Source organism: Taudactylus pleione, unplaced genomic scaffold, assembly GCF_031769625.1.
Source record: "Taudactylus pleione unplaced genomic scaffold, aTauple2 ptg000038l, whole genome shotgun sequence".
In the NCBI taxonomy this organism is placed as follows: Eukaryota; Metazoa; Chordata; class Amphibia; order Anura; family Myobatrachidae; genus Taudactylus; species Taudactylus pleione.
In genome coordinates this window covers 1,241,096-1,385,274 of record NW_028284440.1, presented here as the reverse complement: position 1 = coordinate 1,385,274, position 144,179 = coordinate 1,241,096, and the positions used below count along the sequence as shown (strand labels likewise).

The following is a 144,179-nucleotide window of genomic DNA, read 5'->3' as shown; positions in this document are numbered from 1 at the left end:
CTTCCATATAGCCCCCCAAAATACCAGACCCAATCTGTTAAACCCCTTTTCAACAATTTTTATTTTTTTCATCCAAAACTTGACTGGTCATTTTTGGCCAAATTACGCAAATTACAAAAAACTTTTGGGGTACTTTATCATTAGGATGGGCGGTGTCCAAAGGGTTCTGCCACATTTTTAGGCAAAAATAGGAATTTTGCATTTTTTTTCACCTGGTTTGAGATGGTGAAAAGTTTTTGCCTGTTTCACACTATTCAATTATCGTGGGTGCGATAATTTACCGTGAAATCACAGGTGTGATAATTTACCGCAATATTGGCACTTATCGCACCTAATTGAATATGGCCCTACAGTATTTGAGACCATAATCAACCATGCCAGTAGAAACATCTAAAATACAATTGCACAGATAGGTAGTTTCCTGCTATTCCTAAGAAACACAGACAAACAATTTAAACACAGCCCAGCATTGACGCCCTAATTCTATCACACTACAAACTCTATTTGTATCACATACATTTCCGGTTCATTTACATCAATATGCTACATTCCAGACCCTTCAAGAAAAATTTCACGTTCATGCAAGTACAAGTGTCTATATGCTGCAAACATACCACAATACAGTATTACAATTCCAATCATATTACTAAATACAGCACTACAAAAGCCCAGTAAAAAAACTGCATTATTGTCCTTTCCTATAAGTTTCCCATAATTCCCTCACCCAATAGTGTTCTCATATTTTTCAATTTCTCCTTTGTATTGGCACTATGTGGCCTGGAAAATGGAGCAGGTGTAGGAGGAAAGATATGGTATTGTCTATCTGAGGTCCATGTTTCTGAAGAACAAGCCTGGCCTCGTGTTCGCTGTTTTGTCCAGCTAACTCTGTGGGCTGAACACAGTACAGGAAGCAGTTATCAATCTATTATGTGACTATGTGATGTTCCTGCAGCCTCTATGTTCTCTATTGTTTGAGTGTATGAGCTCTGTACATATATAAATTTATGTTATCATCTATATAGAGACTGTTTTGGGAAAAAAGAACAAGATACGGTAGATGTTTCTACTATGTGTTTGAGTCAAACAAAGCTAAGATGGCTAACAAAGCCTTGTGGTAACTGAAGGAAAAATAGGAAAGAGTTACATTCTTTCATATTTATATGTATTCATGCAATGTTGGGTCCAGCAGGGACCGGACCAGCCAGGCAGTCGCCAGGGGTGCTGGGTGCAGGGGGTGCCGCAGCCTGGCTGGCCATGACACTACAGACAGTGTTTAAAGTGATTACTGTGCTAGCATCTGTCAGCCTATGACCGCCTCCCCCTCCTCCAGCATTGGGTGGACTCTTATGAAATTCAGGTCTTAGCTCCTTGGATTATTTTGTCTGCAACATTGTAAGTGACATTTTGACTTTGCGTTGTTGCAGTGAAAAAGAGCTCCCTAGTCGCAAATAGCAACAGGCTCTGGGCAGAAGACAAAGAGCTGGCTGCAGAGACACCTGGGGGTAGCCCCCAAAAAGAAACAGGGGAATGAGCTGGATTTACACAGGTGGGTACCCTGGATTTACACAAGTGGGAGAGCTGGAGTTACATAGGTGGGTGAGCTGGAGTTATGCAGGAGGGTTAGCTGGAGATACATGGGGGGTGATCTGGAGTGACACAGGAGGGTGAGCTACAAACACACAGGGGGTGAGCTGGATTTACACAGGTGGGTGAGCTGGATTTATATAGTTTGGTGAGCTGGAGTTACACAGGAGGGTGAGCTGGAGTAACACAGGAGGGTGAGCTGGAGACACATGGGGGGTGAGCTGGATTTACACAGGTGGGTGAGCTGGAGTTACATAGATGGGTGAGCTGGAGTTACACAGATGGGTGAGCTGGAGTTAAACAGGAGGGTGAGCTGGAGACACATGGGAGGTGATCTGGAGTGACACAGAGGGATGAGCTGGAGTTACACAGGGGATGAGCTGCAGTTACACCAGGGTATGAGCTGGAGTGACATAGAAGGGAATGAGCTGGAGTGACACATGGATGAGTTGGAGTGACACAGAGGCATGGGCTGGAGAGACATAGGAGGACAAGAGCTGGTCTGTCATGGGGATGAGTTGGAGTAACACAAGGGCATGAGCTGGAGTTACACAGGGGACATGAGTTGGAGAGACACAAAGGGCATAAGCTGGAGGGACACAGGGGGCAAGAGCTGGAGGGACACAGGGGGGCATGAGTTGGAGAGACAAAGGGGGCATGAGCTGGAGGGACACAGGGGGCATGAGCTTGGAATGAGCTCCGAACCATGTGATCTACTACAGTATAAGCATAGTGAATTCTGGCTCAAACCCTGGGAAGCTCAACTTCTTCAGTGGCTCCTCTTTGCAAAGAAACCACCATATACAGTACTATAAGTAAGGTATATTTTTATTCAGTACACACAGAAAAAGTGTATTCTTTATTAAGGGCTGGTGGAGGTAGGGGGGAGCCCCAAATGGTTTATTTTTCCTGGGCTCCACTTGGTCTAGAACCAGCCCTGTATTCACGTTGCTTTGGAGGCAAAGTTTAGTTAATTAATAGGCACACACTTTAATGAGAGAGTCTTACCTACTTACCTAAGTTGCAATGGGTAATATATGAAGAGATCAGACATACTGTATAAAACAATCTATTTAGCTAAATCTGTAATTTTCTTGTTATTCTGTAGCCTATCTCACTTTACATCTTCCATCCCATCTTAGATAATACCTAAAGTCTATCTCTTTGATAACTATCAGTTAACTAAACCTTGTCAATAATACCACAATGCAAGTTTCTTTCATATATATTTTAACCTTATCTCCCCTTGTTTCTCCCATCCCATAAAAGATTATAATAACTAAGCACATGTAACAATGTCCATGTTTCATAAACCTTTATACATTTGTAAGGAAACACACAAGAGCCATTGTTCTAGATAATATTTTGCAATTGTAAGACATTATTGAACTGATTCTGAGTTGGGAGCAAAGCAAATAAAGCAACTAACTGTGTACCTGGACAAACCATGGTGCAATGCAAGGGGTGCAAATACTCTTACATTTTTTTGCATATATAGACCACAAATGCTGGACAGCTTTATTTTTATACTGCAATTTACAGTATATTTCAGCTTGGACTCCTCCCAAATCTAAATCTCTCTGTACATTTTACATCTCCCCACCTGCAGTGCAGCCTGGTTTTACCAAGATGCACTGTTCCTTGCTCTTTCTTGCTTTGCCACCAACTCAGAATCAGCCCAAAATAACCTACTTCCAAATTGACCTTGGAACAGATTCTTATTGGATCTAATGGAAGTCATATAGAATTTATTGAGGAGATGATTAAGAAGGATCTGTATGCCATACATATGGGGAGATGTATCAGGCCTTCTAAAGAGTGGACAAGTGGAGAAGTTGCCCATATCAACCACTCAGCTTTGCGGTAGCATTTATCAAATACATTCTATAAAATGACAGGTGAAATCTGATTGGTTGCTATGGACAACTCCTCCACTCTTTTGAAGGCTTGATACATCTCCCCAAAAAAAGATTATATGTAAAAGTAGAATCAACATAACAGGAGAACTAAGCTTTAAAACATTTATTAGATAATAATGAACTGGTGATAAAATAAACTGATAAAAGTGGATGCTTTGTGCTACCGGACAGGGTTGTTTATATTATGGAAGCCATTAAACTATGACGTGATACATTATCATTATCTGTAATACCATTACAAAGTCTTTTGTACCAAGGACTGAATAATGGTTAATAATTAATAAAGATGCGTAAAATACCTGATACATCCCTACTCTAAGATCATGATCTATTATTATTTGTCTAAGGTACATAAGTCATTACACAATCCACCTAGATAACTAATCATTGCAATAGATAGAAATTATTCCCTGAAAACATGTACGAGAAGTTTATTATCTCATTGTTGACAGCACAACTATTTTGAATATTAGAAATAAATTTCAGTGTGATAAGCACTGTAAAAGTGGATATCTCCTGATGTTATTTATAAAACATGAAACAACTATCTGAGCCTGCAAAGAGTTTTTGAACATGAAGCCAAGTTTAGATAATGATCAAAATAATTTCATTTGCAAATTGATGTACATTAAAAAAAATGAATTTAGCAAAATGGAAAACTAATATTTAATTTCTCAATTTTGACAATTAAAGAGGAATCACATTATTAATTAAATATGTGAGGAACAACTTTTACATGCACAAAAAATAATCAACAGGTGTTACCCAGTTACTTTCATTCTAAAGGCTATTATTTAAACTAAAAATGTGGAAAGGAAATTCTTTTATAATATAGGACCAGACAACAATGGTTTAATTTGTAAAAAAAATAATAGTTATTAGAAACATTAAAAGTATATTGAAGCAAAATCCACCTTTCAAGTGATCTTCCTGATAGGCTGGATATAATTTTCAGGAAGGTTAGGAGTCTTAAGATCTTTTGCCTCAAACATTCTAAAACAACCATAAAATACTGCAAGAAATATAAGCATCTACTTAAGTTAATATAAAGGAGCACATAAGAAACAGTAACAATAAAGAGGAAAATCAGTCTGTCCCTCAACATACCTTTGACTCTATTTTTTAAGGCATTAGGACAGTGAAGGGCAATTGGTGTCGGGATGCGGTCAGGATACCGCTGGGTGCTATCCCGCCCGCCGATATCTGGACACCCACATCCTGACATGGAACTAAAGATAGGCATAGAAATCCCGACGCCTATCATTAGCCTCACCACTAAATCCCGACACCCGGCTTACCGAACGAAGGTAAGGCGGGTGTCTTAGCTTGTAGGCACGGGGGGGTAGGGTTAGCTTTAGGGACCCCCAGGGGGACTTAGGGTTAGACACCCCCGGGAAGGTTATGGTTAGGGTAGGGAAGGGGGGTTAGGTACCTCTAGGGGGGTTAGGGTTAGGCGCCCCCCAGAGAGGGTTAAGTTTAGGGTGCGGGGAGGGGGGGTTAGGTTTAGGCACTAATGGGGGGAGGTTAGGGTTAGGCACTAGGGGGGAGGTTAGGCTTAGGCACCACTAAGGGAGGGGGAGTGGAAGGTTAGAGTACTTACCTGCTGCAGTTGGGCTTCCGACCCGTCGGGATGCTGCTGTCTGTATTTGATCCGGTGGATAAACAGCCGCAGAAATTGCATACTGATTCCTTTGGTGTCACCCAGAGTCTACACCAGTGCATTCATTTGTTTTTCTCTGCTTTAGAACATGACATTTTGGATGAAAGAGGAGGAGACATTGATAAGTGTCAAAACACCTGGGCACCTGTTGCTTAACAGAAAGAATACATACTGTCTATCATTTACACAGTGTACAGACTACGTTCCTTGGAGCACAACATAAAAAGAGGAGGGGGTGGTGTGGGGTGGGGTGAATAGCCTAGGGAAAGTGAGTAATGTAAGAGTAATGAATAAAGGCTAACTATCTTCACTACTAATCTGAAGTTGTGTTACATATTTTATAACCATTCATAATTTCTTCACTAAATATGACAGATTTATTTCACATTTTGAGCATGCACATTTGCAGGTACCACTCTTCTTATTAATCAGAGACATAATTTGCTTACTAGAGATTGGTAGAAATGAATGAAGATAATACATTTATGGATAAATCCATACAGTAGATGCATAGTAGATTAAGTACACATATCTTAACAAGTATGGGGCCTTTCTACTGTACATGTTTTCCACTTATTAGCAAACTTGTGATGCAGTGCATCAGAAACATGTCAAACACTGGGACATTAAAAGTTTCCTTTCAGATTTCTGGAAGTGACATTTGTGGCTATTGCCACATGCACAATATTGTCTGTACGAGGATTACACAGTACACATTTAGTATATAAGCCTCAACTCTTATAGATGTTATTTATTCCACTGATAAAGACCAGAGGCCCAAAAGCCACATGAAACACCTCTGTTTTGGAACACCACCTACTGCCTTATCCCTGTCGCAACTTCTTATTGTAACCATACATGAACCAACACTCTGGATCTTTAAGAAACTCCATGAGAATTAATCACCTGCCACTTCCAAAAGTAATTCCAGATAAGCTGTTTTTACTTTTTTTTTCTATAAATGTGTGTGTAATACTGCCATTTCTGTTTCTATTAAAGTAACTTTATGTTACTAGACTATATGGTTGCTGTTTTGTTGCTATTGTCGCCATATCTTTAGGAATCATCACCATATTAGTAGGGAGAAATAACTGTGGAGCCAGGGTGGTTTCTAGACAATCTGGCTCCCAATGCATACAGTCAAATTGCACAAACCCCAACCCCAACCCAACGGGAATTTACAAGATAAATAACATTCTTGCGCCAAATAGGGGGTGTGATCTCACAGCAAGGGGCGTGGCCTCGCTAGAAATCCAGCCCTGCCTCCAGCCATCCCCCAGTGTCCCTCCAGCCAGCCCCCAGTAATTATTATATAATAAACCTCACCTGGCTGCGTCTTTCATATAATCACACCTCTGAAGAAACTGATCCTCCCTAGGCAGACAGAGTCTTCAGTCGGTATTCACTATTCATGTAGGAGATCACATGGTCCAGTGTTTATCTAGGAATATAACTAATGTCATCATCATACAACAGAGGGTCAACCAGACTTGTGCCCTATGTCACCTACTGCCCCCAGTATCCCCTCAAGCCTCCTGCTCCTTGGGTCTCTCCAGCCTCCTTTCTCTACAGCCTCCTGCCTGTCACTCAAGCCTCCTGCCCTTTCTAGCCTCCTGCCCCCTGTGTCCCTCAATCCCTCCCCTGTGTCGTTCAGCCTCCCCATCTGTATCAATCAGCCTCCCCTATGTCAATCAGCCAGCCTTCCCCTGTGTGTCAATCAGCCAGCTTCCCAATGTGTGCCAAACAGCCAGGCTCCCGGTGTCAATAAATCATAATCCTCTGTCTCCCTAGCCACCAGCCCAGGGCAGCGCACACTTACCTCCTCCTCCTGCTGCTTCTTGCTTTCTTGCTGCTTGGCTTCTCCTCCTACAGTGTTGCTCCGTGTGCTCCCAGTCCCAGTCCTCTCTGTGGAGCACAGTGGTCTTCTGCTCTCATCATGTCACATCGCACTGGATGAATAGAGGGTTAGTGTAGGCCTCCCAGGCCTTGCCTGCAGCCAGCAAGGGTTGTGGACGGAGGGGCCCAGTACGATTGCATAGCTCATCCACCCCTAGAAACAGCCCTAAGCCTATCTTTTATGTTTCTCTTGGTACGCAGCAATTTTTTCACTTTATAGCACATTTTCTATTTGTATTATTTCACTATATTAGAAGGTGCTGACACTTTTTCAGATCTAACAGCACCTGACTCATAATAGGTGCATTTCAGGACAGCTGCCATTCTACCATATTAAGGGAGTTTTCTATTTCTGAATCTTTTATTACTATTATTTTATTATTATCTTTTATTTATATGGCGCCATAAGGGGTCCGCAGCTTTTTACAGAGTAGGTAGGCTGAAACTGTAAGAAAAAAGTATGGAGTACATAATCAATAATAGGATGACCAAAACAAGAATAAAATAACTCACTTTGCAAAACTTAGCAGAACATAGACATGGTTAATAAACATTTCTGCATCAGCAGTCATAGTATCCAAATAAGCGGTGGTGTGATCAAACCCAAAGGTTTGGGGCTGTTGTTGGCAGTGGGAAGGTTGATGCTGATATAAGTGAGGGCACATGGAAAAGCACATGGGGAAGAGGGCCCTGACTCATGAGAGCTTACAATCTCAAATGGAATGGGAAACAAAACAGGGGTGACACAGAGGGGAGAGACAGTGAGCAAGGAGCAGTGAGATAGGATGAGAGCTGTAATGCTTTGATAAAGAAGTGGGCTTTAAGAACCCATTTGAAATTTTGAAGAAAGATGAAGAGTCTGATAGGGAGAGCGAGAGAGTTCCAGTGGTAGGGAGCAGAATGGGCAAGATCTTAGAGGCGGTAGTGGGTGGAAATAATCTGTCGGAGAGGTAGAAGAACAGCCAGAAGAGGGCAGTATCATGCAGACCAAGAGAGTGAAGGATTTGCAGGAGGAGAGTGTGGTGCATGGTGTCAAAAACAGCAGAGAGGTCAAGGAGAACGATCAGAGAATAGTGGCCCTTAGATTTTGCAGAAAGAATGTCATTCCTAACTTAAGTGAGGGCAGTTACTGTAGAGTGGAGAGAATGAAAGCCAGACTGAAATGGGTCAAGAAGGGAGTAAGAAGATAGAAAGGTGGTGAGGCAGCTGTAGACAATACGCTCAAGGAGTTTGGAGACAAAGGGAGTTAAGGTGGTAGTTAAAAAGAGTGTCAGGATCAAGGGTGGGTTTTTTAATGAAGGGGAGACAATGGCATGCTTGAATGCAGAGGGGATAGTGTCTGTTGAGTGGGAAAGATTGAAGATATTGGCAAGATGGGAACAGGCATAGAGAGAGAGGGAGTGGAGGAGGTGGGAGTGGATAGGTAGAGGGAAAGAGCTGGATTAAGGCCCTGACTTCATATACAGATACTGCAGAGAAAAAATTCAGAGTGGGTAAAATGGATGGAGAAGATGGGGAGAGGTAGGCTGGGAAAGAAGAGGATGGGATGACGAGAGTCTGGTAGGATGTGATATCCTGACGGATTGATTTAATATTAGATGTGAAGTGGGTGGCAAAGTCAAAGGCAGAGAGTGAGGAGGGGATGTGAGGAGGGGGCATTTATAAGTAGCCTATTGTTACTTATTAATGCACATACAGTATGTAATACTTAAGCTTAAGAGGGGAATTCAATTAGGTGTGAGTTTGCAAAAGACGTTAAACATGCACACTTCACCTTAAATTCACACACTTCACCCTTATGCGCGCACCCGAGATACGCACAATTCAATTAGAAATTCCAATATGCACTATTCACAGCGAGAGTGTGCGAATTTTGTCCAAAAAGCGAACAGGGAAAAATAGCATAAAAAAGGGGAAGACCTTCTTGGACCTCAAAAAAGTAACAACTTTGTTACCAGAATCCTATAGAAGACTGCAAGTGGGCATTAGGAAAGTACTGTATGCTTTTAAAAGGTGTCAAATGGCTGATTTGTGCATTTTAAAAAAGTAATAATAATGCATTAATAATGTAAAAAGCTGCAGAATTTAATTTAATTACAAAGGAATGAAATGGAAAATGCAAGAAAAGATGCTTTTGGGGTAATTTGAGGCGACTAAAAAATTTAAAAAAAAGTTATAAAAAGCAATTATTTTTTGTTGAACTAAATACTTTCATTTATTTTTTTTTCACCCCAATAATTACATGTAATTATTGGCCCAATTAAGCTACAGCAATTGTAATTTTCCAAATGTCTAATTAGTCATTAGGGTGGGTGTCCAAAGGGTACTGAAGCAAATCCCGACATTTTTACCTTAAAATAATCTTTTTCCCTAAACGATCTTCAGATTCCACAGGTATCAGAAGGGATTCAGTATCCCGACAGCGGCATCCCGGCAGCAGTGGAAATCCCGATTGTCCCAAGGTAAGTATTTCCTACCCTATTCTACCCCTTAACCCTAACACTCCCTTAGGGGTGCCTAACCCTAACCTCCCCCCCAAACTGCCTAACCCTAATCCCCCCTCTAAGTGCCTAAACCCAACCCCTCCTTGCCCGCCGCCTAAACCTAAGTCCCCTGGGGGAGTGCCTATCCCTAACCTCCCCCCGGGGGTGCCTAACCCTAACTCTCCCATCCCCTAGCCTAACCCTAAGTCCTTCCCGGGAACCCTAAACCTAAACCACCACCCCCCCCCGCGGATTTCCACGCCCGGCTTACCTTCGATTGGTAAGCCGGGTGTCGGGCTCCCGGCGTAGGTAAAATGACAGGCGCCGGGATTTCGACGCCTGTCCTTTAAGTTAACCCCTTGCCGGGATTAGATAGTTTGGAAGCCGACGGTCAGGATTCCGTCCGTCGGCTTCCCGTCTGCTTCCCAGCAGAAGAGTTAGCTAGTACACTTACTGCTCCTATTACACTTGAGCGAGTTTCTAGAGTTGTGAAACAACTAAAACCCTCCAAAGCTCCCGACCAAGATGGACTAAATAGCGATTTTTATAAGATATTACTACCTAGAATAGAAGAAACCCTATTTAGGTATTAACATTACTTCTGATTTATCCCAACTTTATGACATAATTTCACACCCATCATTTCTAAATTTACTAATTTATTAGACACTTGGAAATCTCTCCCTCTTTCTTTATTAGGACGTCTGGCAGTACTCAAAAGTATAGTATTCCCCAAAATATTTTATTGCATGCAAATGTTACCTATTAGTATTTCTAAAAAAATATATAAACGTGTTGTTTTTCACGCTTTGTGTGGCAGGGCAAAAGGCCTCGTTTTGCTCTGGCCAAAATCATAACAACATATCGCAAAGGAGGTCCTGGCCTTCAACATCTAAGTTCATATTCTATATCGATATTTTTCAGATATATTAGTGACTGGCTGCTGGAAAGTAATCATTACACAGATAAATCTTTAGACTTAGCGTTGTTTTCCCCTTTATTCCCTTAGCTCTCTACTTCACACCAGACAGGATGATATTCTTCCCTATATTTTAGAGAACATTATTTTACGTGATACCTATTTTTCTTGGATCTCAGTTAACAAGAGTCTGAAATGCAATCACCTCCATTCTCCCCCTCTCTCTCTAATAATAACTACATGCGTTGGAAAGAAAAAGGATTACCATTGATAGCTAAGGTCTTCGACCCGGGTGGACATATATTATCTTTTACAGAATTACAACAAATGTTCCAATTACCAAAACAGCATTTCTACATGTATTTGCAAACCAGGCACTACATCTCTTCTCTTCCTTCTAGAGATGAGCGGGTTCGGTTCCTTGAGACCTGAACCCATCTGAACTACGAGGATCCGAGGCAGATCCGGGTTGGCTCGGGTTTTCCCACCTGACTCGGATCTGAAAACGAGGCAAAACGGCATCATCCCGCTGTCGGATTCTCGCGGGTTTTGGATTCTATAAAGGTTCCACGATTCGCCACCATTTTTCATTCCGGCTGTGGAGAGTGAAGAGGGAGGGAGCTGGGAGCTGTGCTTTGCTGTTGTTATTGTTAATTGCACACTGATGCTGTGCATAGGGGCTGGCTACTGTTGTCAATAAGGGCTGGCTGGCTGTTGTCTATAGAGGGGCTGGCTGGCTGTTGTCCTGTCCATAGGGGCTGGCTGGCTGGCTGTAGTGCTGTGTTGTCCAGGGGGTGCTCTGTACTTCAGGGGTGCTCTTCACCCACCCCAGTGTGAAAAAAATATAAAAATTATTGTTAGCCACACTTGTCATCAGTGCAGGGGTGCTGTGCTGCTGTCTGTTAAGGGGCTACTGCCTCTTTTCAGGGGTTCACCCCATTGTTAAAAAAAAAATATTTTTTTTTTTTTGTAGCATGTTAGCCATACCTGCCATTGGTGTAGGTGCGCAGGGGTGCTGTGCTATCTGTCAAGGGCTGCTGTCCAAAAAATAAATAAACAATTTTTTTGTGTGCGTGTCAGCCACACCTGGCTGTCACTGTCATCGGTGTAGCTGCGCAGGGGTGCTGTGCTCCTGTCTGTTGAGGGGCTGCTGCCCAAAATAATAAATAAAATTGTGTGCATGTTAGCCACACCTGTCATCGGTGTAGGTGCGCAGGGGTGCTGTGCTCCTGTCTGTCTAGGGGCTGCTGCCCAAAATAATAACAACATTTGTGTGCATGTTAGCCGCACCTGTCATCAGCGTAGGTGTGCAAGGGTGCTGTGCTCCTGTCTATCGAGGGGCTGCTGCGCAAAATAATAAAAAAATGAGTGTGCATGTTAGCCACAGCTGGCTGTCACTGTCGTCGGCGTAGGTACGCAGGGGTGCTGTGCTCCTGTCTGTCGAGGGGCTACTGCCCAAAATAATAACAAAATGTGTGTGCGTGTTAGCCACACCTGTCATCTGCGTATGTGCGCAGGGGTGCTGTGCTCCTGTATGTCGAGGGGCTGCTGGCCAAAATAATTAAAAAAAATTTGTGTGCGTGTTAGCTACACCTGTCATCGGCGAAGGTGCGCAGGGGTGCTGTGCTCCTGTCTGTCGAGGGGCTGCTGCCCAAAATAATAAAAAAAAAATTGTGTTAGCCACACCTGTAATCGGCATAGGTGTGCAGGGGTGCTGTGCTCCTGGGTGTCAAGGGGCTGCTGGCCAAAATAACAAAAAAATTTGTGTGCGTGTTAGCCACACCTGTCATCGGCGTAGGTGCACAGGGGTGCTGTGCCCCTCTCTGTTGAGAGGCTGCTGCCCAAAATAATAAAAATAAAAGGAACTATTTTCTTGTGTGTGGTTGTGTGCGTAGTGAGTATGGAGGACAGTCACATGACTGGAGAGCAGGATCCACATACCAGCCTTGTAGCTGCCAGCAGCAGTCATGATGACGATGCAAGGCCGTCAACGTCATCTATGAAGGCCGATGTACCAGCGCTTAAGTCAGGCCAAAAAGTCAGGCTAAAAAACTCAACTTTTAACCTGTTAAAGCAAAAAAAAATTTAAGTTAAGTCAGCTTTAGAGAAACAAAATATTGGCAATATGCCATTCACTACACAAAGTGGCAAGGAAAGGATAAGGCATTGGCCTGTATTTATGACTGATGGTTCTAGTGATAATTTAATCCCCTCTGCTTGTAGGAGAGGTGCAAAAAGAATTGTTAAGACGAGTAAGACACCGGAACCAACTGTGTGCTCGGAAAAATCACAAATCCCAGAGGATAGTCCAAGTGTGTCCGCGGTTGCCATGTGTGAGCCTGACCTTTCTAATACTGTACTTGAAGAAGATCCTCCTTCCACCATTGTGTGCCTTCTGACATAGAAATTGAGGATGCTTCTGTGGATTTGCACGAGGAGGATGAGGAGGATATTTATCTAGTTGGCGATAACAACAAGGATGTTCATGATGATGGGGATGTTGATACTGAGGATGTTTGTGTAAAAACTGTAAATCAGGCAACAGTTGTTGCCCATGGTGGGAGAAAACCCATTGTTGCCATGCCTGGGCAAAGGACAAAAAAATCCACTTCCATTGTGTGGAATTATTTCCACCCAAATCCGTACAATCTTTGCCAAGCCATTTGTAACCATTGCCAAGTAACAGTGAGTAGAGTTAAGGACCTTAACCATCTTAGAACCTCCTCCCTGTATGTCACTTGCAGCACATTCATCAAATTGGAAAGGGTATTTCAAATTCTAAACCTTTGGGGACACAAAAACGAACAACAATCAGTCCAATGTCACCTAGCAGCTCCCTTCTATCTGGATCCAAGCACCTGCAATCTCCACCACCAACACCTGCATCATCATCAACATCCTCATTCGTGATCGTAAGTAGTCCTGCTGCATCCAATTTCATAAGCATGACTGACTCCTCTCCTATCCGTGATTCCTCAGAGGGATCCTTGAGTGCTACGCCTGTTGCTGCTGCTGGGGGTGGATCTTCATCCCAGAAAGGGACCAAGAAGACTGCTATTAGTAGTAATTAAAAAAAAACAATTGACTATTAAACAGTCCTTTGATAGAGGAAGTAAGTATAACAGCTGTGACCCAGTTTCACAGCGGATCACTGATGCCATGTCGGCTGTGCTAGTATTAGATGGTGAAATAATAAAAAATGAGGATGATAGTGTGGAGGAAGTGCAAAAGGAGGATGAGGGGGAAATTTGTGTCCTATCTGACGCTAATGAGGATGTTGAGGAGGAGGATGTGGTTTGCGTAAATCAGCCACCAGTAGCAGCAGTTCTTGCTCATGATAAAAAGAAAGCCAGAAAAGCCACGTTTTGAGTGTGGATTTATTTTAATCTAAATTCCAACAACAGTTGTGAAGGTATCTGTTCCATTTGTAAAGCCAAAGTTAGCAGAGGAAGGGACGTTAACCATCTAGGCACCTCCTCCCTGTTACGTCAGTTGCACCGAGTTCATGCAATTTGTTTAACAAAATTATAATAATTTGTAAATTAATAACAAGCAGTCCAGTATCAGCTACCAGCAGTTTGAACCAGCACATGCAATCTCCACCACTAATTGAAGGTAGTCCTTCCAAAAAATGTTTTGTGGGGGCCCAAACAAACCAAGGAGTTCAGCCACGAAAGTGTCAGTCCTAGTTGCTAAAGTGCTTGGTTGTTAAACTGTGCATGTCCTTTTTCATATCCCACATAAGAGTGGGTGGGAGGGACAACTCCATCTTGCACCACTTTTCTTTACATTTGACACAATTTGCGGCATTGCCAACTGACATTATTATAGTTTATTAAACTGCCATCTTGTCTGCCACTGCTGTGTGGCAATGTTTCATAGATGTCCTATATTTTTTTAAACTGCCGTGTGTTTGTGCCACTGCTCTGTTGCTTACTTTAGCCAGCCACCTCGCTGCAGCCTTTGGCCTATATTGGTGAAAAATAGTGAAATCAATATTGTAAGCTGTGAGGTGGTTAAAAATGCATGGATATGCATGAAAATTATTATTATTAAGGTTTATAATACTGCAGGAACAAAAATAGGCCCAAATTATGTGGTTTTAGCTGTTTATATAATTTTTTGGAAAAAATACAGATCCAAAACCAAAAACAAAACCTAAAAACAAAACACCAAGGAAAAATATCCAAAACCATATCCAGATCCAAAACCAGGGGAGATACAGATCCAAAGCCAAAACATGGGGTCGGCGCACATCTCTTCTTCCTTCGCTATCGAATGAAGCTGCAGAACTTAATCCCCTTATAAGCACTCTTAAAAACTATTAATACAGTCTCATACAAAGAAAATATGTTGTATCCTTATCTGACTGATAATCTTTCTACACCTAAATGGTCGTCAATACAGTCTCATACATAGTAACTATTTTGTATCCTTATCTTAATGATAATCTTTCTACATCTAAATGGTCCTCAATGCAGTCTCATACATAGTAAATATGTTGTATCCTTATCTTACTGATAATCTTTCTACACCTAAACGTTCCTCTCTTTTCAATACACGGAAAGCAGATATTCCCTCTCTGACCTTCTTATCAGATTTGGCTGCTCCCATTGATTCCACTCTCAGATATAAGCAATTAGCATATCTACAAGAAGTTCATATATGCACAAATCACAGAGCCTACAGAGCCCCAGCACAACGTAAGCACATGGTATCATCAGAAGAAGGTGAATGTCCTAAATGTCATGCAGCTAATGCCACATTTATACACTGCATGTGGGAATGTAGTAAAATCAGAAAATTCTGGAACAAAATAATCAATTTTATTAATATAATACTTTCTCTTCATCTACAACCTAACATATTTGCTTGTTTATGTGTTAATTTTAGATTCTGGGACCTGGGTCTAGGCAAAAGTGCTAAAATTCCACTCCTCACTACACTAGTAATAACAGTGGCAAAGAAAATCATACTAGTTCACTGGATCACTAAATCCTCCCCTACTCTGATAGATGTCAAACAAAATTGTTACAATTATTGTACTTTGATAGGCGCTCATCCAAACCAGATCTAGATAAGGGTGTTGAAAAGTTCTATAAAAAGTGGGAACTTTATATTAACATCTTAGATGACTCTTCTCAGACTCATATCATTAAATTAATCGAAAACACTGAATGGTACCTACTAAAGTGTATTGCTTCATCCTCATGATTCACGCTCTCGCACTGGATATAAATTATCTGATTTCCCTAATTTAGGTCTGGTGGATCATTCATTCACTTACTTTCACTCCTAATGTTTATGTCTAGATATAAAGATCTTTCTCAAAACCTATATATATATATGATTCTATTCGATTCTCAGGTTATAATGTGATATCCCCCCTACCCTTCCTAGTGTCTTATCCTTGCACTTTTACTTTTACTTTCATTTTATTTTAGGTACTTATTTTAATTATGTCTGTATTGATAATATTATGAGTAATGTTTAAACTCATATCTCGCCATTTTCGCTAATCTTTACTGTGTTTGCCTTGCAAGCCATTCTATTACGCTTAACTGGTTATCATCTTTATTGTGCAATCTCAACCCATTTTAATCACATTAATATTGGTGCACTAAAATATGCAAACACAATGTAATGTGATCCAATTTCTGTTTTATAAGCATACTGTAAATATACAATAGCATTTTGATTGAAAAAATAAATTTTTCCCTACCTTTTCACCTGCTCATGGGGGTGCGAACAAAAACAGGTACATTTATTCTGAAAAAGAAATGAGAGTTTGTAAATTAATTGCAAATGTAATTCACAATGCGAATTTGCTGTGAATTCGGTTTGCAGGTCAAAACTTGAACCTGATTGAATTCCCCTCTTAGTATCACTACCACTGTTTTTAAATTGATTAAATAATCTCCAGTGTTACATTGCCTTTTATATACTGTATAGATAGGAATAAAATAAACCTTCATAGTGAAATAAGCTAGAGCTTGCTCTACCAGTCTTATAAAGCATTTTACAGTTTACAGTGACTTAGGTATGATAAATCCCTAAACCTGCAAGGACTTTTGAACATAGGGCCTGATTCAGAGCCGCTCGTAAGTGGCCGCTCGTTCGCTCTGAGCGATGTTCGCACATCTGCTCATGCGTATGGGTTTTAGTACGCATGCACGAACCAGTCAGTGCGGCTGAAAATCGTGTGCTCGCAAAATAGCGAATGCCTGCTAATTTGAGTGACAGGATGAGGCGTTTGTGGGTGGTAACAGGGGAAGGTGCTTGAAAACGGGGAGTGGAGATCCGAACGCAGGCGTGCCAAACGGTCAAAACGAGCGTTTTAAGGGTGTGCATAATTAACAAAGCAGCATCATCGACCACGTCAGTTGGGTGTCTTTTAGCCAGAACTGCTCGCATGATTGCGGTAGGAAAATGCAACCACATGAATAGCGAGCAGTTCATTCGCCTTTCGATGTACTTGATTAATCTAATAAATAGCGGAGATGACGTATGATGCGAGCGGCCAGGGGGCGTTTTTTACAAAAAAAGTCTGCATGTTTTGTTCGCTCGTTCAGACATAGAGGCGTCAACAGACCACAAAGGGCGAATGGTCAATTTAAATAGCCAGCCCCTTTTTCTGGATGAGCGAGCGCAAATAGCGTCCGGCTCTGAATCAGGCCCTGTGTGTGTTGTGCTGTTAGGGTGGAATGTAGCAAACAACTGTTCTTCTTTCTATTTCTTCCAGACCCAGAGACCCTAACAACATTTCACAAGTAACACAATCAATGTCATCAGCAGTGTACATTGGGCCTGATTCAGCTGGACACATGCATATAAGTCGCACTGCGCGTGTGCAGAGATTGCATTGCAGCTACGGGCACACAGAGGAATCCATCGCAAAGTGAGTGACAGGCTGTCAGCGTTTAGGGGTGGTGACGGGGTTGGTCTGAAAAAGGCAGGCGTGCCTGTCCGTTTGTACGCCGTTTCATGGGCGTGCATAAATTAGCCACTTCAATCTCCTACGCAGCTCTGCATGTTAGGAGAGCTCCCAAGGCTGCGGCAGGTCAGACCTGCCGCAAGGAATAGATGGCTACTCAATGTGCATTGATGTTACCTATATAAACGCAGGTAAGCGACGTCGTATGCACATCAGAAGGCAGCAGTGGGCGTCCTTATTCTCGGCTAAGCTTTGCAACCATTAGCATATTTTCGCAGCTGCAATGCACACGAAATCGCAGTGTGATCACATTAACGTCTGTCTCTGAATCAGGCCCATTGTGCAAAAAAAGCTGCAACAAATATAGGGGTCTATTCACTAAGTAGTGTTAGGAGACAGAGTGAAAAGTGATAAGAAAGTGATAAGGTGCCAGCCAATCAGCTCCCAACTGTCATTTTTCAAACACAGCCTGTGAGATGACAGTTGGGAGCTGATTGGCTGGCACCTTATCACTTTCTTATCACTTTTCACTCTGGGATCTATTTACTAAGCAGTGTTAGGAGATAGAGTGAAAAGTGATAAGAAAGTGATAAGGTGCCAGCCAAACAGCTCCCAACTGCCACCTTATCACTTTCTTATCACTTTTCACCCTATCTCCTAACACTGCTTAGTAAATAGATCCCAGAGTAAAAAGTGATAAGAAAGTGATAAGGTGCCAGCCAATCAGCTCCCAACTGTCATCTCACAGGCTGTGTTTTAAAAATGACAGTTGGGAGCTGATTGGCTGGCACTTTATCACTTTCTTATAACTTTTCACTCTGTCTCCTAACACTGCTTAGTAAATAGACCCCTCTGTCTCCTAACACTGCTTAGTAAATAGACCCCATAATGCCTAAACACAGCAATATCTGACACCTTGTCAAAGACTGTATAAACATAATTACAAAATTTGCAGTTATATATTATAATAACTGTAATATACTGTATTAATTCTAGATTCAAATGTTGATAATTATGAATTCTTTAGAGCCAGTTTGGAATGTCAAGGAAATTCCAAGTGGCTGTTAGAATCTAAAACACACAGATGCACAAAGCTACTCAGATCAAAGCTTGATGAGAGATAAAATTGTGAGAGATAAAGTATTAACCAATCAGCTTCTGTCATTTTTCAAACAAAGCCTATAAAATGTAAGTTAGAAGCTGATTGCATGGTGATTTACAGTATATCTCACTATTTTATCTCTCATCAAGCTTTGATACATAGGCCCCGTAAAACAAAATAATGATTTTATTCCAGATAGTTTTATCTGAAGCTAAAATGCATTCCAATATGTAATTACAGTAATTCAAAATACAGTGGCCCTTCCCCATGAGGCCCTGGCCCTATTTTGGGTGCATTATGTCCCTTTGAAAAATGAGGGGGGCGCCAATGCTTTTTCTGGCACAGGGCACCAAAAAGTCTAGTTACGGCTCTGGGAGAGGCAGCCATGCTTGCAAAGGGACCAGAAGGTCCCTCTGATGTAGGCGGCTGCTGGAAGATTAGCTTCCCACAGCCGTCTAGTGGGTATTTCTGACTGGTCGTATGAGATACAACCATGTCAAGGAAAGCCCAGTCTGGTGTGGTCGTATCATCTGATATGACCATGCCAGGCAAGTGGTTAATCCATTCCAATCAGGTGGGGTTTGTGGCAGACAGACAAGTCTCTGATAAGGGGGAGGGGGCGATTGAAATGTTTTGCCGGCGACTTTTTTTTTAGATGCCCGCAATTCAATTGTTGCTCTGTCAGGGGGCGATAGCCGCCGGCGCCGGCATTTCTGCATGTACTCAGGAGGGTGAGAGCAGAAATGTGTGAGAAAAACCCCTGGTTAGGGCACTCTAACCGCAGTTAGCGCACCCTAACTAGAATTTTAGACGGGTTTAGCCATTTTACACGGCTAAACCTCGTCTCATAGGCGGCGAAGAGGGCGATAATTAATGACCGCCCAGAACAATTGAATAGCAAACTGGGCGCTCATTAATTATCACAACCTAAAAAAAAACATTTGAATCGTCTCCAAGGTGTTTAGTCTGATTGATTCTACCTCTGTGCCAGAGACAGGCTTTGTGTTACTCTTTCTTGATGCTGAGAATGCATTTGATGGGTTAATAGACCAAAATTTACAGAAAGAAGAAAAATCAACTTTGAAGGGTACACTCAGATCCTCAATTAACAATATATATATAAAAGCAATATTTATTGGGTATACATTAAAAAGACCAGCATCCTCTGGTCTGTATATGGTAACAGGAGTACTAATGTCCTACTCTATTCATTATACATAAGAAAAGATTATTTTTATTTTTATAGGATTATATTTCCTTAAATAAGGTCATCAAGCAAAATATAGTATCAAAAATATTTTATATAGAAATAAAGAGTGATAAAGAAAATACATTTTATAAGTGAATAAAGAGATTTTAAAACCACGTCTGTGTGCTGTCTTTATTAATAAGTCTATCACAATTTTATCACTGTGTGTTCTTCAAAGCTGTATCTATGATTAAGAGGCGATACATATACTGCAGGGTTGTTTAAAGATACAAATGTGTCTGAAACATTCACTTTTTCATTCTGTCCTCCAGGAATGTAACCATCTAGTACTGGCTGTTCTTTATTCACTCAGGATATAGGCTCGCAGTTTGTGCTATATCTATCATATATATTATGAGGTTTATAATGATGATGATTTACAATTCAATATATGTGATCCTGTATTAAATACTTTTTATTTCATAATCATTCATCAAAATAATGAATCCCTAGCATGTAGAATATCTAGTCACAAGCAGCAGCTTTGCATAGGAGCTATGTTTATGAATTTACTTAAGATGTTTGTTCTATTCATTATTTCACATGTGCTCAACATAGATAGTTAGGGGTTAAATAAATTCTGAATTGTTATTTAGCACATATACGTTAGGGTTAAATAGACAGTCGTTCTCTGTAGTAGACACTCAACGGCTAATTTAACGTGTACCCATCCACTTATCCCACTGTCGAAGCTGAGTAATTGGCTGAGACAAGTTCAGTTTAAAATTGAATCATGGCGACGCCATCTTGCGACTGGCCGCAAGATACCATCTTGGAAATTAGATCGCAAGACGCCATTTTGCGAATGACTGCCCAAGCGCCATTTTAGATAAACTCACAATTAAGTACATATGGCGATATTACTATTAGCACCATGCGATTGCATCTTTCATCAGTTCTCATATACACAGTAATACGCAGAATTGCGCTGTTAACTAGTCGCATATTAGCGAATGCATAAGAAAAACACTGTTTAGTAGCTAAATGCGCACGCATCTGTCCCCAGGTAACTAGCGTCTTCATATCAAACCCCGTACACTCACACATTACATATTCACTTACAAGGTTCCATTAGCTTTAAGGTATAAGATTTAAGTTTGTTCAGTTAGTATAAATGCTGTGAAATAAAGATATTTGATAACTAAGGTTTTATTCATGCTAAGAAAGCCGTGTTTGGTTTTGTACTGATGCGTACTCTTTCCACAGTATTCCGGTGATATCGGTGGGGAGATCGCATCATGCATTCTCGAGTTATGGACCGCAGAGACTTAAAGCAACAAAATGTATTAACTGTTAGGATGTTGCAGGGGGCGGGAGGACAGAGACCCCCAGTTGTTAGAGGCTGGGAGAGTCTATTTGAATCAGCCTGTTAAAAGCTCCGTAACAGATGGATCCCCTTTGGGAGCCAATAGCATCAGCAACAAACTTCTCTATTGTTTTGTCTATCCTTGGGGGGTATAAATATGTGTGCTCCAACACTGGGTTTTTAGTCTTCCTGCTGAATGCTGATAGACGAGGGGTTTATTGCTGATGCCTAACACCTGTACCAGAAGTGCTGCGTATGTATACTGTACTTGGGTCTGTATAATTCCTTTGCACCTAAATTGTGTCTGGATCAATTGTGTGTAACTGACTGTACTTTTACTTGAATAATATTTGTGCTTTGGAACCACAGATTCCAGGTCTGAAGTCTTTATTTACTGTATTGCTGCGTACGCAAATTAGCGTCATCCTTAGAAGGTATAGGAAGGTGTGTATAGAGGTTCTGATCCAGCATCGTTAGTTGGGGGCTTGTAGTGAAGTCACTTACCTGCTCACATGGTACATATGGCTATCGATATTTCAGCAAAGGGTGGGGTGGCCACATGCAGGGTTTGCCTGCAACCGCTTTGTGCTGAAAGATTGCTATCCGTCTCCATGTGAATCAAAAGTTTGTTTTCCTCTGTTGATAGAACCTTACGTTTAAAGGGGTACCGCAGTACTGAGTACGCGGCTAAGTCGCAGATTTGCGCACAGCAAAGACGCACTTTTGTGTATGCAGATAAAGGTCATCATACGGTTGTGTGGTAGTTGCATTATTGTGTATGCATCTGGTCGCACAATAGCGTATACGTACTTCCGGTTGTGCTGCCACGTGTTTGAACAAAAGCCATTTAGGTTTACATTTTTCAATTATTATCAATATCTGGGTTAACGTGTATTTTTCTGACCAGGAAAAAGTGTGTAACAGTGAGTGTTTTGTTGGTAGGGGTAACTTGTTCCCTACAGTTAAAGGTACCGTATGACCTTTAAGGGCTAAGTGCTAGTCGCTCCGTAAGCAGCTTTACCATTCTATACACAGTAGCAGGTGTACATGTTGTCTTTGTTGTAGAGAGGTGCGTGGAAGTGGCCGACATATAAACTTCCATAGGTGTGGAAGTTGCCTTACTAAATCTTATCCAGGTGTGGAAGTTGCCTTTTTCAAATCTTATCCAGGTGTGTGGGCACCGCCGACTTAAATTGTCCACAGGTAAGTGAAAGTATCTTGATTGTCTTTCACCAGTTTAAATTTTCATTGAAAAGCGTAGGATTTTGTCTCAGAATGGGAGCCGCGCAAACAGTAGAGATGTTAGACAATGATGTGCTGCTAATGGAGGCGCCGATCGGATCGGATCGGCGTATTATGCATACTAAGTATGGTACTTATGCAATAAGGTATTGTGATGTATGGTTTAAAATGACGATCAAGAGTGTTAGACCGTTTCCCAGAATTGGTAGTTTTGATAAAAATGTATTAGATAATGTCCGGGATCACATCAGTCTGATGCACTCCTGAGAGAAAAAGGTTAAATATTATGAATGTTTAAAACTGTGGCAGCATGAAGGGGATGCGTGGCTTCAAAATGTGCAAACGATGCAAACTAGCGTCGCGAGCACATTGCCAGAGAATACATCCGCAGCGCTAAATTGCAATACGGGTGAGCCGCATGTGCGTCAAGGTAGCGTTGTGGAGAGTAGTGCCAGCAGTTCACGCTCCCCTCCCCCACCTTATGTGGATGGAGGTGCAAGTACAGTTACCAAAAATACTCATAAAAATGTAACAAGCAATTTGTACCCTCTCTTAAGCAACCATAAAGAAAATGTTTATGATGTGGATGATGAGCCTATTGTAATGTCTGCCATTTCCCATGCTGTGCAGATGATAGATGCTGCATCACCACAATCACGAGTGGTGCCGCCATCTCCATCGGTTACAGCAAGGGAAGTGTTAATGCCCTCTGCACCCATAGAGGAAGTTGTTCATACCATACGTAGCAGCAGCAGACTAAACCCCCAGCCAAGTAACCAGGTCAAAGGTAGCAGCGCTACCGGTCTGCATCCCATTCGGACAATAACCGTTCCAAATGGAAATGCAGATGCGAATGGTATAGTGCCCACGAGGGAAGTAGTAATGCATTGTCCTTGGACAAGAGCAGAACTAAATTCCATCATAAATGATTTCCCCGATCCAAAAAAGGAACTAGCTAAATGTCAAAGATTTTTGAGAAATTTGGGTAGTTCACATGAGCCCACTAATAAAGATTGGCGTGTGGTGTCAAGGGCCTGTCTACCACGCAATACTGACGTGACAAAATTTATTCCGGATTGTGTATTGGATGGTGACGTTCCCTTAACAAAGCAAGTAAATTAAGGCAACATTTCCCGCATTGTAACTCAATTGGGTATATATTTTCCAGTAGTGGTTAACTGGAATAAAATTTTCACCATTAAGCAAAAGGAGAGTGAAACTGCAGAAGATTATTGCGATCGGGCTCTGCAGGCTATCACCCAGTACACTGGGATAGAGGATATTAAAGATAGCACTCACAACAGAGGAATGATAGTCACGGTACTCGTGGACGGTCTGAAAGAGAGTTTAAAAACTTGGGTTCAGACCTCACAGCCTGGCTGGTGGGGACTCACAATAGATGCCCTCATAGAAACCGCCATCGAACATGATAAAAACATCTCAAAGAAGAGAGAAGCCCAGAGCGAAAAACTTATGGCTGTCAGTATCCCACTAACCCGACACAACTACAGGTCCCATACTACTCACAAACTTCTTATCCCCCACAATACCCTTACCCTCCCTATCCTTACCCATATCCACCACCTTTACCCTCTGCTCAAACTTCACAACAACACATGTCTTCACCCGATTCACGAACATGTTTTAACTGTAAACAACCAGGACACTTAAGTAGAAACTGTACAGTAAAAAGAGTAGGAACCCCAAATCAGGGAAGACCTGGATATCCCCATAAGGGATATGCACAGAGGTCAGCAAATGTCCAGCAGGCACCAGCTCCAATTGTGGCCGTAAATGCTTTATTGGAGAATGGTAGCCAACGCTAGGGGTCAGGTCATACCTGTAGTCTACAGATAGTCAGGTTAATGGGAAGTACTAGGGAAGAACCGGTCATGATGGTTGATGTAGCTGGTACTGAATATCCTTTTCTTGTAGACACAGGGATGACCAGGTCAGTGATAAAATCTCCCGTTAATTTCCAGGTGACCAATGAGACATTAGAAACAGTGGGTGTAATAGGTAAAGTGGAACATTATCCTTTAACAAAGTCCACAGAGGTTACTATAGGGCCGTAGCATACCAGGCATTCTTTCCTCCTGGCTGCTGCGGCTCCTACTAACCTGCTGGGCAGAGACTTGTTATTTAAGATGGGATGTGTTATATATTGCACCCCTGATGGTGTATTCTTAGATATCCCAGAGAGAGTTGCACACGAGGTGCGGGATATATTGAACACTCCCCAAAGGATAATGTATCACTCTACAAGTTTAAATGAAATTCCATCTCAGATAAATGAAATGTTGTCCCTAATTCTAGATTCCCTTTGGACTAAAGATGGACAGGACACTGGATTAATGGCAAACGTAAGCCCCGTAATGGTAAATTTAAAAAGTGGTAGGCAAGCTCCAAAAATTCCCCAGTACCCACTTAAACAGGAGGTAGAATTAGGGGTTTTTCCAATAATTGAGCGATTATTGCAACAGGGAATTTTAGTTCGTACAGCTAGTGTAGCCAACAGTCTCATATTTCCAGTGAAGAAGAGTGGTGGGAGGGGTTATAGGCTGGTACAAGACCTTAGAGGTGTTAAGAAGGTAGTAGAGAGCCAATTCCCTGTAGTGCCAAATCCAGCTGTCATTCTGATGCAGATCCCACCAAATGTAACCCATTTCACTGTCATTGACCTCTGTTCTGCCTTCTTCTCTGTGCCTCTCCATCCTGACTGTCAGTATCTATTCGCATTTACATACAGAGGTTTACAATACACATGGACACGGTTACCCCAAGGTTTCATAGACAGCCCCAGTATCTTCTCCCAGGCATTGCACGACTGTTTACAATCTTTTCAACCTGCCAATGGATCTGTTCTAATTCAATATGTGGACGATTTATTGCTATGTTCTGACTCGTTTATGTCATGTTTGAATGATACTAAACTTTTGTTACTTCATCTCTCGCATACAGGACACAAGGTGGCTAAGGACAAACTACAGCCGTGCCAATCCAGAGTAAAATATTTGGGACACTGCCTAACCCAGGGGTTACAACATCTTACAACAGATAGAATCCAGGCCATACAAAACATGACACTGCCGCAAAATCAACAGGAAATTCGTACCTTCTTGGGAATGTGTGTATACTGTAGAATGCGGATCCCAGGTTTTTCTATTTTGGCCTTACCTTTACAGGAATTAGTCTCTTCCTCAAAGCCCAATCATGTCGTACACACAGAGGATCAGAGCAGGCTTTCCTTAATCTTAAGGATAATCTGACAAAAGCTCCTGCATTGGGAATACCTGATTATGAAAAACCTTTTGATTTGTATTGTACGGAAGCCGATGGTTGTGCTGCAGGTGTCCTTACACAAAAACATGGTGATGCCAGTAGGCCCGTAGCATACTACAGTGCCCAATTGGACACTGTGGCAAGATCACTCCCCACTTGTTTGAGAAGTGTAGCAGCTACCGCTCTATTGGTGAGTAAAAGTGAGGACGTAGTATTGGGTCATGATGTGATTGTCTACACTCCCCATGCTGTATCTGCTCTGTTGAACTCATCTCAAACCAGACACGTCTCTTCAGCTAGGTTTACCAAATGGGAACTAGCACTAATCGCTCCTGCAAATATTACTGTTAAACGTTGCAGTACGCTGAATCCAGCAACATATCTACCATATGTACAACATGATGTACAAAGGGTGGAAGGAGAGGAGTTACTGGCGGGAGGTGAGTTCAGCAGACATAATGATACGCACGATTGTATGAAATATCTGAACCAGACCTTTACTGCTAGACCTGACATACATGACACACCTTTAGAGAATGTGGATGTGACCTTTTATATGGATGGGAGTTGTCATAGACAAACAGACACAGGTGAATTATGGACAGGTTATGCTGTTGTAAATGACACAGACATCATAGAAGCAAAACCTCTTGGTCCTCCTCACTCAGCCCAGGTAGCAGAGTTAGTAGCACTAACTAGAGCATGTGAACTGGCAGCAGGCAAATCTGCTAACATTTACACTGACTCGAGGTATGCGTTCGGGGTGGTGCACGATTTTGGGGCTCTATGGCGTCTGAGAAATTTTATGACAGCAGCAGGCACACCAGTTGCACATTCCCGACACATAAAACATCTTTTAGAAGCAATCCAACTGCCCAAAGTGGTGGCAGTAATTAAATGCAAAGCCCATACATGTGAGGATGACCCGGTAACACTGGGCAACAACAGAGCCGATGAAGCTGCAAAATGGGCAGCAGGGTTAAAAATGTTTTCTCCAACTGAAACAGTTATGTCATTGTAAACAATTGATATGCTGAAATTAATTGAGATGCAAAATTTGTGTTCAACTCAGGAAAAATCCATTTGGAAGTCCAAGGGATGTGGGCAAGAGTCCTCCGGGCTCGGGAGGGATGGACAAGGTAAGCCAGTAGCCCCCAAGGCATATTACCCCAGCCTGGCAGCACACGGTCTGACTCATCTGGGCAAACAGGGTATGTGCAAGTTGGTGAGGGCATACTGGTGCGCACCAGGTTTTTCTTCACAAGCAGAAAAGATAGCAATGTCCTGTCTGACCTGCTTGAGAAAGAACATAGGGAAAGCGATCCCTACCGAACCGTCCCACATTCCACCGACTGATGGACCTTTCCAGGTGATACAAATTGATTTCATCCAATTACCACCCTGCAGGAACCTTAAGTATGTATTAGTGTGAACAGACGTATTTTCTAACTGGGTTGAGGCCTACCCAGTGGCCACTAATACTGCTGCATTTACTGCCAAGAAAATAGTTCAGGAATTTGTATGCAGGTACGGTATCCCTAGAATCATTGAAAGTGACAGGGGTACTGATTTCACAGGTGATGTTTTTCAAAATATGTGTAAGCTGATGGGTATTAATAGCCGACTTCATACCCCCTACCGACCGCAAGCCAGTGCCAAGGTAGAGAGGATGAATGGGACTATTAAAAATAAGTTAAGTAAAATATGGCAGAGACGGGACTAGGATGTCCAGAAGCGTTACCTTTGGTCCTGCATAGCATAAGGACCACTCCTAGACCTCCTCTGAATCTGTCCCCATTTGAAATATTGTTTGGTAGACAACCTCATTTGATTATAAGTCCACAGGAAGACCTGAAAGGTAACAACGAGGTAACTGTAAAGTATCTTATATCAATGAGTAAGCAGTTAAAGCAACAGCAGCAAGAAACTGAAATTGTTGACTAATGATATGCCTGAAACTAGCAGTCATGATGTTGAACAAGGAGAATATGTAGTGATCTGAAATTTCTTGCGTTCAGGTTGTTTGACTGATCGGTGGGAAGGTCCGTACCAGGTGCTGCTGACCAGCACTACATCTTTGAAGGTGGCCGAGAGAGATACCTGGGTCCATTCCACTCACTGCAAAAAGGTCAATCAACCAGTGGAGAAACAAGTCGGAGACAAGGCTGATAGTGTGGAACTGTCACTCGCGAGCTTGTTTCCGGTAGGATTGAACAGGTTGTAGTGAGATACCTGAACTCGAAGAAATCTGCAGGTCTTATTGTGACAATGGACGGGCCTGCTGTGTTCATTTTCATATTCTCTTTTAGAGTGTTCACCATCTTGGTCGGTTCGGGAGTATCCAGTTTCTGTGATGGGAGACCGATCGAGGAAATGGGAGCTGATGGCAGTGCCGATGGAGTGGAGTCAGTAGGAGTGCAATGCCAATCAGGGGAGTGTCTGACCAATCTTAGTACTATTATTGTTAAGAGAGCTATCATTCCGGATACTCGGGGAAGGTGTGGAGGTTTATCGTCTGAAGATTCCTGTATTTGTGAGCTTTGTGGGTCCCTAGTTGATGAGAACTGTATCCAACGGTGCCAACCTAAATATAGCTCGTACTGGGGTGGGTATCCTTTAGAGGATTATCATAGTATGGTAGGCAAAGTGTTAAATCAAACTGATTGCTGGGTGTGTTCACATGTGCCACAGGGACAGCATAATGTAGGGTTGGTGCCATTTCCGCTGAATATCATGGAAATTTGAGACTTACAAAAAGGGAAAACATTGGATGGAAAATTCCTCTCATCCAAACCACCTCATTTCAAACTCTATCAATTCCAAGTAGATAGATAACTTTTGTGATTAAACATAACCAACCCCAATAAACCCGGGAGTTGGGAAGTGATGGGGAATAATCAGACGATGACCTTCTCACAAAGAGCTGATAATGAGTCCATAAACATGATCTGTTACGCTCCATTAAGTCTGGTGGGAAACATTTTAGGTATCGGTATACATTGAGTTCCACCAAAGAAATTATTGGTAAGGTGCCAAATGGTTATTGTGCTAAAATAATACAGCCAGAAACTTGAATGTACCAGATGGAAGACCCATAAATAGGATTGTTTGCAAGGGAAATGTGCTTAATGATAATGATGCATAACATTCCTTATGTTCTCCTTGATAATGTATATTTCATATGTGGAAGAAAAGCGTATAAATGGCTCTCCCCGAGTTCCAAAGGTTTGTGTTACCTGGGAAGAGTAGTACCAGAAGTTATGACCCTCACACATGTTGAAATGCTGGGTATACATAAAAACACACCGTCACCATATCTTCACACACAATATGAACACAGAGGCAAAAGAAATATGATACCTGGTGACGTGCATAAAGCCACTCAGTTAATCAGTGAGTCAACTGGCTTTCAAGTTTTAGTCGCATTGGATCCCACCAGGATTGCTCGGGGTACATTAAATTTTAGATATATCCAGGAACTTGCTAAATTGATAGATAATATCACCGAGATGTACGATGACACATTCAGGTATACAGGGAGAGAATTACAAGCGTACACGAAAGAACTGTTGCAACACAGACTAGTGTTGAATTATTTAACTGCTGTTACTGGAGGGTCTTGCGTAACATTCGCCACCCAGTTCGGCATAAAATGTTGCACCTATGTCACCAATGATACCAGCGACCCCAAGGAGGTGATAGACCAAAAGATGGATGAAATTCTGCAGCTAAAATGGAAGTTTCGTAAGAACCATAACGCTTCAGTGGCTGAAGTAGGGGAGAAGATAGAAGGATAGGTTTCATGGCTGAACCCAGTAAAATGGTTCTCAGGCCTAGGGGAATGGGTCCAGGAAGAGATCGCCAGCATAGGCAAATTCTTGATCCTTATACTAATTGTCATCATAGTAATCGGCATATGCGTCCGGTGTGTTCCTATTGTGTTGAAGTGTGGAAAATGTAAAAATAGAGTAAAACGCAAGAACGAAACTATGATGGTGGTCAGTAATGACAATATGAATACCGAGGTAAATATAGAACTGCATTACAACCCTGAACTAGGAAATACCATCATTTGATGTATTATATTTAGACATGCATAGAATGTATTATTGAAATGTTATTTTTAGAACACCTCAGATAATGTAAAGTTTAAATTCCCCTTCAAGACTACTTTTATAAGACTGGTGCATTCCCACACCTTTCACATGATATTCCAAGATCCGCGGTGTGCGTATAATAGTAGTTTTATGTCTCCACCCAGAGACACATTATTGATGGATTAAGAACCACCTTGTGCCATCCCACAATAACAATAAATAATATGTAAATTTAAGCCTAAATTAAATTCTAATAGCAGATTGTGATAGCATGTTGTTTGCTATCAAAGGGTGGACTGTCGAAGCTGAGTAATTGGCTGAGACAAGTTCAGTTTAAAATTGAATCACGGTCGCGCCATCTTGCGACTGGCCGCAAGACGCCATCTTGGAAATGAGATCGCAAGACGCCATTTTGCGAATGACTGCCCAAGCGCCATTTTAGATAAACTCACAATTAAGAACCTATGGCGAGATTACTATTAGCACCATGCGATTGCATCTTTCATCAGTTCTCATATACACAGTAATACGCACAATTGTGCTGTTAACTAGTCGCATATTAGCGAATGCATAAGAAAAATGCTGTTTAGATGCTAAATGCGCATGCATCTGTCCCCAGTTATCTAGCATCTTCATATCAAACCCCGTACACTCACACATTACATATTCACTTACAAAGTTCCATTAGCTTTAAGGTATAAGATTTAAGTTTGTTCAGTTAGTATAAATGCTGTGAAATAAGGATATTTGATAACTAAGGTTTTATACATGCTAAGAAAGCCGTGTTTGGTTTTGTACTGATGCGTACTCTTTCCAGTATTCCGGTGATATCGGTGGGGAGATCGCATCATGCATTCTCGAGTTATGGACTGCAGAGACTTCAAGCAACAAAATGTATTAACTGTTAGGATGTTGCAGGGGGTGGGAGGGCAGAGACCCGCAGTTGTTAGAGGCTGGGAGAGTCTATTTGAATCAGCCTGTTAAAAGCTCCGTAACAGATGGATCCCCTTTGGGAGCCAATAGCATCAGCAACAAACTTCTCTATTGTTTTGTCTATCCTTGGGGGGTATAAATATGTGTGCTCCAACACTGGGTTTTTAGTCTTCCTGCTGAATGCTGATAGACGAGGGGTTTATTGCTGATGCCTAACACCTGTACCAGAAGCGCTGCGTATGTATACTGTACTTGGGTCTGTATAATTCCTTTGCGCCTAAATTGTGTCTGGATCAATTGCGTGTAACTGACTGTACTTTTACTTGAATAATACTTGTGCTTTAGAACCACAGATTCCAGTTCTGAAGTCTTTATTTACTGTATTGCTGCGTACGCAAATTAGCGTCATCCTTAGAAGGTATAGGAAGGTGTGTATAGAGGTTCTGATCCAGTATCGTTACCCTTATCAGGGAAAGTGATATATATATGTTGCTCCCTATGACAGTAAGTTGAGACCGCTTTTGTTATTTTAACTATAGCCTGGATTGGCTGCAATTAAATGGGTCTGCTATTATAGGCACACTGATCCCTCTTGTTTAAATACACATAGATATAACATTTTGATCTATTTATCTAACTCAGTGGGTGGCACCTATAGTATTTAAAAAGAACCAATACTTGAATCATTAGTAAATATGATAATGTGGTATCCTCATCATAAAATTACTATCTGTTGAATAATTTGGTGTGGGAGTAATCCTCTCTCTATATATATTTGATAGGTTAATTTGGTTGCATATACGTACTGTTTTATGTGCTTTTTTCTTTTGAGACAAAATTCTCACCTCTATTTATTCTCTAGGTCTTCTCTATGATTAATAAAGGTGCTTTTTTTAACTCCTGCTCCGGAATCTGCCCTTTTTCATCTTTATCCGCCCCATGTGCATCCTCATTAGAGGTATGTGCTACTGTAGGTCATATTTTTGTTGCTGCAAGGGCTGCTATACAGTAGCTCAATGCTATAAGCAGTCTCTCTCCTGTCTCTTTAATAAAGTGCTTTTCAAAGTTCAATTTCATTTCAAGATGGAAACATCTTATGTACCATATTCATCTTTGACCACCTCTCCAATTATGAAGTGGTTTTCCTGGCATGAATATGTTACTGATAGGGAAGGCACATTATTTCTTCATAAACTTTTTTATCTGACCCATTCCCATTTAGTCTGAATGAAAATGCCTCCCCTTGATATGTTGTCATCCCTGTCTGTATTTTACAACTTATGTCAATGTATTTTATATATCATTCACCAGTTGTGTTGTTTTTCTTTCTATATATAGTATATTGGATCTACCATGTGATCCCTTTTTGTCTCAATAAAAACTATTGATGATAAAATATAAGAGAACTCTTCCTCAAGGTTTTACACAGGAGACCTTGAGACTTAAACAAAGTAATGGTGATCCTTTTATGCTGGATAACCAAATCTGAAGGTGTTGGAGGTACTCTTTAAGGAAAGTGAAATTAATATTTTTTTATATTATCAATCCTAAATAATCAAGACTAAACAATAAAAAAAAATCGGAATTTTTTTGTGGCGCATGTAACATTATGATGGTGGTTCTGAAATTTTATATGCTTGCTTGAGTGCGGATTAGAGATGCAGATTTTACAAAGTGGAGGGGTCGAGCTGGGAGATATTTTTAAATAAGCAAAGAGATGTATATTGGTGTACTTTGGTTGATAGGCTTAAATGTAAGCAGAAGTATTCTATATGGAATTTGGGAAAATACAGGCAAACAGTATTGTCACTGAAAGAGCAGAGCAGCAACAAAATAATGTATCAACTGCATTTGATTGTATGAGTGAAACTCTGTTTAGGAGATGACCAGTCATTACACTATTGCTATAACTGAAATTGGTATGAGATGCCGGCGCCTGAATAGCCGCCAGTTCAAATACCGACAGTAAAAGGCCGAATGGTGAAGATCCCGACTAGAGGTAGTAAGCTAACCCTCCCTTCTCCCCCCTAACCCTCCCTTAGTGGTGCCTAACTCTAACCTCCCCGGGGAGGTGCCTAAATCAAACCTCCCCCCAATGGTACCTAACCCTAACCCCCCCCTTCCCGCACCCTAAACCTAACCCTCCCAGGGGGGTGCCTAACCCTAACCTCCACCTGGGGTGCCTAACCCTAAAGTCCCCTTTTCCTATCTTAACCCTAACCCTCCCCAGGTGGTGTCTAATCCTAAATACCCTCCGGGGGTGCCTAATCCTTACCTCTCCATCTACGGCTAAGCGCACATACTTACCGCCGTCCGGACGTTCGGGCTTCCAACGATCGGGATGCCGACACCGGTATCCTGATATCCATCGGGTTATCGGTGTTGGCATTATGCTGGGTGGCGGGAGTACGGCGTCAGTATTTAGACTGCCGGCATCCCGTCCACCGGCATATCAACTGCATCCCCTATAATTAATAAGGCATATGATGAGTATGTGAATTAAAGTTTTTGGAGTGTCTTGTATAGGATATGTGCATATTTGGATTTGTGTTTAGATTTATGCAACATGATTTATATACAGATTGAATGTTTTGGCAGTTCAGGGTCAGGGATGGCACATAGACAGGGGTGTGATTTATTTTTGTGTTGTTGACAGAAATAGAGATGTCAGGTCCGTAATTACTATTGGACAGTGAGAATATAATTAAATCTCTTTTTGACTGACTCTGAGGTGGAGAGATAACATCCAAGATTAAATCAGAGATAGACATTCAGTAACACTTCCAACACAGATGGTGAGAGATTTGGAGAGGATAAGTAAATTTGGGTTTCATCCAAATACAGATGATACTTAAATATGAAAGTGTTTTCCAAGAGAGGTGTTATACTGTACATAGTGAACACTGAAAGGATGAAAAGGATAGTACAGGGCAGGTTAACAAGAAATACTTGTTATTACTGCTTTTCTGAGGTAAAGTGTGAACTGCTTCTACCTATTAAGATGAATAATACTAGATGGCTCTTTCAAATTTGTTTATTAACATAATCAATATTTACAAAATATTAAACGTATCAATATAAATGTTTCTTTTTTTAAATTAGATGATACTCTAATGTGCAGAAGTGATTCTCAAGAAAAGTAATAATCTTAAAAATATTTTAGCTCCCAGAATTTTAAGAACTCCAAGTAGAAGAACCAGTCATGATCAGGAAATCAAGGTTCACTTAAAAAAGTTGGGCTATCAGATATACTGTAGAAAAGTTTTTTTTCACTGCGGACTAGAAAGATACATCACATGTAAATTCAGATGAAAAATTTATTAACGGTCAGTCTTTTAGAAGGATACTTTAATACCTGATGTTGCAGAATGCTGGAGATTGTAAAAACATTCTCTGCCAATATTTGGTAATTAATTATATTGTTGCTTTTTTGTTGTGTTGTTTCCTTGATTTTATTTTATTGATTTGCATGTGGTCAGTTAAAAAAAAAAGTAAAAAAATAATGTGCTACGGTACTAAATATACTCACTCTATTTTAAATAGGATAAATTATGGAACATTAAAAAAAAAGATAATTCAAACATTTTTTTCAAAATTGTTTTATTGAAACAATGACCATATAAGTAACATTATATATATATATATAAATATATATATATATACATATATATATATGCAAATATATTGAAGGTATTACCTCATCCAAGAGCTATCGGTATACTCGTACGTACCATCTGACTAATATATAATTGAGTCCAGCTATAGTGCATCTCATGGGAAAATTATCACAGTCTTGTAAATAGAGTGTATTTTGTCTTGATTTGTCAATACAGTTGTGGGGACATTATTTATAGTACCATTATCAGTACAAAGAAGTGAATTAAATGACAAGAATTCAATTATACAATATCCAAACTTTATTTATGTTTTTACATATTTATTATGTTATTACTTTTATTTAATTGATTTTATAAACAAATAAAAACCTAAAATACTAAAAACAGTCCTCTTTGTAACAAATCATTTATATATTTAAATTACACACAGGTATTGCAAGTACATAAGCTACCACCCCAAACAGACATAACAGAGGGGCAATGAAGGAAGGAACATCATAAAAATAGTCATGAAGGTGAAGCATCCTGACACAGAATTTATGGATAATAAGGAAATATATTGATATTGATAACTGAATCACAACAGATAACTCCAGTAGATATGCCATAAAGGAAGACTGGGAGAAAAATTCCTAATTCCATATGTTCCCTCAAAGGTAAGACTGACTGATACTGCTTCCTGAGAAAGCGTTTGGTGACCTGTTTAGATACTTCAGTTGCCTTCCATAATAATGTACTGTAAGGGGAACATTACTTCCTATGATGCACACATTTTAATTACAAACAAGACGCACACTGACTCATACATATACATTTGTTTTTCATCTTATTTGTAAATAATTTTGTAAACGTATTTTGAATTTACAGCACTTACTTAGACTTACTATAGAAGGTTGCTCAGGGTACTGTTGTTGTTGATGCATCCACTCTTTACTACGCATAACTTATGGTATATAGCATAGTGAAAGCATCTAACAGTCGACACAGCTATCATAGAATACACTGAAGGTTTGACTGTAAGATGTTCTCACTCTGCCCATTTCACATTTCAGTCAGGCATACAGAGGAAATGGTGGCAACCTGGTCTGTTCTCCGGTCTGACATTGGATGTGGTTCATTGGTGAGAGGAACAGGTTTAGAGATAACTATATGATCACCAAACATACAAATATTATTTACATACAGATCAATGAACTTTGGGCCTAATTCATGTGCAATGGCAGATGTTCACACAATTGAGCGATAATCTGCAGACTGCGCATGTGCAGAGATCACAGTGGGATTTTTATCATACAATGATTGACAGGAATAGACCAGATGGGGAAGGAAAAAGGGAAGGGCAGCAAAAATGCAGGCATATCATGGCCATTTTTGAGGGGATGCAGTCATATTGCCAGTGGACGGGATGCCAGGCGTCGATATACAGACGCCCGAATCCTGCCGCCTGGCAATATACGGAAGCTGATATCCTGAAGGAGAACAGGATACCAATGTCGGCATCTCGAACCTCTGGAATCCCGATCATCCAGACGGGTAAGTAACTGCTCTGTCCCCGTGGGAGGGGGGATTAGGTTTAGCCACCCCTGGGGGGAGATTAGGGTTAGGCATCTCCAAGGGAGGGTTAGGGTTAGGCTAATGGAAGGGGGGGTTAGGGTTAGGCACCACTGGGGAGAGGTTAGGGTTAGGCACCTCCTGGAAGGGTTAGGTTTAGGGTGAGGGAAGGGTGGGGTCAGGGTTAGGCACCACCAGGGGGAGGTTAGGGTTAGGCACCACCAAGGGAGGGGGTTAGGGTTAGGCACCACCAGGGGGAGGTTAGGGTTAGGCATCCCCTGGGAAGGTTAGGGTTAGGCACCACCAAGAGAGGGTTAGGGGGAGAAGGGGGAGGTACTTACCTACTGCTATCAGAATTCTTACCTACCGCTGTCGGGATTCTGCAACATGCGGGTTTCCAGTGTCGGGATTTCAGCTGCCGTCATTTTATACCGATTCTATTTCTAGGGCATGTATCTGTTGTCAGCTGCAATCGTGTATATAATGAAACATGGTGCCTCCATTGATACTGCCACAGCCAGCCTGCGTAGCCATAGGGCTACCCTAACAGTCGATGTTCCTCGTTCTTGCATAGAGTCTGCGAATGAGTTTATGATGGCTCTGGTGGGCATCTATCTTCTTTTCTGTGTGCCAGCTTCACCTGCTAAGATTTGCAGTTCCAAAGCCTAAAAATTTGCAATTGCGTATAAACATGAATTAGGCCCTTTGTCTTTTGGGATGTATTATATTTGGAATAAAGTTACAAAAGTAATAAATCTGTTAGACTTCTCCAGTGGCACAATAACTTACACCATTAAAATATTTATGATGTACAGTAGCGCTAGAAAGCCTGACTATTGCAGTGACTGAAGGTTGGTGTTTGGATATAGTCATTATTCTGTTGGATATTGAGCCACAAATGTATGAAGTGTGTGCACATAACGCCTGTGAAGGCCTGGACAATATCCCCCATAAGTAGAGATGAGAGAAATTCTAAATAGTTCTTTTTAACAGACAAAAGTTATATTTTCATCAGATCATTATGAAAGGCTTTATTTTTGTTTTCTTATGGCAGAGAGTTCCGCAGTTCTGTATGGTAAAATATTATATAGTATAGTATATTCGGTGGTGGCCACGGTTGGCTGGCACCAACAGGGTTACAGAAACTCCATATGTAATATTTTGTGCAAGTGTACACATATATTGCTACCACGACATTCATCATCACTTTGTTATAAAGTATTTTAGACACAGAAACACCTTTCTAGGACCTCTATTGCCATCTAAAACACAATAGGCAAAAATATGTTCCACATTTTATTCCTAAACCCACCTTCGCTTTCAGCGCAGTACTGCAAGAACACCCTCTTGTGTGACTAAGTAGGCAGAATTTTTTCAATCAAATTCCTAGACTACACTGGAAAATACATATCAACTGGTAACAAGCAATTCTGTGGTTTCATAGACTGTGAGGTCTTGGGTCAGTAACTGCAGTATTTCCTTTCATTTGACTAATTTACAGAGTAAATGCATATGTGTGAATTACATCAGGAAATGTCAAAAACTCATCAGTATATTCTGTTGCGCTTTTTTTTTCCATATTGCTTTTTTTTTTAATTTAAATCACATACTTTTGGTTTACTTTACTCTTATGCTTGGCAGATGTCTTCCAATATCACATACAGGGCAGTATGCATCAACTGCAAAAATGTGGTCAAACCTCCGACGAAAGTGCCGTTTTCTGACATATGACTGCATTCCTCATATGCACCAGGGCTTGGACCCAATAAGTAACGCCATCTATAGATGGGCTTTGCCTAATATAAGCCTATAGCTTCACTCAACATTGTTCCCTCAGAGGGTTTCAATCAGATCCCTCTAATGTGACCCCCACAACTCATACATGCGCAGAAGGACTCCCGGGTCATTACTCGCAATGGTACGAGCCTACGGCATTACCAAACACTGCTATGCTTGTGATCAGTGGTGGGATGCATCACATGCAAAATGCGATGCTTAATGCATCCCGCCCACAATCTTTTGAGATGGCTTGTCAGAGAAATGTATGCAGCTGTTAATTCAGCCATTTAATTCATGACAATGATCAATCTAGGATCACAATTTGTATAAAAGTTACAAAAGTAAGATCCACAAAGTAAGTAAATTGACAGTAAAACAATTAAAGTGTCCATATATGTATATAATATGTAATAACTGCACTAATAGTATGTACGTATTTGTAGATTCCCCGTAGCACTGAAACCAGAACAAATACTAATGGTGTAGAAACGAAACCACAGACTAAAGCTTCTATTGACCCAGCTGTGACCTCTATCTGCCATTAGTTTAGACTGCTTGTTCCTTGCCCCTTCCTTGTGATTGCAAAACCACCATTAGTTATACTCAGTTTGAAAACATCAGTACTGTATACATTGAACTAAAAATATATACAACAAATGGGAGCGCTTAGATTGAGTTAAGAATATTTTTCTTCACATATAATCAAAACACAATAAAATCAAACATTGGACCAATACTGACAAACAATCACATATATTTCCGGTTAATGGCATAGGATACGCAGCTAAGACACTTATTTTAGCAGCAAAATGTGATTAGGCAGTCTCATGCAGTGGATTAACTGTTGGGTTAGTATCCAGGCATGTTAAAAGGTCCCACATAGTAGGTTAGTAGAACTGAGAATATCACTTGTATGCATACATGTACTGGTACTCCAGCTGCCTCAGGGGAACTGGAGACAGATATGGACCAATGGTGGGAAATCAAGGGGGAAAGAGGCACAAGAGCATAAGTAGGCCAAAGAAGAGTGAAAATGGAGTGTAGACAAGATGCAAAGGGCAGACAGGGAAATGAGCTGACAGAAAAATAAGGAGAGAGATTTGCAGAGCCACCAGAAAGGTGGAGGTAAATGGGAATGAGTATGAAATCCTGGCAGCTGTATAACCCCAACCCTCCCTGGGGGGTGCATAACCATAAGTCCCCCCAGGGGTGCCTAAAATTACCCCCTCCCCCCTGCGGCTAAGTGCTAACATTCCTGACTTACCTTTGTTCAGGATGCCGTCTGTTGGGATGCCGGCATTTGATATTTAGACGCCTACTGTATCTTTAGTACCAATTCGGGATTTAGACGCCAGGATTTCGTCAGATGGCTTCCCGAGCGTTGGCATTCTGACTACATCCGGTAAATGATATGTGGGCCTGATACAGTACTTGACAAGTGCATTGGTGTTAACATAAGTATAAAGATTTTAAGGGATCTGACTAAGCTAGGTACACACCATACGATGTATAATATGATATATCGTTCTCTTGTGGATTGGAATGAAATACCGAGTTCCGTCGTTGCTGGCCAACGTTCATCGCATTGTCCAATCTGCTGTGCTGCACAGTAGATAGGACAATGCAATGAATAACGCGGTATATTTGCTGCATGTAATGATACATCGTACACCGAATCGTACAGTGTGTATGGAGCATGATGTATCGCTACATCGCATGGCCCCATCGCTCAGTCGCACCGTTGTATGATGTGTACCCATCTTTAGATTATGAGCTTCACCAAAGATGCCTTAATAAACAGAGACTTTGGCCCTCATTCAGAGCAGCTTGTAAGCGGCCGTACGCTCGTAGTCATCCCATGTTGTAAAACCACGCATGCGTCGGTGTAACAGTGCGCATGTGCGTACGGCTGATTGCGATCATTTTTTCAGTCGTTCGTCGAATAGCGAACAGGAAGAGACATGTCAGATGTGATTGACAGAACTGTCCGTTTTGGGGAGGTGACAGGGGTGGAGATGGGAAAACGCAGGCGTATCGAGGCATTTTTTGGGAGTACATAAATTATCTGATGCGAACGGCCAATGTGAACGGAACAAGTGTTACGTCACTGTCTGATCCACTTTCCATTAAAACTGCTCGCTCAGCTTGTGGTCTGGTATACTCTACTGCAATGACGATGGTCTCTTCGTCCTTCCCGAGGCACATCGATGGTATTCCGATTTATCAATTGAGGCCTCAAAAACAATCAGTTTTGAATTGCAAAAATGCTTGTAAGGTGTTTAGCAAATAGCCTTTTTTTAGTAGCAAAAAACCGTACGCAGGTGAACTACTCAGCTGCTAATTTCTGGGTTAGACAATCAATTAGCTTACAAATTTATTTTAAATTTGCGTGTTTTTTCCAAATTTTTTTTTTTCTTTTTTTAGGGCAACAATATTGTATGCATGTTTGTTTTTTTTCTTAATTTTTTAGGGGCCAAGAAAACAATCGTCCTTTTGTTTTTTGCTAAGTGTTAATTAAAACTCATAAATTGTTTTTAACCCTTGGTTTTTTTATTCAAAAATAATGTTTAGATTTCCGTTGTATTGTTTGTAATTTTGTTTGCGGGATTACCTTTTAACCAGTTTTTGAATAAATTAACAATAGAATTGTGGAGATTTTCAACAGTATTTTATTTTTTGTTGTTGTTTTTTTTTATAATTTTTTTGGAAATAATAAAAACTTGATAACGTAAAAACAAATAACAAATGATTTTAGAAACACACAAACAAAATAAGTGGCATTTGAAATCCACAAACAAACAAAATTCTAAAAAAATTCACAAGAAAGGAGAGGGAGGTTTTGGGCATTAAGGAATATGGGGCAAACAGAGAGAAGGATTGTGGGAAAATTAGCCAGTGCTGTCATCGCCTTTTGGCCCATTTGGACGGGGTAGGGAGGGAGCCTGAACGGGTCCGGGATGTCCTTCTGCTGGCCTGGTCAGAGGCAGATGTTGTGGCCTCTGGACTAGGCATAGGGCTAGGCACATTGGGAGGGATGGCTGTTGTTGTGTCAGAGGTGGAGGGTCCTGATGTTCCGGCAGGAAGGAGGCCGGCTCCAACATGTGCTGGCAAATGAGCTGCTCTAGGGCATTTGCTATTCACACGTTGGCCCCAGTATTTTCCGCCAGGGCCTTAGCAATGGTCACGTTGGCCGCAGCACTTTGCTCCAGGGCGTCCGCCACCCGTAGCAGACTGGCGTCCAGCCTCTGCAGAATCTCAGTCTGCTGATCCGTTTTAATATTGAGATCAGCGAGGAGGCCCACTGCCTGCGTGGGGGAATGCCCTGGATTGTCTGCCACAGGGTCCCCAGCCAGATCTACTGCTTCCTCCCCTGCAGACCCAGCAGAAATTCTGCGGCCAAAGCTCCCCTCTGGAGCAGACTCATCCGCCTGTGTCTCTGTGAGAAAAAAGAGAAAAGAGTAACATTATAATCTAGATATTGTCCCAAACACATTTCTGAGTTGTTAACATTACAACATTTACCTGTGGCAACATGAGGAGCCGCAAAGTCTGGCATGTCGGTATCCATGTTCGACACGCCAAACACCTCCTCATCCTGCAAACACCCCAGGGCCATCTCCCCCAAATCTGTGAGCTCCAGTGACACAGGGGTGGGACCCCCACCTGTCCCCCCTGCATGCCTAGCCCTATCAGCCAGTTTTTGCTTAAGACGATATTTGAAGTCGCTCCATCTGTGGGGTAAAAAGTTGACATTATTCCTGCAGTATTTGGACCTGTAAACACTTTTTACTAAAATGTAGTTTTTACGTACCGGCGTTTGACCTCCCGGGTTGAACATTCAAAATCACCCACCCTATTGACACCACTAGCTATGTCATCCCACATTTTCCATTTCTGGCTTGCACCCATATTCCTTGCTGCCTGTGGCAGGTTGTCATTGCACACTTGCACCAAAACCTCCATCTCCTTTCTCGTGAATTGTGGCTGCCTTTTTTTTTTGTTTAGTTGGCCTACTAGGCCCAGCAGCCTCTTCCATGGCATCCTCAACACCTTTTTTTAAAATGGGATTAAAATTTATAATGTAAAATTTTCCCAAAATTATTGTTAAACATAATCCTTTAGCCCAAAAAAGAGAAATACTTACCTGGCGCCTCTTTGCCAGTGCTTTGCAGCTCTGTAGTCATTTTGGACTTTCAGGTCTCACTACAGCAGACCAATTTGGGTTTTCTGTGACGTTTTTATACATGCGTCAGCATTATTCAGCCGCATCATTGACTGTGCGCTCCTATTGTCCTTCCTTAATTTGAGCTGGAAAATAAAGACTATTTATGGCTTGGTGTGACTCGAGTCGATGTGGCATGTTGATTGTTGGAGGTTTTGCGTTGGAGTGGATTGTTGGCTTATTGAGTAGAAGGAGGACTTTTTTTGTGCGATATTTTGTTTTTTTTCTAACTTCTTTCTTTTCCGTTCGCTTTTTTTTTTATTGTTTGGCTATTTTTATTTGAATTTTTGAGTAAGTATTTTAAAAAACCACCGTAAAAAATAATAGTAAATAGTTTACAAATGTTTGTAATATATACTTTTTTGTTTTACAGTTATTTTGGCATTGCCCCAGTGACGTCTTTGTACTTTGGGATATTTGTCTGTTTTTGGTAAGTGTTTTTGGTTTCATGAATTTACAAATTCGATGTGTTGGTCTTAGCATATGTTTCGCTAAGTAATGTTGTTTATTTTCTGGGAACAATCATGTCTTACCACTAAATGTAGCGTACTATTTTGCGAACTAATGTTTGAGTGGTTTTAAATGTAAAATTTACGTACTATTTTGCGAACTAATGTGTCCTTATTTAACTGTAAAAGTATCATACTATTTTGCAAACTAATGTGTCCTTATTTAACTGTAAAAGTAGCGTACTATTTTGCGAACTAATGTGTCCTTATTTAACTATAAAAGTAGCGTACTATTTTGCGAACTAATGTGTCCTTATTTAACTGTAAAAGTAGCGTACTATTTTGCGAACTAATGTGTCCTTATTTAACTGTAAAAGTAGCGTACTATTTTGTAAACTAATGTGTCCTTATTTAACTGTAAAAGTAGCGTACTATTTTGCAAACTAATGTGTCTTGATTTAACTGTAAAAGTAGCGGACTATTTTGCAAACTAATGTGTCCTTATTTAACTGTAAAAGTAGCGTACTATTTTGCAAACTAATGTTTTTAGAATTTTTCAGTGTAAAATCATGTCTTACCACTAAATGTAGCATACTATTTTCTGAACTAATGTGTGCTCCCGTCTCTATTTTTTCTCAGAAAAATTTGTTTACAATCATATTTTATTTAATTAATCTTAAACATATTTTCTACTTTTGAAATGTAGGTTGTTCTGCACATGACACGTCCCAGGCCTGTAAGCATCTTTGGATTTCTTAGAAAAGATAAGTATATTTTTCTTTACACATTTGTCTAAAACAATAACTACCTGGCTTACCATTTCAGGTTGATGTTGGTCGTATTATATTGGCCATGGTTCCAGAACCCGACCAACCTCAACTTCGTCCCAGGCGTAGGCCTCGTAGGCATGCAAGGCCCCATGAACATGTGTCACCCTTTTTTGAATGCCAGATGATGAGGTGTTAAGGCGATACCGTCTGCCGCCACAAATCATCATAGACACTCTCTCATTAATAGCGAGTGATCTTGAATGGCAAATTGACAGTCCTACAGCAATACCACCACTTACTCAATTAATGTCGGTGTTACATTTTTGTGCCTCAGGATCCTTTCAAACCACTGTGGGAATAGTTGCGGGAATATCCCAATCCTCCCTCCTTTTCAAGGATCCTGAGGGCAGTGATGGAGTCCCTTTTTAAACACCTCCATCATTTACCTCCATCATTTTATTAAAATGCCATTGGATATGGGTACCCTTAATGTGGCGAAGGTGAATTTTTACCAAATAGCTGGCTTCCCACACATCATAGGGGTTGTGGATGGCACTCACAGACCACTTCAGCCTCCAGCAAGGCTGGAGGCTATTTTTAGGAACTGGAAGCATTTTCATTCACTGAATGTAATGGTGGTATGTGATGCATCCCTCCAGACCCTGTCCCTGGATGCCAAATTCCCCAGCAGTGCACATGATTCCTTCGTCATCCGGCAATCAGGGATTTGGCACAAATTAAACAACCTACAAGCTGGTGATACGTGGCTTCTGGGTAAGTTGAAACCTTCTGTTGAAACCAATGCAAAGCTTGTTACACAATGGTTCTGATGTATGTTTTTATATTTTCACAGGAGACAGTGGTTACCCTTGCACGCCCTGGCTGCTCACTCCTTATTTGGTTCCCACACCAGGGCCACAAAGTGAGTATAATTCCACACTTACAGCCACCAGGCAGGTGGTGGAGCACTGTATCGGCCTTTTAAAAGGCCGATTCAGATTCCTCCACCGCTCTGGTGGCGAGCTCATGTATTTGCCGGCTATGGTTTCGAAAATTGTGGTCCTGTGTGGGATATTTCACAACATCGCCATAAGGAGTGGTGTCCCAATGCAGCCAGAGGATGCCTTGCCTAAGGATGGCCCCCCCGAGGTTGGTCGGAGGTCAGTATGTGGGGGGGCCATACGCGATGACATTGTGGCCAGATTTTTTAGGTAATTATTTTCCAAAATTAAGTTAATTGACACAATGTAGACATGTAAGATTTTAATGTACAATTTTAATTTTTTTATTTTATTTTTTTTTCTTTTATTCCATAAAATTACCATAAACAACGATGCCTACTACCGGATCCCAAAAAATGACTTCATGTGGACACATTGGATATAACTTCGGGAACAATGATTTCTTCGCCTCATTTGTGGAATCATGTTGACATGCTACTTCTTCAAACAGTTCCTGATTGTTGTTTTACTTTTGTTGTTTTGGGTGTGTTTTGGATTTTTGTGTGTGTTTTCATTGTGTGAATTGATTGTGACAAATCACTTGGTGTTTATTATTTGTGTGCATGAAACTTTTTTTTACCGTTAAACAAACATTTCCTGGGTAAATTACAAGCAAGTGTAACCTGGTCCAAAAAAGGCAAACTTGCTTAATGGCTAATCCTGTAATGTGTTAAATTGTAATCTTTTTGACCCTGCTTTGTGGCTAAAAACAAACACCAAAGGTATTATGGTGAATCAGTCTGTTTGCCAATGTAGGCCTAAGCAGGCTTGGTTTAATTTTTACATTACCCCCAAAAAAGAACAAACTATTGTTGCCGTTAATTCTACAAACCTATTGGTATTGTTAGGTGTTTAATGTGCTAGCTTACATACTTACTTGAGCTTTCTACAATCCAATTTACATTACTTAAAACCTCATGGTAAAATAGTAGACTTATGTAAGGTTCAACAATCTAAGATTTACAGACAAGGAATGAGACTTAAATAAATCAAAATATCTTTTATTTTTTAAAAAAAATTTTGGGTGAAAAAAAAAAATTAGTGGCGCAGGAGTGCCAACAGATGATCCAAGACCACTAGCATGCCAACTACATGGCCCCTCAAGCTCTGCAAGCCTGCATACATTTGTTCATTACGCCTCTGGTCCTCTGTGGGTTTAAAAAATGTGGGGATTACTAAAATGACACCTTAATTTATATGTTAACAAACAACTTAAAAATCAGACTAAACAAAAAACGAGAAAAAAAACATCTACAAAACAAAAGTAATGCCAAACGCAGATTGTTGTAAAAATAAAAAAACAAATTTGACATCAAAATTCAACAAAAAATAGGGACAACTATGCAAAAATACTACATTTGGTGGTACCGTAAACAAGAAAGACACAAGTATGAGTGTTTGGACATGTGTCATATGTGTAAGGGGAAAACATCCTAGACATTGTTTCACAAAGATATATATCCAAAACATTAGAACTACTTTACAATTTTGAACTGCACAGGCAAAAGGACAACATCACCAAAAAATCAAAAAATGCAAAAGCAACCATAGTTTAAAAGGGAAACATACCGGGCATAATGCTGACTGGGCCAGGAGCCCCGAAATCGTCCTCCTCAGAGGTGGGCCAGTGCTGCACGGATGGAGGGGTGATTTGTGAGGAAGTAGAGGGTGAGGAAAAGAGAGGGGGGGTGGAGGGGAGGGTGAGGAAAAGAGAGGGGGGGTGGAGGAGAGGGTGAAGTTGGTGGGATGGGAATGTGAAGAGAGGGAGGGGCCTCACGGTCTGCCAGGTCTGGGGTGGAGGGGGAATTTGGAGAAGAGTGGGGAGAGGATGTTTGGGTGGGAGTGGGGGATAGGGGACGAGCCCGACGTCGGTGACATTGGAGACATCGTAGTCTGCGCTCAGCCCCTAAATGATGTTGAAAAATTTATATTATTACATATTTAATATTTTGATTCCAAAATTTACACACCAATAAAAAAACAAAACAGGGCTATACGTAAACATGCACATGCACGTATGTCCAAAATAAAGAAACAGGGCTATACGGGAAACATGCACACGCAGGTATGTCCAAAATACAGAAACAGGGCTATACAGGAAACATGCACATGCAGGTATGTCCAAAATAAAGAAACAGGGCTATACGTGAAACATGCACACGCAGGTATGCTTACATTTTAAATAAAAAAAAAAAACACACACTTGCAGTATTTGCTGACGCAAATTGGCCAACAGGCGTGGGGATCGGCGCCGCAGATCGGACCACCTTCTTACAAGTTGTCTGATATTTCATCGGTATCCGATCGTACGCAGGCGGCGCCGCACCTCCGCGTAGGCAAGCCGCTTGCGGAGGTTAGTGAAGGGGCCCGTGGAATTTGTTATTCTCCGGTCCATCACATCAGTGAGGACCAGGAGTTCACGGCGACAAAAAGCTGCGGCTCTCATGATGGCAATGATTTTTTTTACACAAAATAGTTTTAATGAAGGTCCTAGAAAAAATTTGATTGGCTAATGTACTTTGTAAATTAACAGAAAGCATTCTATTGGTTATTGTATGGGTCATGTGACCTACACACTCACAAATATAATGTGAGTTATGATAGGCTTGATGCAGTGACATGCGTAAGCTAATTTAAATATTAATAAAAAAGATGAAAAATCTGCATATAAAAAAACGCAAAACAATAGTAGCATTCAAACTAACTTTTAATTTTGAACAACCATCCCCTTGGTCCAACCGTACGTATTCTGCGGAATCAATGACACACACTAACAATAATAAAGTTTATTGACATTGAAGAAAAAAAAAGGATTGCAAACATGTGAATACCAATTAAGGTAATTAATATAGTGATTGCCAGTAATCGATTCAAGTATGTTTGCTGAATGAAATAGCAGGCAATCGAAAACTGACAGGGCCACTTCCGGAATTGACTTGTGCGAGTGTTCCCTGCAACCAAAGAGGAGACAGACGGTCGCTATTTAGAACGTTCGCTAGCTAGAGGAGGGGTTGGGAGACTATGGGGTGGAAGATTAGCTGTGAGCAAACATACGAGGGAGCGCTTGAATTTACATTTTTTTGCTCGTACGCCGAATGAGCGAATGGCCACTTGCATCCGGGTCAGAATCAGGCCCTTTGGCCCAAATGTAATGGAGTTGGATTTGCTGGTCCTGGGCCAATCAATTTCTTTTAAGCGTGACCTAGGTCAACAAGACCTGGGCCGCACCTTTCAGACTTAAGCCGGGTCGTCGACCCTGGTTACAAGTCCTGGGAAAAATCCTAAAAGTGACCAGGGTTACGGACTCAGGTCTGTCAACCCGGGTCAGACTTTTCACACATATGCCAGAACCGGGCCAATGCATGTTCACTTGCAAACACCCAGGGTATTGGCTTATTTGTGACAAGGGTATTAGTCACAGTCTCAAAGATTTGACGGGTAAGATAAGAGATGTGTGTGTTAAAGCTTTAAGCCATGTAAAAAAATGTTCATAATAGTCAGCAATGCATGCTCATGAGAACAAGCCTGCACAGAGTTATGCAAGGTTCCTATCACAAAACTTGCCTATATACTGTAACTTGAACAAAGCTAATGAAGATCGGCTAAGCAGCATAGGCCCACAAATAGAAGTGTGCTGTGCAAGCACCCTGCACAATAGGCTGTATGGTAGTATGACTGGTTATAAATATTGATACTATAATATAGATATTAATACTGATATGATACTGATATAGAGTCTGGTCTGCTGTAAAGATGTGGGCTTTGGAGTTCACTGTGTAGATTGCTGCCTCCAAACACTATTTTGCACAGCAACAGAAATTAGATGCATTACTGTAGCTACTTCCCTTTCTCACTGCAATGCCTGATTTACCTTGTCTGCCAGTTGCTCTTATCAGAAGTGACACTTTGAGATGGTTTCCATTCTTACAAATTACCTCTTCAATAGTCCTGTATAATTGGTATAATTGTTACAGAAGGAGAAAAGCTGGAGTAATGAGCTTCATCTATTATAAAGGTTTGATGGCACTGTGTTCTCTCTTTAGTACCACAAGAGCTTTACATTACTCATATGCTTCTGGAGATCAGGTTTATATTGAATATCTTACACTCCATATATGAGTTTATGCTTACCTCCTTTCCCCTCCTCACATCATAACATTGACAAAACTGATAAAGTACCTGCCTAGCAGCATAAACAAATCCATCATTTTTTTGCTATTACACATTTGGCCTTATCCAGGTTAGGGCTATGGAACTAGTAGGAGGGCAGCAGAGAAAGTGTGTCAAAAAATAATAAAACTACTAAATTCAAGGCAGCATATAAGGCTACATATAATTAAGAGTATAATAAACACTTATTCATTTAAGTGCATTCATCTATAAAAATCTCAATATAGTGAAATGATTACCCTTTAAAACTGTAGAGTGCATCCCTATTTCTTTTTAACACAGATTTACTACAGTGATATATAAGTTTTTAGTTTAACCAATAACAGGAACCATTCCATACATAGCTACTTTCATTGTTACTTGAAGCGTTTGCTGTATTACTGTAGGCCCAGCAAGTAAGTTTTCCTCTATTGTAATTGTTACGTCATAACTTCCACTGACACAGTGTATGAAACTACTAATTCTGCCTGGGAATCCCGTCTGAAGGCCGTTGTTTCTATGGCAATAGTTCCTGGGCTATACAAATTTTGTTAGGTTTCAACTGTTCTGAAGTTCACAGAGTTACACAAACTCATAGATTTCAGGAGTATGTTCACACAGATGACAAGTTGTGGAAAGAATAGAGTATAGGAAACAATTGGAAACTGTTTATTCAAAATAGACACAAACCTATTTAGTTCAACTTACCACAATTTCTGATTGGGTTGATACTGGGCAAAGTCTAACAACCTGTGTAACAGCTGCCAATTTAACATAACAGGCTGGAAAAATTCTTCCTGACCTAAAAATATGAATTAGATAAATTCCCTGGGTTCACCACCCCATATGATCTTTCTTAATTTCTTAGACAAATGTGTGTAGGAATCTAAATCTCCCCTTCCTTTTGTTAGGGCCTAACCAAATCATCAGCATTGGGCATTGTATAGATATGAATAGCATCACCATTAAGATATTCTGAAGACGAATATATTTATAAAGGACTGTTCCTATATTATAGGATATTTATTTGATCTTAAACTATAGGGTCACAATAATATGTCAACTATTATATACACACTGGAACGCACAGGTTATTAATAAATAGAGGACAATAAAAATGAACATCTAGCTATTTTTAACAACTTATTATTCTTATTGCAGGAAATATATCAAATCTTGGAGAGATACAGTGGAGAGAGAGAAAGTACCAACCAATCAGCTTCTAACTTTCATTTTACTGGCTGTGTTTAAAAAATGACAGTTAAACGCAGTTTGGTTGGCATTTTAGGGTAGATTTATCAAATTTTGGAGAGAGATACAGTGAACTTAGATAAAGTACCAGTAAATCAGCTCCTAACTGTCATTTTTCAAATACAGCCTGTAAAACAACAGTTAAGCTGGGTATACCATAGGCCAGCTGAACAATTGGTACATGCATACAAACTTACCAATCGCTCTGCCAATGTGTCTGTGCTGTCAGAGCTGACATAACAACTTTGCAGGTATTTGAATTTGTCCACCCAGTTGAGATGTCAATCACTGCCTGGTCCCTGCATCAAGTGTATGGGCGGTCAGCAGGTCGCCCATACACACAGCCAGAGCCAGACATACTGATATATCTGCAAGGGGCTGGGCATGGGATCTCGGCAGTCGGGATGCCGCTGGTCAGAATACCGTCAGCAGCATCCCAACAGTCAAAATCCTGACAGCCGTAAGTACTGCGAACGCTAAACTCTACACCTCCCCTAACTCTCCCTCACCGGTGCCTGAATCTAACCTCCCCCTAGTGTCTAAACCTAACCTCCCCCTCCCCGCACCCTAAATATAACCCTCCCCCTAGTTCCTTACCATTTCCCTAGTGCCTAACCCTAACCCTCCTCTAACCCTTGATACTTACCTTTGGGATGCTGGCAGTCAGGATTCTGGAGCCGGGATCCCGATGCTGTCGGTATTCTGGTGCCGGTATTTAGACCATCAGCATCCCGCACATCAGGATGCTGACTACATCCCATCTGCAAGATATATCGCCATTGGCTGTGCTGCAGGGGAGATGTGCTAGGTCTGTGAACAACATCGTTCACAGACATATCAGCTGTACAAGCCTGCCGATGCACTACAGATATATCACCCGTTCAATTGAACGGGCAATATATCTGTCAGTGTGTACACAGCTTTAGAAGCTGATTGGTTGGTATCTCTCCACTTTATCTCTCTCCAAGATTTGATAACTATCTCCAATTCTTTCAATCCTGTTTTTTTGGTTATTTTTTTATATTTGTTAATACATTTTCAAAAGTACACTTAGAGAAAAGGAAGTGCGGTAGTATTTAAAATATACACAAGAATATATGTTCATGATTAACATCAAAACTGGTTCAATATAGAAATATTATATGTAAATTGTATTGAAGGATGGGGGGTATAGTATAGATTTTTTTTCAAATGTAATTAATAAAATGTGAATTTCTAATCTAGAGATCTGATTGCACTGCTAAAAGTATCTTGTCTTTTTTTCTAGATTGTAGAAACCCTACAATAGTTATTTCATGGCAGGCATCACTGTCTTCTACTATTCATAATGAACCTCCATACGATTGTGATTACCTTCCATCTTGGAGTAGCTTTTAGCAGCCTGGTTACCTTTCTTAGCATCATGATCGCTGCAGAAAACAAAGCCAGGAGAACTTATGTACTCCATGAGTGGCGGCTATTAATGCAGACCTAGATGTAAGTTGTGATGCCTTAGACTGCATATGGGAATAAATAGAATACACTAATTATAAGTTAAGCTTTTTAGAGGTTTTTTTTTGTTTTTATTTGACTTATATGCACCCACTCAGCATCACTTATTGTGTGGGGGCCATGTGCAAAGTGACTATGGTGCAAGCTGATTTTATTGAAAGCAGGTTCAGGTGACAGATACTGAGCATCTAATCTTAACAAACATTTGTAAGTTCCAGGCCAGCACACCAATACTGTTAAGCACACCAATCCATCTGCATATGCCAGAACTGCCATATTGTCAGTCAAGGCCTGTTCAGACACCATTTTGGTTCAATCACTCTGATGAAGTGTCAAGTTCAAGGAACAATCTGCACTGACATGTTTTGCATGATTAATGCTGAATTACCTATTGAGTGAACTCTGACTGGAATGCATTGTAGAGTGGAAGCACAGGTAGGTAGATCTGTTCCTATATAGGCACTGCAATGCACTTAATACATAGAATGGAAACATGTTCCATATTCATAGTCGATGCAACCAACGCTGTAAAGAGCAGGAGGCGTGGCCATATCCCCCTTAGAAAAAAAAATATTGCCCACTGAGTAGGTGGGCGTGCTGAGCCCATCAGCCAGGGTCAAATCCCCCAAGCTGAGGGGCTCTCCCACACCCCCTTACTCCCCCCACTCCCACACAGGTTAAGGAGAGGAGTCTCCTAGGTCCCACAGCAGCCCAGCACACAGCAGCATGTGACGGGCTGCTGACAGATAAAAGGGAGGAGGGGGGTGGCAGCACACCTGGCCCCCGCCTGGCCCCTCCAACAATCCCTCTCATTGCCCCTGCATGCAACCTCTGAAGCACAACAATGACTCTGAGGGGGAGATGTACTTAAGCTCTGGAAAGTGATAAATTGAAAAGTGACAAACTACCAGCCACTCAGCTCCTAACTGTCATGTTACAGGCTGTGTTTGAAAGATTACAGTTAGGAGCTGATTGACTGGTACTTTGTCACTCTCCAATGTATCCCTTTCCAGACCTTAGTACATCTGCCTGAACATGTTCAGCTTGGTCTTTAAGAAAAAACTGTGCAATCAGCTTAATCTACTGTATATTATGCATTGTAGAGTGGAAGCACAGGTTGTAGTGAAAGCACAGGTAGGTAGATCTGTTCCTATATAGACACTGCAATGCACTAAATACATAGAATGGAAACATGTTCCATATTCATAGTCGATGCAACCAACGCTGTAAAGAGCAGGAGGCGTGGCCACGTCCCCCTTAGAAAAAAAAATATTGCCCACTGAGGAGGTGGGCGTGCTGAGCCCATCAGCCAGGGTCAAATCCCCCAAGCTGAGGGGCTCTCCCACACCCCCTTACTACCCCCAGTCCCACACAGGTTAAGGAGAGGCTGCTCTCTCCCTAACCTGATCCAAAACTCCTTAGCTGATCCAAAACTATAAGTGTCTTGTGAGATGAATGAAAAATGTAATGGAATCAACATCATATTTTCTACACTCCTGGAATGTCTGGAAATTTAGGGAGATCCTTGAATCCCCGGGAGAACAGGCCACCCTCCCACTTCCTAATCAAATGGGCAGTACATGATGATGCTATTCTCAGCGAATCACACTTTTATACCACAATTTGTCACATTGCGCTACAAGGGGGTGAGGTTATAATGATGTGATTTGCCCTACCCCACATACCTACATCTCTGCTCCAAGAACTCTTCAGGAAGAGGAAAATAAAAAAGTGGGTAAATATGAATCAACATGATTCAGATAGATCATCATCATTACAATTCCACCAGCCAATAGTAGTTACCAACCTGATATCTCTATTACTGTTGACAAATCAACAATCAACCCCACTTCACACGCTCGCTGCCTAGGTGTCATCCCTGACTCTGAACTGTCTTTAGTTCCCCACATTCAATCTGTCTCTAAATCCTGTTACATACATCTAAAAAACATAGCCAAAATTCGACCATATCTTACACAAGACACTGCAAAAACTCTAATACATGCACTCATTATTTCCAGCACTGACTATTGCAATAGTCGCCTTATTGGTCTTCCCAAAAACAGGCTCTCCCCACTACAATCCATTTTGAATACAGCTGCAAGGCTGATCTTTCTCACCAAATGTTCAGTGTCAGTCCCTCCATTGGCTGCCGGTTTTCTACCGTATTCAATTTAAAATACTTACACTAATACATAAAGCTATTAACCAAACCACACCAACATACATCTCTTCACTTATCTCGAAATATCTTCCAACCCGACATCTCCGCTCTGTACAAGATCTGCATCTCTCATCCCCACGCATTACTTGTTCCCATGCACGCTTACAGGACTTTTTTCGGGCTGCACCCACCCTGTGGAATGCCCTTCCATGCACAATAAGACTTTCCACTAGTTTCCAAACATTCAAGCGTTCTCTGAAAACTCACCTCTTCAGACAAGCTTATCAGATTACAGGACCGCCCTCATAACCTTTTATAGCTTCCCTATCTAACTCCCTTCTTATAGTAACACCTATCACATTTTCTCTTTCTTCAATTTAACATCCTCCTAACCCTAGGCCAACTTTCCAGTGTGATTGGTTCATACAGCCCACCAAGAACATCTGCAATCGGGCTGGACCAATTTGCAATATGTAGCACCTATCCTTGTGTATCAACATCTATTTCCCTATAGATTGTAAGCTTGTGAGCAGGGCCCTCTTACCTTTATGTATGTTTTTTACAACCCAGTTGTGTTCTACTAATGTTGATTCAAGTTGTAAAGCGCAACGGAATTTGCTGCGCTATATAAGAAACTGTTAATAAATAAATAAATCATGTAGTGCTGGCATATAACAATGCTGAACTAGGCTCTCTCTGTGTATGTGCGCCAACCCGTGCATGCGCAGTCTCAATGATCATAACCAGGGCCATAACTAGGGGTGTGCGAGCAGTGCGGCAGCACAGAACGTACAGGATAGGAGGGTGTTTCATGCACACCAAGTCTCACATAAGTAGATTATTCCACATAGCTTCCCGGGAACAGAACATGGAATCTCCGCTCCTGACTGTGCAATCTTCGCCCAGATATTACAAAATTCCATGTTCTGTTCCCAGAAAGCTATGTGGAATAATCTATTTATGTGAGACTTGGTGTGCATGAAACACCACCCTATCCTATACACAGATTGATTTTGCTGGTGATGGATTGATGTAAATTGTTTTCTCCTCTATATGATCCAAATGTGGAGAACACCGGTTGGAAAATTGTACGACTAGTCATATTCCAGGAAGTTTGGGACTTTGAACCATTGAAAGTGGAAAGAAACAAGTACTTTTCTTATATGCTGAATGTCTCTTTGGAACTATTAAGGAACAAGTTGATACATTTATTCTACTGAACTTCACCTGGTTACCTAGAAGGGGGCGCATAAATACCTTTTTTTCTTATTAATGTTTGCTCACTGTCTGCCTACCAGAGATGCCAGTCAGATATTTTTGTATATGTTTACAGTACCACTGAAAGCTGTAAGGCTTGCAATAATAATAGCGTGAAAATATGCTTAGTAAACAAAATTAATGTCCAAGTTATTAAAGAAAAGTGCACAAACACTTTAACTTGCTCTAGGTCAATTAAATCTAATTGCTGATTGGCTGCTGCTCTTTTTGTAATTAGTGAATAAATTAATTTGCTTGCAAGATTTAAATAAGCAGCAGCAGTATCATTGTCAGAGCTATGAAAATGTGTTAATGTTAATATATTGTAAAAAATGCTCATTATATTTTTGTACACTGTAATATTTTTTTACTAGAATAGCAAAAGTGATAAATGTATATTTGTTCATAAAAAAAAAACTATGGTCTGCAAAAAAATACATATCACACCTTTTTAAATGACACTTTTTTTGATTTGTGAATTTCCAGCGCTTATTCTGTAGTTGGGCTTTCTAAGGATTTCCTGATTTCCCAAAGCTCTTTACAATTAAGGTGGGCACGCTTGCTTTGTCATTTAGAGGAAACTAAATCTTCAAAGCAGAAAACCCCAGAAACCATCGACTAATAGAAAAAAAAAAACAAGAAGCATCATACCACACATCTAACACCTTTTAAAGAAAAAAAAAGCCTGTGAAAAATGAGTAACTGTGACGTATCAAAAAAAGTTTTTGTGGGGTATAAATACCTCCTGTATTCTATATGAAAGACATTGGCTTCTTGACAAGAGGCAAACTTGGTTATCTAACCTGGACCTTATACAAATACACTAATTTCAGTTGTGAGGACAGAACACATCCTGAAAAATGATGAAATACTTTAAGATGTTTCTACTTCATTGCACCATCCTTTATTATATTAGACAAATCAATGGATATAACATAAATCTCACATCAGCAAGCAAAGACATTGACAGCCTGAGAAAATACTTGGTAAGTATGACCATTGCCGCATATTTTAATCATATATTTAGCTAATTACACTGAAAATGTTACTTATTGCAAAAGTACAAATGCACAAAAATCACTGAGACCTTTGTTTTGATTATTTATGAGATACTAGATCGTCAAAGCTGATTGGCTACGATGGGTTACTGCACAGTCATACTGTTGCGCTTAGTAAGTAACCACAAGAGATAGACAGACAGACAGACAGATAATTTATTGATAGATAGATAGATAGATAGATAGATAGATAGATAGATAGATAGATAGAGATAGATAGATAAATTAATTTATTTACCAGTAAATAATGGAGGTAGGTCAGCAGACCACCCTCAAACTTTTCTTGTCTGTTTCCTATTTAAAATAAATAAATCAAATTATTCCTAGCAGTGAGTTATATTGCCGTTTTAATGCTTATAGTGGTTAGTTGTGTAAGTATCTCTATTGTGCTGGAAACTTTCATGGCAATTGTTAACTTTTCTATGCGGTCAAACATGTACAAGCTGCTGCTTATTACTGGAGGAAGTTATATTTTTTTAGCAGCACGGTAGCCACAGACTGTGAGTGTACTGTAAATCATAATTATTATGTCACAGGACATTAAGTTGCAAGTATATTTTAATGTCCCTTGTCAAGTCATTTTCATAATAATATCCAATAATCCCTCACTGAATACTATGCTCAGGGCAAATAAAATGAAGTAGCTTAGTGGTTAAATGCTCCATCTGTAAAACAATGACATTTAAAACATAGCTGAAGTCACTGTTTGAATCTCATAGTTGACTTGTTTTAACCTTGGAAAAGTTACATTGTCTGATGAGTTGGGTATGGATGCCGGCGCTCAGGATCCCAGCGCTGATAATCCCGACGCCGGCATCCTGACTGGGTTAAAATACTGACAGCGACCGGTAAGTATCCTACCCCTAACCCTCTCTCCCCAGAGCCTAACCCTAACCATCCCCACCCCCGCAGCCTAAATCTAACCACCCACCTAGTGCCTAATCCTAACCCTCCCCCTAACCCCAATACTTAACGTCGGAATGTTGGCGGTTGGGATGCTGGCACCGGTATTCTGACTCGTGTCAGGATTCCAGCGCCAGAATTTTGAGCACCGGCATCAGGATTCCAACTACATCCCATCTTTCTGTTTAATTGGTCCAAAATATATAATGTAAACTCAGTTTATTAGGTGAAATGTTTGCGGAAAAATATGCTTACAATAGGTAGGAAGCTACCAGTGACATCACATTGTCAGAATGGATATATACTGTATGTTATACAAGAGTCTTTACAAAGACATATTCAACTATTTTCCAGTAGTACTTACAACTTACAACTACTATATAATTAAAAAAAAAAATTATGAAGATACTGAAAAGGTTGAGTCTCCGATATCCAAAATGCTTGGGACTAGGGGTATTTTGGATAACGGAATATTCCGTATTTTGGAATATTTGCATTTCATAATTAAATATCTTGGGAATGGGACCCAAATATAAACACAGAATGCATTTATATGTTATACACACCTTATACACACAGCCTGCAGACAATTTTATTCAATATTTTCAATAATTTTGTGGCTCAAACAAAGTTTGTGTACATACATAAAATTCAGTTATGTTTCATATACACCTTATACACACAGCCTGAAGGTAATTTTATACAATATTTTTAATAATTTGTGCCTTAGACAAAGTTTGTGTACATTGAACCATCAAAAATCAAAGGTTTCATCATCTCAGTCAAGCCCAAAAAATGCCATATTTCGGAATATTCCATATTTCGGAATATTTGGATATGGGAGACTTAACCTGTACTGTTGAATGGTCTCTATAAATGCAATTGCAGTCATTACTACAGTACTTTTACGACCATTTTAATTAAGTAAATTGATCAACTATGTGATGTTAAATATATTGTAGACTTGATTCTTCAAAGAAAGATTCTTTCATGTACTTGACAATATTACGACAGTCAGACATGAAGATTTCACTGGTAACTAAACTAGCAATTAAAATATTTTTAAATTGATGAAAGCTACCTTAATATATTTTCTGCTGTTATATTCTTTCTTTCTAATAATGGACTTATTTCTAATTATAGAACTCCAAAGACACATCTAATACTGAAGATAATGTATTATTTTCAAAGCTGCTAGACTCTTGGACTGAGGTATGTAAAAAGACAATAGTTAGGTTGTGCATCATAAGCCAGTACAAAAAAAAGCAACAAGTTGGCTGAGTTTTCGGAGCAAAATATGTTGAATAACAGTTATTATTATTATTATCCTTTATTTATATGGCGCCACAAAGGTTCCGCAGCGCCTTACACAGTACATAAATGAGCACACAAGAAACACAGTTAATAGTAATACAAAATAATGCAGGACAAGGACATGGTTTATAAACATAGCTGCAAAACACAAGCAGCAGGACATGAGCAACCAGGTGTTAGGTGCCATTGTGGGCAGTTAGTAGTAAATGATAATATAAGTAGGGGAGGAGAAGCACGTGAGGGACGAGGGCCCTGCTCGTGAGAGCTTACATTCTAAAGTTCAGTACATTTGAGTTGATGCTTTGTTTTTTGTGTACTAAAGTGAATTTATATTGTTACAGACTTTTTTCTGAATATTTGTTACCCAATTAGGAATAAAAAAAATGGATTTTACTTGTATTAGATCCAGAAATAAAAAAAATAACAAAAAATAATAATAATGATACATTGTCTTGACATTATTATTTGTATGCAACTAGTGTGGTCCCATAAATATACTCTTCCATTTATTCACTAATGAACAGGAATGGGTACCCTCAGTTTGTTAAGCCTATATTAGGCCATGTTGACACATTAGCTAAATTGGTGGTACATTACTGTAAGAACCTTGAATATTTAAAGATACAATGACTATGTTCCACTCCTACCCAGCGGCCCTCTGTGACAATAAGCAAAGTGTTCTTTTACTAGTAGAATAACATGTAGGAAGAAAGATTGCCGCTACTGGAAGAAAAATGTCTAACCACAATTACGAATATAGATTAAAACCTTGTACTTAAATTCAGAAAATAGTTTAAAGGTATACCAGCATAATGGAAGACATCTTTTATGTTATTTTATTTGACTTATTAATGCTCTTTAACACCTTAGCTATTGAGAGTTTTCTCATGTTGAGCACCACATTTGCATTCATCAAATTCAAACATCAATATCACACATTTTTATGTAGTTCTCACACAAATTATACTTTGGTTTATTTTTCAGAAAATACCTCTAGTCTTTTTGCTCCTTCTAATAAAGCAAATACAATTTAACAAGAATAGCCAAAAATTATTTTTGTTGTTGTTTTTTATTGATATTCCAAGAACGTGAACTAACAGCAAATGACAGCTTTTAATAAGAAAATTTACACTTGAAAATGATCATTCATTTCTTTTTCTATTTTTCATTTAACCAGTTTAAAGGTTTACAAAGTGTAGGAATGATATGGAAACCCAACAAAGGCTACCATTTTGTAAATTAAAAAACCTACCACATTAAATGAGAGGACTGCTTTCTTTTATTTCTCACAAGATGGGGGATCTGGACAATAAATCCAGCCTCCCCCATATGTGGAAAAAAATATAATTTGTGCACTGTTTTAGTTATTGTCTGGTAATCACTAGTCAGCAACTACTAAGAGGGCACATGGTTTAAGAGATGGAACTCTCCTCTTTTAAAGAAGTCTCCCCCCACTTGTGTTTGGGCCAGTGTTGGGAAGATAGAAAACATAGTGCCTAATTAGCTAAGAAAAAATGATTTCCATAGTCCTGGCTCAATATGTTACAGATGTATCAAACCTCTAAATTGGACAGGAGGAAAAGTTGTTCAGTTGCTTTATAGAATGTACTTGATAAATGATAGCTAGAAGCTGATTGGTTGCTATGGGCAATTTCTTCAGTTATCCTCTTTAAAAGGTTTGATAAATCTCCCCCATTGCATAATGATGAAAAAAGTATCACCAGACAATAGCTACAAGAGGGCTGCATCATTTGAAACAGAGGACACTATGGATGGTGTAGAGTACATATAGTGCCCTACATATCTCTGAAAAATTTATGTTTTCCATAGTCCCAGTTAATATTGTCTGGCATAAGTGATCACCAGAAAATACCTAATAGGGGTCACATCATTTGAAATGTGTGTGCCCTTTAATTTTTGGATGTCATGTTTTGGGATATCTACCCACATCTCTAGACTCTATGAAACTTCTATAGAGTTGGGTTTATTGCCTGGTGATCACACTGATTATAACTTCTATGGCTGCACAAGGTTTGAAAGAGAAGTTTCCCCTATTTTACAAAAAGGGTGCCACCATCTTAGCTGCCATAGTGGGGGAAATATTTGACTTTCACATTTCCTCCCAGCCTGTATTTTTTTTTCTTAATATAAGTGACACTCCCACAATGCCCTTCCATGATGCCCATGATTCCTCTCCATGGGTAATTTTAAGGTATATGTGAGTATGAGTCCCACTCATTTTCCACAATGAAAGGGTTAATAGAGTGTACTGTCATGTGATCATGTTACAAAACAATTTTGTCAGATTATTGTTTTTCTCTGTTGGATTGATTGGTAACATTTGTGTAGGTTCACTGTGTCTCTTACGAGGATCTTGCGCTGTAACTTGGTCTCATTTGTGATACATCTTAGGCTATTCAGTAATTAAGTATATATGCCAATTTTCGCTTAATTTGTAGTAATATACCATTTAAGTACATTTATTGCAAAGTTAAATTTAGAGATGAGCGGTTCGGTTTTGCTGAAAACCATACTCAGCAGAACTTTGTGGTTCTGAGTCCCAGCTCAGGTCACTTTGGGGTTCCAAGTACAACTGAGTCCCGACTTGAGTCTTCTCGCCAAGTTCGGAACTCAGATCTAAAAAACAGATCTTGCATGTTTTGGATTGCATTTAAGTCCCTCTCTTGTGATTTCAAGTTCTGTGAAGTGGTCAAAATGGAGTGGAACTTAGTTTTATTAATGATGATAATACTATAGAAACAAAAACAGTTCCAAGTAACATAATTTTAGCAGTTTTTATAATTTTTGAAAGAAATCCAGATCCAAAACCAAAACTTAAAACACTTGACGGTGGTTTTGCCAAAACCAAAACACAACGATGATTTAGAACCAAAACCAAAACACAGGGGTCTGCACACATCTCTAGTTAAAATAGTCAAATTTAGTCTAGCAAAATATACATTCCTTGAAGCTTTGTTTGAACATACAGTAACTATAAAGTCTGCATTTGTATGATATTGTTTAAAGATGGGATAATGTCTGGGATCTCATTTTCTCACAATATCCTCTAGAAATTGTAAAAATACAATGCTGAATTACAGTAGTTGGATAAGTGGGCACAGTCACACAGAAAGATTTACTAGTATTAAAGGGGAGATTTAATAAAGCTTGGAGATAGATAAAATTGGAGATAAATAGCACCAACCAATCAGCTCCTAACTGTCACTTTACAGGCTGTGTTTGAAAAAAAGACATTTAGGAGCTGATTGGTTGGTGCTATCTATCTCCAAATTTTATCTCTCTAAAAGCTTTATTAAATCTCTCACTTAGTACCTATAAAAAAAAGCAAGACGCAGCTTCTGTAGACTAAAATACAATGTTACCTTGTTTTCCTAACAATTTCAGCATAATACGGGGTATAAGTGCCGTTTTTTAGAATCAGAGGTTTGCCCATAGCAAACAATCAGATTCTAGCTATTATCTTCTAGAAGGTGCTAGATAATTGTTAAGTAGAATCTAATTAATTGCTATGAGCAACATCTCCACTTCTAAAAACCTGCACTTTAGTAAATATACCCCAATATGAGAGGCTGGGGTACTCCAATCAGATATTCTACTTTACGTACCAATACTAATTCACCTATCCTAAATACCTCGGAGTTAAGATATTATAATACATTCTTTATCAATTAATGCTAAGATATTAAACTCAAGTTACAAAGACAGATTAGTCCTAAACATCATTTGCTACACATAAAAGTAGGTTTTGTTGGAATACAAGAAACCCTCTTCCCAATGTATGCTCCACCACAAATTTAAAACTATAAATTTCCCATCTGTTTCACAGCTAGTAGACCCAACACAATCGGATGGCTATCCTATTGCACACTAAAGGCAGGGCTGGATTGATGGCCACATGGGACTGTGGGAAGATGTACTAAGCATTGTAGAGTGATAATTTGGAGAGATATAAAACACCAACCAATTAGCTCCTAACTGTCACGTTACAGGCTGTGTTTGAGAAATGACAGTTAGGAGCTGATTGGTTGGTACTTTATCTCTCTCCAAGGTTTATTACATATACACTTGTGTCTGAAAATGAACAAGGACCTATAATGGGTGCAGGGTTTGCGGTGAACACAAGCCCCTAGGTCCCCTAAGACTTTTAAGGCAATATTAAAATGTGACTTTCTCTGTAGTCAGGTCCACAGAAAGTTATTTACTTGATCAGTTACAGCTATTATGAAATATATATGTTAGCTTGTTAACTTATATTAAAAATATTCTGTTTAACAAATTATTCTTTTTTAACCCTACAGGAAGGAGAAAAGAAACTATTGTTAAGCCAGATTATTCCTATGTACTTGAAGATGCTTGACTCTATGAAAATTACTGAACTAAAAGACAGTATTACTAATCTGACACAGATGCTTAATTCTTCATATGAGGACTTCATGAAGCAAAGTGACCAAAAACTTCAAAGACTGAACGAAGTAAAAAAAATTCAGGTAAGACAAAAACATTGTCATTCATTTTCTTTGTTTTCAATAATCAGGGGATAAAAAAAGGTTTATCTGTAAAAGTCTATTTTAAAAAACTGGTAAAAGAAAACAAAAACTTGTTTTCCTTTAATATATTAAAAATGAATAAACAAATGTTGTTAGTACACTTTGTTAGTACTTGTTTTATTGAAGGCTCCACTTTATCTAGTGGTTTGGGATGCTGTGGGTACAGAATTACTGCTAAGAAGAGATGAGCAAAGTTTTCAATACTGGTCAGTAAAATATTCTCATCATTCTGCATTTGGCCATAAAATAGTATTCATTTCACTACTTGCCAGAGGGATTTAGCCATAAATTTACCTAGTACTACCTCAACTACAACAGCAGAATTACTTAGCAATTGTTGCCCCAGCTCTATTCATAAACCATAAATTACAGAAAATGACAGTTTACAATTGTGTTGCAGAAAGGCAATCCACATAATGGTGAAAAAATGGAATTTAAACATTGTATTGATAAGCCTTAGCTGCTCTGTAAAACCATCCGTTTCAAAACTAAACTTATAAAGAATAGTTCAAAATCCATTTGTGGCTTGGGCTTAACCTCATCCACTACTTTTCAGGGGTTCCATGCACAGTATACACTGCAATACACTATAAAGAGAACCTAATTCCTCAAATACATACTATGCATTAGTATATACTCTTGCTTTATTTAGTTATTCTTTTTTTTCTTTCAATAGCTGTCAGATATCAAAAACCAGCGTGCAGCCATCAAAGAACTTTTACGCATTCTCCGAGATATTTCTGTCCTGACTAATAGAAAAGAAAAACCAAAGTGCAAGCCAGAAAACACCCGAAGAAGGAGAGGATGTTAGAAAGTTTTTTACAGTACTACCATAAATAAAGTTAATTTAAAATGAAATATATATTTATGATATTTATATTGTATTTACTATTATAATGTATATACTAAAGGAAACCTAATTTATATTTAAATTATCTGCTGCTAATAGAAAAAAATAAAAATATATTGTTTACAAATATCTCTCACCTGTTTTGTCGAATTTATTGTACTTTAGAAATAAGTTGATGTTGTGTTTGAAAGAAGTTAGTTAATATATTCTTTACTTCACCATCTAAGTATACTTTATATTTTGTCCCATCTCAGTTATTTTCTCTGCAATTGTAGAAAGTACCATCAATTTTTACTATTAAGATAAACGTATCTTTCCGTGGCTATTCATAGCTATCAAATTAAAAGTAAAGGAATTGTAAGTTAGAAATAAAATGACAAAGACTGGCAGGTGTGAGTTGCTATTACTACTGTGAACTTGAATGAATCTCAGTAATTCAGAATCCATAATGTAATTTAAAGCTGCATTCCTGGGTAGGGTGAGAAATTGTTCATATTCATCGCTCTCCTCACCTCCTCACCGTGGCTCTGGGCCTGCATCATGTAGGTGTTTTTCATAGGCTTTGTCTTTCATTAGGGACTAATGCAATGATGCAAGCATGACCCCTTTCAGGGACCTTATTAGAGTGCAAACAAGCAGCACTACATTGGCTAATGAGGGCAGCTTAAAAATGAAAACACAATTTAATAAAGTTTAAAAAGATACTATAAAAATATATTTAAATATTTTATTTAAAAAAAATATACACCTAGGGGGAATTTTGCAACCCTCCCCCATGTCCATAGGCCCCCATTGTAATATTTATACCCATCCCCCATCAGAAATAGCCCCCCAGTAGCAAAAAATCCCTAGCATTATCAACCCCAACCCCCTAGTGGTAATAGATTCCAGTGGCAGAGCCCTCACCCTCACCCCCAGTGTCAACAGGCCCCCACTGTTTAGTTCCACCCTTCCCATGTGTCACTGTATATGTAATTCTTTATTTTTAATGTAACCCACCCCCACAGTGCCAAAATATGACTCTCCCATTAGCCACCCTCCCTCTGTGGCATAGCCTTGCCCCCACATCTTGTTGCAGAGCCAACAGAGCAAGAGATCAGCATATTTGTGCTAGAAAGAGAACTATGTGCCCCTCCTCACACTTTTAGTTTAGGCGCATAAGCCCCAGAGTGCCTTTCGCCCAGCATTCTGGAGCACATATTCTAGAGTGATGTTTGGTGGTTCCAGACCACAACATCACTCATAGGGGGACCATAGAAGGGGGAGGAGATCCAGCACATGTGCAGAATGGTTTTCCTCCATCACAAACGGGATTTGGAGAGACAGCACAAACGCATAAGACGCGACCTGGTCGGTTAAAGCATTCCTGGCTGCAGTCGTATCTCATGTGTTAGTGCCAGGCAAGTGGTTATCCAAAATGATCACTAATTTTAAGTATATTTCCATTAGACATCAGCGGTTCAGTTTTGATTTCGGATTTCAGAACGAGGCAAACTTAATCTCTCACTGAAATCAAGGAACAGATTCCGTTAAAAATGGCCTTTTACCTCGTTCTGAGATCCGAGCCAAAACAGGACCTCTCATCTCTAATTTCCACATTATATTTTTCAGTTTATAACTATCCTTGTGCTGACAGCTTGAAACATAGCTTTGCTGGCTTCAGTATTTCAGTAGAATTAACAAAACAAAGATGTCGAGGTGGGGAGAGTACCTGGGCCACCCCTGCCTGCCTATAATGTGTTTAGTATACAATACACTGTAGCTTTATTTTTCTGATATACAAGACATCCCGGCAGTGGGGTGGAGGAAGTAGTGGGAAAGTGTGGGTCAAGGGAAGTCGGGTAGCCGCTGCTGCATGTCCATATCATACAGGAAAGGCAAGCTTACGGGCTATATAGATCTTTGAATTACTGTGCACCAGACCAGAGCTAGATAAGTAATTTGGCTACTGGGATGGCAGGAATTCCCTCTCGGCAGCTCTGCAATAAGCTTTTCTAAAATATTAACTCTATTTCAGAAGAAAATATATATACAAAAATCAGGCACGAGATGATTCAATATTTCAATATCAAAGAGGTATTAAAGGGCTCACCCATCATATTAGATAATAAAGACACTGACATTCTAAATATATTAGAATCATTACACACTGATTCAGAGACTACTAATACCCAATTTGAACGTGTATATGATGTAAACGGAAATAGTATTAAGAGATTTTTTAACAGAAATCTGATTTCCATCCTTGACAATATAGGGGTCCATATATTAAAAGTTTATATAAGACCACACTACAACAGTTTAGTTTATTGTGTGAAGGAGCAGAAAAGATACTTTAAAGGATAATCTTAATTGGGAAGAACTTTAAGAATCTGAGGAGGGATTGTAGCATAATTGTAAAACCAACATATAAGGGGGTAGATTTTGTCATATAAAACACTGTAGATGATCTCACTGAAGCATACAAACAATTGGATAATTCCAAGTTTACAGACAATTGTCTGGCATCCCACAGTCCTATTTCAAGGGAAACTCAAAAGATTGTTAGATCACGTTCTCATTGTTGGCGCAATATCAAGGTATACACACAAATTTATTTTCAGTGTTCACCCTGTGGTGCTTTTTTGTTATCATTCACCTAAAGTGCCCAAGTCACTCACTAGGGTGACCTATTGTTTAGAGTGTAGGATTGTTAACTATCATTTTTTTTTACACATTGTTACAAGGCCTTGCCACATCACTTAAATCATATATTAAAGACACTAAATTTTTTGAGTTTAATTAAAACTGTGAATCAGAAAGAGGGTTATTATTTTATAACCTGTGATGTCGAATCATTATATTCAAATATCCCACATTATTTAAGATTTAAAACAGTACAACATTATTTGCAAAAAGATGAGACTAAGGCCCGTATTCAATTTGAGCCGAGTGGCGTTAACTTAACGCGGCCCGGACTTAACGCCGACTTCGCCTGTTTTCCAGGCGTTAAAGTATCGCGCGCGTGCCCGCGTATCCCCGTATTCAATTTGAAAGTAGGCGATAACGGGACCCGGCGATACTTGGATCGGCAGTAAAAAAACGAGAATTTAAAGATGTCCAGACATGGGGGATCAATATGGGTACCTATGTTTTTGGCTGCAAAAGAAAGTCGGGTTTTTAAATAGCCGCGGCAGGTGTTTTTTTCCCCGACTTTGAAGAAGTGAGAAGAGCAGATAGCTTATTTTTTTCATTTTTAAAAATGGTCCCATCAAATTTGGGGTACATGAAAATGGGTACTAGCATATTTTTAAGTCCCAAAACACATTTTTTTAAAATTCTGCAAAAATGCACCTACCACGGCTATTTGAAACCCGACTTCCTTCAGGAGTTAAAAATGGGGGTAACCTTTGTCCTCCCCTATGTCTACACTTCTTTAGGGCGGTCCCTTGAATATTTCCCGAAAATTCCAATTTTGTTGTACCTGTAAAAAAAAGAAGTAAAAATTTACAAAAAAAATGACATAAGGTCCCCCCCCAAAAGCCAAACCAGCCCCAGGCTTGCTAGCCAAGTGGTGGTTTCTAAAAATATGGGGAACAAAAAAGTGTAGGGTTCCACCGTATTTTAGAAACCAACCCAAGGCTGCAGGGACCAGTTCTGGTTTTAAATATAGGGGGTAAAAAATGTGGGGATCCCCCTATATTAAAGACCAGCACCAGACCCAACCGACCGGGGTGTAATGCCACAGCCCAGAGACCCAATCACCGGGGCTCCAGGTCCAAAGCATTAGCACCCCAACTCAGTCAGCGCAAGCCGGTGATCTCGGGGGAGTTGGGGACCCCCCAAAGAAGGGTCCCCCCCTCCCGAGCACCACAGGCTTACGCTGAAGCCTGGGGCTCTTCCCCATACCCCTGGCTTGGTGGGTATGGAGGTAATGGGGGGGCGAAATAATGTAGAACTATTGTGTTTTACAGTGGAACTACAAGTGCCAGCATGCCTGCCATTTTGCACTTGTGGAACAACAAGTGCCAGCAGACATGCGGCACCTGTAACTTCACTGTAGAATAAATAGTTAAAAAAGACAAAACACACACACCATGACAGTATAACTTTATTACACACACCTACCCATTCACACATACTTACCTATACCAGATGAATCTGTCCCCTTCTCCAGTAGAATATCCTTAAAACATGGCACTGCAAAGAAGAATTCATACTCACCTATATCCTGGCACTGGTCTCCGCAGCATCCCCAGGACTTGGCAAAACAAAAAAACGAGTTTACCCGATCCACGCAACAGCTATCAGTATGTGTTTTGCCACACATACTCATAGCTCCCGAATGTCAGTTGCCAACTTTCAAAGTTGTGTTTTTTTTTTAACCATTTCTTTACAGGTGAAGTACAGGTACCAGCAGGTCCTTAATGCCCGGCATGCTGGTACTTGTGGTTCTCCAAGTACCAGCATGCGGGAGAGGCTTGCTGGGACCTGTAGTTCAACTGTAAAGACAATGATGATATGTCTATTTTTTACACTTCACCTGACACAATCAACCAGCCACCCACCACACAGGGGTGGCGGGGATAGCTCCGGGCTATCAGCCTAGGCCAGGGGTGCCCTGGAGAGGGTAACCCCTTTATTGGGGGGGGTCGCCAACTCCCCAGGGCTCTCTGGCCTGGGCTGACTAACGGTCAGGGCTGATGCTGCGGCTGGGGGGCCCAGTGAAAGGGCACCCCTGGCTGTGGCATCAGCCCCCCATTAGAAAGGGTCCAGGGCTGGTTTTAAATATACGGTGTAACCCACGTCATTTTTTTTCGCCATATATTTAAAACCAACTCTGTCCCTGCAACTGGTTCTTACATTACAGGGGATCCCAACACATTTTTTTCCCTGTAATGTTAAGAACCTGGACAGGCTGGCAAGCCTGGGCTGGTTAGTGTTTTGGGGGGGGACCTCACGTAATTTTTTTCTCAATTTATCCCTATTTTTTTACAGTTACAGAAAGAAACATACACAAATCACAATGATTTATCTATGTTTCTGACCATCTCGCAGCTCAGGGGGTTGAGAGTTTGAAAAGTGATTTTGACAGAGAGTTTGCTCCTATCTCACCTGAGCTTGTCATCCCGATTTTTGGTAAATTTGAGAGATGTAGGTTTTAAGTGAAAAGTGCTTCTGATTTGGCCCGATGGTGATTTGATTCGAGATTGCTATCTCACCCAAGTTTTACGAGTGAGATGAGAGAAATCTCTCTCTAACTCACCCGACTTTTGCCTTTAGTAAATTTGCAAGCAGGGAAAAAAATCAATAAATCACCCGAGATGGTCATCTCGACCTATCTCGATTGTTAGTAAATTTACCCCTGTGAGTAACATATCTATACAAGAAGTGTGACCACTCTGAGGACAATTCCTTCATATTTTGGGTGTTTATATTTGTTTACCCTTTATTTTTCTCAAGGTAATTTTCAATGAGGACCATTACTACTATTTTGCACCTGTTACTAATAACAAGGAGACTTATGATAGATGTTTCAAGATTGGTATTATAATAGATTGGTTTCATCCAGAGATGAGACTTCCGGGATTCGAGGTAATCCGAGCAGCAGCTCAGATCTCCCTGTCTGCCTCAGATCCGTATCAGAGTCCAAGAGATGCCACTGTCGGATCTCGCGGATTTGGCTCGGGTGCCAATATCAAAAGTCCCATTGAAATCAATGGGCTAACCACTGATTGACTGAGAGATCCGTCTGTCACTGCTCTCAGCCAATCAGCATTTCCCCATAGACTTCAATGGGCTGACTGCTGATTGGCTGAGAGATCAGTCTGTCACGGCTCTCATCTAATTACTTCAAATGGGGCAGACGCCAGCAAGATGGTGGCCTCCCACCGCACTGAGGACACGACCCCCCCATTGCCGACCCCCCATCACTGCCTACACTGCCTGCACCCCCGCACTGAAGACACCGCCAGCACTCCCACACTGAGGACATCACTGCCACCCCTGCAGTGCTGGTACCCCAGGACTGAGAACACTACCACTACCTCCGCACCGCTGGCACAATCAAACTGCTGACAGCCCTACACTGAGGACACTGCCTACACTGCTGGCACCTCCGCCTCTGATTCAGAGGCGCTCGCAAAAAGTGAGCGCTCGCTCTGAATCATGGCGGGCGCTTGTTTCTTTAGTTGTGGCCTCTTGGCCACTCGCATAGCTGTGGGTTACCACCCACAGCTTATGCGAGCGGCCAGGATGATGGTCGTGATGGGTAAGACCATCACAACCATCGGGCTTGCGACGAGACCCTTGTGATAGGGTCTCGTGGCCGCAAGCCCCAGAGAGCTTCTGGCTCTAATAGAGCTGGAATCTATCTCACTGACATCACTGGTGATGTCAATGGGGCCGCCCACAAACGGCAGGCATTCGCAAGGGAACGCCTCCATTTGTGAAGCCACCCCCCCACCATGCCTACAAAATGGGGAGAGCTGTCGATCAACATCGACAGCCGCCCCTTTTATAGTGAGCCACGGAGCGAGTGCTTTTTGCGCCCACTCTGGGGCTTGCGCACGCGCAGTGCCTTCCCCTAAGGAATTTCATTTTGAAGCTCTAGAATGCCAGCTGGGCATGTTCTGGGATTTCAAATTTCTAGCGGTGTCAGCGGTAACACAGCAGGGATCTCATTATGATTAATCAAACAGCAGTTTAGCAAACCTCTTTAAAACATCGTTAGAAATCACCCCATAAAATGTGATTGTGATAGGCAAGATACAGTAACTGAAATTGCAGCCAATTATGAAAGGATTCCTATAGACTGTAAGCTTGCGAGCAGGGGCATCTTACCCCGTTGTCTGCTATTTTCCAATCTTGTTTTATTACTGTTTTGTTCCCAATTGTATAATTCAAAGAATATGCTGGTGTTATATAAGTTACTGTTGATAATGTTGATAGCGTTGATTATCATGTCTATAGAAAAAAGTCCAAATCATGTCCGCCAGTGCGGCTGCTCTAAATGGCATTTTCTCTGGCAAGGCTATGCATTCATTATTATGTATTCTGCTTCTTTTATTTCTCAGCACAGAGACTTTGCAAACTTTGAGCATGCACTCCCTCTCAGATCAGAAGTTTTGCTAAGTTTTTCACCTTAACCACACCAATATTCTGAATCTTTTTGAGCACTTGTGAGTATTTTAAATGTATTTGTAATGTATTCATTATGGCCACAGGCATGAGCGCCAGGGGGAAAGGGAGGAACTAATTACCCTCCCTGGGCCAAAATCAGCCATGCAAATATAGCAACACTGCTCTTTGGCAATTAGTGTTTTGCCATGCCCCCTCTCTAGTACCCGCAATTGTCTCAGCAGCCTTGGCCACTGGCTCCTTTCAGTCTGTGACAATCAGAGTATTTGGCATAGCACATGCAATATTTTGAAGCAACTTTTCACAAGTGTTAAATGCTTTCGAAAGACTGCTGCGTTCATATGCTTCCTTCCACAGCCAGGAGTCCGAGTGCAGGAGCTCAATGTGCATTCTAAAGGTTGAGTACATGAGTCATATAAAATAGATATAGAAGCACTGTCTATGTAATTAATCAATACACTAATTTACACACATATTACATATAAAAACACATTAAGATGAGTACAGCTACCCCTGTTGAATGTCCAGGATTAGCGGCATCGCACTGGTGATTCCTGGTCACGGTTTCCAGTAGAAGCGCTGAGGCTAAAGGATCTAACAACAATTGTGAGTGCACCACATTGTTGTTTCACCGACTATCGGCATTTAATTATTTTTCCTCCATACACCACACTTGTGGAGGATCAATTACAAGCGCTTATTCCATTCAAGAAAGGAATATAAAGGTATTGCTGAAATCCTTTAAATACCGGACTATAGTACTGTTTGGAATCTCCCCAAAAAATACATCAGGCAATTTTTATACAATTATACATGGTTTTAACACTGGAAATACTTCTAAGTAGACCAATGTTCTACAATGTTTCCAAATAACATTGGATACTAGTATATCACCTGCCAGAGTTGTGGTGGAACTTTGTTTCTTTTTACAAGCTGGGTTGGTGTTATTTCCTTCAAACAGGTTTTTCCACTATATGATTTGTACTAACAAGGCTACACTTTGGACACCATTTATCTGTACTCATCTTAATGTGTTTTTTATATGTAATATGTGAATAAAATTGTGTATTCAGTATTTACATAGACAGCGCTTCTATATCTATTTTATACGTCTTTTGGTTACTTGCTGATAAGTTAGTATAATTTATGTTGATTTTGGAGCAGCAGTCAGATTTTTACTTAAAACATGTTTATTTCATTTCATTATCAGCAGCAGTGTGCAGATCCAGCGCCAGATTGTTTGTGTTTGAGTACATGAGTACATATTTTCTTGGGAGATATAGATTGTGCATAAGGAAGAGGTATATCCACCACCGCCTTTACCGCTCACCTAATATGCGGGTGGTCTATTATGCTAATATGTATCATGGGTACTACAATATAAAATAGTAACTGCTCAAATCACAGGTGCTTGAAAAGGGACAGATCTAGGGCCTGATTCATTAAGGATCGCAACTGCAACAGTGCATGCAGTTGGCCGATTGTTGCGTACTGTGCATGCATATGCATTGCTGTGCGCATAGACTACACTGCGATTACGCAGAGCACGGTAAGCCATCGCAGAGTTAGTGACAGGTAGTCAGCGTTTGGGGGTGGTGATGAGGGTGTGGTTGGAGCGTGCCTGTCCGTTTGAATGCCGATACATGGGCTTGCCTAAATTAGCCATTGTGACAGCATACGCAGCTTGAGTGCTTTCCGCTGTGCAACAAGGTTAGCTTTTTCTGAATAAGGTCAGGGGTACTGTAATTTTGCATGAGGGGCCAATGGTACTTGATGTTACCAATGTATATGCTGGGCTGCAAGGTATTACAGATGTGAGATAGCGGAGTGGGATGAAGTGAGCGTCTCTATGCTGGCAGTGCGACGGCATTGCGATAACATTCTTTAGCATATTCTCGCAGCAGACCTGCATGCGATTACGGAGCTGCGATCACAATAGCAATCATAATATTCAAGGAAGCACCAGGACTTAGGTGTCTTTATAGGCCGTATAGAGTAAGCACATGAGGGATGAGGGCTTGAGAGCTGTTTTAAGTCTTGTAGAGTGGAGGAGAGTCTGATAGGAAAAGGGATACAGTTATAGAGGTAGGGAGCAGCACAGGAAAAATCTTGGAGGTGGGAGTGGGAGGAAGTAATGAGTTGGCAGGAGAGGCAGCATTCATTTGTGGAGCAAAGCAGAGATTGGTAAAAGTGTAAAGGGAGGTAAGGTCAGATATATAAATAGGAAAGGATTGGGTGAGGGCTTAGTGAGTGTGAGAAGCTTGAATTGGGTTCTGAAGGGGAAGGAAAGCCAGTGTAGGGCTTGTAGGATAGGGGAGGCAGATGTAGTACATTTGGAGAGGAAGATTAGCCTACCAGCAGCATTGAGGACAGATTGGAGTGAAGAGAGGTGGGAGTCAGGAAGGCCAGATAGGAGGATGTTACAGTAGTCCACTCTGGAGATGACCAGTGAGTGGATAGGGCACTTGGGGGATAGAGTAGATGGTGGTGCTGTCAATACATAATGGATAAATAGAAATTGTGGGAAATTAGGTTATTCGGGAGGGTGGGAAGATGATCAGCTCAGTTTTAGACATGTCAAGTTTAAGAAAGCACTGGTATATCCAGGAAGAAATAGCAGAGAGACAGTTGGACAGTTGAAGATGCAAGTAAAGAGAGAGGGGGAGGGGTCTGGAGAGGAGATGTAGATCTGAGTGTCATCAGCAGATTACATAGTAGACCAAAAGAGCAGATAAGTCTCCCTAAACAGGATGTATAGAGGGAGAATATGAGAAGTCCAAGAGCAGAACCTTGGGGTACACCTATATTCTCAGGTATCCCTATAGTCAGAGCCGGTGCTAGGGTGTTTGGCACCCCCCTGCAAATTATACATTTGTGCCCTCATATAGTTAGCATTCACAGGTTTCTAAAGGTGGGTACACACCTGACAGATATATCTGCAGATGATGGTTGTTCATACACACTGAATGACCATAATCTGCAGGCTGCAGAAGCTCCCGGTTACCGGATAGGGGGCGTGGCCTAATTGCGGAAGGTGTGGCCACGCCCCATTCGGGAAAAAAGCAACATTTGCAGCACTGGGGAGGGGGCGCTGTGTGCCCCTCAGCCCGAAGCACAGCCAATAGAGGGCGCGAACAGCGTGATCGCTCCCCCCTTTGGCATAGGAGACTGCTCGGGCTGCTACTTTAGCTGCTGTGGATGGGGAGCGGTGCCGGACCCGTGTAAGAAGTACCCACTCGCGGATCCCCCCCTCTCTGCACCCCTGTGTACGGGCGATTGGCTGATCGTCCGTACACACTTGTCGATGAACAGATATGTCTGCAGACGTATCTGTTCATTGGCTGTGCAGCACAGCCGATGCGATATGTCTGAACAACGTTGTTCACAGACATATCGTCTGTACACACTGGCCGACGGGGGCACGATATATTGGCTGATCAATTGATGCAATGTCAATATTATATCACTATCAACATTGTGAATGTGTTAAATGTCGATATTCTGTGCATATGGACATTCTGAATGGCAACAAACTGACTGCATACCTTTAAGTCAATATCTATTTGCTAATGTGCAATAGTCTGACCCAATCTGCAATGAATGAAACAAAAAACTATGTAAAAATACATCACAGCGCTGCTGTAAAAGACGTATGCACAATAAAATGTAAACCCTGATTATATGTAATCTACTGTTATTTATTTAATAAAAATATATAGCAACTTTAACTAAATATAGTAAAAAAAAAAAACAGAGATCATTAAACGTAATTACCATAGGCAATTAAAACAAACAGTGTAATGTATGTTATGCTGTTGTATCCATAGCATTTAAGAACAACTAGCTACAGGATATTAAAACAAGTATCATAATTGTGAAACATTTAAATATAATAACATAAACACGTATGCGGGTATACATGGAAACATTCCATAGTATCCACTTAGAAATACAGCAAATTTGGGATTAGAATATATACTAATTGTGGAATTGTGGCCAGAGGTGTAACATGTAGCCATGACACCCAGAGCACATGTGCTATGGCGCCCAATCCTCCCAAGTGCGCCAGGGAGGGGGCGTGTCCAGCATGTGAGGGTAAATTAAAGGGAAATAAATATAAACATATGGGGCAGCATCAAATCGGAGCATGGAGGGCTGGATATATTCCAACCCTCTAAAGTAATTCCACTACTAAAAACAACAAACACATTAGCCCCCACTGGAAAAAAATAAAACACATTAACCTCCACTGGAAAAAGACAAACAAATTGGCCCCTCCAGGAAAAAAAAAACACAATCACCATGGCCCCCACAGGAAAAAAATGAAACAAAAAAATATATTGGCCCCTCCAGGAAAAAAAATCAAACAAACACACAGGAATAAATAAAACACTTTGCTCCCCACATTAATTGTCCCAGCCCCCTATAGACGACTGACCTGTCAGGTGCTGCAGGGTGAATCGGCCTGGACCCAATTACCTTGCGGGCTGCATCCAACCCACGGGCCAATGCAAATGAGGCAATAGTAGGACCATGTCCCAGCTAATGGCACCTGGGAGTGCCCATTACCCGGAGCAGATGACAGCTTCCAGTTTGCTTTCCACAGTGGAACGTAAATCCAAAAATGCAGCAGCTGGCAGCCAGTATTAATTTGCCCGGCGGGGGGGCAGAGCCAAGGGCGTCACTGAGGGAAGCATGGGACCGGCCCAGCGGCAACTCAGCTGATATCCGGCGCCCTGGACGGAGACAAACATCTGGAGCACAAGCTTCTTTAGCTCCGCCCCTGATTGTGGCTACATATGTGAAACAAATTATGTGTTTGAAAACAGTCCTCCAACTGAGAACAGGCAATAAGCAGGAGGAAATTTATACACTGGTCAGTTTGCTGGTGGCAGTATAACTAACAAAAAATGCTTTGGGTAAAGAAACAATCAACTTATACACATAGGTGCCGTACTTAGGATCTAAAGTTGTCTGGACACACTGCTTAGAGATGACATGGAATTAGAGTCACTTGCAGGGGTGTAAACAGGGCCAGATTAAGGTTTGAGGGGGCCCTGGGGCAACAACTTTGTGGGGGCCCCTATCAATATAATTGTATATATTTATATATACACATACACCACACACATATTTATATACTTACACACACACATACATAGTCACACAGAAAAACACATATATACATCACACATGCATGTGTCACACATACTGTACATTACACACAAACATACATACACACATATTTCACACACACACACTTACCTTGCACCATCTGCACTGCATGTTGTGGATGGGAAGGCACCATGTTAAGCTCTGCCCCCCTCGCGGCTTTGGCCACGATTCGCAGGTCAATCGGAAAGGGGCGGAAGCCAAATGACACAATTGTAATGTTAATGCATCATACTGGCTCCGCCTCCAGCTGATTGACCCGCGAATCCAGGCATTTTGCCGCGAGGTGGGCGGGCTTAATAACGGTGCCTGCTCTTGTACAACTGCTGCTGCTCTCTGGGGGCCCTTTAGGTGTGGGGGCTCCGGGATGACCGCCCCTATCACCCCCTTATAATCCGGCCCTGGGTGTAAATACTAGTGAAGGCCCCATAGCAAAAGTTTGTAAGGGTTCCTATGTACTACCCAATAGTGAAAAATGAATATAACACATGTAACTTTGACAAGGAAGATGGGCCCCCCAAAGCTCCGGGCCCCATAGCAGCTGCACCCCTACACCTATGGTAGTTACGCCCATGGTCACTTGCAAACTAGTTGTGATCCAACCTTGGACTGTGTCATGGTTATGTCGACCATTAGATGCTCTGTCAAATAGCTTGTGTATTTGGAATGCTAGCCATTAGGCTCCTTTTAATCCATCTCTAATCTGCTGTTGTCAGGCATAAACTGCAAATGAACACTACTACTATGAAAACGGTCTTAGGGCACCCATACATCAGCAATCAATTGAGGCAATTCTGCATTTTGCAGCTGATTGAGGGGAAAAATCTGCAATGGGGTTTACAGATCGCAGATTCCGACCAAAAAGTGATTGGAATTTGTGAATCAGGTTGTCCAATATATTGGATTTCACAGACCAATCTGGGTTGTAGTTTGCTAGTATATGGTAACAATCAGCAGATTTGCAGGCCGTTACTAGTAAAATTATGAGCCTTTCAAGAACGGCAGATCTGTCTTGACTGAAAATGATCTGCAATTCACTGAAACATATCTGTAATGTATGGATGCAGACTGGTGGATTGGGAAATCTTTAAATTGGAAAAATCTGTGATTTTTTTGTGATCGTTGATGAATGAGCCCCTTTAGTCCTCTGTGATGACTGGATGTCTTTGCCTTTCTTTGGTCTTTGATGAAAACAGATTGAGATGTGTGTTTTTTTATACAGATTTATTAGTTAATTTCCCTGAAGATCTTATCAAGAGATGCAAGAGTAGGGATGCCTCACTGGGGGCCTGAGCATGCCAAGGTGGTGTGGCCATACCCCCTCCAGCAGAACCCCGCTGCTTTGTGTCAGCAAGGCATTACTGTGAAGCCTGAGATTCACAATGGGGCAAGGCCTCACCCCCCACAAATTGACCAAGCCTTCCTAAAAGTACCTGGGCCTGACAGTTTTCATGATGGCCCTGTTCTTAGTTATGAAGTCTTCTCTTGCTTCTCAAATTCTCAAAATCTACTAAATGGGAATATAGAAAAAAAAAATATTTGTTTTTTACTTGTGTTGCTCTCTTAACGAAACTGCTTTTTAGAAACAGTCTTAAATAAACCTTTAGGTAGTGAAAATAAAAAATGGGTCTTGCTATTACTTTAAACTAACTGGGATTCCCAATGTTGCCTGGGTTGAAGAATGGACCTTGAAATACATATGCAGCCTTAAATTTTTTACATAGCAGACCAACATTGGAGAGCATGGCATATGAAAATTTTCTGGGAGGAAATGAGTACCTGTCAGTGCAGGTGCAGTGTGATAGTTGATCCTTAGTGTACCAGCGCGGCACCCCGCTGAGACAGCCTGCAGGTTCTGTCTCCACCCGCTGGTCGCAGTGTCCCATGGGTGCTCAAAACGGCGGCACAGCGGTCACCGCCGGTGAATGGATGCCGGACGCATGTGCCCGGCATCCATTCACAGTGACCGCAGCGCTTGGGGGCTGCCCAGCATATCCGTAAGTGCAGGGCACACACCGAGTGACGAAAAGGGAAATCGCGTCATAAAGACACGCCCCCTTTTCTTTGGTCACGTCCCTTTTTGGAGAAGTGCCCTATCTCTAGGTCCGGTGCCCTGCCTGCTGCCGGACCAAGAGTGAACACTAGATCCTCTGACTCACTGATCTTCTGTTGGAGCACTGCCTGCCCCCCACTGGTACATATCAGCCTGTGCCCTCAGATCAGTGCAGTTTTACGCACTGAAAGACATTCTGTGCGAATTTGCTTAAAATTTAAAATCAGAGACTCCACAGCCTACTTGGTGGGCAGCATGTAGACCTCCATGGCTCTGACGAACGAAACATAGCCAAAAACCTAATCCTGATCAAGCTACACCACAATGCCAAATTTGGTGGAGCTAGGTACAAAACACTGGACATGCATAAAGGACAGACAGACAAACACACATGCACACTTTCTCGCTTATTATGTAGATCAGTGGTTCTCAAACTCGGTCCTCAGGACTCCACACAGGTCATGTTTTGCAGGTCACCCAGCAGGTGCGCAGGTGTAATCATTACTCACTGACACATTTTAAAAGGTCCACAGGTGGAGCTAATTATTTCACTTGATTTTGTGGGGAGACATGGAAAACATGCACCGTTTTGGGTCCTGAGGATCGAGTTTGAGAACCTGTGATATAGATCACAGGTTCTCAGACTCGGTCCTCAGGACCACAAAGAGTGCATGTTTTCCAGGTCTACTCACAGAATCACAATTAGCTCCACCTGTGGATCTCTTAAAATGTGTCAGTGAGTAATTAATACACCTGTGCACTTGTCAGGAGACCTAGAAAAAGTGAACTGTGTGGGGTCCTGAGGACCGAGTTTGAGAACCACTGATATAGATGTCTTAAGAAAGTGTAATTCATTGACATCAGGACACAAAAATGTATCACAATCTAGCAGGTTAAGTTAGTCACTTTGGTAATACAGCAGGTATAAGTTTTGATCATACACAAAATAAAACCAGTGACTTGTAAATTTCACAATATTTAATGTAACTAATTGAGCATAACAAATTATGAGTTTTCCAATTATGTAGATGGTGGTAAACTATATATATATAACTGTAGAGCTATTATATGTGACTTCTGTTCATTTTTTATCTTCACATTATTTTCATATTTTTGTCTTGACACTATTTTCATATATTTTATAAGACAAAGTTTCATTTATGCCAACGTAAATACTTTTTTTTTTTTTAATAGTAATCTGGCTTTGTGAGTGCCTCCCAACATTTGAATGTGCTAAACTGGACCCCACCTTGATTCATCCAAACCTCTCCCACTTTTAAACAGGAAAGTTCATTTATTTTGTAGAAAGCAAATCTGGACTATTCCAAGAAAATTGGGAGCACTGGGGAGCTATAAGATGTTTTTGCCCTTAGCTAAATCGTGCCATAGGGCCCGATTCAGAGCTGGGCGCATTTAAAACATTAGGTGCAAACACCCAATGTTTTAAATCTGCCCATGCGTCCGAGGTGCAATGTGCACGTGTCCCGATTTGACCGCCGAGGGACGCATATCAGAATTGCATGGAGATCCATGCAATTCCTGCAGGCGTTCCTGGGCGGTGACTGGGGCATGGCTTTTGTCAGCAGGTGTGACAGGGGCATGCCATTTACCATAGGACATTCTGAGCAAACATAGGGTTCCTTTAATGTCTGATGGAGTGGCCGATGTCTGCTCGATGCATTCACCTCGGAATCATGCCCATAGTTTTAGACATAAAGAGGTCACTAGTTCACTTATAGTTGATAACTGATTTTTGTGCATTTACAAAAACCTCTCCTTGTTTTTCTTAATTTCCTGTTGTTACTCTATATCTAGAGTTGTGCGTAACACCCCTTAACTCATAATTTACAATTCATTCACAAACCCATATAATAAGGAAGGAAAAAACTGTATAATGGCAAAACTAGGGATGGCCATTGACAATTGATAGTTTACAAATATCGATGATTTGCTACCGATGGCAGACAGACAATGGTTTTCTGCCATTGATGGTAAAGTGGAAACCAATGTTTTTTTTGTGCTCCAGACACCGAGCTTAGTTCCGTCCCCTGGTGGCTCACTAAGCCTGCCCCCATTTTTGATTGGCTCACAGCAAGCCAGGTACCCAACAGCAGTGACCATCGAGTGGTGCAAACCATCGATGGTTCACCATAGATGCTTATTGTACCATCGATGGTTATCACCGATGCACTATTATTTGGAACAGCAATCAAAACCCTTTTGTTTTTCAAACTGATTTTTGTGCAGAATATTAATATTTATACCTAACCTGACTCACCTCACAAAAAAAAAATATTAATGTTCAATGACAAAGCCCATTTAAGGCTTTTAAGCCCACATTTTGTAAGTGGGTGGGTACTAACAGAATTGTAAGATACTTGTGGAAAGTCCCAACTTTTGTATCCACCAATAGCTGATCTGAATCCAAATATATTAAGCAAGGATCTTGTACTATTACCATAATTGCCTACCCTCCTGGAATGTCTGGGATACTGCCAAATACTAAGGAGTTTTCCTGGGAGAGTAGACCAGAGGTTCTCAAACTCGGTCCTCAGGACCCCACACAGGTCACGTATTCCAGGTCACCCAGCACGTGCACAGGTGTAGTCATTACTCACTGACACATTTTGAAAGATCCACAGGTGAAGCTAATTATTACACTTGTGATTGTGCGGAGACCTGCAAAACATGCACTGTGTGGGAATACAGTCTATTAAAAAGTGACTATAAGGTATGGTGCGCAAAACCTGCTGCCCCCAGTTCAACACAACAAATGGAGGCTCACCCGACTCCAATACATATAATCCAACAAAGCAAAATTATTATGTCATCCAGTGGCGCTGGATATAAAATGTTGCAAAACACAAAGTATTGGGATAGTACTTAATCCTTATCAGAAATTTGAAATCCTGCTGGTCATCCTTTTGTATCTGGAGTTCTCAAAATCTTCATACTTTGTCCATATGATACATGTAACAAAAATAGTAAAGGAATGTCTTAATAGTCTGATGTAATTTTCCTATTAATGTTCATATGCAGAATGACGTTGTTCTTATCAAATAGGCACATATGGTTGATGCGTACCCCACTCACATTAGAAAGTGTGGTTTAACTCCTAAAAAGGTTTCTTTACTCTTCCTTCCTAATTGTTATTCCAAACAAGTCTTTTTATATCGTGACACACAAATGTTTATGAGGGGTGAAGTGATGCGTACCCTACTCACATGGTGTAAATGCTGTAACCTGCATATAATGGTTTCTTTTCGGATATCCTCCTGGAGTATCCTCGGGGTTAATTCCCATATGATGTTTCCCCTGTCAGCTGTCCTATGGATCTGTGTTTGTAGTTCTCAAACTACAAACACAGATCCATAGGACAGCTGACAGGGGAAACATCATATGGGAATTAACCCCGAGGATACTCCAGGAGGATATCCGAAAAGAAACCATTATATGCAGGTTACAGCATTTACACCATGTGAGTAGGGTACGCATCACTTCACCCCTCATAAACATTTGTGTGTCACGATATAAAAAGACTTGTTTGGAATAACAATTAGGAAGGAAGAGTAAAGAAACCTTTTTAGGAGTTAAACCACACTTTCTAATGTGAGTGGGGTACGCATCAACCATATGTGCCTATTTGATAAGAACAACGTCATTCTGCATATGAACATTAATAGGAAAATTACATCAGACTATTAAGACATTCCTTTACTATTTTTGTTACATGTATCATATGGACAAAGTATGAAGATTTTGAGAACTCCAGATACAAAAGGATGACCAGCAGGATTTCAAATTTCTGATAAGGATTAAGTACTATCCCAATACTTTATGCACTGTGTGGGGTCCTGAGGACCGAGTTTGAGAACCTGTGGAGTAGACTAACCTCCATCACTAAAGTGTATCAACAGATATTATCGATATATCAGTGCCAGGACCATGTTAATTACAATAAATTTCACAGAGGTTGGACACCCTGATAGCACTCTTCTAGAGAAGGTGGAGCCAACATTTGGAATTAACTGGAATTCTTTCATCTTTCAGGTTTAAGTATGTAACCTGTCATGTTTCTACTCTATGTTGCATTTTCTGTAACCATGTGCTGTAATTATATAATAGGATATACTATATGAAGATCTCAACCAAGATAATATTTTACCTATACAGTACCTATTGAGTAAAAACAGTTTACATACTTGCCCGTACACACTGGACGATAATTCTGAACGATATGAACAATAACGATATCGTTCATATAATTTATGGTGCGTACACACTGGGCGATTAAAGTGGACGACTGAATGATAACAATATCGTTATCGTTCATTCGTCCACTTTATCATCCATTTTTAACACAAAAACGATGAACGATAATGACGACGCGCGTTCCCTCTGGTCATTCGTCATCATCGTTCATCGGGTTAACATGCAGGCCAACCTGATGATGTTGTCAGGTTACTGCATGTTATGGAATGGGGGAGAGAGCCCGGCGCTGAACGATATCGTTAATGATATCGTTCAGCAGGTGTGCTCAATGTCATGAACGACATTGAGCACAGTCTGCCGGGGACACACTAGACGATATCGCTCAGGGAGCATATCGTCTAGTGTGTATGCACCATCAGTGTGTATGCAGTAAGCGACGGACGATGCGCGCTCCTGCGGCTCGTTAACGATATCCCCAGTCTTCTGAACATGCAGCTCAATCTGGGGATATCGTTAGCGATGACCCCCTCCGTCCTTGGTTGTTGCCGGAATCGGCAAGTGTGTATGCGCCTTTACATGCATTCATTCATCAATTCCCTTGATTATTTATGCACTGCTTGAAAACAAATCTAGAGCTCTCAGTTACATGACCTATTTTGTCTCTGCAAACATTTTACATGTATTATCAGAAAATCTACAGCTACAGGAAATATTTCTTTCTATTCCAACAATAGGACAAAACCAATATATATAGCTGTACGATTAAGATTTAGAAGGTTTGCTGCTACCTGACCTACATATCTGATTCTTTGTGGGTGTTTGATCTATTTGTTCCTACTTAAATACATGGCAGCCTGTCTAGCCGACTACTAATGATCATCCTTTCACAGGACCAGCTGGGTGCCTTCAGACGTCCTATGGCTCCTGTACAAGTTCATGATACGACTGAGGAGAGAGAGCACATTTATCAATAAGCACTTTGTCATCACAGCATTTTGTATTTTATTTTTTTTGCCAAATCTACATTCCTTCGCTCTTGAGACCTTATGTAAATACTTCCGGTTCCTGTAAACATTCCTCTGCCTGATCTGTCTACTAACTGCTAAGGATAAGTCGATCGATAGGAGAAAGTTGCAGGACCGAGGAGGGAAGATATGAACCTGGAACGGAGCTGCTGATGGTTGCGTACACCTGTCACAATGGAGAGCGCTATTGTAGGCAGCTGAATGCAGAGTAGAAGACACACGCTGACTGGCGGCACATGATGTAAGCAGATCTCAGCATGTCTCGTACTGCAGCTCCTGCTCCTAGAACATGAGACTGGCTGCTATCTATATTTTCCTGTTCCTGATCCCACTGGCTTTCTCCCAAGAATTCCAAAAATCAAAGAACTGCGCAGTCAAGCTGGAAAAAATAGAGTGTAAAAACCTTCTAAATAAACAACTCAAAATTGAAGAAGTAAGTAAACCCCTCTTGTTCAGTTTTATATCTGGTCACATATATGTTTGTGTGTGTTTGCAACAGTTATTAGATTGCTGAAATTGATAATTGCACTGTTGTTGTTTTTGCAGGACGGGATGAATCATAATTATCCTATTCTCCTTTACAAACATCATTTTCAAAAACTAAATGTAAGTTCATCATTGTTGATCAAAGCAGTGTTTATTTACAGTTTACACTGACATATGTACATGCTGTATGTTTTATTTTGGGTTGAGGGGTAGAAAATGTTAAATAGTAGAATTGCTGTAACTATACTGTAGTCACATTTTCTCATTTAAAATTACTGCACTGTATTTATTTTATCACATTCTTTGCTCCACAAATTAACTTATACGAGGGTGAGTCAGAAATTATCCGAACTCAGGTTGTAGAATTCATTTTAATCAACTTTCAGAAAAGACAAATTATTTTTCGACATACTGTAATCTCCCTGCTTTTCAATATGCTTTGTCCATTTGTCAGCAAGCTTTCCTATCCCCTCATTAATAAACATTTTAGGCTGAGCTGCGAGCCACGAATGCACCGCTGCCTTCACCCAAGTCTGTCGTGGATTATTGCATAGGCAGAGCCACGGCTGATTTGCAACATAATCCACTGCCACTTGTCTATCTAGCAGAATCAGTTTACGTGCATGCTCAATGTGCTCATCAGTCATGGATGCAGGGGCGTCTTAAGAGAGGAGGGGGCCCGTGTGCACTCACCGTGCGGGGCCCCCTCCTCTCTGGTGGCTGGCAGCCGACTGACGTGGCTGGCCAGCCACTGGAGCCTTAGTAGACTCCGGGCACTAGAGTGTGCCCGGAGTCTACTGCGCATGCGCAGAACACCGGAAAAGACCGCGGCGGCCATTCTCCCGGTGCTCTGTGCATGCGCATTAGACTCTAGGCACACTCTAGTGTCTGGAGTCTACTGTGCATGCGCAGAACACTTGGACAATGGCCGCGGCAGCCATTTTCCGGTGTTCTGCGCAGCGCTGACACGGGACCACGGACAGGTAAGTTTAAAAAAAAAAATGGGTGCAGTGTGTTGACGTGCGGGGCCCCCCTGGACCCGCACACGCTGCACCCATTATAGAAACGCCACTGCGTGGATGGGTGTCCGGCTCTTTCTTCATGGCTGACACTTGTGCAACCTTCTTTGAACTTCTCTATCCATTCATACATACTTTTGTTCTTCACGACAAAACACTTTCTCCATACTGTGCACAAAGTCTTGGATAAATATCGGCACCAGACCCTCAGACCACAAAAAAATGAATCACTGCACACAGCTCTTCTCTGGTGCAAGTCACAAGTGGGGCAGCCATTTTTTCTTGCACTGCAGTCACAAATGAACTGACGTCACACATTCAAACCTGCACAGCAGTGACTGGGAAGACAGCGACCTAGTATAGAAAACGTTGATAAGACAGTGTGGCCAACAGACATTTTAATATAACTGGAGTGCGGATAATTTTTGATTCACCCTCGTGTATATATACAGCTTGCTGCTGTAGTTGGCAATATTTTAACTTACTGTATTTGTCAGGTACAATTATTTTTGGTGAAATTAATCTGTTTGCCAAATGTAATAACCTGCGAGTTGTGGCAAAAAAAATTGGCACTTTAATCGTGTGCTTAATTGCCGAAATTGCACTTCTTCCAGCAGCTCACAAGCTATTACATTTGGTCCTATGTGTCTCTTGCAAAGTGGACCTTACATTGTCATAATGCAATTAAATTGTGCTAATTATTATTGTGGCACAAACCTAATTCTGAAAAATAGTGAGGTTTAAACCAAAGATAGAGCCTGTGTGATACAGACTTGACTGACTGATTTGATAAGTATGTTCCAGTGCATACTCTCTTACCAATTGGCCGGCTGACATGTCGGGCCACAGGAAACAGTGTTGCCATCATTTTAACTGCTTAATGTGGCCAGCATATGGATCGGTCGGTCGTATGTGCAAACCAGCAGATGTGAACAATATACCTGCAAGATGTGTCGCATCTGCCAGGCTGCACGGCTGATGCGATATATCTGTGAACAATGTAATTCACAGATATATCGGGTGTACACATGAGCCGTTGGTCATGATGATATATCGTTTGTCGGCTGCACAAATGATATCATTCACTGTGTACCCAGCATTAGAGAAGTGTTCCTAAGCATTTGGATACAGTTAAAAACAATATGACTGGTCAGAGGCATGTTGTAGGAATGAGATTGTCTCTGAAAATTAAGGACTGTTGATGAGCTAAGAAAATAATTTTAGAAGCTTTCAATCTACTTTAGATCACTTATCCACCAAACCAGATAAAATATAAGTACACAATATTAAATAACACTTGTCAACCTTGTTCTGGCAGTAGATTTTTAAGATATGAGACCACTAGACATGGGTTTTTTTTTATTCGACTATAACTATTGTGCTTTTACTTTGTTTATTCACAAATATTATAGTTCTTTATTTACAGTATTGTTACAATATTTTTTGCTGGTGTAGCAGCTACTTGAAGAAGTTGGTGCTTTAGCCCATTACTCATTAACATGTCATCAACTGAGTTGATGAATGCTTTTCCAGGCAGCTCTAATTGGTGCTTGGTTGCAGTGCCCCAATCATTGACATGCTGCTGGTGTTTCTGAAACAGATATGGCAAAATAGCATTCTCCTTCCAAAATTTCTGAATTTGGAAATGTGAGGGTGAGCAGGGATACTTAAGGTTTATATTTAAACACCGCAATTGAGGATGCTAATGTGGAAGTTGGTAATGTGCTTATGTAAGTAAAACAAGGTTCCCACCAGTTGTCCCATCTAGTGTCCATGATAAGCAAATTGTCATGCCTGGGCAAAACACACAAATGCCTACCTGTACCATGTGGAACGTTTTTTACTCCAACCCAGACAACGAGTGACATTTACCATGATCTAGGCACCTCCTCCTTGTTATGTCATTTGCATTGAGTTCATCCAGGTGGTTCATCAAAAGCAGGAAAATCATGTCTAGTAACAAGCAGTACAACATCAGCTACAGTACCAGAAGCATAAAGAGATACCTCATGCCATCTTTACCGCCAGCACCTTTATTGTCAGTCTCCTCATTATTGTTAGAAACTGAATGTAGTCCTGCTGCATCCACTTTAGAAAACTAACTCCCCTATGCAATTAATGATTCCCAAGAAGAGTATTAAGTCTACTTTTCATCAACTGTAAAATAATCATTTGTTAGAAGAAGCCAGTATGACAGTGATCATCCTGTTGCACAATGGCTCCCTAAAGCCATGACAGCCAAGTTGGCATTGGATCTGTGTCCAATTTCAGCCAGGTTTTAGGTGCTTAACAGAAGTAATGTGCCAATGCTACCAAATTCCATTTCGTTTCCTATTCTCCAGACCAGTAATTCCTCAGCTGTACCATGAAGTTAATGCCAAAGTAGTTAGTTCCCTAGAAGATAGCATTGTACAGACAATCCACTTAACAGATATGTGGACAAGCGGCATTGGGTGAAAAAGAAAATTACATGACCATGACAGCCCACTGGCCCCATTTTTACTGTGTACGGGATTGTAGTTGCAGGCTGAAACACGCCCCAAAAATTGTTGAGACACGTCTGAATTTGAGTCGACTCAATAGCTGCCTGTCAATAACTTTGCAGCAGTAGTACCTGTAGCCTCATATTCATCATCCTGTTTTTATAGTAGTGCCAGCATACAGTGTGACCGATTCAAAGATGAACGTAGTGCTGATTTTTATGCAGTTAAATGATTATCCGTTTTCTCAGATATGTCTGATTCGCACTGCGCATGTGTCAAGTGTTCTTACCACTGTCACTTGCAGTGAGGATTTCTTTGCAAAATGATTGACAGGCAGGGATAGTTTGTGGGCGGCAACAGGGAGTGGCGACTCAAATGCAAATGTGTGACAGTAATTTTTGGGGAGTGTTTCAGCCTGCAACTGCAATTCCGTACGCAGTAATAATGACGCAGGGGTCTTAGTTTCGGCAGCCATTCTGCGCGACCTTAGGGTTACTCAGAACTCTGATAATTGACTGATCTGCGACCTATGCTGTGTCTTGGTGGGCGTCCCAATACAAATCCCAGCAGTTGCGACATTTCCATATTCCTGCTTTCGCAGCTGCGGCAGCATTAGCTCACATCTCTGAATCCAGCCCTTAGTGAGTACTTGCTCATTACAGCACTACCATCACACTCAGATTTTATATCCGAGTTTATAACAGAGACTGTACCACCTACACTATTACACACTATTAGACCATAGAGAATTCATTATTATGCCTACCAGATTGATTGATGCTGCAAAGGATAGTGGGCCTGATTCAGAACCGCTCGTAAGCGGCCGCTCGTTCGCTCAGAGCGATGTTCGCACATCTGCGCATTGGGTTGTAATGCGCATGCGCCAACCAGTCAGTGCGGTCGGAAATCGTGTGTTCGCAAAATAGCGAGTGCCTGCTAATTTGAGTGACAGAATGAGGCGGTTGTGGGTGGCAACAGGGGAAGGTGAGGGGAGATCCGAACGCAGGTGTGCCAAACGGTCAAAACGGGCGTTTTAAGGGTGTGCATAATTAACAAAGCAGTGTCATCGGCCACGTCACTTGGTTGTCTCTTAGCCTGAACTGTTCGCATGATTGCGGTAGGAAAATCCAACCACAAGCACTGCGAGCAGTTCAGACGCCTTTCGATGTACTCGATTAATCTAATAAATAGCGGAGATGACGTATGATGCGAACAGCCAGGGGGCGTGTTTACAAAATAGCGAGCGCATGTTTCATTCGCTCGCTCAGACATAGAGGCGTCAACAGACCGCAAAGAGCGAGCACTCAATTTAAATAGCCAGACCCTTTTTCTGAACGAGCGAGCGCAAATAGTGTCCGGCTCTGAATCGGGCCCAGAGACTGCATTGCCTCAAGATGATATAGAGTTGCTATTTGACTTTTACTAAATTTGGTTTAAGACATTAGTGCTTTGGCACTGCATATACCCAAACAGTCTTGGAATATACTGTATTTCATGTTTTATTTTTGTTTTCCCTGTCATTGTATACTTGTATTACTGTAGGTGTATAACAATTTTTGTATATACTTTTGTATATTCATCTAATTGTTAATATTTATTTTTTAATTTAATCTTAGACTCTGTCTTTATACATTAATGGAGCATTCATAAAATTAGTAAATGTTAAGTGATGCGCTAAAAACTATCCTTTTCACTTTGGACTATAGTTATTTGATGGACTGGAATATCTCTCTAGCTCGACATAGCAGTGCACTGTGACCCTTTGTACCCCTAATCCTCAGTTTTGTGCATACTCTTTAGTGTTCATTCTACCACCCTGCACCTATTCAGTGGGAAGGGCATATTTTAATTTTGAAGGGCAAAATTTTAGACCTGATGTATTTATGCTGTAGTGATACATCACGTATACATTTTTGCCCTTGTCCTTAAATATTCAAATATGCCCTCCTCACTGATTAGATGCAGAGTGCTAGAATGAACACTATTTTTATATACTGATTATAATTCTCTGGCACAATGGACTCCTCCGTCTTCTCTCTTGCTGCTTCACTGTCTCTTCGCAGCCTGTCTCCAAGCTGTGCATGCGGAGATTCAAGCCAGACTGCGAAGAGTTAAGGCAACAGGAGAAAAGTCCCCTTATTTAGAAAAAGCTGTCTCCACAAAAAGAGCAGCTTTTCGGAAGTGATAATTGGGTATAGGCGACATGATGAATGCCTCAAATACTTGGATTGAACTTGCAGCGAGTTCAATCCTTAATTATCACAGGGGATATTTTTCTCTTAATGAGTAGACCCCTAAGTGAGAGGATCAATTAGGTTGAGAAGAAAAATCTCACTGGGGTGGTGGTTCCACATCTTCCTTGATTAAGAGAAAGAAGAAACGGGTTGTAGCTTTTCCTCGTATCCTTTTTCTGACATGTTCTGGAATGCCTGACAAAGCTGGACTAAAATTCCAGGGTTCACCATAGATTTAAGTCAACATTTACTTAGGCAGACAAGTTCGCTTGGGAAGTTCCTCCATTAGTGGATGCTCCTTTTGCTAGATTGGCTAAAGCAACGCTTCATCCCACAACAGTTTCGGCTATGTTAAGAGATCATACCGATAGAAAATTTGAGGCCTTTCTAAATTTTGTGTTTTCTTTTTAAGATGCCTCTCATTGGACTTTCCTGGCTGTGGCTTGGGCAACAAGACCTTTGAATCCTTGGTGGATCAGTTGGCTACTGGTACTCAAGCAGTCTGTGCCTAAGCTGAACACATTTCCCTGATGGAGCACATTAGGAAGACTTCAGAATTTATGAGTGAGACCTCATTTCATTGGATACTGCTTCTTGTCTGTCTAAATTGTCAGCCTCAGCAGTACCAGCCAAGAGGTCCCCTCCAGCTTCATTCATAGGAGATGGATCCCGAATCCAAGAGACAGTCCAGTTTGAGTGACGCTTTAGTCCATTATCTCTCAGGCTACTGGAAGTAAGTATCTACTGGTTGTGGATCCCAAGACTTCTGATTTTCATCCCTTTCCTTTTCCTGGGAGGGCAATAGTTCAGACCTTCCATGGTCCATCTGTAACTCAAAGAAGGGGCCAATTCCATGGATGTCCGTCTACAGGAAGCAGGCATTCTGCCCCAATGTAAGAGGACAAGCAGACCACATGATGGTCTAGGGGCCCATCCCGATTCTCTGGTGGTTTGGGCCCTCCTTCAGGTTCCAGGGCATTCTCTCCAGTGGATATATGTTGGATCTGATAGGTCCACGTCAGAGGAGATTTTTTGTTCCCACACTTCCCTGGGACCTAGTCAGGGAGCTGCCTTACATCAGTCAGTTTACTTTATTTTAACTTTAGAGTCTTTATTTTTTTTTCCAACATGTCAGCAAGGAATGGTACTTTGGGTACTGTTTTTCAATCTGGAGTTCTTTACCCTTACTTAGTTGTGGAGAGATTCAAAATGGAATCTATTTGGTCTTTCATCAACTCCATGTAAGCAGGGGGTGGAGTTTCTGGTGCCCTTGGATATCAAGTACATCCATTTATCAGAAGGTTTTTTGGCTTGCAGAGGGGACTGGTCACTTCCAGTTTCCAGCTTTGCCATTCAATCTCTCAACGACTCATAAGGTATTCGCCTAGGGTAAGGGCCCTGTGAGTGCTTGGGATTTTGCATCTATGGGGCGGAACACATTGAATGAGGTACAGTTGGAATACTCCAAGAAGTGGTAGCCATGGAATACCCTGTGGTGTTTAACACAGTAGGCACAAATGCCAAAAGTACAGCTGAGTACGCATTGTTCGATTTTGGTAGATTGCCACAAGGGTGTTGGTACTGTTTGAGCCTTGTGTTGCGTGCAACAAGATACATGGATGTGTTCGCACTGTTTGAACAGTGCGTATCGTGCAATAGATTATACGGAAGTGTTGCCACTGTTTGGACAGTGCGTAGTGTGTATTAGCTCAAAATAGATAGCAAGTGTATCAGAGTTCACACACACACCCAATAAATGCAAAGAGAGCCTGGCAAGGAGTCAGACCCCTGCTGGTCTTCGCCAGGATTAGAATATGGAATTTACTCACTGAGGGCCCAGGTCACAGCCCAGTGTAGTTGGCTCCCACCGTTAAGGCATCAGAGAATTTAGCTGGTATGAGGACTCTATAGATGGAAATGCGAGTATGGATGTGCTACTGTCAAGGAGTTTAAATAACACAGGAAGAAAACTATACTGAAGAGTATAGTTCTGAAGGAGGGGCACCTATCTATAACACAATTGATACTCCGGCACTGTTGAAATGCACTGAGAAGGTCTATATAGTGACTGGTTGATAGCTGAGGCTGAACCCAGTTGGGTTCTGTTAAGGATTCTAATTAAGAAATCAAGCAATTAGTAATCTGCTGAGTGTCGGAGGCAGATTACTAATTGTATTGGTAAAGGCAAATTCAGAATTGTAATTGTCAGCACTTGATTGTGGTTGTGACTAGTCTAAAGGAACACAGTAGGATTATGAACTTTCTGAAATTCAATCTGCAGCCAACGCAGAGGATGATTTTTCTGGGTCTCTTGTTCGACACAAGTAGTCAAAAGGTGTTTTTTCTAGAACCCAAGATTTAGAGTCTCCTCTGAGGTCTCTTCTACAGAGGCCTTAGGTGTTGGTGCTGCAGTTCTTGAGAAAGATGGTGACCTCTTTTGAGGGAGTTCTGTCTTCCCACTTCCATTCAAGTTCTTCAGACCCAGATCTTAGCTTGCTGGTACAGAGCGAATCCCAGGTTGGACAGGCAGATTGTATCCTGAGCTGTGTCTGTAGCTGCTGTGCTGCCTCCACTCACCCAGACTATTCATTGTATATTCATTCTCAGTTTGGAAGCTGACCCTAGAATGATGCTGGTCTCTCTGGGTGGGGCCAGTGGCCCCCAGACTCCAGTTACAGAGTCTTTGATCCAGGTAGGAAACCTCTCTGTCATCAATGTGCTAGAGTTATGGGCAGTCACAAATGTGCTGACCCAGTTTCCAACTGCACAGCAGGCAGGCTGATTTGCATCCAGCAAGAGAATACCACCACTGTGATTCAGTCAACCAGCAGGCTGGTACAAAATGATGCATGGCCATGCCAGAAACCGCAAACACCATGTGATAGGCGGATTGCTGCTCTTGTGAGTTTCCCCTGTTAATCTACCATTATGACAGTGTGGTATTGAGGGTTCAGATATCCTTTCAACCAAAAGAGGTGTCCAGTTTCCATCTGAACCAAGACGTTGTCCTTCTGGCTTTTCAGCAGTCTTCATTTGTTTCCAGCAATCCTTTACATCTTTTGGATGTGGTTACAGCATTGTGTATCCATCTTGACCAAATGTCTTTCTGTAGACTGAAATGAAATGAAAGCCTCTTGACGCTATATGATGTTCATAAAAGAGACTGGCCGGCCTTCAAGCAATCTGTAGCATGGTTGATGATGGCTACTATCAACCAGGTTTATGTAACCTCAGATAGGCTGATCCCAGATTGCATTCATAATCTACTCCTGCTTGGATTGCACAACATGGCACCTCGGTTGAGCAGCTGCACAAGGCAGCTACTTGGTTCCCTGTGCAAACCTTTATCAAATTCTACCAGTTTCATACTTTTGCTTCTAGATATGCCAGTTTTGGGCTTAAACTTTTCCTGGAGTTCCACCAAACACACACACGCCCATGCAATCACTGGGCTAGCTCTCAGAAGTCTGAGGGCCTGATTCAGACCCGTCTGCTATATGCGTGCGCTCGCAAGCGGCACGATATTCTGCGCATATGCACGTTTCGGTCTGCGCTTGCGCAAACTACTCACTGCGATCACATACCGCTCGCTCGGCCTGCAAAGACAGCCCAGTGTAATGAGTGACAGGAGAGGCTGTTTGTGGGTGGTAACAGGGCCTGTCCTGTAATAACGGGGGGCTGGAGATGCGAACGCAGGCGTGCCTGAGTCCCCTCTCCCCCTCTCTCTCCCTCTCCCTCCCTCCTGATAAGTGTGTCAGGGGTTTTACTCAGTGTCTCGCTCCCTGGGGAAAGAGGCATCAGGCCTTTCAAGACATTGTGACTTATGACCATGAGTACTGTACATATGATTATGTTTGTGGTAGGGGTATTGGGTCCTACTACTAATGAGAGAATCTCAGTTAATGCTGGGCATACACTATACAATTATCTGTCCAATCTGGCTGGTTGGAATGAAAACCTGGCAATGTATGGGAGCAAATGACAGTTGATCATAGGGTCTTACAACCTGGAAAACGGGCAAAAAATGATTGTTCCATTTGGTTAAATTCGTGTGTTTTAACCAATTTGTCTGAATTACCATTTTTGTCTGTTTTCCAGTGTTTGTGAGCAAATGGTCGATTACCAGATTTTCATTCCAACCAGCCAGATTGGACAGATATCTGACAGATAATTGTATAGTGTATGCCCAGCAATTAGAGTCCAGACAGGTTATTATTTTATTTTATGCTTCTCTTTTTCTGCACAAACAAACTAGCTTCGGCTAAATTCCCAGAAACTTTGGACTGTAGTGCTGTTTCCAGACTGCTGTGTGTTTGGAAGTGCCCATCTACCCAGGAGAGGGCACCCATAACTTGATCTTATTTATATTTATATATATATATTTATTTATATTATATATAGCAGCTTTATCCGACACTCTGGGCCTGATTCAGACCCACTCGCGAGCGGCTGTCCGCTCGCAAGTGGGTCGATGTTCTGGACTGAGCATGCGCACGACGGAGGGAGCTCCGTCGTGCGCATGCGCCAGACGCGACGAGTGAAGGAAAGTCCTTCGCTCGTTGTGTCTGATCAAAGGGGGCGTGCTGTCGATGTTGTTTGACGCCTCCCGTCAGAAGCCGGCCCACTGACATCACTAGTGATGTCAGTGGGAGTGATTTTGGCTCTGATAGAGCCAAAATCACTCCGGAGCTTGCGGTTGAAAACCTCAACCGCAGGCTCCGGCTCGCAGTTTCGATGGTCGCGATGGTCGCGGCCATCAAAATGCACGCTCGTATAGCCTGTGGGTGGTGACCCACAGCTATACGAGCGTCCAGGAGGACGCTCCATTTTCATTGAGGCCGGCCCTCATTCAGAGCGTGCGCTCTGCTCAGAGCGTACGGCTCTGAATGAGGGCCTCTATCTTTTATGCAGGTAATGTGCCACGCGCCCTCCGTGAAATCAAGTCTGGCAGTAGAAGTCAGCGGCACTCTGTGGACTTGCAGTCAGCAGTGAAAGGGAGCTGTACACCACCACAGTTATAATCAGAGTTTCAGAATTTAATCTTTTGTCAGGATACAAATAATAAACAAAAACTTCCTACCTTATATACCATCAGTGCATAGTGCGTAGTACATAGCGGCTTGCTTCCGGGTCGGGTCCCAGTCTGATGATATCATAGCACTGCGTCTCAGTCACCTAGTGGGCCCCCGCCCCAGAGTGTTGCCATGGCACCATATGAACTGTGTAACAATAATCGGCAGTGTGTGTGAACTACATGGTTAATAAAAGTACAATCCACATATAATGGCTGGTCAAGGGTATAACCTAGTATACTACATTGATGCTAGATAGTACATCCTGTAATATGAGTTCATATAAACAATTGCCAATTATACAGGAAACATAGTAGCTTATAGAGAAGATGGTAACTGTAAAACATATGGTGACTATAAAAAAACAATTGAAGGATAGTTGCTCATTTAGCCCAAATGGGACTACTGTATTAAGTTTAGCAATCCATCTTGCTTCCAGATGGAGCAAAGCACGACCTCTGGGCCTGATTCCGAGCTGCTCGTAAGCGGCCGCTCGTTCGCTCCAAGCGATGTTCGCACATCTGCGCATGCGTATGGGTTTTAGTACGCATGCGCGAACCAGTCAGTGCGGTCGAAAATCATGTGCTCGCAAAATAGCGAATGCCTGCTAATTTGAGTGACAGGATGAGGCGTTTGTGGGTGGTAACAGGGGAAGGTGCTTGAAAACGGGGAGTGGAGATCAGAACGCAGGCGTGCCAAAAGGTCAAAACGGGCGTTTTAAGGGTCTGCATAATTAACAAAGCAGCGTCATCGACCACGTCAGTTGGGTGTCTTTTAGCCAGAACTGCTCGCATGATTGCGGTAGGAAAATGCAACCACATGAATAGCGAGCAGTTCATTCGCCTTTCGATGTACTCGATTAATCTAATAAATAGCGGAGATGACATATGATGCAAGCGGCCAGGGGGCGTTTTTTACAAAAAAACGTCTGCATGTTTTGTTCGCTCGTTCAGACATAGAGGCGTCAACAGACCGCAAAGAGCGAACGGTCAATTTAATTCGCCAGCCCCTTTTTCTGGACAAGCGAGCGCAAATAGCGTCCGGCTCTGAATCAGGCCCACTGTCTCCGCCTCTAAATGACCATGGAACTGTGTCTATCATTTTGTATCGTAAAACTGATAGATTACGGTTACATTTTTTTAAAATGGCGAGCAACAGGCTGATCACTTTCTCTGCCCTCTGTCAGTCTGGAAGCAAGATGGTTGTATATATGAACTCCTATTACAGGATGTACTATCTAGCATCAATGTTGTATACTAGGTTATACCCTTGTAACCCCCCTATTACCTCTGTAAAGGGTCACCAGGTTACTAACTCCCATTTCACTAGTCTAATGTACCCACCTATAGCCTCCTTTTTTAAATCAGTGCCTCCACCCAAGTATAAGTAAGTAGTATGGGCCTACTTGGGAAAACCCTAATTTAAGTGTTGAATTATAGGTGTGTCATGTAACATTGGTTCACACAACAAATATACATTTTACCAGAATAATTATGTACTTCTTTCCTCCACTGCTCCTCCAGGAAAGTGACACACAAGATACAGTTTTAAAAATACTTATACTTTAGTAAGATAGTTGTAAATTAATGTTAACACAAATTCAACTTTAGCATTCCAAGCATTGTACATATGATGTTTATATGTTAACTGAACAAATTAGGCATATCATATAAATACATATATACGGTCCCTTAAGTTAAATAATTGTAAACTCACTTGTCATGCAATAGTACACTAGCAAAGTTTAATTAGAGAGTCCAAACATTAGAAAAAAGTGATGCATTTTCAATTTGTAGAATGTTCCTTATGCTCTCACATTATTTTGGGAACATCCTTCAATTTAGAGCGGATGTAAGAAGTTCTCTGTAACTGTTACCGGATACAGTACTTTCATACCAACTGTGGTCACTGACAGTGTTATGTAAACAAGTTACTTTTGTTTCAGTAAATAAAGTATATTTTGCTTCACAGTGAGGGTCTAACACCCCGCTCCCCCAAACTCTCTCCACTTCGCTATTATTAGTAATAGAGCTGGCTGGTGAAAAACTAAACAGCCCTGGGTTTTCCAGGTTCTGATTCCTTTTATAAGTCACTTCATTGTTTGCTTCTGTGAAATACACTAGGTATAGGGATACAGTCTGCCCTATTACAGGATGACACTGCGTGTATGTGCAGCGTAATAAGTGACTCACATCTGCGGGCAGGCGCTGCTGTTGAATATAAGATTCTGCCGACCGATGCTGCTCTGAGCCCCTCCAGCTACCCGCCTGTCTCCTCACTCCCAGCTGGCTTCTCCAAGGTAGCTCTGCTCAAACTGCATTTCACAGAGGACTTACTTCTCTGAGCAGCCTTTAGTGCCCACCACCTCCTGGTTACACTGAGCCTGCACTGATCCATCTCCTCTACCTTCACTGAATCGGTCAGTGTAAGCTGTAATACTCTCCTCGCTGACAAGTGTCTGTGGAGCGGTGCATCTGTACTGCTCACTGCAGCTCTTATGCTTACCACCTCCTTGAATGGCTTGGGATCTCTGTTGTCTGTACGCTGATCTGTTCCCCCGACTGTGTACTACTGATTACCTGCCTGAATTATTAGGGGTGACCGTGTGCGCTGGCCTGTCTGACAGCGGCACCGCCTCCTTCTTACAGCAGACATTGATAATGTCTGACTCCCACCACCGCTGCTGGCCACTACTGCTGCAGACACTTACAGCTCCCTGGTTGCTGACAGCTGATCAGGAGCCGCCCGCTCACTGAACGCCACACACTTCAGTCCCTTGCTCCCGGGCAGCCGCAGGCAACTCCTCCACCCCATCGCCAATGAGAGCCAGACCCGGCCGCCAAGCCCACAAGCTCCCTCTCTGGCTCCACCCCCTAGGCCTGGCAGCCTCCATTGCTAATCTGCCACTCGGGACGCAAGGGGGTGGGCACTGAAGGGAGGGATCAAAGGCTATAGCTGGCCACACTGGTTAGAATGAAAATCTGGTAAGGAGTACAATCAGCAATTTGCTCCCAAACGCTGGAAAATGGACCAAAACTGTTTGAACAAATAGTTTAGATCAAACATTTAACAAACTTGTCTGAATGACCATTTTCATCTGTTTTCTGGCATTTAGGAGCAAATTGCTGATCATCATGTACTACCATTCCTTACCAGATTTTCATTCCAACCAATCAACAAGTTGGCTGGTTGGATGTAAGTTGGTCTAGTGTGTGGCCAGCTTAACTCTGTCTGCTGGCAGCTCCTTTTATATGTCTCTCTGTCCCTGCCCTTCTTTTCCTGACAGGAACCCAACCACTCCCAGCCATATCACTCCACCCCCTTCTTCTCCTATGCATGTGCATCCCACACATTGGGCACCTGCTCACCACAGGGAAAAAAGTGCCACATAAACTTATATGTAATTACATTAAATAAATACATTATATATATATATATATATATATATCTCATGAACTACATTACTCCATTATAAATACATGACACACACTTACATTTTACCTCATGAACTATGACTATAGTACATATAAATTTACCTTATATATGTACATATTAATATGTTGTTTAACCCTTAACCAGGGTTACACCCTTGACCAGCCATTATATGTGGATTGTACTTTTATTAACCATGTAGTTCACACACACTGATGATTATTGTTTACACAGTTCATATGGTGCCATGGCAACACTCTGGGGCGGGTACCACGAGGTGACTGAGACGCAGTGCTATGACGTCATCGGACGGGGACCCGACCCGGAAGCAAGCCGCAGTGTACCACGCTCTCTTCACTGATGGTAAATAAGGTAGGAAGTTTTTGTTATTTGTATCCTGACAAAAGATTAAATTCTGAAACGTTGATTATAACTGTGGTGAAGTACAGTTCCCTTTCACTGCTGACTGCAAGTCCACAGAGTGCCGCTGACTTCTACTGCGACTATAATATCTCTCTCTCTCTCTCTATATATATATATATATATATATATATATATATATATATATATAGAATCTCCAGTACAAACAAACGGCGGCACTCAGAGACTTTTTAAGTGCAATCATTTTGTATTGAAATAAGGTCACATTTGTGACACCAACATTTCGGGACACGCACGTCCCTTTTGTCAAGGTAAATCAGCAACTATACAATAACATCACTCACCTTAAATACAAGAAGAAAGAGAAGAACCCGCCAAACGTGAAGAGAATGTGAAGTAACACCACACCGGTGGAGAGGGGAGTTCCCCCTGACAGTCCATCCCCTGTAGATGGCGTCAATGAGCCGTGTGTATACCGTTACTATGACAGATCTCCCGTGTTTGGATTGCATATAAGTCCCTCCCTCGTGATTTCAGGTACATTTTAGATAGGAGAGTGCATGGAGAGGGTTGTTTGCTATAGCTGTGCAGCAATAGTGGCCATTGGAGAGAGCTGTTGGTGGTTGGAGTGGGTGAAAAGGGTAGAAAAGAAGGCATATTTAATCTGTGTGTCTGTGAGGGTCAGACACTATAACAAGCAATCTGCAATACAGGATCCTCCTGTCCTGTGTATGTTTGAAAAGTGAGCTGCACTTACAATTGTTTTCACAAGGGAATCTTTCTACATTATATTATGTGTATGAGGGTTGAGACGGTATTAAGTCTAGCTGACCAAAGATCTAGTTTGCTCAGTTTTGTCTAAAGCAGCGTAAACACTTGGCGATTAGGAAAGACAGTACGATTACGCCATTGTAATCTTACAGTCGTTCCTGATCCCCTGTAGTGCCTACACTGAACGATATGTAGGGGCTTTTACAAACAGCGGGAATTCGCAAGGTAGAACTGGAGTAGTAGTTAGTACAAAAGTGGCCCGCAATACTAAGTAATAATATCACTGGGTAATTACCACAGAGCAGCATGCACTGCGGACAATAACAGAATACGATTACATTTAAATACACATACATAAAAGGGTGGCAATCACAAACAACAGATATATTGCAAGATGGTATAGCAATAAACTCAGATACACATGCATTTGGCAGTATGGAATTGCAGCATAACATATAATGCGGAATGGAATAGCAATATATAACCAGCATGTGTTTTGCAGAGTATAATAGCAGCAAGAGATATGTGCATATATTGCAGGATGGAATAGCAACCGTACATAACACAAATGGCTTGCAGAGTGGATTTGCAGCACAATGAATGTTCCAGGTATACTTGCTACAGGTAACGCAAGGCAGAGCCAGGACAAGAACACCAAATGGCAGATACAGGAACAGGGACCAGATAGTTTCTTGTGGAAATCGTGCTATCTCCAGCAAGGCAGGAATGGGCTGGGCTCCATATAACAGAATTCAGAGCCAATGTCGTGTGAGCAAACGAGACCAGCCTCTGGTAATTACCACTATGGGCAGCTGAGTGCTGCATGTTCACAGAGGCTTCCCAGGTGGAAGCAATCAGCCTGGACCAAAATCCCACTGTGGTTGTCTTTGCCTGTTAACCCTCTCAGCTCTGTCCGGAACCTGCAGCATATATGAGCTGTCATGACGGCTCATAACAGAGGTTCAATCACACCCAAGATCCTGTACCTACAAATATCGGAGCTGTGGGAAGCTATCCAGACAGCATGGGCCAACATCTCTCCAGAGGTCTTCAGTCCACATCTGGAATCGATGCCATGTCGAGTTACTGCTCTTCGACCCAGATAGAGGGGGTCTACACGATACAAGGGACCTATCCCATGACTTTTGGCACTTGTGCGTGTGTGTATATATGTGTGTGTGTATGTATGTATATATAATATATTATATACAGTCAGGTGCATAAATATTGGGACATTGACAGAATTTTCATATTTTGGCCTCTATTCACCACCACCACAATGGCTTTGAAATGAAACAAACAAGATGTGCTTTACCTGCAGACTTTCAGATTTAATTTGAGGGTAATTACATCCAAATCAGGTGAACGGTGTAGGAATTACAACGATTTCTATATGTGCCTCCCACTTTTTAAGGGGCCAAAAGTAATGGGACAAACTAAACAATCCTAAATCTAACTTTCACTTCTTAATACTTTGCTGCAAATCCTTTGCAGACAATTACAGCCTGAAGTCTGGAACGAATAGACATCACCAGACGCTGGGTTTCATCCCTGGTGATGCTCTGCCAGGCCTCTACTGCAAATGTCTTCAGTTCCGGCTTGTTCTTGGGGCATTTTCCCTTCAGTTTTGTCTTCATTAAGTGAAATGCATGCTCAATTGGATTCAGGTCAGGGGATTGACTTGGCCATTGCATAACAGTCCACTTTTTAGCCTTAAAAAACTCTTTGGTTGCTTTTGCAGTATGCTTTGGGTCATTGTCCATCTGCACTGTGAAGCGCCGTCCAATGAGTTCTGAAGCATTTGACTGAATATGAGCATATAATATTGCCCGAAACACTTCAGAATTCATTCTGCTGCTTTTGTCAGCAGTCACATCATCAATAAATACAAGGGAACCAGTTCCATTGGCAGCCATACATGCCCACACCATGACACTACCACCACCATGCTTCACTGATGAGGTGGTATGTTTTGGATCATGAGCAGTTCCTTTCCTTCTCCATACTCTTCTCTTCCCATCACTCTGGTACAAGTTGATCTTTGTCTCATCTGTCCATAGGATGTTGTTCCAGAACTGTAATGGCTTTTTTAGATGTTGTTTGCCAAACTGGTAATCTGGTCTTCCTGTTTTTGAGGCTCACCAATGGTTTACATCTTGTGGTGAACCCTCTATATTCACTCTTGTGAAGTCTTCTCTTGATTGTTGACTTTGACACATATACACCTACCTCCTGGAGAGTGTTCTTGATTTGGCCAACTTTTGTGAAGGGGTTTTTCTTCACCAGGGAAATAATTCTTCTGTCATCCACCACAGGTTTTTTCCGTGGTCTTCCGGGTCTTTTGGTGTTGCTGAGCTCTCCGGTGCATTCTTTCTTTTTAAGAATGTTCCAAACAGTTGATTTGGCCACACCTAATGTTTTTGCTATCTCTTTGATGGGGTTGTTTTGATTTTTCAGCCTAATGATGGCTTGCTTCACTAATAGTGACAGCTCTTTGGATCTCATATTGAGAGTCGACAGCAACTGATTCCAAATGCAAATATCACACCTAGAATCAACTCCAGACCTTTTACCTGCTTAATTGATAATGAAATAGCGAGGGAATAGCCCACATCTGTCCATGAAATAGCTTTTGAGTTGATAGTCCCATTCCTTTGGCCCCTTAAAAAGTGGGAGGCACATATAGAAACCGTTGTAATTCCTACACCGTTCACCTGATTTGGATGTAATTACCCTCAAATTAAATCTGAAAGTCTGCAGTTAAAGCACATCTTATTTGTTTCATTTCAAAGCCATTGTGGTGGTGAATAGAGGCCAAAATATTAAAATTCTGTCAATGTCCCAATATTTATGCACCTGACTGTATATCTATCTATCACTATAGTAGGACCGGCACTCCTCCAAACAAGATCAGCTACCCGTTTTCACTTCCAAAAAAGTAAAACAATATACAGGATAGCTGCAGCACTCCAAAAGGATTTTTCTCAAAGCGATCAGCAGTACAACCATTAAATTGTTTGTTTGTACTGCTGATTGCTGTGTGAAAAATCCTTTTGGAGTGCTGCCACTATCCTGTATATGACACGCACGCACGCACGCACACACCTGGATAGATTGTAAGCTTGCGAGCAGGGCCGTCCTACCTATATATCTGTCTGTTATTACCCAGTTTTGTTCTATCAATGTTGACAATTGTAAAGCGCAACGGAATATGCTGCGCTATATAAGAAACTGTTAATAAATAAAATAAAATAAATACCACACAGAAGTTAATACCTCCCATGACCAACTTCCCCAGCAATTTTTTTCAATGTATGTGTGTGTGTATATATATATATATATATATATATATATATATATAATCATGCACAAGGAAATCGCACACACCACAACATATCCAAATGCTTCGGATGCCAGGTCTATTTAAATAATATGTCACCATCCATCCTGTAATCTCTCAACAAGGCTCCGTCGCGGAACAAGACCAGCACACCTTTTAGATGCAAAATGTATTTAATATCACCATTAGAGTCAGGGGCAAACAAGCCATCTAATGAGAGAACATGAGTAGAGACAAATACTTATCATGGACGATTCCTGATCAGAACAGGGGAGCTGTGCTGTCTAACCCAAATAGTCATATGAGCATGTCCCGACAGCTGTTTCAAGGCTACCTTCCTCCGGGGACTGCTGAGGAAGGTGACTATAAAACAGTTGTCGGGACATGCTCATATGACTACATGGGACTATTTACTGTACATTACACTCAGTCAGGAACAAGCTGTCCACATGGGGTGTGGTATATTTTGTCAACATTCATCTTGTTAACACTGATGAAATGTTTGCACGATAGGAATGTCAACAAACCATCCCTGGTGGTCTAGTGGTGACATGGTATGGCGGCTAAGTCGGCTTCAGCAAATATCTTCCGGGTCCGGTGATGACTTATGGCGGATTTGGCTGCGTTTCCGGAAGATTGTATTGCTAACTCTCCCTCTTGTGCCTAACCCTAATCTTCCCCTCCTATAACCTAACTCTCCCCTAGTGCCTAACCCTAACCTTCCAGTCCCTGCAGAATGTTGACATTTTAACAATGTTAACATTTTGTAAATGTTAATATTGCGACCTACATCTCGTCGACAAGAGTCACTGTCATGGAAATCAAACTAACATACTGGCCTTAGTATTTTTTTACATTTTGACCCGTATTCAATTTGAGGCGAAAAGTCCGGATCCGCGATACTTTTTTGCCGATGACGTAATTTTCGCCTGTTTTGCTTTTACCCCATATTCAATTTGAAAGACTTTCCGCCTAGGCGGAAAGTTAATGCAATGTACTAGGTGAAAAAGTTTCGCCTATGAATAGCGGGCGGAAAAAAGTGCAGAATTGGGGTTTTGGGGTGCATCGTTGCGGGAACCCCCGTGCAGCCTTCAGACAGTCCTCCAAAGGTAAACTGTGTCAAAAATTTAAAAAAAAAACACTTAAGGACACCCCAAAAAATCACTTTGAAAAAGGGGGGTGACAAAAAAAAAGTTGGGATACAAAGTTAAAAACTAGTGAACTTGACTCTGGGGGGGTCCCCAAGTATGCCCCAAGTGTTTTTTTGATTGCAGGTGCTTGCAGAAGGTGGATTTTTCATGATTTTTTCAACTTTAGCAACTATTAAATATGCTAGCCCCCATTTTCAAGTACCCAAATTTGCTGGGATAAGTTATTTTCTGGAAAAAATACTCCTGAATACTATTCTGCACCACGTATAGAAAAACACTATTTAGCAGCTATTGAGCCCGTTTAAAAACACCAAATACCTTCAGCAAGCCAAATCGGGGGGTACCATAGTGAAGCCCCATGTCAGAGCATTTTCTGGGGGGTGTCAGGCAGATTTCTCCAATCTGACAGTACTTTCCGCCTGTTCAAGTTTTGCCGGGTCCCATTTTCATGTACTTTCAAATTGAATACGGTGTAAAGCGGGCACGCGCGCAATACTTTTCCGCCTACAAAATAGGCTAAGTAGGTGAAAAGTCCGGGCCGCGAAAGAGTATCGCGGCTTGGCTCAAATTGAATACGTATTGTTGTGGTTTTTGCCTCTCCCTGCTCTTTGTCCAATGTCCCATATCTATAACTTTGCTGAATTGTACTAGTGAAGCATGTCTGTGGATGCTCTGTGACCTAGATGCCTTGACTACTATAAACTCATGCAAGCTTACTGCATTTGCTACTAAGCTATGTAAATATTGTTTGCTTTATTCATTTCTGTTTTCTTTACATGTTTTGCACCATGATTGCTCAGAATGTCCGATTTGTAGGGGCACCGAGGGGGGGAGGTGCGTGTACTACTTACCCGGGCAGGCTGGAGGGGTCCAGCGGAGGCCAAGGTCAGTAGCACATCCCCCAGTACAAGGGCCTGTCACTGCCTCGACAGCCCTAGTATTTGTCTACTGGTGTTAATGGAGTCTTCCAGTGCAGTAATACGCATATGTAAAACATTGGGTGCTTCCACCCACCTCTGAATCAGGCCATTATTCCTTTATTTACTATTCTTACTTTTCCAGGCAAAAGTTAATATGTTGTCATCTATGTTTACTAAAATCTTATTTTTTTTTTTTACAGAAAACAGAGAAAATATGTGTTGTAAAAAAGATTCTGGAATTTTATACGATGGTTAATGAAAAAGTGTGGTCCAATAAAGTCTCAGAAATGAATATATCCTCTCTTCACCAAGATCTAGGTTATTTTAAGGCTAACTGCATTAAATGTGTAAGTTTACCTAGACCACTGTTTTACTTTCCCATGTTTTGTGCTTTCTATTAACAAAATTGTACAGTTAAGACATTTGACATTAGAACAGATATTTTGGGTATGAAAGAAAGAGCAATGTTTAGTTTTTAAATGGATGATGAGGCGCTGTGTGTTCTCTTACTTTAAAACAGCAATAAGCAACAATAACGATCACATAATAACTAGCCAGAATCAGGACAGTTGGCAGACTGTAATGCTTTATTTTAATGTAGCTTTTCCTGTAGCTATGCTGTCGATGTTGCTGTCTATGGATCCTGGAAAATTGAGGAACTCTTTGAAAATGCTATAGGCACTTTAATGTTGTAAAACAAAGCAAAATTTAGGCTTCTCTCATTCCAACAATACCTGACTGTAAAACAACAGCAACCACATTTACGGTAATACATAGGCCTCCTTCCCCCCCAATTAAACATGTCATAAATCAATAGCAACCATATTTAATATAGATCTATTTCCTCGTTAACCCACCCAGGTATTACATCAGTAGTACTCATAGCTAATAATTATACCCCCCACCTAGCTCCAATATCAAATTAATAGCATTAAATGTAATAAATAGGCATATTTCCACAAATTAGATTTGCCGCACAGTTACACTGCATTAATAACCACTACAATATATTAATAATCGCCAACAATTCCTCATTACATTATTAGCCCTATCTTTAATAAAAAGATGTACAATAATAAATATTGTCTCCATAATACATTATTTGCCCCCATTAGTTCTAATATTACTTTAATGGCCCCTACAAGCCCACATGTTACATATATACCCCCAATTCTTACTACATTTATATACCCACACCACATATACACTCAAGGAGGCTGGGTCGGGAGCAGCTCCTAACTGTCGTTTTTCAAAAACAGCCTGTAAAGTGACAGTTAAGAGCTCATTGATTGGTACTTTATCTCCATACACTTTCTCTGTCCAAGGCTTAGTAAATAGACCCCATAAGGATCACCCGAATTAACTAAAATACACCAGCAGGGACAGAGGGCCCAATGAGAGCTTGTTCCTGTGATGTGTTAGAATAGTGGACCTGATTCAGACCCGCTCGCTAAGATGTGTTCGCTCATAGCTGCCGATGGTTCCCATATCACTGCGACAGATCGGGAAGCATTCGCTAGCTGCGCATAGACAGTCCAGCAGAGTGAGTGACAGGAGAAGCTGTTTGTGGGTGGTGACGGGCTGGCCGCTAGAAATGGGGGAGTGGAGATGCGAACGCAGGATGCCTGAGCATCTCAACGCCGTTTCAGAGGCGTGCATAATTAAGAGGCAGCGTGTCACAAGCCGTTGCGCTGCCAATGCTGTGCAGGATGAACGCCAGGCAAGCGTTCGCTGAAGTCTCCTCCTGTTAGGATCTGTGGTTGCAGCATATTGTTTGCAGTTCCAACCTTAAGGCAATTTGCAATTGATTGTGTATAAAAATCAAAAAGTGATTGGAATTGTGCAATCAGATTGTCCAACATGTTGGATTTCACAGATTGATTAGGGCTGTTAATGCCCCCATACATCAGCAATTGATTGCAGGAATCGTGCAATTTGCAATCGATTGTGTATAAAAATCTTTTCTTGTTTCAATCGATTGAAAAAGGGAAAGATTTTTATACACAATCGATTGCAAATTGCTCAATTGCTGCAATCAATTGCTGATGTATGGGGGCCTTGAGTTGCTAGTGTATGGACATGATCAGCAGATTTGCAGACCGTTACCTTTAAAATGATGGGCCTTTCAAGATTGGCAGATCTGTGTTTGCTGCAATCGATCTGCAAATCACTGAAAAATCTGTAATGTATGGGCGCAGATTGCTAGATTGGGAAATCCGAAGATCGGGCAATAAATCTTCAAATTGTTCAATTGTGGTTTTCAGATTGTTGATGTATGGGGGCCTTTAGTTACTACTGAGGCTCTGCACTAATTACTGCCTGTCTGTGTGCAGTATCAGGTGCACACTAATTGATTCTCCTGTCTGTGCACAGCCCAGCTGCACACTAGAGTGTCATTAGGGAGGCCTGCTCTGGTTGGGTCCTGTTTCTGTTAATTTCCAGCCAGCCCTTCACTCCATGAAGGTGATGGCATTTCTCAAGTTTCCAGTTGTGCCCAGTCTCCTGTTCGTCAGTCGGGTTCCAGAATCCTGTTTTGCTGTGTTTACCCGCTGCCGTTTGTTCCATCCAGGCGGTCCGGCTTGCACGCTGTCTGCTAGTGCTGCTTGTGTCATCTAGGCGGCGCGGTGTGCATTCTCATCCTGGGGCGCATGCCAGCGTCCTGCAGCTAGTGTCAACCCGGCAACATTGGCCGCACCTCAGCATCCAAAGTGTGCAAACTGGCACACCGTCCCCAGTGTCAACCCGGCGGCATTGGTTGTACCTTAGCGTCTAAATTGCACAATCCGACGCACCACCGCCAGTGTCAACCCAGCGACACTGGTCCTACCTCCACACCCTTGGGCATATTACACCAGAGACTTACCAGCCCTCAAGGCTGCTCCCACAGCCCAAAGGCTGCATCTCACCCTTGGCCCTCGGGCCACGACTAGCCAAGTCATACCCAGCCCTCAAGGCTGCTGCAGGACTAATTCCCTATGGTTATGCCCAAGCCTTAACACAGCAACATAGTACATGTCTCTTGGCTGAAATTTACACTGAAGCACTCGCAGTGCTTGCAGCAGGGTATGGTCAGCCACAAGTGCTGCGATCGCATCCAATGGTACTCGATGTTACCGATGGTTGCATTCACTTCCTGGAGATGACGTGCGCAAGAGGGCATCTTAAGAAGGCTGGTGGGCGTCTGCATACACAATGCGATCACACGCCAAGACATAGCGAGCATGTTAATACCTTGCTGTTCAATCTGCTGCCTTGCTGAATTTGCATACGCATCGAGCGAGCGGGTCTGAATCAGGTCCTGTGATCACTTTACTTCCAGGTTTGTGACCAGGGGTGGGATGCCGCAAAGTCAATAATGCGGTCAAACCCCTGAAAATGCAGTTTTCTGAGATTTTACCACATTTCTCATATACACCAATATATTCAATGCAATATATTCTGGGGCTTTGATGTGGCGGGCAACACCATCTGAAGATGGGGTTGCCCTATAGAAGCCTTCCTCCCAGCACCCCACACACGCACGTCCTTCTGTGCATGCGCAGAAGAACACCAGATGGACTTCTGGGTCATAGGCCTGGAAGTCCCTCATTTGCAAAGATCCATTCTTACCAAGAGAGCTGCCCTTTGTGATTTTCTTCATGCTTATCAGCGTAATTAACGCCGGCATGCAGGGCCAGTTCTATGATTACGCATGGTACGCGGCCGCGTAGGGCTGCCACATAGTGAAGGGCACCGCGACCATGCTGATTTATTAATTTACTTACTTACAATAGCCAGCAGTTGAGAGGTGACACTGCGGCACCACAGTTCTTATGGGCAGCTGCCCGATGGCTTGTATAGGGTGATGTGACGTCATGACGTCACGTCGCAAGTTGCAGGCACAGGCACATCGCGCTAGGGCTGGATCGCGTTGGTGGAGTCTATAACTGGAGCAGCGGCGCATGTTTGATTAGGAGTAGTTGTCGAGCGCCATGCTGTTTATGTTGTCATTCAGTACTGTGGGCTGGAGCACCAGCGCCTCCAGACGCCGTCACCGGGATTCGGGAAGGGTATTTATGCACATCCCTCCTGGCCCAGGGCTGGTAAGTTGATATTATAACACAGTCTGTGTGTGTCGCAGAAAAATACTCTAATCAAGTGATGAGGTGCTGGACTGGCCCTGGGGAAGGGGCAGGGCTTAAACCTGCATCTGATATTGAGTTATAGATACATACCTCCCAACATTTCAATGAAGGGAGGAGGGACAGTGGAAAGGGGGCATGGCTTCTGGAGAAAGGGGCGGAGTCAATTGAAAACTGGGCGGAGCCTAGCAGCTTCCCCCATTTTCGGCACTTTGGGGGCTTGCCCAGCACTCTCCAAGCTGCTGGGCAGCCCCCAGGCAGCCCGTGCAGAAGAGAACAGATGCCGTGCACATGCGCACGGCATCTGTTCTCCTCCTGCACACCCACTACTCTGCTATGCAATGCAGCGGTTTGTGCTTTCCCCAACTTCTCCCCGACCGCGGGACACTGCAGCCCGCGGGCGGGACAGTCCCAGAAAAACGGGACAGCGGGACAGTTGAGAGGTATGTAGATATATATCTATAAGATATACATCACCAAAATAATTTGACCCCTAGGCTATCATATCATAAAGCTAAATATATCTATAGGGCTTAAACATGGTAATGGTGTGGTTTTATAGATATAGCTATAGAGATGTTGCTATATCTATAAAACCACACCATTAGCATGTTTAAGCCACATACTGTGTATAGATACAGCTATATGATAGCCTAGAGGTATATTATTTTTGGTGAAGATATATATATAACTTATAGATCTATCTATATCTGTAGATAGATATAGCTGTAGTGAGGCCATGCCCAATCTTTGGGATTTAACAAATACAAAATGTGAGGTGTATATATGTATATGTATATATATATATATATATATATATATATATATATATATATATATATATATATAATATAGGTGCATTACTGGCGGCACTGCATAGGGGGCATTACTGGGGCACTGCATAAGGGACATTACTGGGGGCTCTGCATAAGAGTCACTACCAGGGACATTACTGGGGGCTCTGCATAAGGGGCACTACTAGGGACATTCCTGGGGGCACAACCTAAGGGGCATTACTAGGGCACTGCATAATGGGCACAAATTCAGGGGGCATTGCATAAGGAGCTCTAATACAGAGGGGAATTGCATAAGGGGCACTAATACAGGGGGCACTGCATTTTTTTTTTTTATTAATAAACCTTTCAAAATTTCATATAAGACTTTTTTGTTGTTGCGGCCCACACACTCTTACACCTTGAATATTAGGCCTGGTTGGTATTTTCAGTTTGACATGCCTGGGGTAAGGGAATATGGTGTCACACTTTGTGTATGAAGGGGGAGGGTATGCTGTCACTGGTGTGTGTGTGTATGTGTAAGGGGATATGGTGTCACACATTGTGTATGTAAGGGGAGGGCATACTGTCACTCTGTGTGTGTGTGTGTGTGTGTGTGTGGTGTATCATTGCAGAGTGTATGTGTAAGGGGATGTGTGTACTGGGTGAGGATACTATCACATTCTTTGTGTGTAGGGGAGGGATGCTGTCACAATTTGTGACTGTAAAGGGCGATGCTGACACATTTTGTAAGGGGGTGGACATGCTGTCACAGTGCACATTGTGTCCACCCAGCTGCTATCTACACTTTCCCTCTCCATACCCCCAGTGCTGGCCAGCTGCTATCCTGCCCCCTTTCCCTACCCCCAACACTGACCCTTACACCCTCCTTGCCCCCAGTACTGCCCTAGTAGCTATCTACTCTTACCACCATCCTACCCCCTGTTCTGCCTGCCCCTAACCCCCTCCTTGCCCCCCAGTACTGTGCCAGCTGCTATCTACCCTTGCACCCCCTCCCTGCCTCCAGAATTGCATGCCCCTAGTCCCCTCCTTGCCCTTCAGCACTGTCACAACTGCTGTCTGCCCTAACCCCCTTTAATATGTGATGGACCCATAAACAGTGGAGTAGGACCCCAATTTCTTAAATTGAGGGGTCCCCGGGACACACAATATTTTTCACTCCGCGTGATCAATGACCATGTAAAGGCTCCTGCGATCATCCACCAATTCTGTCTTCCATGCACGTCCAGACATTTATGTGTTGCAAGATGACCAGTGCTTTGTTCTTTTCTTAAGGTGCCAAGCCACTTGACGATTTTGACAGGCGATTGCACGATAACGACATCGTTATCGTGCAATCGTTTGCAAATCGACCGCAAATCGGGCACTTTAAAGTCAGAATCAACCAGCGATGCGCGCGCCTGCTGGTCGTTTCTGACATCTATCATCAGGTAAACATGCTGGACAACCTGACAACATCGTCAGGTTCAGCATGTTGCCAGATGATTGATGACCCTGCACTGAACGACTGCTCAATCAGTGTAGGCTCTTCACAGACGGAGGAAAGACAGCACGATTACAATGTCATAATCGTGCTCTCATTTCTCCGTCGTCTAGTGGATGGGCACCTTTACAATGTGCCACACTGTTGATTTGGCCACTCCTACGGTTCACACTGTCTCTCTCATGGATTTTTTGTTTTTTACAGCCTAAGGATGACCTGTGTCACTTATATTGTGAGTTCACAGCAACATCTTCTAAATGTAATTGCCTCAGTTGGAATCAACTCCAAACCTTTTTGCCTGCTTTATTGGAAAATAAATAACAAAGGAATGGCCCACACCTGTCCATTAAATTATTACTTTTGGTCCATTTGAAAAGAGGGGCTACATATTTAACAGCTGTAATTCCTTAACCCTTCAAACATTTTGGATCTGAATACCCTCAATTTAAAGCTTATAGTATGCACTGTAGAACCATATTCATTATATAATTGTCACTTGAATTTATTTTGTAAAAGAGCTAAAACAACAAAATGAGTCAATGTCCAAATATATATGGACCTAACTGCATTTAAGCATTTAGAGCAATCTGCATGCTCACAGAGTTTAAATTCATTCAATATTTTTATTTGAAGTATTGCATTTTTTGTTGAGTACTTTATAAGTAGAACAGTGTTTACTCTATCTTTCACTGAAAAATGTAATCATAATTAAGTTGGAAAGTAAGGGTGCATACACACCTGCACGATATCGGCCCGATTTGACCGATTTAGCCAAATCGGGCATATCGTACAGTGTGTATGCCCAATTTGCGAGTACCCACGGTCGCATGCGATATCGTGCGATTGGCTGTGCTGCACAGTCAATCACACGATATCGCATGTGAGCTTGTACATGTTAATGAAGGACGGAACAGTGATTGTTCCGTCTTTCATTAAATCTTTCAAGTGTGTACCGGCAATTATGTGATGTCCAAGGTGAAGGCATATCGCCCTGAACATCGGCATGATTGCCAGTCGTTTAGGTGTGTACCCAGCCTAAAGCTCTGGTGCCTGGCTAGAAATGCAACAGTTCTTCAGAATTGCTAGGATTGTTTTGTTCTGTGTTCTAATGCAGGTTGATATCCACTACAGTAGTTCTAAGAATATCTTCTGTTTTTAGATGTCTTTTAATGCATTACTTGTATATGACAGGGGCTATTTCGATCTTTACTTTTGTAACTTTAAACAAAATTTGCACATTTCCATATTGTTATGAGTGTTCATGACGTGTGTGTGTGTGTATATATATATATATATATTATATATATATATATATATATATATATATATATATATATATAAAAAACTGGTCTTTTGATTTAAAGATTCACCTTGTGTATTGTCACATTATTTGCCACCCATAATGTCTGAGGCTACAGCTGGCCTTTTTGGAAATCTTCTGAAAACGAAACCAATAAATCTATTTTCTATTCCATATAGAACTAAATTATTACAAACTATACAATTATTTATATCGGGTGTGTCTGGAGTACGGGACCAATATTAGAAGCTAAATTTCAATTGCACAATTATCATACATGTAAGGGGCGCCAAAATCTATATTCACTTACCAGCAAATGTAGGCTTGGGCCGGCCCTGCCGGCATGCATGCGTCATGTATCCTGCCCCTGGTCACACTACTACATATGAGCGGTCATGGCTGGGGGGGATCCTACGGATCCCTCTTCTGGAAACTTTTGTGAAATGTAGCTCATAGACTACAGTGGTTAAAAGACTACTGGGGTAAACTTTGCATTTTAGCAGCCACCATAGAAACCTCCTGCAGTATCCCATATGTACATTAATGGGATCCTTAGTATTTGCATGTAGCCGCAAATATTTTTTGATAAATAGGCCCCATTTAAGTACCTATTTATCAATACTAAAAATATTTTCTATTGCAACTTATAATAGATATAGAAAATATTGAGTGGTTGAGTGATGCTCCGCTGGCTGGTAATATTAAAAGTTTAGGATTAAACGGGAAGGCAGGGGAGCGTTAGGTATAGGATGCGGGGAGGAGGGTTAGGAGTAGGCGTAGGGTTACTATACTTATGTACTTGTGTAGGAATTGTAACCCAGACGGGATGCCGGCGTCGGGATTCTGAGCACCAGGATCCTGGCGCCTGCTTCCCGTGCCCAACCCCTTATTAAGTGTTTTCCCATTAAAAGTTCCTGTCTGCTTTCAGTAGGATACTGCAGGAAAACTATGACTGTGGCTTCTTCTGCATTTCCAAGTGATGTAGGCATTTGGGCATGCCTGCAGTGACTATTCCCTCTACCATTTATTGGCAGCACCATCATTCATGTGTTATTGAAAAGATGGCACAGGTGATTGTAGAGACTTACTGTGATAGAGCCTTTCTTCTGCGCATGCTCCATCTTCTGAAAATCACACGGTAGATAATGCAGCCGCGGGGGTGGGGTTGGACACCTCCATCTGCGCGCATAATATACCATCACTCCAAGTTCCGTTGTGCTTCATTTGCAACATTGTATGTGTGTAAAACTAATTCCTGGGCCATTAAGGTGTCTCTGGTACACTGTGAGCAGCTGTTTACGGTGTGAGATGCGACTAAGATGCAAAATTTAAATAAAGATATGGTACACTACTCCTCTTGGAGCATCTCAGTCGCGCCTGGCATCTAGCACCATGGCGTATGGTCAACCAGTAAGTGAGCCCACATCTGTATAATTCCACAATAGCATGTTGATAGAAAAGACCACTGTTCTGTTTACTTACTGTAAACCAGGGGCTCTGTAATTTTCTTGACATCAATGTTGATGGTAGCATCAAAAGGGGGCTTTGAACATATATTAATTAGGCCAGACGTTCTGTCGGGATGCTTGTTCCACTGTTCTATTTTGGCCCCCATCAGCATTGTGTAAAAGGAAGTATCTGATGTCCACTTTCGTCAGACCACCATTGCAGTTTGGTTATCTTCTGTTTTGCTGGCTTTGTAATGTAAGACCATTCTATGACCATATCTATATCAATATTGTGAATCCTGTGGGGTATTATCTTAAACATATGTTAGAAATGCTGAACTAGCAAGGTGATTTTTTATTTGATTCCATTAGAATGCTTTTCTCTCGCTAAGCTAATTCATAATAGTATTGAGAAGAATGATGTTGTGGTGTGGGCTCCTAAAAAGTGTTCTTCTCTTACCTGTATATTATAGGCAAGCTGTATATGGTTTTCCAGGATCTTAGCTGGATGTACTACATTTTTCAGTTTAGGTACACCTTTTACATACCTTTTTTAATTTGCATAGCGGGAGCATGTCGTAGTATTTGAACTTTTTATTAAGAACTTCATACCAGAAGACTGAAAAATAATTGCTCATCAAAAAAACAATTCCACAGGTTTTTCAGGATGGAGACGATAAAGAGTATCCACTGCTGTAACCAGTAGTGATCCGAGCCAATGATCCAACATGCTTTGTGAAAGGGACACAATGTCATCCTCGCATAATTTATACACATTATCAAACAATATTATATACTTAAAAAAAGTAATCTAAACCTTAGTTAGCCACACCATGTTTTCACGTTTATACTTGTATAGTGCAAAAGGCAACATTTAGAGGTCCATTCATTATGTAAAATAAGTATCCAACTCGCTGTGAGCAGCATCGATGGATACAAAGCCACCGGAGCAATTCAACATTTCTCTGGTGCCGGGACAGCTGATCAACAAATCAGATGTTTCCACAATGTCCTTCACTGCTGCTTCCCGCGGTAGTGAAAATTAGTATTGCCTAGTTTGACTTGGCAGTGCTTGCATGTCATCCAGCAGAAGGAGCTGCGGTCCGGGAACAAATGCCATCTGAAGATGGTGCAAGTTCCCGCAGTCAAACTGTGAAATATATTATTTTCGGAGTTTCATAAATTTAGGTCCCCTGTGATATCTTCTGCATTACCTTTATAATGAATAGTCCCGACACTACATTTACACACAAGTGTTTTTTGTTGTTTGTTTGTTTTTTTTAGAAATGAAGTTATAATGAAAGACCCCTTAAAGTGGTGAGTCTTTGCAATTTTCTTTTTATCAGTCTTTGGTTTGAGTAGTTAATTTTATTCTCTTTGTTCTAATGTAGGAATAGCCAAAAGGAATAATGTAGGAATAGACAAAAAAATCAAATATCTACTCATTATTTTCTTACTCCATGAAGGAAAAAAAAAAAATGTACCCATAATTTTCTTACTCTGTGCTGGTGGCTTAGGTGACCTTTTTTCAGAAGAGGCCTTTAAATAGAAACCAATACTGTATTCTCCAGTTTTATACAGTGATATTAGACAATACAAACATACAGATATGTTACAAAAAAAATTTTTTCTTTTTTTTTTTTTTCAATTATTCTTTTATCACATCAGCATGATCACAAGTGCTTAGTTACACTCTAAGGGCGGGGTGTACTAAGGTCAGAAATGCGGTAAAATCCACGAAAATGCAGTATACGGGGGATTTACTGTATTTTTTATATGTACCATACTCCGGAATGCAAAACATTCTGGAGTTTGGACCCAGTGGGTAACGCCATCTTTAGTTGGCGTTGCCCAATAGAAGCCAATTAATTTCAAATATGGGCCGCCCCATAGTGTTCTGAAATTTTATTTGATGGCACTATAGTGTATTACTAAAGTCTGGACAGAGCAGATATCAGAGTGATAAGCTTTTTAATATTTTATGTATTTATAATCAAGAGATGTTTGGTAACCCTCTGTGAATATGCTTTTCTTATACACATACTACTCAAGACTGAAAAAGAAAATGTAATTATTTACAGAAATTAAAAAAGTAAATATATTAACCAGTTTCACACTTTATTTTTCCAGAGAGATTGCAACAAGATATTTTTAAATATGAAGCAATTACACGGGGTAAGTGTATCTCAACACATTGACTTAATCTATTGCATTTTCCTTCTATTATAAATAATTTAAATGATTAATGCATATTGTAAACAGTGAAGTGTATGAGAGAAACTATATTTGTATGTGAACTGCATCTCTTCTTTCATAAATGCCACTTTTTGCCAATTTTATGGAAATTAGATTGCTTATGTGCAAGACTAGTTTCCTCCACCCTTTTATGCATGTCTCACAACCGTTTTGAGTGATTAATATGGACAGAGTGTGTGGGTGTGATCATGGTAAAGAGTGGTGTTTCCATGTCACATTGGCAATGTGTCTTATTTCCTGGGGGCATGCCCTATGCTTCAGAAGTGCGGTGCCACACCAAACCTCTTTACCTTTTCCCTAAAACTCACAGATGCTACAAACACTCTTCAGGCTGGTAAGTGAGGCATTGAATAGACCATCACTTAGTGGGACATACAGTATCTCTTAATTATCCGAACTAAACTAAAGTTCTTTTATGCAGGGTAGCTGGGAAGTGGCCTCAAATTGGGACAGTTTGAAGACTCGTGCTTCTCTGTCCTACTTTTTCTTACCAATTTCACAACCTGTTGCTGCTGCAGATCTCTTAATCTCTGTTGCTGCTAGTCTAAATATGGAACTTTGAGACCCTGTTTGAAAAAGGTGTTGATAATATTTACCACAGTTATATCTGGGTAACAATGGCACACTCTAGTCCTTGGGCCTGATTCAGAGCCGGACGCAAGTGGCTGCTCGTTCGCTCCGAGCGATGTTTGCCCAACTGCGCATGCGTACGGATCATAATAGGCATGCGCGAAGCAGTCAGTGCGGCCGAAAATCGTTTGTTCGCTAAATTGCGAATGCCTGCTATTTTGAGTGACAGAATGAGGCGTTTGTGGGTGGTAACAGGGGAAGGTGCTTGAAAATGGGGAGTGGAGATCCGAACGCAGGCGTGCTTAAAGGTCAAAACGGGCGTTTTATGGGTGTGCATAATTAATACAGCAGTGTCATTGACCACATCACTTGTTTTTTTTTTAACTCAGAACTGCTCGCAAAATAGTGGTTGAAAAAACCAACCCCAAGAATAGCGAGCAGTTCATACCCTGTTCGATGTACTCGATTAATCTAATAAATAGCGGACATGACGTAGGATGCGAGCGGCCAGGGGGCGTAGTTTTCAAAAAAACGACCGCAAGTTTTGTTCGCTCGTTCAGACCTAGAGGAGTGAACAGACCGCAAACAGCGAACGGTTCATTTGAATAGCCACCCCTATTTTCTTGACGAGCGAGCGCAAATAGCGTCCGGCTCTGAATCAGGCCCCTTGTTATTGTCCCCCAAACATTTTACAGTATAAATAACACCCACATTTAATACCTAGACCTATTTCCTCAATGAGAATGCATTAACCTTTTAATTATGCCAAAGAGACCAGATGTAAAATTTTAAGAGTATTCACTTTAAAACTGTCTGTCACCCACCCCCCAAACAACCATGGCATTAAATAATTTGTGTTTTTATATTTTTATAAATAGCTCTAATTTTCCCACAAACTTCTCCCCAAATTCAAATTATATCCCCTGGCCCACCCCATTATTAAATAAATAGAATTAATCTCCTCACCTAAAATCAACATACACCACTATAATACTACTGTTAAATTAAATAGTCTCTGCCATCAAATAAATTGTCATCGCCATCATCCTTCCAATACATTAATATCTTCAACCTACTAGCAAATTAATATATTCCTTCTTAACATTAAATTAAGAGGTTATCCTTCCAACATTACCTTAGAGCCCTCTCAGCCCCCACCAACATTACATTAAGAGCTCCCATCCAACCAACATTACATTAAGATTTTCAAGCAAATGGAAACACCCTAAAATGCACTTCTGAGGTGGTGAAGGGACACACAGGTCCCATGATACCATGTCAAGGTGCTGAATTGGAACCCCTTTGACTCATGAGCACACATTACAGATACACCACCCACATTCCTCACAATACTTTTCACAGAAAGTATATAGTGGCAGCTGTTGAAAGCAGCTACCTCCCATATAAAAAATGAAAAATGTTTGTAACAGAAACAAAAGAAATTTAATTTACTTCTGCACAGGCGCTCTGATGGGCTCTAGTTCCGTAGCTGCTGGTCTAAATAGGTATAATCAGTCCCCAATGATAATATACAGAGAACAATAAACAGCGCTCATATGAGGATGATTGAATAAACCACAATGAACAAATGAAGTGAATTTATAACAATAGCGGCATTTTATCTATATATATATATATATATATATATATATATATATATATAATATGTAAAATGACAATATACTGTATCGGGCATAATAAAATGAAACTTTAAAACATTACAACGATGTGCTAGTAAGGGCACCTATCTCTGGATGGTATTAGTTCAATGGAATATATACATGCAGTATATAGTGTCCTCTTCCTATGTGACTCCCTGGATTAGACTGAAATATTTTGTATCTTGGTGGTATGGTCCAAATAATAGTACCAACTCATGATGTCGAGGGTCCTTTTTATTTAGCGGAACAGCAATCACGCTTTGATGGTGGGTTACTTGGAGTGGTAAAGTACTTGCAATCTCTCCGTCTGACCAATATCCACTTTGAAGAATTAGTAAGGATCCGGAGGTCTGGGTGTTCTATGGTGTTCATGGCCCCCCTGCAGACTATAAATTTGCGACCCCCCTCACATTTTGTATAAAGGGACAGCACGCACCAAAGGGACATAGTGTCCCTTATTCATGTTACGACACACAGTAGTGCCCCTTATTCATGTTATGTCAAACAGTAGTGCCCCTTATTCATGTTACACCACACAGTAGTGCTCCTTATACACACAATGCCACACAGTAGTAGCGCCCCTTATACACATAATGCCCACAGTGGTAGTGCCCATTGTACACCTAATTCCCACAGTGGTAGTGCTCTTTCTACACATAATGCCCACAGTAGTGGTCTTTATACACACAATACCACGCAGTAGTGCCCTTATACACACAATGCCACATAGTAGTGCCCCTTATACACAGAATTCCCACAGAAGTAGTTCCCCTTAAACACAATGCCCACAGTAGTAGTGCCCTTTACACATAATGCTCACCGTAGTAGTGCCCCTTACACACACAATGCCCACAGTAGTAGTGTCCCTTTCACATAATGCATTACAGACACAGAGCACTGTACTTACCTGAAGCACCGCTCCTGCGTCTGGCACCATCCGACAGCTCCTCGTGCTCTGCACTAGGGGGCGACGTCATGACATCTCTCCTTACACACATTGCGGGAGCCAGAAAGTGGAGCTCAGGAATGAGCTCAAGCCTCCGGCTGCAGCAGAGGAGACGCCGGGTGCCTGCTGGTAACAGAATTTCAGTGGGTGCCCGGATAAGGCTGTGGCGCCTCTTCAGCCCTGTACCTCCCTGCTGCACAGAGTCAGGTTACCGTATCGCGCCGGCCCTGGCTATGATAAGCAGTGGGAAACACCAATTAATACTGGTAGCCTTCACAAATGAGCATCAAAAAATAAGAAAAAGTAGGATGTAATGAGACCCATGCTTCTTACAGACATGTTGTACTGTATATTCCGTCTAGATGCTATAGCTGGACAGTGTGGTTGAAAGAAACCGTAAACAACAAGATTATAGTTGTAGGGGCTATTATCCTGATTGTAGACTGAGCACAGCTACGTTTCCTTGTGGGAGTGATGTATAGCAAAGTCCTGGGGTATCCAAGTCTGCAGCTAGAGTCCTACTTTGGACACAGGGATGGCATGTGTGGGAGCACTTGGCACTGTGGTCTTAATTTATCAACTGATGTTAAAAAATTTTGTTTAAAAAACACCGTTCTCATCAGTAACTGCAAGAATACATTAAGTCGGACAATCTGGAGTAGAACATATTGTACCAGTTGGAAAGGGTCATGCCATCACTGTGTCCAATGAATACTGTCAGTAGTGTAGTGTGAGGACATCGGGAACAGTGATTGCATGTTAGCTGAGCTCCTGGCACAGGTGTAATATGGGGCACAGCGGGGCAATATAATGGAATCATTTGGTGGCAACACTGGTGCAGTGTAATGAACTCCTCTGGGGGGGAATAGTGAGTAGCACAGTAATGGCATAAGGCACATTGATACATTATTATTGCATGATATAGGATTAACAGTTATGACATGCAGAAGGTGTAGAGCATGGTAATAGCACATGCATAGTATAATTTTAGTACAATACCTCTCTTCTCCATGTACTAGGTTGTTTTCAGGTTTTGTGTTGTATATATGGGCTACTTCATAATCACAATTATCCTGTTCAGAATGCTCTGTGTCATTCTCGGGATCTGTACTTATTCTGCATACTGTATTTGCAGTTTGCTTTGTACTGGATATTGCATTGGCAAGTTTAATGTTCCTTTATGTTGAAAAGCTTATAACCCAACCCAAGAATCTCCTTCGGCTGGTTTAGTAAATCACAAGTTATGCTGTATGTCAAACATGATTTGTGCTAGACATGTAGTGGTAACCAGCACTTGCGGTTGGGGAGGGGCTTTCAGTGGGGGACCCTCCATTGATCCTGTTATGTTTATTTGCAGTGAACATACATAATTGAAATAGTCAGCGTCACCATAATGCTGCTGCTGGCCAGAAGTAAAAGTGGTTATGGCATCATAAGTGTTTGCATGCTTTTACTGCAAATAAACACATGCTTTTTCTCAGTGTTATTCCTGCCTCAGGTTTGTCTGATTTCCCTCATACCTGTGTCCTGTTTGTTTTAGTTTAAACTTTAATGTCTGGTATTGACCCCTTCCTAGCCAACTTTTAGTTTTGTACACTTTCCTACATGAATGCTCACTCTGGACTCCTGACCCTGGTCTGTCTACTAATTCTCTTCTTGTGAATCTTCTTTGGGAACTATATATGTTATGCTGTATCCATTTATATTCATCCCTCTCTGTATAATCTCCTACCATACCCAATTTATGCAGCTACTTCTGTGAGATTCCATTCTCCCTCACTTACTAAGCAGAGATACCTCACTGCTCATCAAACAATTACATCAAGGAGCAGTTTAGATGTACAGTAGCTACAAAAAACTGCTTCTGATAAAAAGTTGAAATGACTAAAAATGATTGACACGGTTGTGTGCCACTATCATTGTAACTCTGTAACTTGCTGCCTGGTGTGTTACTAGAAGCAGAGACATCTAAGGTGTCAATGGAGCAGCTAGAAAACTAGGCTAAACAAAGATGGCCGAATGAATTTTCAACAACTTATACACATTTAATTGTTTAATCACTGAGTTATCATTGTAAGTTAAAGAGACCAGATGATAATAATAGCTAATATGCCTAATGGTCAATTGGCATCTGGAGGCTACAGTACATCAGTTCTCTTGACACCATTTTATGAAATATGGCCCCATTGTCCTGGTATTCGTATCCTATGAGTGACATTCCACCTATTGCTGCAGAGAAAATGGTGAAAAGACATGTCGGCTATAAAGCTGATAACATTGCATCATTATTACACTATGTAGACAAAAGTGATTGGACACCCTGCGCAAGAGAAATGCATACCATTGCAGACTAGTTCCAAATGGCCACTAATTCAGCATTTTTAGCAAGAACACGCCGTAGGGAGACCCATGCACTTGCAGTTCTACAGAAACAACAAATGTTTTTATCAGGGCGACAATGCCACCTGTTATGTTTCCATGGCGATGCTGGACTGGTATACAGAAAATTCGGTAACCTGGATGGACTGGCCATCTCAGAGTCCAGATCTTAGCCCCATTGAGAACATCTGGGATGAATTGGAGTGACGTGTTCATTCTAGGCCGACTCGCCCTTCTTCAGTGTTACAGTTGGTCACTGTACTTAAGGCGGAATTCAAAACATACTGCCTGCTGTTGTCCAGGAACTTGTGGACAGTTTGCCAAGAGGGGTGTTTGCAGTAATCACTGAACATAGTGGACCTACAAAGTACTGACTTCAATAAAATCTTGTTGAGCTATTTGCTGTCATTGTCCAATAACTTTTGTCTATATAGTGTCACAAACCATGCCAGAGACCTCCGCTCAAGACCTTTGTACCTTCCTGTGCATCTGTGTCGTCGCACTCTGCCGTGACATTGGCCTGCTACTCTGGCAATCTCCGGTGCAGGGCCTCGAGTGGAGGATCGGCTGCAACATCCTCGCTGTTGCCTGTGTCCCGCTGCCGCAGATCCCTGCGCGAACGGCGCACCAGCATTCAAACTCTCCAGGACCTGGGCCCAGATCAGGTGATACCAATGCATCCAGTCAGCAGCAGTCCCTAGTTGCCTCAGCCAATCCGCTCCAGCCTGGTACTATAAAGGACCTCCCTGTAACACATGCTGGTTGCCAGTACAACAATGTCCATTGCTGCAACATGACCTACTGTATGTTCCTGAGCTCTCGGTGTGAAACCTATGCTTTCCACCACACCACAGCAAATCCAAGTTCTTCAGTTCAATCCACAGTACTCCAGTCCGGGGTCAAATCCAAGTTCTTCAGTTCAATCCACAGTACTCCAGTCCGGAGTCAAATCCAAGTTCTTCAGTTCAATCCACAGTACTCCAGTCCGGAGTCAAATCCAAGTTCTTCAGTTCAATCCACAGTACTCCAGCCCGGAGTCAAATCCAAGTTATTCAGTTCAGTCCACGATACTCCAGCCCGGAGATCAAGTTCAAGTTCTTTCAAGTTCCAAGTCTACAGTTCCTTTTCCAAGTTCAGCGACTAATTAGAGACTTTCCCTGCAATCTTATTCAACATCTTCTAGTTGCGTTATCTCTGCTCAGTGGACTGTGGTATTTCATCTTACACTACAATCTTCTTCTTTTATTTCAACTGTATGAGCAGAAATTATATTAAACCGTCCAGTTTCAAACCATCTACTGATCCAGGTGTCTCTGTCCAACACCCCAGTTCAGGTACACAACTCCAAGTTCCCCAGTCCGTGACAGTTTGTACTGGCCACATGGACCCGTCTGGTACTCAGGGCCCTGGATCTGGTTCCACCAAGGACGTGTTGAATCGTCTGGAAATACAGGAGTCTGCCCAGATGCAGTTGATGCAATACATCCAAGATGTCTCTTATTCATTTGGACAATATTCAAACTCTTCTCTCTGGAACATCTAGGACGGACCTCCAGCCTAGTAATCCTGCTCCAGTATCCGCTTCTTCAGTAGTTTTTCCTCCAGTACCCCGTCTCCCACTTTCTCCTCCCAGCAAGTTCGACGGGAGGTTTTGCCGAAGTTTTTTGAACCAGTGCGAGATCCACTTTGAGTTGCAGGCAGCAAACTTTCCCACTACCTGGACTAGAGTGGCATACAAAATATGTATGTTAACCAGTCAAGCCCTGGACTGGGTTTCTCCGCTATGGGAGAAGGCTGAGTCAAATCCAAGTTCTTCAGTTCAAACCACAGTACTCCAGTCCAGAGTCAAATCCAAGTTCTTCAGTTCAGTCCACGATACTCCAGACTGGAGATCAAGTCCAAGTTCTTTCAAGTTCCAAGTCTACAGTTCCTTTTCAAAGTTCAACGACTAATTAGAGACTTTCCCCTACAATCTTATTCAGCATCTTCTAGTTGCGTTATCTCTGCCCAGAGGACTCTAGTATTTCATCTTACACTACAATCTTTTATTTCAACTGTATGAGCAGAAATTATATTAAACCGCCCAGATTCAAACCATCTACTGATCCAGGTGTCTCTGTTCAACACCCCAGTTCTGGTACACAACTCCAATTTCCCCAGTCCGTGACATATAGTATATCTTTTAAGAGAATTCTAATTACATAGAATTATCCCACTTCGGGCAATATTTAAATGAAGTTTTAAGTTTCATTTTACATTAGCTGATAGAGTTGTATTGCAGATAAGAATTATGTTTTGGGTGCTGAATTACTTACATGCATTGTTTTGCTGAATATCTAAAGAAAAAACATATATTTTCATTATAAGGGGTTAATTCAATTAGGAGCGATATGGGTCCCGTGAGATGTTTTCACAGCAAATTGCATTGGCAATTCAATTTCAAACTCTTTGCATTTTCCCAGCAAATTTGAGTTTTTTTATGGGCATCTCCCTGAGCAGGTGAAAAATTAGGGAAAATCCGTTTTCCTGTGAATTTCTCTAAACAGCTCAATAATGGGTTAAATGCTAGATCACTTATTGTAGAAATGTCACTCGACCTGGCAGCTTGTCCTGCGAATCCGCACATCTGCTTAAATCTTGCATTTCAAGGGTGAGCGCATTGCCACAATGTATATGAGTTTCGTGATGTGAGGTTACATTTGCAAACTTGCATCTAATTGAATTGACCCCTTTAACTGTTACAAATGTTTCTTCTCAACCTGCACATTTATGTGATCTTCATGTTTAAAAAAAGTCACTCTGTTTTCAGTACAGATTTTTAAAATTTATTTATTTTACAGTGCAGTAAATATAATACACGTATGAATTTAACCGGAACAGCAATAGTGCAATGTCAGCTACGGCTTTTAAAAACTGCAAAGAGAAAGGTATGTTTAATAATAATTATAATATAATTGTGTGTGTTTGCAATATTTCATGTGTTAAATATTGCCATTTTCATTAACTTACTTTTCTAAATTGACATGTAAAGCTTTCGAAACCAGTAAAGAGAAAGATAGGTCATATTTGAAGCACTCTCTACTTTACCCTGTCCAAGCTTGATAATTCTTAATGCAGCTCTTGACAAAATGCCACCACTCACTGTTATATTCTCACATCACTATCAAAGACATCCCTGGCACACTCATCAAGGCTGAAACACCCAAACATGCTATTGTGTACATTTTTTCACTATCAATTCATGCTTCACTTTAACTATAGAGCTAATCTATTAATATACAACAATAAGGTTGATTTATTTGTCTCTGCTTATCATAATAATGGTATATCCGCAATCCACCAATAAAATATTGATGGAGCTATTGAGCCATACACTGCTGCTTTTGCCATACTGGCCTGTAATAGGTGGGTTATTATATTGCTTTGCTGGGTCTGTCAGAAGGAATATGGGCATGAGCAACCCACCTAGCTGGTAAATGTATGTGTACCAGAACTAAAAGCTTAAACCTTGGATTTTCAGTACTAGTTAGTAAAAGAAAAGAAAATGGAAACAAATTATAAAATGGTTTAAAAGTATTATTCCATTGGAAAAAAAATGCTTTATTTGCAGAATAAAGCATCAGTTAATTTTATTTTGTTATCGTCATGAGATGGCCATAAAATGTATTGCCTCCATGCTTATTAAATAGGCTGACTCTACACAACATATATCTTCAGAATACTTCAAATTATTTATTAGATTAGATTGGTCTGTCCCTAAAGCAGCTACCTCGCTCAGAACCATACCCCCATGCCATTTTTAATATCCTTCTCAATTTTTTTGTATAATTCTTTATTTTGAATAGTCCGTCAAGGTTACAAAAATAAACAAAATCAAAACCATTGTGACATAGGGAAAGGAGGCACACAAAAAAACAGAGAATGCCACGGGGTAAACAAGTCAAATCTGGGAGTAAACGGTTACCAATAAATTTTCAGTAAAATGGAGTAAACATCTAATGACCAATTTTTCAATTATTTCTAAAAGAGAAATGTAACAGTAATAACAAAATAAGCCAGAATGGGGGTAAGGAAGGGGGATGAGTATAGGGGAGGGGGACCACAAAGTAGAGTTATGTAAATAACCTCTGATTTTAAGGATCAAAAAAGAGAAAGGAAAGAAAAATCGTCAAGAGTAAAGAAAATGGGGCATGTGAAAAGACCCAACATTCACCACCCATGGGTCATCTAGGAGGGACTGCGCAAAGCTTCAGAGGGAGAGGAGGGTCTGCATTCTGCAGAGAGCCTGGGGGCCCAAACTTAGGTGAAAACGTGACCTCTGTCATGAAGGTAGTAAGTTATCTCCTCCAAATCTGCCACATAACATACAGTGCCTTGCAATCGTATTCACCCCCTTTGCATTTTTCATGTTTTGTTGCCTCACAACCTGGAATTAAAATTGATTGTTTGAAGTTGTGCATCATTTCATTCACAGAACATGCCTACAAGTGTGTTTTTTTTATATTGTGAATCAAACAACATTTAGGACAACATAACCGAAAACTTCAGCGTGCATAACTATTCACCCCCCTAAAGTCACTTTTTGCGGCAATTGCAGCTGCAAGTCACTTTGGATAAGTCTCTATGAGCTTGCCACATCTTGCCCCTGGGATTTTTGCCCATTCCTCAAGGCAAAACTGCTCCAGCTCCTTCATATTGGATGGTTTCCGCTTGTGAACAGCAATCTTCAAGTCTGACCACAGATTCTCAATTGGATTGAGATCTGGGCTTTGACTAGGCCATTCCAACACATTTAAATGTTTCCCCTTAACCACTTGCCTGGCTTGGTCGTATCAGATACGACCACACCAGACTGGGCTTTCCCTGACATGATTGTATCTGATACGACCAGTCAAAAGTGCCCACTAAGCGGCTGCAGGAAGCTAATCTTCCTATAGCCGCCTATGTCAGAGGGACCTGCTGGTCCCTCTGCTTCCTCAGATTCCTGCCAGTGTGTCCCAATCACTTCTAGCCACAGTGATCGGGCACCCAGCGGGACCCCCTCCCGGCAGCCTGATTTCAATAGAAGAAAGCAGCAGCTGCGGCTCCCGATAGCCACAGCTGCTGCCTGCAAGAACCCCCTCCCGATGCTTCTCATACCTGACAGCTGGCTCTGGCCGCTTCCACCCCTGCGTGGCTGCCTGGCTTGATACAATAGAGAAGCAGCAGCCGCACTCCATCCCCGGCCGCTCCCACCCCTTCCATCCTGGCGTGTCTGCTGTGCTATGTGCCCAGCCATAGGCAAACGCAGGGGGGGTTTCCGTCTGCCTGGAAACCCCCCTCCCCAGCACACACCATGACCACAATAGTAATATAATAGAATGTTACTAGTGCTGCATGTTCTTCTCAGTATCACAAATGAAATGATTAGCACCAACTGTGGAACTTTTAAAATGCGTCAGCCAGTAATAAATATACCTGTGCACCAACTAGGAGATGTGGAAAACATGCACTGTTATGGGTGCACTGCTATAGACCATCTATAGGACTAATTATTAATACTGTATAATAATACACTATCCAGTACATAAGGAGACTGATATGTACATATATGTCCAGGGCAGTGCTAAGTTCTTCTGCTGTTACCCCAGACTCCCGGACTTGCTCCAGTGCTCAGGAATGGTGCCCACATCTGAAAAAAACATTCTGCTCAGACAGGATGGACCTATTGCCATATCTAATGCCATACTGTGATCGCTGGTCCTGTATATGTTGGAATTATGCAACGCAATATACTTTGTATGTAACATATTAAAGCTGCATAAGTGCTAATTATGCCCTCTTCATGGACCAGCCAAACTCGCTCTAAAATCAAGCATTTGGAAACCCCCCTCTAGAAATCCTGCGTTTGCCACTGCCAGCCGCTCCCACCCCTTCTCTGCCGGCGCAGCTGCTGCGCTATGTGCCCGGCTGCTCCCACCCCTTCTCTGCCGGCGCAGCTGCTGCGCTATGTGCCCGGCCACTCCCACCCCTTCTCTGCCGGCAGAGCTGCTGCGCTATGTGTCCGGCTGCTCCCACCCCTTCTCTGCCGATGCAGCTGCTGCTGCTGCTTCTCTCTAGTAATAGAATAGTATGCCGCACCGGTAAGGAAGGGGTGGGAGCGGCCGGGGATATAGCGCGGCTGCTGCTTCTCTGACTTGATATAAGTACTGTAGAGAAGCAGCAGCCGCGCTGTATCCCTGGCCGCTCCCACCCCTACATCCCGGTGCTTCACTTCAGTACTTGCTCCCCTACTCGGCGGCTGCCAGTGTTGTGTCCCCGGCCCCTCCTTCAACTCCACCCCTGTCCACCCCCCATGTCCTGATCACTGCTGGTCACAGTGATAGGACATTGTATTTTGTCTAAAAAAATTAAATGAAAAAAAAAATCATATATATATATATATATATATATATATATATATATATATATATATATACACACATGCTTGTGTGTGTAAATGTATATGTGTGTGTGTGTGTGTGTGTGTGTGTGTGTGTGTGTGTGTATATATATATATGTATATATATATATATATATTTATTTATTTATTTATTTTATTTTATTTTATTTTATTTATTTATTTTTTTGAGAATCTACCATATCCTAAATGCTCGGAACCAGGAGCATGTCGGATATGGAATTTTTTCAGTATTTAGAATACTCCGGAGTGCGGCGGTGTAGTGGGGGTCCCTTGTCCAGCTTGCGTTGCAGGGGTTCAGCGGCGTCCATGGAAGGGTGCGGGGTCCAGCGGTGTATGCGACGGGGTACAAGGGGGTTCGGCAGGCGTGTTTGAGGGTCCAGTGGTGTCCACAGCTGTCAATGGCCATCATTACAGTATACCATAAAAAATGCTATTTTTATGGTATAAGGTGTTTAAAAAATATATTTTTCTATAAAATCATGTTGGATAAGTTTTAAAAGAACGTTCTTGACCTAATTCAGTCATAAAAAAAATCGACAATTTTGGAGCGGTTTTTCGAAAAAAAAATCGTCAGGTGGTTAAACCACTCGAGGCTTGCTTTAGCAGTATGCTTCGGGTCATTGTCCTGCTGGAAGGTGAACCTCTGTACCGTCTCAAATCACAGGAAGACTGAAACAGGTTTTGCTCAAGAATATCCCTGTATTTAGCACCATCCATCTTTCCCTCGACTCGAATCAGTTTCCCAGGCCCTGCTGCTGAAAAACATCCCCACGCATGATGCTGCCACCACCATGTTTCACTGTGGGGATGGTGTCCTTGGGGTGATGGGATGTGTTGGGTTTGCACCAGACATAGTGTTTTCCTTGGGGGCCGAAAAGTTCAATTTTAGTCTCATCTGACCAGAGCACCTTCCTCCATACATTTGGGGAGTCGCCAACATGCCTTTTGACAAACTCTAATCGTGTCTTCTTATTTTTATCACTAAGTAATGGCTTTTTTCTGGCCACTCTTCCATAAAGCCCAGCTCTATGGAGTGTACGGCTTATTGTGGTCACATGCACAGATACACTGCTGTGGAACTCAGCAGCTCCTTCACGGTTGCCTTTGGTCTCTGTGCTACCTCTCTGATTAATGCCCTCCTTGCCCGGTCTGTGAGTTTTGGTGAGCGGCCCTCTTTTGGCAGGTTTGTTGTGGTACCATGTTCTTTCCATTTGATGATGATGGATTTGATGGTGCTCCGGGGGATCATCAAAGATTTGGATATTTTTTTATAACCCAGCCCAGAATTGTACTTCTCAACAACTTTGTCCCTGACTTGTTTGGAGAGCTCCTTGGTCTTCATGGTGTGATGCCTCTTGCTTAGTGGTGTTGCAGCCTCTGGGGCCTTTCAGAAAAGATGAGTTTATACTGACAGATCATGTGACACTTAGATTTCACACAGGTGGACTTCATTTCACTAATTATGTGGCTTCTGAATGTAATTGGTTGCACCAGAACTTTTGAGGGGCTTCATAGCAAAGGGGGTGAGTTTTACTTATGCACATGCCAATTTTCAGAATTTTATTTATAAAGATTTTTTTTTTTGTGTATATTTTTCTAATTTCACTTCACCAAGTTAGACTATTTTGTGCAGATCCATCACATAAAATTCAGATTAATAAAATAAATAAACATGTTGTTATGTAACAAAAAAAGCTAAAAAGCCAAGGGGGTGAATACTTTTGCAAGGCACTGTATCTGGTGTTTAAGTGCAGAGAGAGATGGAGGGGAAGTGTGTTTCCAGTTTAGGGAAATCAAAGATTTAACACCATATATGCGTGGTCAGTTTTTTAGAATCTTAAGATCTTGGGGAGACAGCATAGCAATAATATAAAGGGGTCCTTTTATAAATGGAGCCTCAAAAAGAGATTTCAAAGAGCATGGATAAAGTCCTAGAAGAGAAAAATAATCGGGCAAGTCCACCATATATGTAACAGTACTTCTGCGACAGGAGATGGAGGCAAGGAATGCAGGAAGTGGTGAGTATCCGGGATGGCCATTCACCTTGATTGGCAAAGTCTGCAGGGAATTTAAGGCCCACCCAGATCCAGACGTGGGATTTTGCAGTAGAATAGCCTGGGGGAAATGAGGGGTTGTGCCTTAAAATGGTCAAGGGAGACAATGGTGTAGTAAGTTTCAAATTAAGAGAATGTAAGTCCCAGATAGTAGTCGAATTTAATAGTAGGGAGCGTTTTAGCAAGAACGGGTTATTGTATGGAGAGTAGGGCCTACAGTGGGGTCAGGTCTGGGAGATTAACATAGGTTGACTCTACATCAAGGCAAGAGGTGGAGCCTGGGGGAGCATTAGAGCCAACAATTTGAGAAAAATGGGGACCAGGTAGTAAAGTTTGATATTAGGGAGACCTCTTCCTCCTCCTAGGATCGGTTGCTTCAGGACATTGGCTGAAATACGTGGAGGTTAATGATTCCAAATAAAGAGAATAAGGGCTTTCTGGATATTTCTAAGAGTGCGGGGACAGCCACAGGGAGGGTTTGAAATAGGTAAAGCCATTTGGGAATAATATTCATTTTCACAGCTGTGATCCTGCCTAGCCACAAAGTAATAAGACCGTTCAAAGAGGTCAGGTGAATTTGCATCTTGGAGAAAAGAGACAGGAAATGGTCATAAAAAAGATAGTCATAATGGAAGGTAAGGTAGATCTCTAAATATTTGATCCTTCTGGCCTGCCATTTGAAGTCAAAATGGGTTTTAAGGACCTCGGCTTCTCAAGGGGAAACATGGAGTAGCATGGTCTCCGACTTTGAATAGTTAATTTTATAACTAGAGACAGTGCTATATGTTTGAAGCACAGTAAAAAGATTGGGGAGGGAAAGTGTTGGATAGGTTAGAGAAAGCAGAATATCGTCTGCAAATAGGGAAATCTTAGAGACAATAGTACCTACCTGTATGCCGGGATATTGGGGTTGGCTCTAATCTGAGAAGCAAGTGGTTCAATCACAAGGGCAAATATCAGGGGAGATGAGGGGCAGCCCTGTCTTGTGCAATTACCAATAGCGACAGGTTCAGATGGCGTACCATTGATCAGAATCTTAGCAGAAGGAGTAGTATACAACGCCAGGACGCCAGTAAAGAAGTCGCCAGGTAAGCCAAATGCCTCAAGGGCAGCCTTCATGAATACCCGGGAGATCCAATCAAATGCCTTTTCAGCACCTAAAGAAAGCCTAGTAATAGGGTATCTCCTGGAGTTTGTGATATGGATAAGATTTATGGCACGTCTGGTGTTATACCTTGCCTGGTGTACTGGGATAAAGCCTACCTGATCGTAGTGAATCAGAGTGGGAAGAAATGCAGTTAAGTGATTTGTCAAGATTTTAGCATATATTTTCAGGTCTAGATTATGAAGGGAGATAGGTCTGTAGCTAGCACAGTGGGGGGGTCCTTACCTTCTTTAGGGATTACTACAATCCTCAATTGTAATCTTTTTCTCTAAAGATAAAATTACTTCTCAATTTCTCTGTTTACCAACCACCTGCAAGTTTTATCCCCATCTAATCTTCTCTCTCGTCCTATTCACCTTTGCCTTCAGTCATGCAAAGTCCTCCTAATTAGTAAAGCAAATATATTTTACTCTTTCTTCCATCCAGCATCTGTCCTGTCTCCCTTCTTCCCATGGCCTCCAAATGAACTGAACAGAGTAACTCTCTCTTTCCTCCAACTCTCTCCTGAACCTTTACAAACTGGATTCTGATCCTAAAGTCACACTCACTACACTTGTTGAGATATTTAATTTGGTGATTGCATCAGTCATCTTCCGCTTTCACCACACATTTTATATAATATGATCAGAAATTATTTTTAATCTACAACTATATTGACTGTAATAAAGAATCATGTAGAATAATGCAATTATAGCACACACACTACAATATATGAGTATGATTGTCATTCTGGCAATCCCATCTCCCATTTCCAACACACACATTTCTGAACAATTACCGTAGGCAAAAATAAAAAAAATTGTACTATCAGATTGCAATGTGGGTTTAACTTTCTAATGAAACATGCATTATAGTGGCAACCCCCCCCCCCCCTCCCCCCATCATCTACATTTCAACATTCAGTCCAGAATCCACTAATCTTTGAGACATTACAGTTCTGTCCAACTATATAAACCCCTCATATGTATTACAGGTTGAGTCTCCCATATCCAAATATTCCAAAATACGGAATATTCCGAAATACTGAATATTTTTAGCATGACTGAGCAAGTGAAACCTTTGCTTTCTGATGGTTCAATGTACACAGACTTTGTTTAAAGCACAAAATGATTAAAAATATAGTATAAAATGACCTGCAGGCTGTGTGTATAAGGTGTATATATAACACATAATGCATTCTGTGTTTAGATTTGGTTCCCATTCCCATGATATTTCTTTATGGTATGCAATTATTCCAAAATACGGACTATTCCGATATCTAAAATACCCCTGGTCCCAAGCATTTTGGATATGCGATACTCAACTTATAATATAATCATATGTTTTTCATCTGACTTAGCATTGCCTAATCTAATGCTTGCAGCCATCTATACTAAACTTAAAGTGGCTACACACTTAGCGATATTTTACACGAATTGCCCAATTCTGACGCATCGTGATGACAAATCGTGTAAAATATGCCCAAATCGTGAGTGTCCACTCACTATGCCGATGCGCATCCCCGCAGGTCGTACATCACATCTTCAGATCTGCCGTGCTGTAGGGCAGATTTTCTAATCTTGGGACACGGTGCACTGGAAAAAGTTAAGGATGCACGATAGATTACATTTTGTTGTACTGCCATAGAGAACAATAAAGGAGCCTGACTGTTGGAGGCATGGCCAAATCCTGGGGTTGTGGCCACACCAACGAAAAAGCAATAATGAATGAAATATACTGTGTGTGCCGTGCAGTGTAGAGGGGTTATTCTTCCCCCTGCACGCCTGGTCCAGGCCCCTTAGACAATCCCAGGCTAGGGTCATTTAGTGATTAGTGTCACGACCAGGGTCTCTCGGCATGGTAGTCGACGGGTAATACCTGTGAGGACGCTATGGCGAGGGGCGTCTGGCGGTGGCAGTGGTGCCTGGCGAATAGTATTGGCTGTGCGTGGTTCTGTGGGGGCATACTGTCACTCTGGTCTGGTTAGGCCTGGGGGTGCTTCCATTCCGTTCTTGCATGGGCGCCGCCATCTTGTCTCCGGTCAGGTGACCTAGTTGCCCTATCCTGTTGTGTCACATGCTCCTCTCTGACCATTCACGGCTGAGCACTGGGGATTTAAGGGAGTTCAGAGCTCCCTTGCATTGCCAGTGCAACGTGTATCTCAGCCTAGCTGAGAGGGAGTTCTCTGTGCTTATCCTGTTCCTGTGAATTCACTGTCTGCCAGTCTGCCTGTCAGCCCCTAGTTTCCGCTGGACTACCCCACTTCCTCCATCACCCTTGCCCATACCTGAGTGCCTGAGCCTGCTGACATCCTCCTCATTTGCCTTAGTTCACTACCTGCATACCTGGCTTTCTATTTCCTGCATCACTACCTGTATACCTGCTTGATCATTTTCAGTCTCACTACCTGCACACCTGGACAGCTCTAATTGTTTCTGCCTGGACATTAACCCATTGCTCCCACCACAGAACTTTTGTGCACATTTATATATTCCTGGACTTTTTTTTACTGCCATAGTTTATGTCTACTCAAGCACATATTAAAAAACCTAATTTTTTATTCAAACCCGCTTCTGTGATTGCTCCTGCTACCACCCCGGGTCCACAAACAACCCAGAACATAACAGTTTGCACTGGCCACATGGATCCGGCCACGGATCAGGAGTCTGGAGCGGATTTTTTCCGAAGTATTGCTGGCCGTTTGGAAGGCCTGGAGGCTATGCAGCACTAAGTGGCTCGGTTCCTGCAAGAGATTACTAAACAACAGGATTTAATTCAGAGCATAGCAACTCGTTTGGAGAGTGTGGAGACTATACAGCGACAGATGGCACAGTTTGTGCAAGACATTGCACGCCGTCTGGATACTGTACAAGCTACTTCAACGGCTTCTAGTGTGCTTGCAGCTAATCCTGTCCCCACTCCTGTGATTTCTTCATCTGTATCTACTCCTCGTTTGCATCTTCCTACACCTGATAAGTTTGATGGTACTCCAAAACTGTGTCGTGGATTTCTCAATCAGTGCGATGTGCACTTTACTTTGCAACCCTCTAATTTTCCTGCTCCTAGAACCAAAGTGGCTTACATTGTGTCCTTGTTATCCGGCTCCGCCCTAGAATGGGTTTCTCCGCTCTGGGAGCGTTCAGATCCGCTTCTGGACAATTACCCAGAGTTCCTAGCAACATTCAGGAGGATTTTCGACGAGCCTGGAAGAACTTCCTCTGCTTCCTCCAGTATTATGAAGTTAAAACAAGGGACCCATCCTGTCAGCCAGTACGTCATTCAGTTTCAGACTTTGGCATCTGAACTCAAGTGGAACGAAGAAGCCTTGACATTGGCCTTTTGGCAAGGTCTATCAGATCGTTTAAAGGATGATCTAGTGACTCGTGAATTACCCTCTAGTCTTTGTGATCTAATTTCCCTTTGTAATAAAGTTGATATACGCTTCAGAGAGCACCAAGATGAAAAACACAGAGCTAAGCGTTTCCCTTCCCCTACCCATCCCACTCCCTCCCTTTCCGAGGAAGAACCCATGCAGGTAAATCATACCCGTCTCTCTAATGAAGAACGACAGAGACGCTTTAAAGAGAACCTCTGTCTATACTGTGGTGACTCGGGTCACCTGGTGGCTTCCTGTACCCGCAAGCCGGGGAGCGTCCCGTTTCTAGCTAGTTCTGGGTGCACTCAGCTAGGAGCAATTCTTCCGTCCTCTAAAAGTATTGATTCTGTGTTGTCCATAGCCTTAGACATTAATTCTAGCCCTGTGTTTGTGTCTGCCCTTTTGGACTCCGGGGCAGTGGGGAATTTCATGTCGTCTCGGTTGGCTGATAAATTACAAATTCCCTGCAGCACCTTGGATCATTCTGTCTCCTGGACCTCCATTGATGGTAAATCTCTTTGTAATGGAACTGTGTCTAAGAGAACTCAACCTGTTTTAGTTCGTGTTGGAGACCTCCATGTTGAACATATCAGTTTCTTCATTATACCCAAGACTTCCCATGAAGTTATACTCGGATACCCATGGCTGTGTAAGCACAACCCCAGAATTGATTGGAACACTATGCAGGTTCAGTCATGGAGTGTGGAATGTCAAGTGTCTTGCCTTCCGAAGACCGACGCCTTGTCACGGTCATTATCCCCTGATAGTGGTCTGGAAACACTACGGAATACACCCATGCTTGGGGCAAAAGTTTTGACAGCTTTACAACTACAACCACCTGTTGGGAAGTCCTTTGTAGCCCCAGGAGGGGTGATTCCAAAGCCTCAACCCCAGAGGATGTCTCTAAGGTCTCAACATCAAAGGAGGTCTCCAGAGCCTCAGCCCCTTAAGGGATTTCTGAGTGTCCAGCCCCAGGATGGGGTTTTCAGCCCCATACCTCGAGAGGATGTTTCAAGTTTTGTTCCCCAGGAGGGGATTTCAAATCTAGCACCCCAGGAAGGGGCCTCAAGTCTCGTACCCCAGGAGGGGTTTTCAGTTTCCAGTTCCTGTTGGACCAAAGCTGAGGATATCCACGTTTCCAGTCCTGTCAACAAAATCCACTTGGCTCATCCTAGAAGGTGTCCTGAGGCCACCCATAAAGGGGGGGGGGTACTGTCACGACCAGGGTCTCTCGGCATGGTAGTCGACGGGTAATACCTGTGAGGACACTATGGCGAGGGGCGTCTGGCGGTGGCAGTGGTGCCTGGCGAAGAGTATTGGCTGTGCGTGGTTCTGTGGGGGCATACTGTCACTCTGGTCTGGTTAGACCTGGGGGTGCTTCCATTCCGTTCTGGCATGGGCGCCGCCATCTTGTCTCCGGTCAGGTGACCTAGTTGCCCTATCCTGTTGTGTCACATGCTCCTCTCTGACCATTCACGGCTGAGCACTGGGGATTTAAGGGAGTTCAGAGCTCCCTTGCATTGCCAGTGCAACGTGTATCTCAGCCTAGCTGAGAGGGAGTTCTCTGTGCTTATCCTGTTCCTGTGAATTCGCTGTCTGTCAGTCTGCCTGTCAGCCCCTAGCTTCCGCTGGACTACCCCACTTCCTCCATCACCCTTGCCCATACCTGAGTGCCTGAGCCTGCTGACATCCTCCTCATTTGCCTTAAGCTGGCCACACATCTAAAGATTATCTGTCCAACCAGCCAACTAGTTGATCGGTTGGAATGAAAATCTGGTAAGGTATGGAAGCAAATGACAATCAGCTATTTGCTCCTAAATGCTGGAAAATGGACAATATTTGTTTTGTTTGAACAAATAGTTTAGATCAAACATTTAACAAACATGTCTGACGACCATTATCATCTGTTTTCTGGCATTTAGGAGCAAATTGCTGATCATCATTTACTCCCATTCCTTACCAGATTTTCATTCCAACCAATCAACAAGTTGGCTGGTTGGATGTAAGTTGGTCTAGTGTGTGGCCAGCTTTAGTTCACTACCTGCATACCTGGCTTTCTATTTCCTGCATCACTACCTGTATACCTGCTTGATCATTTTCAGTCTCACTACCTGCCCACCTGGACAGCTGTAATTGTTTCTGCCTGGACATTAACCCATTGCTCCCACCACAGAACTTTTGTGCACATTTATATATTCCTGGACTTTTTTTTACTGCCATAGTTTGTCTACTCAAGCACATATTTAAAAACCTAATTTTTTATTCAAACCCGCTTCTGTGATTGCTCCTGCTACCACCCCGGGTCCACAAACAACCCAGAACATAACAATTAGTAATTAAAATCAGATATGCCTCATTCAAAGGTTTAGTTCTTTTCCAGCTATAGAAGCCAATTTCCTTGTCCCTGAACCCATCTCAACCTCTCCACTTCCAACAACTAATATCACATGTTTTTTTTCTACCCTTGGGGATAGTCAATTCTTCACCTATTGGGCCACTTTGTAAAGTCTAGTCTATTGTAATTTCCTGTATGCATTTCTCTTCAAATATGAGACCTCATTCAGAGTCTCTCGCTAGTGCTGTGTGCTTGCAAGCGGCCCGATGGTTTGCGTATGCATATGCGCACGCTTCTTTCTGCGCGTGCGCGAACTACTCTGTGATCGCAGGTCGCTCGCTCGCCCAGCAAAGACAGCCCAGTCAAATGAGTGACAGGAGAGGCCGTTTGTGGGTGGTAACAGGGGCAGGACACTAAAAACGGGGGAGTGGAGGTGCAAACGCAGGCGTGCCTGAGTGTTTCAACGCCGTTTGAGAGGCATGCATAATTAACATGCAGCGTCATAGTACACGTCACATGCCTGTTTTTTACACTGAAGTCCTCGCAGTGCTTGCTGTAGGGTAAGGCAACCACAAGCGCTGCGATCGCTTCCGATTGTCCTTGATGTACCAATGTTTTAATACACTTCCTGGAGATGACGTGTGCTGGTGGGCGGCTCTGCCTGTGCGATTGGGCGTACGCTGGCCGCTCGCTAAGACATGGTGGGCGTGCTTATGCCTTGGCGAGCGATCGCTTCCCGTGGCGTTACTTTGCCAAATTTGCATACGCTGGGGGCGAGCGATCGCATCTAGCGAGAGACTCTGAATGAGGTCCATGGTTCAATATAATTCACATCAATTATATTGTAATTATTTTCCATTTCTCTTAATTTCAGAAACTATGGGCAGAAATACAGGAAAAAAGTATTTATGAACTTGAAAGTTTCCTGGCATTTCTACGGGAAACAAAGTAAAAGTGGACTACAATGGACACAGTACATACTGATCAGCTGCAGTATAGATTGTAGTCTTCCATATTTCATACAAACAGTAAAAGTGCTAACATTTGTGGAACAGTACACAAATTCAAAGAACGCGATTTGAATGCAACGATATTAAAAATTTTAAAGAATTCTAGCATGTTTACTTATGTACATCAACTTAACGTCCGTAATCAAGAATTCCTACGCCCAGTGTAATATATGGATTGTGGTCACTACATACTTATACAAGCTTCTGTGTGTGTGCATGTATAAATATATACATGCAGTATATATAATATATATAAATTTATATGTATATAGTGCAACAAAATATGCTGGTCCTACATAAATAAATGTTAATAAAATAAATTATATATGGGTAGTATACATGCCAGCAGTGCAAAGGAGTAATGAGTTGCATACTGCAAATTCTCTTTTTCCACACAACTAAAATGTGCTAGATGTTGATTAGCTGGAGGCAGATTGTATATGAAGGAATTGTTTTAATTACATATCTCATTGGGATGGTAAATAAAATCGAACTATTTTGTACCTCATGATCAAAGAGTGTTTTTGACAGCAATGTAAAATGTATAGCATGTTGTGCCATAGCAAATGAAATTGAACTTTGCTATTTCACTTGAAAAACATAAAATGCAACATGGTGACTTTCTCTTCAGACACAAGACTAGTATATATGATTATAAAATAGTGTATTGCATTGCACAGCATAATAAAAATAACAGATATTACCACAAAAAATATAGCCACAACTATATGTATTTACAAAATACAGGCCACATTTTTATGATAATGCTTATTAAAATCTTTTAATCATTGTACAATTTATCAGTTTTTTGGTTAGAAATCTTCCATTAGTTTGATTGGTAATGTAGTGTGATGTAGGCAACCTTCTGCAAGTTGTACATGTTTATCTAAACCTTTAATAATGAAATTGTATACTCGTGTACTTCCACTGAAGAGATTACTGTAGAACAAGGTATGTTACACAGATTTCCTGTCTTGTCTATCTACAGTATATGTTAATCAACCAACCAAACTCTGACAAAATTAGCATCTTTTGGTTTTGTAGCCTATCTCTTAAGGACATGGGAAATGAAGAAGGTGATGATTGGCACAGGAATGGACCATGGCCGGCTTCAGCCGTGTCTGTGAGCCAGTCACAGATACCATATTTCTTACATTGAACTTAAATGTTTGCATTTTTTTAATGTATATAATTACTAGACTTGTGCACAGACACCATGCCTTTAGTATTGGGTCCAGTTTGGGTTCTAAAACCTTCTTCATGTTTAGGTTTTGGCAAAACCACCCTGATGTGTTTTAGATCTAGATTTCATTTAAAAAAGTGTCAGTAACAGGTAAAATCATGTACTTTTGAACTGTTTTTATTATATTCGTATTTAAATTATGAACCTCAATTTGCAATCAGTTTTTGTCAGGGCTATTTTTCTGGAAAAATAGGTTCAGGAACTGTGGGTGGAGCTATAGAAAAACAGTGGTATATATGCAGGGGTTAAAGTGGGGCGGAATCGCGTTCCGTCACTTCTGTTTGGAGACTGAACCAGTTCCGCCTCCTCCGACCCACCTTAGCCCATCGCCGCAGGGAGGCTCCATTTGATTTTGTTACCAGCGGGCGCCCGGCAGCTGGAGCTCACTTCTGAGCTCCGGTATCCGGCTCCCACAGTGCACTATGGGAGAGACGTCAGGTCCCACAATACAGTGCACTATGGGAGAGACATCATGACGTCTCTCCCATAGTTAGAAGAGCAGCCAGAAGGGAGCGAAACTTAAGTTAAGTATTAGGGGTTTTTATTTTTTATTATGCGGCTTCACTATAGGGGGCACTACTCAGGGGACTTTACTATTGGGGGCACTATGGGGGCTTTACTACTAGGGGCACTACTATTGGGGGCACTATAATAGGATTACTAATGGAGGCATTGCATAGGGGGTACTGCGTCTGGGGGGCTCTGCATAAGGGGCATCACTACTGTGGGCTCTGCATAAGGGGCACTACCACTATGGGGGGCACTGCATAAGAGACACTACCACTACTGTGGGCTCTGTATAAGGGGTACTACCACTACTGAGGGCACTGCATAAGGGATACTACCACTACTGGGGGCACTGCATAATGGGCACTACCACTACTATGGGCTCTGCATAAGGGTCACTATCACTGTGGGCACTGCAGGGGCACTACCACTACTGGGGGCACTGCATAAGGGGCACTATTACAGGGGGATTACTAATGGGGGCGTATTATAAGGGACACTACCACTACTGTGGGCTCTGCATAAGGGGCACTACCACTATGGGCACTGGGCACTACCACTACTGGGGGACTGCATAAAGGGCACTACCACTACAGGAAGCACTGCATAAGGGATACTACCACTACTGGGGGCACTGCATAATGGGCACTACCACTACTGTGGGCTCTGCATAAGGGTCACTATCACTGTGGGCACTGCAGGGGCACTACCACTACTAGGGGCACTGCATAAGGGGCACTATTACAGGGGGATTACTAAAGGGGGCATATTATAAAGAACACTACCACTACTGTGGGCTCTGCATAAGGGGCACTACCTCTATGGGCACTGCATAAGGGGCACTACCACTACTGGGGGACTGCATAAAGGGCACTACCACTACTGGGGGCACTGCATAAGGGGCACCACTACAGTGGGAATTATGTGTAAGGGGCACTACTCCTGTGGGCATTGTATAAGAGGCACTACTACTGTGGGCATTGTGTGTAAGGGGCACAAATGTTGGCATTGTGTAAAAGGGGCACTGCTGTGTGTCATACATGAATAAGGGACACTACTATGTGGTGTAATGTGAATCAAGATTGTGCTACTGTGGCGTAATTTGAATTGGAAATACTATTGTGTGACCACGTCCCTTTCTCTTGAGACATGCCCTTTTTTTCCGCGCGCACTGTCCCTTTATTGAAAAAGCACCAAGTGGGGCGGTGAGTTCCACCACTTCTCTAGGACCACTTTAAGCACTGTATATATGTATTCTGTATATTATAGATACATATACTGTATATAGTATTTAGAAAAGTGAGCATTCAAAATGAACTTTAAAATTATCTTATGGTAAATAACAGAGGAACTGAGGGCTCGATTCAGACCCGCTCGCACGCACCCAGCCTATGCAAGTCTGCCAAAGGCAGGCGATCGCACGGCAAAGCATTAGCACGCCGACTATATCTTGGCGTGCGATCACGGTGTGTATGCAGATGCCCACCAGCCTGTCTTACGATGCCCACTTATGCACGTCATCTCCACAAAGTTATGCAACCAGGGCCATCTCTTCCATTGGGCTTGTTGGGCAGTTGCCCAAGGGCCTGCAGCTTGTAGGGGCCCATCAACCCTCCCCCCTGCAGCCACGGCCAGTTGGTAAATTTGTGATATTTTTATAAGCCGGCCACCGGTACAATGTATTCTGATGTCCCAGACCTCATCCCCTCCCCCGGTGAGTACTCACCTCAGTTTCACTTCATTCGCTGGCTTTAGACCAGTCAGACAGAGTCTCTATGCATGTGTGGGAGGTCTGATGGGCATGCAGGAGGGTTTAATTTTTATTGACCATTTATATTTTTTTCCCGTGAATGGGTGGGTAGGGGCCCCAGTGCAATGCTTTGCCCAGGGCCCACACTGCTGCTAAGACAACCCTGTATGCAACCATCGAATGCGATTGCAGCACTTGTGGTTGACCATACCCTTCCGCAAGCACTGCGAGTGTTTCAGTGTGTAAAACAACCAAATGACGTGTACTATGACGCTGTGTCTTAATTATGCACGACTCTGAAACGGCATTGAGACGCTCAGGCACGACTGCGTTTGCACCACCACTCCCCCGTCTCAATCGACCAACCGCTATTACTACCCACAAACGGCTTGTCCTGTCACTCAGTCTAGTAAGTTTCCCAATTGCATGGACTAGTTCGCGCACGTGCAATTCAATGTGTATACATGCGCAGATTGCAAACATCGGCAGGCTGTGTGCGAACACAGCCTGTGGAGCGGGTCTGAATCGGGCCCTGAGTTCCTGCTTGTTCCTGCTGAAAAATAGCACTGATTTTTGTAAATACCTCACAACTAATAGGGGGACAATCATTGCTGTCTAATAATTGGAACCTCAGTGCTGATGATGGGAAGTAAAAACACCAGCTGCTAATGAAACAGACACCTGCTCCTGTTTCAATAGATGGCACAAAGCAAAAGGAAAAATATAGTGAAGTCACTGCACTAGTGTATAGCAATATTACTTCTCTGGGAATTTCAACAAGATAAACAGGAGTTAGTTGGTACATACAGTATACAAGTATTCATAGACAAATCTAAACAATACAAATACAGTACAAGCAGTGATATAAGTGTTAAATAAATAAAAAAATATTGCAAATATTGCAAAAATGCATAAAGCCCAATCTAAAAGTCTTAAAACGAGGACATTTATTTCATTTAGGGATCATAGTAGAATCAGTAGTTCAGTCTAAAAGTAGCAGGGTAAATGCTAGTTGTTAATAAGCAGTCTATTCAAGAAAGCAACAGTTTATTTTCAACCCCAACTGGGCCAAGAAGTGTGAGGTAAAGAAAGTGACAAGGAACTAAAATCTGTAATATTGCACCTACTGTATCTGGATCAGCTATGCAGTCCAAAAATACTGTAAAAACTTGGATTCCTTGTTTGGCGTGGCTGCCTCTTGTTGCAACCTCAAGCTAGTATAGCACGATCGCCCCTTGGCTATATGGGTATGCTGTGTAGCAGTTGATGTCCAGCCAGACCCGGCTCTTCCGGCATGGAAGTGGATGCTTGGAGATTACTTCATCTACAAGCGCCTCTGAAGCTGGCCAATCAGGCCAGCATGCGGCGTGCTCCAGGTCATCGTGACCCGGATAGCTCCATTTACACTGCAGGGTTTCATGGGTCATTCCCGTGTTAAAACCTACAAGTTACCTGGGTTGGATTGCCGGATCACACGACCTGGGAATCCAACCCTGTCCCCTTTTACACCAAGGAGCTACCCGGGTTAACCCTGTAATAACCCAGGTTTTAGCTCTGGTGTAAAAGGGGTATAATTTTCACTTGCTAGGACTAAAGTTCCATCTGTTAAGGCACAGGTCCTCAAACTCGGTCCTCAGAACCCCATTCCAGGTTACTGCAAAGGACAGCTCTTCCGATGAGAGCTATCCTTTGCAATCTGTAATGGGCCGTGGACTTTCAGGTTTATGACCCGGGAGTCCATCTACGCATGCGTAGCGTGACGGTGGCCGTAGGGCATGCTGGGAGGGATCCAATCGAATTCCTCACACCAGTGCGGTGCGGTAGAAGCCATAGGCTTCTATAAGGTAATGCTAGCAAAAGCTGGCATTACCCTTTGCATCAGAGCCCCGGCGGTCAGCCAATGATACATATGGAAATGCTATAATAGACAGAAAACAGGGTTTTTACCGCATTTTCCATTTAGTACATCCTGGCCTTAGAGGTTACAATCTATAGGGAAATAGACAATGATACACAAAGATAGGTGCTACATATTGCATATTGGCCCAGCCAGACTGCACAGGTTCTTGGTGGGAGCTATGATCCAGTCACACCTGGGAATCCAACCCTGATGGCCAAGAGGCAGGAGGATGTGAAAGTGAAGAAAGAGAATATACAGTATGTAAAGTTGCGTGTGGACTGTATAGTGGGGATGCAAGTTGGTAGGATAGCTTATGGAGGTTATGTGGGTGATATATTGTGGAATATTTGATAGAGTGCCAGATCGGGGAATCGGCAGAGGCTGCTTCCCTGACCATCTTCATCTAAAATCAAGAATTGTTTAGCTATGTTATTTTTTAAGATTCTCTTCAAATTGAATATCAATATATATACTCTATTGGATAAATGAAAGCTAATTGCTGTTGCATAATGTCTGCTTTTGCAGTTTTACAATGTCAGTGTTCTATACTTTTCAATCAAATCAATAAAAGATCACACTATTAGAGATAATCTTGGCAATTATTTTGATGTGGCTTTAAATCTTAATCTGATGACATTATTATAATACAGTAAGTAAAAAGGAATATACAACATATTTTATCATCTGGATGAAATACTTGGACAGGGCTGTATTAAGAAGATTAAATATCACACAATATGTCAATGTGCCATTTGGTGTACCCAAGTTTTTTTTGTTTCTTATTGTCATATTCCTTCTACTTGTAATGATACTTTACAATGCGCTACATACACAAGTCAGCTATGAGGTAAGTTTAATTCTACTTTTGTTCTTAGAAAACACTGAAAGAAGACATACATTTACCGGAAATGTGTAGCAAAGAGCAGATTACAGTAATTATATAAATTGTCACTAACAGCACAAGCCACAGGCTCTGGCTGCTTTAAAAAGGTGTTATATGCTAACAGGAAACTAAACAATTGTTTTAGCTATATAGACCCACAATAAGAAGTCAGAAAATAGCCTAACAAATATAATAGTACCCCACAAGTAATGTGAGAACAAGTGAATGTTAACATTATTTAAGCATTCACAAGCAAAGCTGTCACAGTCCGGTGAAAGTGATCCTCTGTGGAGGACGGTGAGCCGGGGGGTTCAGGTGACTATCGGAGTGACTGTGGCTAGGTCTCCTATTTGCGGCCGAACCTAGGTTTGGCTAGACCTGCCCAGAGGTGCTGAGTCTAACTCACTTGGTGGTTTTCTCCAGTGACCCCTCCAATTGGGATTTGGTTTTCCGCTGCACCAAGTGAGCAGGTCGCGGCCCTCTGGACAGGTACCTGGGAATAGCAGACTGGAAACTATATTACGTTAAGTTATTGCTAGAACACTGGATATACACTGGAACACAATTAGAAATCCTGATCACCGGCTTGCATGAGATTACTGAGAATGTACGGAGAATCACTAAGAAATTCAGGAGCTGACTAGCTCAGCAGCTCAGGGAGATGTGGACACAGGCAGGTACTGGAGTTTGCTAAATATGCAGGAAAG

At 41.8% G+C, this 144,179-nt stretch overlaps 2 protein-coding genes across 2 annotated transcripts; both read left to right on the top strand.

Moving 5' to 3' along the window:
- The first annotated feature begins 55,167 nt into the window (after positions 1-55,167).
- On the top strand, positions 55,168-62,961 carry IFNG (interferon gamma). The gene is made up of 4 exons (XM_088452454.1): positions 55,168-55,293; positions 57,412-57,480; positions 61,902-62,090; positions 62,827-62,961. The coding sequence occupies exons 1-4, from the start codon at positions 55,168-55,170 to the stop codon at positions 62,959-62,961; spliced, it is 519 nt and encodes a 172-aa protein (XP_088308580.1).
- An 18,315-nt stretch (positions 62,962-81,276) lies between these two features.
- Positions 81,277-137,899, top strand: LOC148538635 (uncharacterized). The gene is made up of 7 exons (XM_088452452.1): positions 81,277-81,400; positions 82,447-83,014; positions 83,128-83,187; positions 104,071-104,217; positions 115,147-115,191; positions 123,669-123,755; positions 137,054-137,899. The coding sequence occupies exons 2-7, from the start codon at positions 82,871-82,873 to the stop codon at positions 137,129-137,131; spliced, it is 561 nt and encodes a 186-aa protein (XP_088308578.1). The 5' UTR covers positions 81,277-81,400; positions 82,447-82,870; the 3' UTR covers positions 137,132-137,899.
- The last annotated feature ends 6,280 nt before the right edge of the window (positions 137,900-144,179 follow it).

Excerpts from the sequence above, each read along its gene's own strand:
- LOC148538635 (XM_088452452.1), top strand. The coding sequence starts at position 82,871 with ATGAGACTGGCTGCTATCTATATTTTCCTGTTCCTGATCCCACTGGCT. Across the intron at positions 104,218-115,146 it reads AGGCTAACTGCATTAAATGT|AGAGATTGCAACAAGATATT; the intron begins GTAAGTTTACCT and ends TTATTTTTCCAG. Across the intron at positions 123,756-137,053 it reads TAAAAACTGCAAAGAGAAAG|AAACTATGGGCAGAAATACA; the intron begins GTATGTTTAATA and ends TCTTAATTTCAG.
- IFNG (XM_088452454.1), top strand. The coding sequence starts at position 55,168 with ATGATGAAATACTTTAAGATGTTTCTACTTCATTGCACCATCCTTTAT. Across the intron at positions 55,294-57,411 it reads ACAGCCTGAGAAAATACTTG|AACTCCAAAGACACATCTAA; the intron begins GTAAGTATGACC and ends TTCTAATTATAG. Across the intron at positions 57,481-61,901 it reads TGCTAGACTCTTGGACTGAG|GAAGGAGAAAAGAAACTATT; the intron begins GTATGTAAAAAG and ends TTAACCCTACAG.